Source organism: Echiichthys vipera (assembly GCF_963691815.1).
Source record: "Echiichthys vipera genome assembly, chromosome: 9".
Taxonomy (NCBI): domain Eukaryota; kingdom Metazoa; phylum Chordata; class Actinopteri; order Perciformes; family Trachinidae; genus Echiichthys; species Echiichthys vipera.
In genome coordinates, this window is record NC_139834.1 from 13,116,765 (window position 1) to 13,245,278 (window position 128,514).

At 40.0% G+C, this 128,514-nt stretch overlaps 2 protein-coding genes across 2 annotated transcripts; one reads left to right on the plus strand and one right to left on the minus strand.

The window, feature by feature from the left end:
• Positions 1-23,733: 23,733 nt before the first annotated feature.
• On the plus strand, positions 23,734-24,792 carry LOC310951583 (rhodopsin; the record flags this gene model as incomplete). Its single annotated transcript, XM_083919882.1, has 1 exon — positions 23,734-24,792. The coding sequence occupies one exon, from the start codon at positions 23,734-23,736 to the stop codon at positions 24,790-24,792; it is 1,059 nt and encodes a 352-aa protein (XP_083776008.1).
• A 4,306-nt stretch (positions 24,793-29,098) lies between these two features.
• Positions 29,099-121,415, minus strand: LOC310951904 (membrane-associated guanylate kinase, WW and PDZ domain-containing protein 1-like; the record flags this gene model as incomplete). Its single annotated transcript, XM_083920380.1, has 24 exons — positions 29,099-30,351; positions 32,068-32,206; positions 32,332-32,475; positions 34,291-34,351; positions 34,471-34,558; positions 35,686-35,889; positions 38,861-39,163; positions 39,495-39,690; positions 40,508-40,599; positions 43,942-44,197; positions 46,638-46,672; positions 54,138-54,749; positions 55,455-55,640; positions 56,159-56,281; positions 58,797-58,906; positions 59,062-59,119; positions 60,978-61,016; positions 61,559-61,641; positions 61,913-61,960; positions 62,270-62,492; positions 63,955-64,143; positions 66,126-66,245; positions 89,776-89,892; positions 121,118-121,415. The coding sequence occupies 24 exons, from the start codon at positions 121,413-121,415 to the stop codon at positions 29,267-29,269; spliced, it is 4,809 nt and encodes a 1,602-aa protein (XP_083776506.1). The 3' UTR covers positions 29,099-29,266.
• Between the last annotated feature and the right edge of the window lie 7,099 nt (positions 121,416-128,514).

Here is a 128,514-nt window from a genome sequence, read left to right on the forward strand (position 1 = left end):
CAAAACTGTTTAATTGGGCCTACATGGTATACTATTTGACACAGAGTTGAAGAAGATAATTTTTCCAGTCTTAAATGTTCTTTAATTGAATGCACTGAATGAATTAGATTGGAATAGGATGTAGTTATTTGAAGCTGCATCTATTTTTGCAGGGATTTGACTATTAACAGTCTTGTGCTGTCTTTGTATTGTCTTTGATATTAGGTATTTACCACAAGACTATATGCATTAGAAAATGTGCCATTTGCCACCTTTTTGTTTCAATTTGATGTTATTGAGGATCTGAATGAAAGTGTCCAGAGGGTTAACACTCGGTCACAACTGCTCACTCTTAAGACCACTAAGAGCTTTCAGGAGATGAGCCATTGATTCCCTGGCGGCTCAATGCACAACTGCACAACCACAGTATAGGAGGAGGAGAGTCACGCAGCAAAGATAATCCACTTTCACAGGCCAGAAAAAGCCTCACAACGAAGAATTCAAAAAGAAGATTTAGGTAGAATTAGATGGCTGTTTTGTGCTAAAGCTCAGGATGCACAGTTCATAGATGCAAAAAAAAAGCGTCCACCTGTTCCCTTTAAAATGCCTGACCGACAAATTGCCCCCTTCCAGAGGGAAACCATGTTATAACGTATAGAAGATGTCAACCAGCAGGCATCTTTATATGCTTTCTTTCTCTAACTCTCTGGGTACTTATCTGTAATTTTTCCCCCCTCATATGGAAAGCCATTTCAGCATTTATTCCATATTCTTGATATCAGGTGTCAGGTTTCTACTGCCAGTTTTTTCCTACTATCCAGGCAGAGTAAAGCCTGAAAATGTGTGTAGCGTCAGATTAATTATGAGGTTTGAGGTCAGAAGATTCCTGCACACTGTCCTGTTTACTTGTTATAAACATTTATTAATAGTACAATGTTTCAGTCCTTGGACCTTGGTTGGTAAGGTATTAAATTGTTTTTCTGTTGCTCCGCAAAAAAACCAACTCAAAGTAATCATTTTCATTGTGAGTGAGTAAAAAATGAAAAGCAGCTCTTCTGCTTCATTACCACAATTCAGGGTGGGCACTTTTTTTCCGAGTATATTGTCCAGTGACCTAAGTTATCCATGTCAGGCTTAAGAATCAGGGAATTTTAATGTATTTTAAACATGATTTTTAAACTAAGATGTGTTTCAGAAGTGGTGAACTTTTTTGAAGAATAACTATGTACAAATTTGTTTGTGTAATGTGGAAGCAAGAGAAAAAAAAACTATGCCGAGATATGTTCTGCTGTAATTTCTGCTTGCACTGCCAAACTGTTCTTTCTCTAATGGTCTATTCACATTTGGCCCAGTTGATTCTAACTAACGCCAAAGGCCCTGACCAATCTTCAGTATTTGACGCGTTGGGAGTGAGACTGTGTTGTTGATTCATGCTGAGCTTAAAGTGGAACTCCAGCATCATTGGACCCCATGGTCTTTTTCGTCATAAATATACATCAAATAAGCCATTGAGACAATTTTTTTACGTGTAGGAACTCTTATCATGCTACTGTAGAGGTTTGGAGCTATTTTAAGCAATATTAGTGGTTAAAAAAGCCGTTTTGGATGTGTTGACGGGTGGCTCCAAGCTAACCAGTGTTAGCCATGACTGGCTGTTAGCCACTCTCCAGGATTTCTTTGTTAATAGGTGATCACCCCAAAAACTTGTCTCGATGGCTTATTTGATGTATATTTATGATGAAAAAAGACTATGGGGTTACTTAACCGTAACGTTGTGAACGTAGCAGTGTTTGTAGAGTTTATTGTCATAAATGAATGCTCTAAGTTCTCCTCAACACCCAAGCCAAGTTCCTGTGTCTTTACTTGATACCTAATTATTAAAGTGAAGGGAATTAGCCCCAATGCTAGCAAAAACTGCAGCTAAGGCTCATGAAGGTTGGCGGATGTTTATGGTGGACCTGCTATTCTCATTTTAGCAACAAGCTGCACCACCTCCACCTTAAGGCTCATTCAAGTTTCTTTTTCCTTTAAAAAACACTACTTCAACTGGTAAACATTTTGAGCCTTGCTAGTTAACTAGTAAAGCCAAAAATACATAAAGACTATCTAACTAGTGAACATCTATGCCTTCACTAGTTAAATAGTTATGGTAACTGATGCCTGATATCAAGGATATGGAATAAACAGCTTTCCATAAACTCACGAAGAAAGCCTCAACTGAAATACAGTCACAACACAGACATATATCTGCATCCATATCCACACAAAACTCTGCAGGAGCACATTCTAGGTTAAAATACAGAGTCAAGTGTGCAGTAAAATACAGGCACTGAGCATGCAGTTTACACTATGCAGTAGCTGATTTTGGCTTTTTTACTGAGGCAAAAAAGGAAACCCTTATATGGAGATCTCTCGTTCAAGGAAGGTGGATTTAAAATAGCACAGCAATGACAAGCAAGGTCTATGGCTTTTTTATCTGGATGATTTTCATCTGCTGCATTTCAAAAGATTCAGTGTAACTGCAGTCACTTTGATCGTTTTCAATTGAAATCAGATAAAAACATCTTGGATTCTATGTATATAAAAAGAAATCAATAGCTATTATTTTGTGCCTAATATTTTTGCAACCATACATTACAAGATCTGTGTATATAAGTCCCGTTGCATTTAGCACAGGCATTACAGTGTGGAGCCCAGAGGATGAGCCCTCTGAATCTGCCACATCCACTTTGAGTGGAAGTAATTAGATAAGACACTTAATGACAACACGTTGAATAGATGAGATGGGAACCACATGGGCACAGTTTGCTGTCTGCCCTCTAATCTGACCTATCTGGCTATCTTACACAGGATGTCACCGTTACAAGAAACACACAAGGGGCTATTTAATGTTTGTCAGCTTCTTTCTCTTATCTCTGTGGTAGTAAATCTAACAATTTAAATTTTGTTGTATACACCAGTATACAACAAAATTCAATACACAACAATAAAACAAATCCAATGCTGGAAAGCATTAGCTTTAAACTATAAATGCAAAAAATTGCCAGACAGACTGCAAAACTGCACAAGCATAATATAAACCTCTAAATGATGCTGAATAAATCCTCTGTGCTGCAAAATACAGTAAAAAAGAAAGTCACATCTGGGGATCAGATTGCTTATTTTATCATGCAGCCATTTGCCTGTTCTGTGAGGGCAGTAAATCACACCTAATTAGATCTCATATGCAGCATGTGTTTAGAGATGGCAACTCCAACCCCTCCAAATCCCCAAGGTGGCAAGATAAAAAAGAAACCAAAAACAATGAAGTTCAAAATAAATGATATGGCCTCCATACAACGTAAACTGCCTGTATGTTCAGTGAATCAATTTTTAGCTATTAGACAGGATTCTAATGAAGCATGCTGAATTGATGAAACCTATGAAAAACTATTTGGATATATATATTTCTACTCTGCACTGCATTGAGGATGTGATAATCATTTCTATATGAGGTGTTATGAAACTCACCATTTGCATATATCTATTTCTGGCCGCTCTCAGGCGCGTCTCCATGACTGTCATGGATTAACAACTTCAGATGTTGCCTCATCACACAGGCAGGTCACCCTAACATTGTCCCTAACACTGTTACATGTGGAAGGGTCATATGATATTGTCGACGGGGAAAGCTCAGTCCCAGTCATTCTTTCATAACCCTTTCTGATTGAATTTCCTTTTTTGGGAAAGATAGAGAGTTGCAATTTCTACAAACAGGGTTAACCAAATACTCTCCCTGCCTCTTGTAAAATAGGATCGGGCAAATCAAAATATTGATCAAATTATCTGACAAAAAAAAAAAAAACTTACACCAAGGTCCACGTACTTTGCTATTCTTGAGCTGAACACCAGACAAAAACTGGTCACAGCATCACTTACTGTATGTGAAAGCAATCAATCACGCAGCTGACAGATCAATGTGGCCACCCATTCCCATGGGTTGGAACGGGGAATTATTCATTAAAACTGAGCAAACTCCATCCACTGAGAGATAAGGTTCAAAGCCCCAGGAAAATTGACTTGTTAAAAAAAACTGTTTCCAAGGCAGAGAACTAGCCTATCACACCCAAATTGATTAAATGAAAATAGAATTGTGATTATTGAGCAGCTACATCAGCACCAGGAACCACCAGTGGTGGAAGAAACTAGTCTCTACTTGACTTAAGTAAAAGTAGTAATGTCACACTGTAGAAATAGTTTATTACAAGTAAAAGATCTGCATTCAAAATGTTACTTTAGAAAAAGTACAAAAGTAGAAGCATCAAAAAAGTGTAAAAAGTAAAATTATTCATTGTGCAGACTCCATTTGAGAAAATTATATTATTAGACTATAAGTATTCTAATAATATACTATAACAGGCAACTTAAACTATAGATGAATGTAAAAATCACTTAAATGTTGCAGCCGATCAAGGTGGGGCCAATTGTATTTACTTTATAGACTGCTGTGTAGCTTAATCTAAAAAATATATCTCATTTGCTTATGAATACAATTTGATAGTATTTTGTATTCATAATCTGAATCTGTAAAATAACTAGTAGCCTAACTAAAGTTATCAAATAAATGTAGTGAAGTAAAAAGTCCAATATTTGTTCTGAAATGTAGAGGAGTAGAAGCATCAACTGGAATAACTCAAGTCAAGTACAAGTACTTCAGAATTGAACTTAAGTACAGTACTGGAGTAAAATGTACTTAGTTGCTTTACAACACTGGGATCCACCCCGTCCAGATGTTTACATTATAGTTAACAATTTCCGCTGCATAGGAAGAAGAATCGGTGTAAAAAAGTTCATTACAGGCAAAACTGTGAAGCTCAAAGTTTCAAAACTAAATAGACCTGATTCCCTTTCCTTTTCGGCGCTACTGTTAATGAAGCAGGAGAAAGACACCAGCGCAGAGCCGGCCCTGGGCGCAGGCAGTACAGGCTAGGGGCGCTGTCATCTGCGGCGGGCGCCGCAAACGGGCGGAGTGAAAAAAACAAACAGTACATATGTATATAAATTCTTATTTTTACCAGCGCCATTACGAATTATTATATAAACCCACCCCCATAAACATGACTTAATAGTGAATACTATTCAATAATGAAGCGGCCTTTTTTTCTGGTTCCCGGCTCTCTGCACTGTACCTGTCCTCCGTGAGGGGGGCGGGTCGAAAGGCCAGTTGCCTGAATCTGACCGGACCGTGACCCCGAGACGAAGAAGAAGATACTGACACTTTAGCGGAATTATGTCTAAAAGACTGAAACCGTCGGGCGCCCAGGGAAGGAAAGAAGGAAAGAAGAGGAAGAAAAACGTGAAAAGGATATAGGTACAGTAACGTCAATGTGATGAAGTAAATGAAATAAATAGTTGAATGATCGTAGTTACCGTTGTTGGAGCAGAGCGTTAGCTTGCTAGCTTACTTCGGACGATAGCAGCATCGTTTACTAATCAATAAATAGCTGAGTCGACATGTGTTAATGTTACTCCACCTTAAATTCATCAGGGCCGTTTGAAAAGTTAACGTTTTACCTGCTCAGGTGTTATTTCACAGGGGTCTACTGCTGGTATGTCAGCTAAAATGCTTTTAGTTCTCATCCCCTCTGTAAAAGTGTAGCTGTAAGCCTAAATTGTTAATTGTGCCGCAGTTATGTTTGTTAAAGTTTACATCAGTGTTTAAGTGCAGTTAAAGTGTATTACTGTTAATACTCCACACCTTAGCTTTCCAATATCATTCATAGACGAAATATACATATTGATTCCACTGCACATTACTGCTTTTTGCTCTCTGGTTAAACTGAATTGTATTGCAATGACAATAAAGTTTAAATAATCTCATCGTATTTTCATTTTAGTCTTATAGCACACCATTTGTTATTAAAATGTAACATCCAGCGGTCACATTTCTTTTCTTCTCTCTTCAGACGCACTTTTAAAGTATTTCAGTACCACCCCCAGTGACACAGCATCAGGACTGAAGGCTGCACCGACAGAACCTGCTGACTGGCCAGCTCTTCTTACAGACAAAGTAAGAAGAGAGTTAGTACACAGAGAACCATTTCAAACAAAAACAGTTACACAATTACGAAAAGATAAAGATGGGAGAAGGTGTCAACATGACTTTTTTAAAAGAGTCTTAATTAATGGAGAAACAATCAAAAGAAGCTGGCTGATGTATTCCAAAAAGAATGATAGTTTGCACTGCTTTTGCTGAAATATGTTCTCTACAAAAGATTACAAATAGGGCTGCAACGATTCATCGAGTTACTCGTTTAACTCGATTATGAAAATTCCTCGAGGCAAAACATCTGCCTCGAAGCCTCGTTAAATTCCTATGACGCGCCTATGTGCAGGGATCTGATTGTTCCACACGGACCGTTTTTCAGGAAGCACTCCAGCGCGTCATACACGGTCATACATTCTGAATTTAGTTGGCGCCAGAGAAGACTCTGGTTGGCGCGATGGCGGCAAGTCAGACTCAGAATGTCCGTAAACGACAGAGAGTATCTAAAGTTTGGGATCATTATATATTGAAAGAGGGAGAGAACAAGGTGCAGTGTGTTTACTGCAAAGCAGACCTGGCTTAACACTCCAGTACGACGTCAATGATTCAACATCTGTCTAGAAAACATCCACATGCTGTTTCACCAACAGTGGCTGAAACAAGGTAACGTAGCCTAAGCTTTTACATTGATGTTCGCTGATTTTAATAGCATACTGTATTTGTAGCGATGTCGTGATGCGGTTTGACTAGATATGATGTTTAGCTTTGATGTTAAGTAGCCTAGCTATTCTAAAACAGATAGTTTCGGTCCTTGATTGTGATTGACTGAATTGCGTTAGATGCCGTTGTATATAGCACGATAAACACACACATTGACCGCATTTCGTTATATAGTAATGCGCTAGCACAACTAGCTCAAAAGTCAGAGTGGCTGCGTCTCGTTGTTGCATGTCAACCATTCATATGGAGGAAATATATTTCTTGGCGGAAGAATGATTATCTATGAATACATTGTTACTTTTTCGTTGCTGGGCCTTTGTTTCATGAAATCTTGCTAGATCGACGTCGTAACCGTTTTAGAAAAGCAATAAGCCACTCGGGTCCATGCTATATACTGTATAATCGAACAGCTAAGGGGCGTTGTTACGCACGTCGCGAAGCGGACTATACAGAATAAAGCACGGCCTCTCTGCGCTTATTGCTTAAACATATTCACGTTCAATTGCAAGAGAGTATAGCCTAAAAAAAGAAACCCTTCTTCACACACACACACACACACACACACACACACACACACACACACACACACACACACACACACACACACACACACACACACACACACACACACACACACACAGGCACCCTCATCTTGTCTCTCTCACACACCATGCGTGTACACACACACACACACACACACACACACACACACACACACACACACACACACATACACACACACACACACACACACACACAGAGGTTGTTACAATGGGTAAGTAGCCTAATGGTAAATGCTGCAGGTGTAGAAATCTACATAAAGCAGATATTTACTTTAATGTCATGGCTAGATTACAGCATGCAACTTGTTGTGCATTAATAAATTAAATTGCTTTTGCTCTTTTTCTCCCTCTCAGCACTTCCCAACAGAGCAGGCTTCTGCTGCAGAGCAGATCACAGACAGGTGGCAAGAGCTGTATGAATTTCTACCTGATACTCCCAACCCTGTCCTTCTGGCTGCTGCTTTGGACCCCAGGTTTAGAAAACTGAAATTCTTGCCTAGTACTGAAGAGGTGTTTAAGGTCCAAACTACTATTCAATCAATGGTACTAGCTGCCAAAAAGGACTCAAAACAGACACATGTAAGGGTAGAGGAAGCCACTGCCACCACATCAGATACACACACTACAGGTGGATCGCATCAGAAAAGTATTCTGGGATCATCATCAGAGGATGAAGATGAGGGAGGGGATGAGGATGAGCAGATGAGCAGAGCAGTGCAGAAGGAGGTCTTGGAGTATTTTGGTGAACAGCCTATTTCCAAGAAGGAGAATCCTATGCAATGGTGGAGAATAAATCAAGTAAGATATCCAACCTTGGCACAGCTGGCAAAGTCTTTCTTGGGGATCACAGCAACATCAACACCCACAGAGCGCTTGTTCTCTGCTGCTGGGAACATTGCCTCAAAACGTAGGGCAAGCCTAAGTGCTGAGCATGTGGATATGTTGACGTTTCTCCATTGCAACTATAAGTTGTTGTAGAATCTGATCTCTCTCTCTCTCTCTCTCTCTCTCTCTCTCTCTCTCTCTCTCTCTCTTTCTCTCTCTCTCTCTCTCTCTCTCTCACTCTCTCACTCTCTCTCTACTGTATTCTGTAATTAAATTCTCAGTGGCACTTAATAAATGGGCTTAGTTTTGGAGCCAAATTTTGGGGTTGGAATGAATACCTGTTTTTTTTTTAATTAGAAATGCTTGATCATTTTACAGCCACATCATTTTCGTTATGCATTATTTGTTTTGGTTGTTTAAAAACGCATTTTTTTTTTATCCGATTCATCGATTAATCGATCGATAACGTGCTAGATTAATCGATTACAAAAAGAATCGATAGCTGCAGCCCTAATTACAAACTTAACAAAGAAGGACTGGAAAAATGCAAGCCAGTTGCTGAAAGCTCATGAGGATAGCCAGGAGCATAATACCCACATGGCAACATGGAAGGAGTTGGAGGTCCGTTTTGCAAAGGGGTTAACAATAGATAGGCAAGAGATGGCATTCGCTGAGGCTGAGAGAAACAGGTGGCGTGATGTTCTCTCATGTATCGTGTAAATAGCGGCGTATCAAGAGGTCTACCATTTTTCTTTACTGTGTGCAATAGTGTGTGTTGTCATATCTGCACTGGTTTCATTTTTTATTTTGTGCAATACCATATTTATATTGTATTCTTAATTCATATTATGTCACTTGTGTATGTGTGCACTGTTCAGCTTAATATGTTTGCCTTATTTATTTTGTATCTTTAATTTATCACTTGTTTATTTCTTTAGCTTTTATTTGGTGTAATATTTCTTACTCAAAGAAATAAAACCTTGAATACACACATGCAGTTTCTGTGTGAGTGTATGAACGTTGATTGTGAAATTGACTGCTGTGATATAAGGGGGCGCCAGCTAAAATCTTGCCTAGGGCACCAAATTACTCAGGGCCGGCACTGGACCAGCTGCTAGCAAGAATAATCTGTTGGACGGTAAATTTACGGTTTAACCGTTATCAGCAGCAGACTGTATGGCTGTAACAGTTACCGTGAACGTTACATGATGTGTTTGAGGGGAGTGTCCCTTTCAACCAACAAGTTGTTTGACAGCCATTTCACTGTTGCTAAGAAAACATGTATTCCTCAAATAATCTTAGCCTCTGCCGAAAAATATCATAGTGGGAAGCACAAACGCACATTTTAACATGTTTTCAAAGTTCTTGTTAAAATAACAAAATAAATAAATAATAATAAATATTAAATAAGCCTTTTTTTAGATTTAGAAATCTTTATTTCAGATTAAGAACAAGCAGACAATTAGCAATTATAGACATTTAAACAAATAAGACCAGTGTGCAAATAATACATATCAAAATAGCTGAACACTTTGCCTATATATGAATTAATATATTTAGTTCAATTCAATTCAATTTTATTTATAGTGTCAAATCATAACCAAAGTTATCTCAGGACACTTTACAGAATAGGTAAAGACCCAACAATTCCCCCATAGAGTACGGTGGCAATGAAAACCTTCCCTATAACAGGCAGGAACGTCGGACAGACCCAGCTCTGTGGAGGACGGCCATCTGTCTTGACCGGATTTAGTATATTTGTACAGAAAACAACTCATCAAATATGTCAATGTGCGCTCACCTTTTCTGTTTGTTAAAAGAGCCAAACTAATCCATGTACACATTGAATTCAACTATGAGAAGGCCAATGTAAGGGAAGGATTAAGTGGATTTTGCTTTATTATTATTATTTTATAATTTACCAAGTAGAACATTTGTCATGTGACTACATTAGAGTTAGCTAAACAAAGATGGTAGCTGGACTTGACATCTAGGAATAGGATCAATCATCAACATAATTATAGATAATTAAAAAACTGTAGTTTAGTTTAATTTGACTATAAATAGTTTTTTTTCGGGGGGGGGGGGGGCATAGCTTGTTTATTTAATAGCATTATTTTAAGGATGTTCTGCTTAGATGTTTGTTGTATTCGCAGTAGGCTAAGGTGCGTTAAATGCTCCAAAACATGACCAGTAGGAAGTCACTTTGATATTCAACATTCATTAGACATTCAGAATAAAAAACTATTATGCATTTAAACCATTTCATTGAATCATGTCAAACCACTTGTGCAACATAAATACTAATATTCCCCATGTATCACAAGGCTTGTTTTTGAATAATATATTATATAATAATATAATAATATCTTTTTTAATGATTTTTTAATGATTTTTTTGCAAAACTTAAATCTATTATGCTTCCTTATCTTCGAACCTGGAGATGTCAAACCACTTTGGCTTCAGCCTGTGGGTAGTAGGGTGCGCAACTATGTGTGTCGTTTGGTCAACATTTATATTTTTCACATTTTTACATTTTTTCCTATATTTCGTTTTTCCGATCCTTCAGTCACAGTGAAAACTGGGGACATTTCCGGGGGCAGTAGAAGCAGGGCACGGAAACCGGGACGTCTGGTCACCCTACAGTAGGCCTACATATGGTTGGGTGTTATGACAATATGAACCGCGAGTCTATAAAAAAATGTGCCACCCATCACAGATTTTGCCATACTGATAGGTGTAATAGCCTTATTGGTGAGGTGGAATATATGTATTTATTTGTTTATTGATTGATTATTTGAACGGTCTTGACCAAGGATGCTGGGAGGGTTGATGCAATGTGTTTTGTATTTGTTCTATGTAGTTGTATGTGACCTGTTCCTGAGTCTTCCCATGTGTACGCTTGAGTAAAATTTTAGTTACAGATCAATGAACAGGACTGATGATGGCCTTTAATGTTAGCATTAAAGGAATGAAATACATTTGATTTTTTTTTAGATATTTAATTTTTGCTGGAAAAAGCTAAAGACTGACATTTCTCTCTGGTTTATTTGATTCAGAAAAGACTCTCTGAAGTTTAATATACCATAATGGACATTATAGACCCAGAATGGAATTGCTTAACATATCAATGGACGAAGGATAATGTGTGACATTATTTGTCCATTGGGGTAAATACAGTATTTTGTTAAGCATTTCAGTCATTTCAAAGTTCAGCATTTCATTTGTAAAAGATCATACAAATTAAAGCGGTGCAGCAAATTAGCTACTCTAGATCAACCAATGGGATTTCTCTCTTTCATGATTGGATGGATTGGCTTGGGATTTGGTAAAGACATTTATTGTCCAGAGAGGATCGATCCTAATGACTTTTGTGATCCCTTGACTTTTTCTGTAGCACCAATATAAGTTTCATATTTGAGTGGAATATCTTCACCATTATTGGATGGATTTCCATGTCATTTGATAGTGATGTGACATTATACAGATTTGATTATACAGATCCTTTGGCAAGCCCCTGACTTTTCATCTATCCTCACCACCAATTAGGTCACATTTTCAATTTGGCCAATACTCTCAACAATCTCTCTCTCTCTCTCTCTCTCTCTCTCTCTCTCTCTCTCTCTCTCTCTCTCTCTCTCTCTCTCTCTCTCTCTCTCTCTCTCTCCTGTCTCTCTCTCTCTCTCTCTCTCTTTCCCTCTCCCCTCTCTCTCTCTCTCTCTCTCTCCCTGTCTCTCTCTCCCCCCTCTCTCTCTCTCTCTCTCTCTCTCTCTCTCTCTCTCCCTGTCTCTCTCTCCTCTCTCTCTCTCTCTCTCATGCTTATCAGCACCTCTTAGAATCAGTTTAGAGGATTTAAAAAACAAATTCCAATGTAGCTGAGTAAATGTTTTATTTTGTGCTAAACTACTAGTTGACATCAAAGGACTGCACTTCCACTGATGCCCAGGCGGCTGCCACCACAGGGAATGGCTTAAGTGGAGATAAATCCTTTCAGATAATTTTTTAACACATGCTTGCCCCAGAGACTTCCCCAACCGTACAGTAAATTTTTTTTAATATTGAGCACAGGAGAATTTGCCATCTGAGGTTACAACTGTACAAAGTTGCCTCTATTGCTGTTGAAGAGGTTTTCATGTGTGCTAAAATAGGCATTGAAGAGTGCTATCAAGACAAACCAGCAGCTTTTGGTGTTATATTTTTGCAGTCTTTAAAATACACACATAATTAAACGTACTATATAAGATGGATGTGACAGCTAAAGGAACACATTGATTGTAGTTTGGTGTTTCATGTTATTTATGTCTTCCCCTGCCAAAAACTTTAATATTTTTTTCATATTTGGTGGAACAAAACAAACAATATGACTTAGTAATTGAACATGGTGCATAAACCACTTTGATCTATGTCTCATACATGTATCACAATATCGATATCATATCAATATATATAGCCCAGCCCTGGATGTAGGCCAATTCCAAGCCAGGATTAGGCCATAGCAAGGCATGAATCAAGGCTGTGGTGGCTCTGGTGGGTGTCTGAAATATATTATTTTTATTATGAGCTAAGCAGACATGAGCACACGGTCCAGCCATGATCTGTAAGACACTGTCATTTTACTAGATAGTGAGGAGCTCTGTCTCCTGGATGAGCACAGAGATGTTGTGCCAGCAGCTTCCTAAAACAAGCAACAAAGAGATCTGAGAACACAGAGATTAAACCGTACAGCCGTAGAATGACAAGAACTGAGAGCAAGGGTGAAGGACAGCAGCACCTAACCACTCCGTGTGTGCGTTAATACCAACACTTACGCAACTAAGTACTGGATGATCATGTTAGCATTTGGGTTATTCAGTTCTGTTCCAAGCCTTACAGGGATTACTGATGGGCCTATCATATTTTTGGAAAAATCATTTAAGAGGAATTATCTAATATGAGCCGTGTCATTAAGTAAGCGAGTAGGATGAGACAGAAGTAGCACGAATGTGTGTGTTTATGTGAGGCAGTGAGAAAGATGGAAGAGTGCATTATTTCATGTATTGTGTCTAAAATAGCAGGCTTAAATCTTTTAGCAGTGGTTGCAATCATGAAGAACAAGATGCAGTGCAGCTTCCATTGACGAGGGAGCCTTTCAGTTCACATGCATGCACAGACAGACGCACACACAAACAATAGGACATTTTCATCTGATCCAGCTTTGATCAGCCACCACATGTAAACACAGGGTTCTCTGTAAAGCACATTTATTTTTCAAAGCAGAGAAAAGTTATAAATGAATACTACATCCATCGCTGTTAGAATTAATCAAAACTCCAGAGGCAGAGACGGTGATTCAAGCACGGTTGTGTGTGCATCTGTGCGTGCAGCTATTCGCTTTCAATGTCTGGTGAAACCGCTTGGAAATAGGAATTGGTTCTGTGGCTAATACTGGATTAACACCTCATTTTTCTGCTCATAGATTTTTGACCAAATAAAATAATGATTGGTTAACTAAATGTAAACAATGATTATATATATTCTTATTTTGTCATGATGTTTGATCTTTACATATGCCTGTGTCTGCTGTCAACATGCAGTAGGAATTAATAATTCAGAATCAATTGCGTCAAAGGAGACTGGACAATTTATAGCTACAAATGGATTTGTATTTGATGGGGGAGGAGGGTTCTCCTTTTAGCATTCAAGCAGCAAAAAATGCAGATGGTAACAGAACAGAACTCAGCAGAGACATCACTGAGATATGGCATATACATAATGCACAAGGCAAGAGATGCCTGTGAATATGATTATAAGAAACCAAAACATGGGGCAGGAGGTTGGGGTGGAGGTGTAAGAAGAAGCAGCAGCTGTGTAGCAGGTGTAAAACCAGACACAGCAACAGTGATGACCCGCAGAGTGTGAGGCTGTCAGACTGTAAAGTGTATTGATTGTGGTAACTAACAATTATTTTCAATATTGGTTAATCTGCTTGTGTATTTATTTAGGAGAGTCTAAGGTCCTTCTCACACTTGGCATTTGTGCCCAAGCATGATTCACATGTAAAGTCTCTTTCATTGGAACAGTGTGAGTGCAGCAGTACCATGCCATGGCGAGTTTTCCGGCCGTAGCCCAATTCGAGAGGTGGGCCACGGCGCGATTGCACATGTACGAGCACAAGCACGAGCATAGAAGGCGTTCCTGACGCCAATTTATATGCGACTGTTCCCCGCAATGGACATTTTTAAAAAAATGCAAGAGAAGGGTTCGCGGTGAACTGGTGCAGAGGTGGAAGGTTTAATACAGATCTGGTCGGATGAAAATATTCAAAAGCAGTTTGACAAAGTTGGGGGGAGGAGAAACAAACATGCGGAAGCACAGCACGGATTAATTGGGCTAAATGTGAGTGCAGCCTAAGGTGACCATACTGACTGTATGCATACAGGTACAAGTCTGCAGAAGGTATATCATATTAAAACCATTGCTTAACACCTAGCCTGGGAACCAAATGAATCTGCTGACCTATGCTATGTCATTTCATTGCTTTGGTTGTAGGTCCCATTCCTTTTTTCTGATTGGTTGTAGGTTTATCCAGTTTATCTAGAAGCATTTTGGTCTTCACAGTTGATAACGTTGAAAAATGAACTGAGAGGTTCCAGACAAATACCCATTTGCCAATAAGTCTGGTAATGCCAGGGTACCTAACACTAGCAGCACCAGGAATGTGCTGACACCAGGAAAGTTCTCACAGGTTATTAGCTGCCTGAGATTGCTGTCATTTTTATTTTATTCTTATTTTTGTCCTGCTTCTAAAAAAGTAACACCTTACAAATGTATAAAATAAGTACTACTTCTATCCTTTTTTAAAAATTGTTTTGCATTGAGGCTCTTTCCTACCTAGCTGGTCATGTGGCCAAAATGATTCTTAGTTGCTCAAAGTCAGTTTCCCAGAGGGCCAGTGGGAGCTCTGGCTAACTAGCATACTTCAATCAACTCTCAGGCTGTAGCTGATGCTACACAGATATCTATCAGACTTTCCAGCCCTGAGAGATATGCTCAAGTGTTTTAAAACAGTAAGTTAGCAAAACTCAAAATCCCCTTGATGTGGAAAGAGGGTTTGATAATTTCTACCATTGTGTACCTGTGGTATGAAGAACAGTGAAACTCTTTTACTTTTCACACAGACTTACAGTTAAATATGTCTTTATGCATAAGTGAAGTAAATGTTATGGCATGTCTTCTCTCGAGGAGTCAAATCAGGTTGCTGAGGAGATGAGCTGCAAAGCCTTTGTAGACTATTCCCAGTCACACCTCTCAGGAGCCCAATCCATCATCTGCTGATCTGTCTCTGAGTCTGCACTAGTCCCACCCTCTCATTAAAGAAATGAAAGCCTTAATTGGAAATTGTGTTAATTCCCTGACATGTTTGAAACTCTATCTTCCCTTCACTTCTTGTAAATTGCAGACACACTTGCAGACAAATTTGGGGCAGCAGCTGCACTGATGCATATCCTGGTTGAATGTATTAATCTTCGCCCACTTTCCACTATTCACGCCACATTATGAGCCCCATGATTAATGCCCACAAAACTTACAAGCATGTTGGTTCACCCAAACTAATCTGTGGTGGAAAATTGGAAGAAGTAGTGGCAAGTCGCTCTAACAGTCATGCATGAATAAGAATTTTGTTTTCAACTTAAGATAATCTTGCACATGGCGAGTATAGTGCCATAATGGGTTGCTGCTCCGTTCATTTAGGACACAAACACAGCTCATATGATTAATATTAATGCATCTACACAGATGAGTGTGTGTCAGCTTCAAACACTCATGCTATTTAAATATTATTCATGCCTTTCACTTGATAAAGATCCCATTTCTTTTAACCTTCAATGTCTAGAAATGAAACGCAAAACACCATCATCACGCTTTGAGCTGTGTTTCTTTTGAAAAGGCAGCCAAATAATTAAGATCGAGGTCTCCCTTATGCTACCAGAAAGGAACCTAGAGCTACAATACACGTAAGTACAAGATGCATGTGAAACTAATGTGGTGAGCACACAAAACAACACATTATGAGGCTATTATGGTATTTTCTCAACTCTGATCCTGCCTAAACAGTATGTCAGAAACATTTATGAATGCAAACAAAGAGTTAAATGATGTCTAACTGTTTTTGTGCGTTGCCACCTTGAATTTGGATGCAGTGAGATACCAGTGGCTGATGGCAGTGGTAGATGCATCTGTTGTAATAGTAGACTCTAATTATAGTCAAAGATGATTAAAAGGGTTGGAAGATGCTTAGTTAAAGAGCAGTACTGCTGTCAGGATTGGAAACGGGTCAGATTTGAGAAGCACTTTATTTTTTAAATACACAAGTCAACATACAGGCTGTAAGGTTCACCCGATCACTGTTGTCTGCTGTGTGTGTTTTGTGCAGTGTTTTAATCTTGCAGTGGACAACAATTAGATGAACATTAGTTCATTATTAGATTTTTTCCCCCCAAGGTTGCCTGGAGAGCAAGACCAATATATTGCCTGGAGGCTCCAATTAGTAGCTTTGGACTGATCAGCCAACTTGGCTGATTTTGTAATATCATTCATGACTGGTCTGGCATGAGTTTTGCAATCTAGAATAATGGATTTTAGTCAATTTACTTTCTATTAGAAAGATTCAGGCTAAAATACAGCAGTGGCCCATAACAGAACACCAAAAGCAAAGGAGAAAAACATTGGTTTATACAAGCCTAACCGTATAAGAAAAGCAAACATGCTGGGATCAGGCCTGACCCAGGTGCTCACCTTACTATCTGCCATGCTCTAGTTCACAGCCCCAAATCTGTGGGGCTGTTTAGCATATGAATATTGAGATATGATAAAAGGAGTTTAGAGAGGGCTGATGAATATGTGTGGCTTTGAAGCGGTTGTTGTGAGATCGTGTGCAGATGAGAGCGTGGGAGGTGTTGTGTGTATGTGTGTGTGTGTGTGTGTGTGTGTGTGTTTGTGTGTCTGGAAGTGCTGATGAGGGTGACATTTGTGCACGCAGTGAGAGGTTTAACCACCAGCATCTGGGCCTTCATTTTCTAAACCCTAAAACATCAATCCAGGAGAGTTAAGAACCCAGCTCAGCCTGACGTTTTAGTCTAGCAAATAGTCTGTGTGTGTGTGTGTGTATGTGTGTGTGTGTGTGTGTGTGTGTGTGTGTGTGTGTGTGTGTGTGTGTGTGTGTGTGTGTGTGTGTGTGTGTGTGTGTGTGTGTGTGTGTGTGTGTGTGTGTGTGTGTGTGTGTGTGTGTGTGTGTGTGTGTGTGTGTGTGTGTGTGTGTGTGTGTGAGTGAGTGAAAGTCCGTCATCGCGCACTCCACAGGATTTCAGCACTGTGCACATATACCGTGGATCCATCACCTTAGCAACGAGTCGATTGAAAGATGATGAATCATGCCAAAGACTGCTAATTTCTTTGCAGTTGTCAAACATGAACAATGGGCGGTAAGAAGGAGTCACGGAAACGTCACCACAGACAGAATGTGCGTGCGTGTGTGTGCGTGAACTTGAAAGATGACCATAAAGAGACAGAAAGGAAGAGATGCCAAATCAAGGCTAAGCGGAGGATAGTGATAGGAAGAAAGAAAAGAGAAAGACTTACTGCTTTCTGTTTCTGATTGACCAGGAGGAAATGCTCTAAGCTTTCTTTTTATTTTTGCACAATTGTATTTTTAAAAGAAATAGGTAGTGATGTACTTGTTCTCTTTTTGAAGAGAGAACATCCCCCCGATAATTTCAGGTGAGAGTAGATGGTGTTAATGCAGTATGATCTGATTTCATGCAGGTCTCCAATTAAATGAAGCTATAACAACACATCTGACCCCATCTTCTCTGCACTTTAAGATGACTGAATAGGCCCGGATGCTATTCCTGTCTGACAAATAGCAGTCTTCTGATAAAAGGGGAGGGTCTGAGGTTCTCCATCTGCTTGTACAGCCTGCTGAGAGTGCTGACACATCCCCCTCCACATAATAATAGCAGTTATGGTCTAAAAGACATTGATTTAGTAAAAGAAACATGGATGCGGATCAGCTCTGCAGTGCACTAGGATTCGACAGAGGCACTGCTGTCCCAAACAATGTGAATAATGTATTTAAAAGAGGTAGCTTGGCAGCCTCAAATACCACCGGTCTGAAATGGAGCTACTAATTCTGCTACAAGATGCAAATATTGCTTCAGTTCTTTGCTCTAGAATCAACAATAATGCTGAACAATTTCATGTCAAACAGTACAGTGAAGCTTAACAGCTCCCACTGCTGGCAAACATCTTGAAAGCATGTGCAGCACCAGAGATTTTCAGTTGACTGCCTTTTTATGTATAAATCTTTGATAGATTTAAAGTTCTATTTTCAGCTTTAAAGTGCAGCTGTTTTCTAGTGCGGTTGGCAAGATGTTTAAAATAATTATCAATTACTATATCCACTGGCCTGTTGATTTTCTGTGTTTGTGTTTGATTATATCTGACCCCATTTTAACTGTTGCTTACGCACAAAAAAGGACTTGAAATGTGCATATGCTACTTTCCAAGCCTAAATAGAGATTTATAAAGAAAAACTTGACCTGGAAGTATGCCTATATTTATGTAAACTCTGACCCATGCATACATACTGTACGTTTAGGAGGTGGGAATTTGGCGCCACAGATGGTGAGGTGGTGAATTGAAGCCAGTTTGCAGAAGTTAAATGATGGAGTATAAGGATGCCTCTCACTTCAATCTCAATTCACCACACGTGACACGTCCATTATAGATCTGTGTTAACATTAAAACATTAACATCATCAGTATTATTTGTGTTAGTGAGCCATAACTATTCAATAAGCAACTTTCAGTTGTAAAAGATACAAGCCAACTCAAATTCTGATCAATATTTCATCAGCACTTCTCATCGTCACATTCTACACCCCTGGAGCGCAGAGCAGACGAACAGACTGTGGTAATTTACTGATGAAATTATTATCATCGAAATTAATGACAACATCAACTAGCATTTAAGACGAGCGGAAAAAGCATTGTTAATTGTAGTTATTAATAAAAACTTATAATACTGTGCATATATCAGCAGATGCGCTCTGACCATGAGATGATGCCTCCATCTTTTAGATCTGACTTTTTTTAATTTCAGGCACTTACCTGTTTCATGAACTCACTGCATTAACCACAGCAGCAATGTTCTGAACTTGCTGCATTTTCTTTTCCCGCCCAACTGGACTGGACTTTGTGATTTAAAGGAAAATACGCTCTGCATACGCAAGTTTTATAAGTAAGAATATTTTTTGCCATACACACATTTCCTCATTTGTACATCCTAGCAGAGTTAAACAACAACATATGATTGAATTGTAATCAGTGCTGAAACTATTTGTCCACCACTATAGATTACTTGATCTTCAAGAAAGCAATCAACCATAAGAATCGTTGGACCTCTACTCCCTTGTTTCAATCACACCGTCTTAGCCACAATGTTTTTAATCATCCCCCTCACAATTACTCTAGTCAGACATGCTGACAATTGAAACTACTCCCCACACGTATGCTACACCCTTCCATCAAGTTTCATGATAATCAGGCCTATAGTTTTACTGTAATCCTGCAGACAGGCATACACAAACAGACTGATCTTTAGTTGTGGTGAACCCAATGGCCTCAAAGATTATTTCAAGGTTAAAGGTTTTGAAAATGAAAAAAATTAAAATCAAAATGAATGTTGACATCCTTGACACCAGCTGATGTTATTTTTGATGTAACAGGTCCGGTGATGTATAACCCTCAGTGTGAAAGTTATGTGGGAGCTGGTGTGGTGCGGAATGTGCCATGTCGTGGTCACAGTGTTCCCTCTGCTCTACTGGTCACTCAGCAAGAGAGTTCCTGTGGGCGAGAGTGAGAGAGCATCACACTGTTCCCACGCGTTTGTCCTCTAAAAACCACAGTCATCTTCATATGTGGCTGTCGGAAGTTTTATTTGTAATATAAGACGTTAATGTCAAGTCATTACTGTCTAAATGTAGCTATGACAACCACTGAAGCTGGCGATGGAAACACTTGAACACTAACTCTACTGACACAGGTTTTGGACAATAATCCACTGACTATTTTCAGTTTAGAATCTTAGAAAGGGAGTTCAGTGGAAATCAACCGGTTAACCAAACAATAATATATTAATCCCTTTGGATTCCTGCTTAATGTAGGAACAATAAAGCTCAGATAAAATTTGGGTAGCTACCTTAACGCTGAGGATAGAGGAAGTTTCTAGAGAGGTTACAGTTTAGAAGTTCAAGGATCTAGGCAGACATTTAAACATAAACATAATTTAGAAGAATCCATTTCCAGTGGAAGAGGTATTTAGACCCTTAGTACAGCAATGTCATATATACTAAATTACAAGTAAAAGTCACGCATTGAAAGTTTAAATAAATACAAGTACAGAAGTATTATCGGCTAAAGGTAAAAGTACTCATTCTGTGACTGATATACTATTACATATGACATTAGATTAAAACTGACGTGAATGCAGCATTTTACTGTTGCAGAAGGTAGATATGGGTTAAAGTTAAATAGTTTAGTCCAAATGTTCCTAACCAAAGGGCCAAAATGGTTAGGAGCCGCTGTGATAATCTTAAATAATGTTGTGCATTTTACTTCATCCATAAGTACATATTACTTCTGCCTGTTTCGTTTCTGTACTGATTCAGGAATTCAGTCGAGATTAAAACTGGGACCTAAATGTTGAAGTTTCCCAAAAAGTAAACACCCAGGGTTTATAGTAGAAAGGTCACAGTTTGAAAAAACAAAAGATATTGCTGAGGACACAGAATAGTGGGGGTTTCAGATCCATCGTTATGAAATACTATGAATCAATGACTTTCTGGTAGCAATGAAAAAAGAACCTTGGATTTGTGCATAAGTGTACTTATTTCAGCTTCCAGAAGAGGGCAGCAAAACACTTGCAGAGTAGAGAGGTTTTGCAGCTTAGCAACAGGTCTCTCCTGATCTCATCCTGGATCTATAAATCCTTTACAGCATGTGCATGAATAGGGGGTGTAGTTTATAGCTCTGTTCCAGTCTAAGTAATTTAGAAAAATGTATTGTATTAATTATTATTCAGGCATTGGGCTGGTAGATATAGCCCGTACAACTAGGTCACATTATATCTCGATATATAGCATGTTTTCTGTCAATTCACAAATTGAATAGTTTATTTGAAATAATATTATGGTACAGGCTGTGAATTAATTGATTGACAAATTGTACTGGGTATTTTCTTATTTTATTAAGAACTTTAACGCAAAATGAACATAATAATTACAAGTGAAAATATAAAGAAAGAAATAATGTATGACTGTGTGTAAATGGCTGAATGTGGCATGTAATGTAGAGCGCTTTGAGTTGTCAAGGGATTAGAAAGGTGCTATATAAATGCAATTATATTCTGGAGAAATTGTATTCCCTGAAAATATTTTGCGTCAATTTGAGAAGTTTGTGCTTGTTATCAGGGCTCGAAATTAACGCTTGCTCACTTTCTCAGGGTAAGTAAACTCTGTGTTCAGAGCTAGAGAAAAATAAATGTTTATAATACACAAATGTATGTATTATCATGTTCCATGTACTTACTGTAGGCTGTATGGATGAATTTATCTAGCATTGTGAACTGGCCTGTTACTGTAAAGCAGGTGTGTAGATGTGCACCTCAAAATTACAACTCTAAATATGAGACCACAAGTGGCTTCCTGTCACAGGAATTCAGACAATCCCAACCACAGTATTTATTTACTAATAAAGCAGTATAAAGTGAGGCTGCTGGATTTACGCCAGCACCCTTGCCAGGGGCAGTGGTAAAACTATGGGAGTAAATTCAACACAGCCCAACCCTATTGTAAATAGTACAATAGTGTACAAGATTTACTGCAGTTATTAAACCCCAAACACATAAAAATTACTGTTTCATACCCCTTCAGCGTAGAGGAAACATTCTGTAACAGTCTGCCAAATCTCTGTTGTAATGTCCTGTTCATTGAGTGTCCATATAAGTATCCAAAAAGCTAATTTACAAAGCATTAAAGCATACTTGATATTTAACAATTACAGATGGAAATATTATTAAAACACCACTGACACAATTTAACTCTTACATTAAAATACTGTTACTAATTCATGGTTTGTCAAATGTATGCTCTTTTTGATTATTCCGATGTGCTACCCACCCGTAAACAAATGTTTGAATAACAGTTAAGAGAAAAGAGAAAATAAATATAAGGTAGCTAAGGTATCACATCTGAAGACAGCAACATCCCACTAAGCGTGAATGACCCTCTGCGACATTAAATCCATTACAGGCCTGTGAGTTATACAGCCATAAGCCCCAAATCTCTTTAATACAACACCCATTAGGAAAGTGCTGAGCTCTTTACCAACAGCTAAGGTGGCCTAGCACTCAGCAACACCATTGCCTCTGCTCTACATTCAATACAGCACAGAAAATTGACCTTTTACCGTACATTAATACAAGAGACCAGGATATATTAGAAGACATTTTCAAGGTCTGTTTTCTTTTGCTGCTACCTTGGCCAAGACACCCTGTGCAGGAGAGTTTTAAAAGGCCTGTATTGCAGTACTGAATAAAGTGATTTTAAAGTATGTTCTCTTTGGAGTGTTGCTGGTTCAATCCCCAGACAGAGGATAAATCTGGGCGGCACCAAGCGGCACTTGCCCTTACCTGATTAACCTTGAGCAAGGCCCTTAAACCCAAGTGCCAGATTGCGGTTGTGCTGGGGAGCTTCCAGGTGCAACTGTGTGACTGAGTGTGAACAGAGCGATCCTGAAAAAGAGAGTGATGAGAAATGTGATTATACTGTAAAAAAGAAAAGAAAAAAAAAGCCTCAGATGATATAGCCGAGAGATCTCAAGAGTAGAGCTATTTTGATAAACCATAAATAGCAAAACTTTCAAACAACAGAAGATTGGCTGCTTTTCTTTGTCTCATGTGACAGTACACTTGGTTATATTTAGATGGACCAGATAAAACAAGCAAATTGACATCACAGTGGGTTTGGAGAAATTGAAAATGGCATTGTTTCACTATTTTTTTAAAAGACAATACTAAACAATCAAGAAAATAATAAATGGCAAGATAATTGACAATAAAAATAATCATTAGTTGTAGTCCTACAGAAGGGTAAACTATATCCTATGTCCAGTATGAACGATTTTGGTGTCTTCAGAATTCATATTTTTCTAATGTGATCACCCTCACTAAAGTCACCTAAAACTTTTTTTTTATATATTTCACTAAATGTGTTATTTACATGTGGAAATCATGCTTTAAAAATAAGGAGTTATCAGGTAGCGCCATCAGAGGCATAAGCAGGTGTAACCTTAATATCTTGATGAGTGGTCAGTTATGTTTGCAGTGGTGGCTGGATTAGATATTATCTGTGGCCTAAATCACTTTGTGCTGACGGATTTGGAAAGTGATAATCCAAGGTGTGCCTTTTTAAAAGCCAGTTCGTGGCCACCTGGGTCCATTTGTAGCAGGGTCCCTCTCCATCTCTCTCCTGAACAGCCAGAAGAAACGACTCAGAAGGGCTGATCGCAACCGCAAACCGCAACCATGAACGGCACAGAGGGACCCTATTTCTATATCCCTATGGTAAACACCACCGGCGTTGTCAGGAGTCCTTATGAATATCCTCAGTACTACCTTGTCAACCCAGCAGCTTACGCTGCCCTGGGTGCCTACATGTTCCTTCTCATCCTTGTTGGCTTCCCTGTCAACTTCCTCACTCTGTATGTCACCCTCGAACACAAGAAGCTTCGAACCCCTCTAAACTACATCCTGCTGAACCTTGCGGTGGCTAATCTCTTCATGGTGTTTGGAGGATTCACCACAACGATGTATACCTCTATGCACGGCTACTTCGTTCTAGGACGTCTTGGCTGCAATATTGAAGGATTCTTTGCTACTCATGGCGGTGAGATTGCCCTCTGGTCCCTGGTTGTTCTGGCTGTTGAAAGGTGGTTGGTTGTCTGCAAGCCCATCAGCAACTTCCGCTTCGGGGAGGAACACGCAATCATGGGTTTGGCCATGACCTGGATTATGGCCGCAGCTTGTTCAGTGCCCCCTCTTGTTGGCTGGTCTCGTTACATCCCTGAGGGCATGCAGTGTTCATGTGGAATCGATTACTACACACGTGCAGAAGGCTTCAATAATGAGTCCTTTGTTATCTACATGTTTGTCTGCCACTTCACCATTCCACTGGTTATCATTTTCTTCTGCTACGGCCGTCTGCTCTGTGCTGTAAAAGAGGCTGCTGCTGCCCAGCAGGAGTCTGAGACCACGCAGAGGGCTGAGAGGGAAGTCACTCGCATGGTCATTATCATGGTCATCGCCTTCCTGGTATGTTGGTGCCCATATGCTGGTGTGGCCTGGTTTATCTTCACACATCAGGGCTCTGAGTTCGGACCAGTCTTCATGACCATCCCTGCCTTCTTTGCCAAGAGTTCCGCCGTCTACAACCCAATGATCTACATCTGCATGAACAAGCAGTTTCGCCACTGCATGATCACCACCTTGTGCTGCGGGAAGAATCCCTTTGAAGAGGAAGAGGGAGCATCCTCCACCAAGACCGAGGCCTCCTCTGTCTCCTCCAGCTCTGTGTCTCCTGCATAAAAGGGCTGTCAGCACAAGCTCCATGACCCACTACCCGAGAAGAAGACTTCTGCTCCCCCCGGGAAACGACTGAAGGCTAATGTCTACAGAAATAACTTCCTTTTTGTATTTTTACAAACATGTTGGTTCAACCTAAAGACAGTTGCAGGAAAGGTCAGCCCATTACAGAGTTGTTCCTGTATGTACAGAATATCCAACTTAAAAATATATCAGATTTTTTTTTCTGAACAGAACGGGGAAAAAAATTAATAATCTTTTACAGTTGGATACTATATGATACTGGCTTATTTTTGAATGTAGAGGCATGTAATCAAGGCAACGTAAAATAAAACGCACTTTGCAAATGACTCATCCTGTTTATGGTTTACTTAAAATTTGTGTGGCAAAGTTCATATGCCTGTAGTATATTTAATCAAATGAATAAATGTGAATGACCTATTCACAATGCATTTATGTCTTGAGTCAATTTCTGCTTCAGAGCTGTTATCGTAGTGACTACTGCTCTCATGCTTCAGAACTTGATAGTACAGCTACGTAGAATGATATAAAAATTAAGAATAGTGTTTGAATCTCTTTGGTAGAGGCATCTGCATTGATGCTTTAGTCTCATCTCAATCACAGGTCACCTTGGATTTAGAACTTGGCCTACCTAAGAGATTATGACATTATTACTCAGGGATGAATATACACATGAAACAACAAGTTTATCTGATGACTAATTAATCACATTAATTAAAGGTTGACATCGAAAAAGACTTATTAACAGTAATATTATAAACAGTAATGGTGTCTCTTTATAACAGTATAATAAAGAGACACCTTGATACAAAGGTTATGGAATGGAAATGTTGTATATTTTCATCATATTACACAAACCATATATATATATATATATATATATATATATATATATATAATAAAGCCATATTGATAAAGCCATATATAGCCATACTGATAAATAAAGAATATAAGCAGCATAAATAATATTTATATAATAGTTGTTAGCAGATATAAGTGTATTAATTATTTAAGACTATAAACTCCTCATGCAGAGAGCCATAAGTGAGTGGGGATAATGAATGACAATATAGTAAAAAAATGTTGTAATAATATATGTCTTCATAGGGGAAGTTATACAAATAATTTACATTAATACACACTTACAATATATTTAAAGCTCATCTACAATAACATTATGTCTGTTTGTATATTGCTTATAAATTCTGCTAAATGAATAGGAAGATTGTATGGTGTAAGGTGTTGCCAGTTATGATTGCTGACAAATACTGCACATTAAAAATAATTGAAGCATCAGTTATTGGAAGAACCAAGCTACACAACAATATATTTTCAGAAAATAGAAAAGATTTAGATTTAACACACCAGTTCAGTAATACTCTGTAGTGACTATGCAGTCCTAAAAGGATAGATAGCATAGATAATTTATAAATGACCGTATACAGTCTATGGTATAGACCCACTGAAGTGTAGGTTTATTAAGAATCCTGTTTCATTTTTTTTTACTCTGTGAAAGATATTACAACAGGTTGTACTGGTATGATGAATGGCAGAAACTTGTGATGATGCAATCCATCCTCCTCAATTCTTGGTTGTGCACTATGCCAGAAAAACAAACACCCCAAGACCTCTCCCATAATGACCTTCATGTGAGGCTATAGCAACCATCTTACCAGTGGATCTTTCATGGAATACAGATATGCTCAATGAGCAGTAGGAAGTCAAGCTTAAGGGGGAAAAAAATCAATCATTCACTGCTTTAATTTGGCACTTAAAAAAGAGTTGTGCTGTTAAAATGTTAATAATATTATTTAGAGAATACTGGATAGATGGCAACCTTTTGAATTTTTGCTCACACAGACATGAAATAATTTTAGCTTTTTGTAAATAAATACCAGTTCAGAAGAATCCAGTAGAATAGAAATCATCAGCTGCCTGAACAGTTGCCCAGTTCTATACATTGTCCTTTAATTTGTCCTTTTTCTTTTTACAATATATTATCTTATATATTGTATATTTATGTTTTGTACCTTTCTAATAATAACAAAACATACTTTTGGAATGTATGGGTGAATCTGTTTTGCTTGTATTACATCTCTCCATTCTGTTAATTGCACTATTATGAGTTGTAGTAAATAAGAACATGGGAATTCAATTCATGTCCCATACTCATGTTCACTTTCTTTTTTTACAGTCATATTTATATGAAGTACATTTTCCTCCAGTATTGGTCGTCAATTAAAAGTCTTAAGAGTCTCTAAATCTACATATTAAAACTTAGTGCTATCGTGACTTCCAGAAACATTGCTGAAAAACGGCTGTGCAGAAATATGAAATCCTTTTTGAATTTGTATGGAAAACTTTATTTGATAATAAAAATAGCATTCACAGACTTCTTTTGATAGCTACATATACATTGTAATCCATCTCAAGGTAAGAAGCTGGATAAGTCCACATCTACTTGTACTTAGACTAATGTTATGTATAGCTTCATGGGTCAAATAAAGCTATGAACAATGTAGTATTTATATATGCATAGTTTTATAAAAAAAAAAAAAAAAATTGGCCCATATACATGTACTGCTTTTATCAACACAGAGACAGCATTATGTCCGGAGCACATTGCAAGAAATAATGCTTGAAGAACACAGACTGCATACAAGTGCTTTATAATACAAAGGCAGGCTAACCATTGAGAGATTCAAACCATCAAACAGTTTCTGATTGACCAAATACAGTCTTTCATTCTTTTTAAAATGTCTTTACATACCTGATCCAGAGTAAATCAACACATTTCCCATAAATCATCAGGTCCATTTCAGAGATATAAACACAATATCACATTCCTCACTGCTGAGGCTTTTCATAAATTTCTCTTTTGTACAAGAAAAAGGCAACATTTTATTCCTTGACAGGTTCCTAATAGTAACATTGGAAAAAATCTTTACAGGTGATGACCAACTGGTTAACTTCTTAATTTTTTTCTTCTTTTTTTGTTAATACAGTACCATGGCGACAACAGTGATCAAACAATGCATTTGTTGTGGTTTATCTAATATATTTTTGTTCTTTAATGAAACATAAAACAGAGAATACACACAAAACACATTATAAAGCAGCAGTCAGACTCCAGTGGCGTGACAGCATGGCTCAGCATGGCAGATTGGTCGTCTCCTGTACCGGGACTCTCCATATATTACCAACACAAGAAACCACATCAGCTCTGTATCATGACCCAGGAGGTGGTCGGTGCGCAGACGTGGTTATCATCAACATGAGGACAGGGCTAACAATTACTGTGGAATTCCAGTGCATGTTCCTTATGGATTATTCTCTTTCTATCAGATAGTGGTTAAACTACACTTAAATTTTCACATGCAACTTGCACAGGGATAATTAACACATTTGTTTGTTTTAAATTTATTTTTTGGCATACCTTAAATTATATTTTATGGCAGCTTCAAGCTGGTATTGTGGCATAATGCAGACTCATCTACTGAATTTGAATTGTTTGAGCAATAAATTTAGATAACTCTCATTTTCCTGTTTTGCCTGTAGTTAAAAGTGAGTCAGGTTCCTCTCCCTCTATGTCAGAACACACTGGGGAACAAAGTGAGTATTCAAGTTATTTTTTATAAACCTACTCAAGCAGAGAAACTAATAACACAATTGCAAATTTTCTCATCAGTTGTCCATCTTTCTTTCTTTTCGGTAGTTTGTGGGTGTATTTAGGCAAAGGAGGGTGAGCTGCCACACATTTCAAGGATGCAACACAAGTATGGGTACAGCATGCTTTCCCAGGTACAGTGTGCACTTCTACCTTGGTCCTCAAGGAATGAAGCTTGCTCAAGATATGTGCCAAATTAAAAATAAATAGCAAATGCAAAAAAAAATCATATATTATTTATATAATTATCACCCTACTTTTACCATCAGAAAATTTAAATTTTTGCCTGAAGTCCAACGTGACTTTCACAGCTCTTGTGATGCATCAGTGTCTTGTGCTATAGTTTGTTCAGTAAAGCAATTCAGGAATGGAACAGACATCTAGAAACAAGTTGGAAACAAGCTTAGTAGTTAGAAGACACCACAACTGGAAGCATGTTTCATACCTCTGAGGGAACAAATATTTAGATTCAGCAATGCCTACAAAAAGCAATATCACTGATTTCATATGCAGGCACATACAATACCTTTACTATAGTACAACAACCTCTGTTATGGTCAAAATAACTATAACAATGACAAAACAACCAGTATGAACTAATAGAAGGATTGTACTCCTGCTGTTTTATGAATCTCTGGATGGGATCACAAGTAGTTAAGTCAATCAAATTAATCAATAAACTGGTCGACCAAATAAAGCACAAGAGTTAGTATCCTCAGAAGTCCAATTCCAGTGTATGGTACATAGTTTGCACAGATAGAGGAGAGAGTGGCGAGGGGGATCTCTGCTCTAGATGCTGAGGTCTTTGGGGCTTTCTTTGTACAGCCTTTTCTTGGGCTCAGGGAGCTGGTTTGGGCTGCGGCCTACTGCGTTATTGTTATGGCCTGTGTTGTTGTACGCAGCATTGTTGTGTGCAGCGTTGTTCTTCATCATGCCGTAGTAATCCTTCAGTGTGGGTGCTGCTGCATAGTTCAGCTCGTCCCGGCTGTAGTTGCTGTCAGGGGAAGAGTCCCGCTCCACTCGGTATCGTCGCTCCGGTGTCCCGTTCATCAGATATCTCTCCTCCTTCCTCTCTGAGGAAGAGTCTCTCAGGAGGTTGCCGTTCTTTGTGGCTCTGTCATATGTACGGCCCCTGGAAAGAGACGAGGAATTTCCGTTGTTGTTGGTGCGCTCGGGGGTTGTGGCCTCTCTAACTCGCTCAGTTATCTGGGAGTCTTTGAGGAGCCTCCGCTCGTAGAACTTGCGTTCAGGGGTAACTGCGAGGAACCCGCCATCATCGTACTCCCTCTCAGGTGTACGGTCCCGATGCGTTCGGTCTGCCCTCCGGTCCATTGACTTGGCCCGCCGACGATCAGGAGATGAGGCCCGCTTTTGTGTTGGTGAGTGATCAAGGGAGCCGCGGCGCTGCTGACGAAACCGCCCGTCCAAAGTAGAACTGCTGCTTGAGAGCTCTCTTCCCCTCAGTTTCTCGGCAGCTGCAGCTTTCTTCCCCGAGCTGTCTTTCCTCAGAGTCTTTAGGAGTTTAGAGATGCCGCTCTCCGACTCGGACTTCTTTACTTTGCGGCCTCGACCCTTTTTGTTGCCGCTATTACTGTTATCTGGAGACTTCTGCCTGGGGATACTTTGACTGTGACTGTTATTCCAGGTATGATGATGGTGGGGGTTTAATTGCCGGCCTTGGTAGTCCATCTGATCTGACCCAGCCCTGTCCCTGTCTCGGCCACACGCAGCCTCCTCCTGGCGTGATGGTTTGTGAAGGTCTGGTGGATAACTGGACTCCAAAGAGGTGTGATATCGGCTGTTAGGTGGCAGCGTTCTCACTTCCGGAGTGTTTTGTGCCCCGGGTGTGGGAGGGTGCCCGTCACTGCTGCCGTCTGCAGGAGAGGAGAAAGGAAGAGAAGCTTGTTGACGATAAATACCTTACTAGAGGAATGAGGTTGAGGACTACTTTTACAACAATAACATGTGACATTTATTGTGTTCAGCAGACATGACTTTACTTGTTGGTTCATGTGAGCTCTTGCATTGACGTGACAGAAAGTCAATGCAATTGCATTTATGGAAATCATGCATACATGTGCTCTTTCATAGATATCCCTAGAGACAATCAGGCTACTCTAATTTGATGTGTGACATTCTGCTTTACATGTATAAACATAAAATGCATTGAAGTGATAAATCACTGTGATAAATCACTTCAATAGGTTTCTCTCTATAGGGCTGTGGGTTGAGACACAAGGTGATGTCAGCAACAACAGCAGGTGTATCACATCGGCAAGTGTAGGGCAGGGGTAATCAATGGGCACAGCAGGCACCTAGGAAATCATTCAAAACAAAATGCTGAACAACCCATGGAGTGCATCATCGGGAGGAACAAACTCAAAGCAAAAAAAAAAACAAGTGTGTTTTACGACAGGTCTGCCAAATTAGAGACAGGTTGCTATGGTAGCAGCATGTGAGGTGGGATTAAATTAGTCCCAGTAAAAATATGGTGTGGCGCTGGGGGAGGCTTTGTACGTGTACAGGTTCACAGAAGTTAAATTACGGTAAATTCAGGCATGACAAGACATAAAACATGCACACTATGTAAACACACCCGCGCGCAAACACAGACATAGTGGGATTCAGGTAGGGATGAGCTGGAACGAAAGGTGGATAAAATTGAAAGGAAAAAGATGACAAGGGGAGTGGATTGGGACAGACTTTTGGCTACAAACCGTGGTCTGATTTTGGCCCATTAGGTAGAAACAGGGCTCTCCCATCTTGTCATTCCTCATTGTACCAACAGCGAGATGAGGAGCCATCATCGCTGGAGAGAGGAGGAAGAGCCCAGCAACAAGAGACAATCAGAGAGAGAGGGAGAGAGAGAGGGATAGAGAGAGAGAGAGAGAGAGAGAGAGAGAGAGAGAGAGAGAGAGAGAGAGAGAGAGAGAGAGAGAGAGAGAGAGAGAGAGAGAGAGAGAGAGAGAGAGAGAGAGAGAGAGAGAGAGAGAGAGAGGAATAGAGAGGGGAAAACAAATAAAACAGACAAGAGGCCGTTTTACAATGCATTTTAATAGAGAGAAGAAGGGCTTTGTTGTGAAAGACAAAAAAATATTACACTTTATACGGTATCACAAATCCATCTCAGAGGGAGGGGGAGCGCCCGAAAATGAAACCCCAGAAAATAGTGCTGAGAAATACAACAATATGACTCAAACTGTGAGAGGAATAATCCATCAGCAGAGTATATATCTCTTGGGTGGGAATATTACTTCAGCTGTAAAACATCTCTGCTACAGATCCTATAGAGTATAAACCACTGAACAAGCTTTTGTAACAACCATTCCTTCAATGATCAATAATATCTGACAGCTCAATCTTGTGCTGAAACTCACTTTAAATTCATGGATCAAAAAGTGTCTTTCTGTTAAATGTGTATCATTTACAGTAATAAATCAGTGTGTATGTCCCTGAGTTGCACTAAGAAGATAAAAGGCTTTATTCTAGTCTGCAGTGTGTACAGCTGGAACAACAATAAGATTTCTATGCTGGCATTAGCAGTGTTATTTACAGGAAGAGGACGACAACATTGCAATATGTTTACCTACCATATTCAGGTACAGATCCATCTCCCCGTTTGAGGACGAGGCGTGCCCTCCGACCACCATTCTTGATCAGTTCTATGGCACGTGAATGCTTCATGTTCTTTGTGCTCTCACCATTAATCTCCAGGATCTCATCTCCCACCTAAAGTAGAGTAAATGTTATTGTCAAAGCTGGCTAATAATAGTGTACAAAGAGGAAATGTATTCTGCCAAAAGGGAGAAATATAAACTTAGTAGTCAAAAATTCAGCTTTTAATAGTTTCATACCCTCATCTTGCCATTTCTGACAGCAGCCCCATCCTCCGCTAGTCTCAACACATACAGGTCCATGTTGTACTCCCGTCCTCCTCTCAGGCTGAAGCCAAAACCTTTACTGTCCCGCTCGAGGTCCACAGAGTAGAACTCAGCATCCTATGAGATAGAAAAGGAGGAATAAAGAGAAAGTCACAGGGAGACCAGAGAGGAGGAGTGACTAATCCATGCACAAGGGAGTCAAAAGGTTAGTCCAAACTTCAGGACTAATCAAAACATGTCCCACAAAAACTCACAAAATGTCAATGGCAGTACAATCCCCTGTAATGAATGAATAATTAATGCCACATGAGCCTGTGAGCAGAGTACAGATCACTAAGCAAGGGCATCACAAGGGCTGGGCCCAAAACTTACCATGCTCATCAGAAGCTCTCTCCCAACAGAAGTTTGGTCTCTCCCAAACATATTTCCTCTCCAGAGTAAAAAACTGTATTCATAATGAAACTACTCATTTGAATATCAGACTTTAAAATGATGTAGACATTTAAGAGCGAAATTCAAGTGAAGTGGGAAAAACCTTTCCAATAACCTTGCACTTAAAGCATCTGAGACATATGTTTAGGGAACAATGGGCCTTTTGCAAAATGTAGTATTCTTAACTTTCTCTTACTTTTTTAAAGAAAAAAATGGTTTGATAACAAAATGGCTTTAAAATAAAAACCTGTCCAACCACAGCAATGCGATCAATGACTGCAGCTGGTTTGCAGGTTTGCATTGATATTTCAAATTGATATTGTAGTGTTCTCTTAATTCAAAATACGAGAAAGTTGGTGAATCCGACAAGTTCTCCTAAATCACATGTAGAAGCCAATTAGGAACGAAACTATTCATCCTAGTGATTCTTGCATGAGGCCCAATGCCCTTTAAATATAATTCAAAATAGGTGGAAATATGATCATTTATATGGGAGATATCTACTTTATATGTAATAGAATGTAACAAAATATGACTTAAATAGTAGTTTTATTTAAAATGGCAAGAACACCAATGCAGCGATTCAGGGTGCCTCAAAAGTGCGTCAATATTGCATCTAGCTTTACATATGGTATTTATGGCATAGATTGATGCACGTAATGCAGAAACAGGCACTTAGGTTAGCACAGCAAGCAGATTAGCGAGTCGGTCACACGATGGTAAGGGCAAGCCCTGCCGCTTCAGGGATTGTGAATGGAAACACATTCAACATACTTGTGCACATTCTACAGCATCACTCAACTCCTAATCCATGCTTTCAATCAGCCTTTAGATAGAGCAATTCATTTGTTTTTCTTGTTATATGCCCCCTTGGTTTAACTGCCACCATGGCCGGTAAATTACACACTCTCTTGTTTACATTATTACTCATGAAACGAAAGGGCAGGAAGACTAACGGTGAAATTTGTTGGACTAAAGATCTGCGGAAACTTAGAATTAACTGTTGATTTATGGCCTTTCTTTCTTCTGGTAAAAATGACAATTTTAATGGGAGTGAGCTTCTCTAAATCTATTATGAGGCTTTCACACTTTGTGTACAGTTTCCCAACACTCCTGTGTCAATGTACACAATGTTTCCTGTACACATTTTGCAGCACTGGTGAAAATGTTATGTTTAAGCTGCCAGTATCATTCATCAGAACTGATCGGATGGTTGTATAGCTTCAGAAACCATGTGTACGACAATTTCTTTTCCAATACCAAGAATCTGACATGATGTGAGTGCAACACTATGACTGCCTTCCTTGAGAGATTGTCTGAAAATGTGCCATTGTTTGGCAACTCAGATAAAAAAAGGTTCATATCTACCTTGTGAACAGTTGATTTCCTCTATTAAATGCTTTAGTGTGTGTTACTGTACATGATTGATAGGTGGTAACTGAAGTATTGATGTGAAATCTATACAATCATTAACTGAGTAAAATATATATATATTCTTACCTGTGTTGTCTGAGATTGTATGGGAGGAGGAGGAGGAGCTCCTTTCGACTTTGAATTATTCCTTTAAAGAAAAAAACCCTTGTATGAATAATATACATTGTGCTGTTTTGAAGAACACCTTTTTTTTTGCATTTGTGCATATTTAAAAATAAATTAATAAATGGATGCATTATCACCTACCGGGACTCTGTGGTCTGTTGAGGTGTGTGTGTGGTGGTGATGGTAGCTATCTTCTCAGCATTAGTCAGCAGAGAAGCATTGGAAGATTCTGCACAGAAAGACATTTTTTTTAAACCTGCAGAGCTAAAATGAAGTGACTGCTTTTGTTAAATGCATTTGCCCAAAGCAGGGTTTTCAGAAGACAAAAGAGAACAAAATGTCACTGTCCAGAAGAGTCCACTGAGCTGCCCACAGGCTACTCTATTCAACCTGATGCTAACTGCCTGTGATGTTGTCATTTGCCATTTGCTCGTGGCCAACACAGGCCCCAACTGCATAAAAGAAAAACATCAGCAAAGGGGAGAAAAAAACAAGGACAACTGTCTTATTTTTCTTGCCTTTCTTAAATTCCATCTTATCACCAGTAAACACTGCAGCACATTAGTTTCCATTGACGCTGGGTAAATATGTCTGTGTTTAGCGAGAACATTAGCCTTCGTCTCAGGCTCCTTTACTTGTTCTCCCCTCATTACTCCAAGAAATATGACTTTCTCACAGCCACCTCTTTCTCTTTTTGAGGTGAACAGGTTTGCTGTAGCCACACACATATTTCATGATATTTGAAATGAGAAAAAGGTTTTCCAGTTAATGCTGTCAAATATTAAAATATTACAAGGCCATGCCAGGAAAACATCTTTGCATGTACACCCACAAGCCTGCTAGTTAGTGAACGTGTGTGTGTGTGTGTGTCACCCCCAGTATTAATTGAGCTACTTTTTGTCTGTCTATGGACATTGCAGTCCTCTTCAAGTGTTTTCATCGGTCGACCAGTGGCTCAGCCAATAATGAGCACCCTTGTTATAGCACTTGAAATATTTCACCCAAAAGTGAAGCTGCTTGTGCTGCAATATGACGCAGTTCTATTTCCTTTCCTTAACTAAGCGGAAGAGATTAACCCCAACAGAACAGTGTTTACAGTTTTTAAATACTTTCAAATATTCAAATAATAGAGAAAGAAGACTTGTAGAAGTGCTACAGGAGTTTCTGGGAGCAACTTACAGCTTACTCCTCCTACTCAGTGAGTCACTCTTTGAGATACCAGGGTTCAAACCCTGATGAAAAGTACATTGCCTGTGAAGAGCAGTGGTGCCCTTTCCTTCCCACCACATCCATGAATAAGTCACATAACGCTGCATTATGAAACAACCATATGAGGCTGGAAGCCAAGAGCCTTACCATCACCTGGGATGATCCTGAGCGAGACTGTGTTCCCGGCTTCCTTGATCAGGTTTACAATGTCCGAGTGTGACTTGTTGGTGATGGAACAGCAGTTAACAGCCAATATTCGGTCCCCGACTTTCAGCTTCCCACAGCGGTCCGCCGGGCTGCCCTCGATGATGCGTCCTATTTTGTGGGGCATGGCCACACAAGCATTTCCAGCTTTTGTGTTAACATACATGTTTGTTTGTATGTATATATATTGTGCGTGTTAGAAATAGTGTGGGGTGATGATTGAAATTGATTTTGTTGATTGATTCAATTGATTTATATTTTACGAAAAAGAAAAGACAGAATGAAAAAGAGAGAAAGAGACAAAAAACAAAGATGAATTACCCAAATCACTGAATACCAATTAAACTTCAGAAAACATGTGGCAATCAGTACACATGCAAAATACTAGATGTCCCCACTCAGTGGGAAAATGGATAATCTGTCCACTGGCCCCATCATTTGACGGGCTGTAAATCACATGCGATTGGTCAGAATCCACAGTGGCTAACGCTCGACAGCCTATCAATACAGCGGTCAAAGCAACATGACTGCACCTCCCTGCCAGGGATCAATAAGGACACAATCTCTGCTGCAATGCAAGGCGTTCAGGTAATTAAGCTGTTGTATCTTGACCAGCTCAGAAAGTGATAAGGATTCCTAAAGAAGAGCACTCTGAGATGTGCAGCCTAAAGCTTATGTATGGCACCAGTCATGTAGTCAACGCTGCAAGTAAAACAATCTGCAACTGAGTGACAGTGTTTAATACTGCACATCTTGACACAGAAGCTCTGAAAGGACCCTGGGGATCTCCTGTTCTCCTCACCCTCCCTCCCTCTCACTCTCTATCTATGCTCCTCCCTACACTCCCCAGTTCCATCCAGTATTTTTTGCAACATCCATATTTATTACATCTCCTCACTTCACAGATACCCCTCCCTCTTGTCTGAAAAATGGGCTTGTATCTTGTCGCTTTATCTAAATAATGAGATGTGGGACATTACAGGGTGTGGCAAGTGCCCAGGATTTAATACCCAATCTGCTCAGAACAACCCCAACCCCAGGTCATAGTAGGAGGGGATGAGGGGGGATGGGCCCTGCTGGACTGGAGAGAAATGTTTTTTTTTAATCTATGATGTATGGGACATTGAATCAGCTGAACCAGCTTTGTTCTTCTCGAAATGACAAACATCATGGAAGAATCCTCAAAGATATGTTGTATTTTTTTTTTACTAATACACATTCCTCTGTCTGATTTCAGCTTTTCAGCTGATGTGGTGGGAATCCATTAGGTTAGTGAGCGCAGGATGCTATAGCACAATCCCAGATCACCACATGAAAGCACTAAGTCTATTCATCTCATCCTAAGAAAAATAGTGACATAGCCGCAAAGACAGGAACCTCAAAAGGACTAGATGACGTTTAGACAGGGTTATTGACTAGCACTCTTACTATAAATAACACATTAATTCTTGCATTTTTCAGAGTAGCACCATTTGCCCATGGGATCAATGACACGTTTCCTGGGCAGTGAGTGTGGCTATCAACTCAATTCTTGTGTTTTTGCCCATGACACACCGCAGTACATCATCATAATGGCTAACCATACAAGAGACCTTGGCATGACATTGGTGTTGGAAATGCATCACTCTGAGGTTAATGCCAAATTTGTTCGAGGAGGACATTTACAATTCCTCATCAATGCCTGAGCAACTTTAATACATGCAATTCTGCTGTTTCGCCGTGATACATAAATGGTATAGACAGCTATGGAGTATATGCAGTAGACATCAATTACATGCTGATTGAATTGGTGAGGGCAGCTGTGAGGCATGAATCTGTGATGATGGCGTTTGTGATAAAGCTGCAGCCAGCCTGATCCCGAGGGAGTGTGTTCCACACATGAGATTTCTTTATCCCTAAGCTCATGATAGTAGGTTTGTGGCCTCGGTCCATGGCATTAAGCACACTCCTGTCAAACACAATGCGCCTTCTATTCATAAAGTTGAGGAAACTCAATGAGGAGAATATTTTTTATACTGTAATGCTGCCAGGAAATGGCATCAGTCATTTTACTCAGTAGTTCATTTATACCCTTTGCTGGAAGGACGCATAGGGGACTGGGGCTGTTTCACTCTCTGTTTTTTTGAGATCCAATCGTTCAAGGTGTCTGCATGTCTTGAAAAGGGCTTATAACATATTAAATCAAAAAAGGCCCAGGAAGGTATTTAAAAAGTCTTAATTAACAAAAGTAAAGCTGAGGCCTTAAACATTTTCAGATTTTTTCATAAGCAGTAATGCTAGTTTTACAGTGTCTTTGAATGAAAACTTTAACACTGATAAACAAATAGTGGAGTGTCCTGACAGTGGATGGTGCATTCAGGAGGCTGCTCAATCTATTTCAGACATTTATTATTTTTAGTCAGCACCATCAGACCTGAATCAAGTACTGTCACTACTGCTAGCCACAGTACATATCTCATTGTCATTGCTCATTGTCTCACAATGGGAAAGTTTGGATGATTTTTAGCAAAAACTTAAATGAAGTAATCATTTTCAGTTGTTTTTCTAGTTATAAAGGCTAATTTAATTAATTATAACATTAGGAGTTGTGTTATAAACTGCAGGGTAGTATTGAAGCACCAAACAGGTGATACGATGAGAAATCATTCTTTGCCATATCATCTGTATTGGCCTTCCCTCGTACTTTCATACTTTGGACAGTATGATTGTGAGGTATATGATTGTGAGGTATAGTTGCATTCTTTTGTGGTATTAAAATGTCTTTGATTTTACATGGTGAATCCTGCAGAAACACACCCCCAAGCAGAGGTTTAAAGTTGTTTTTGAAAAAGAGCCATGTAGTAAACTTTTGAAGAATATTGCTCTGTTTTAAAGTTGTTTGTGCAGGCTGCTCACAGTCAGAGAGTAAATTAATCACAGAGTGAAATAATGATCTTCAGAAAAACTCTTTTCACGTAACATGCACCAATACAGATTTCAAATGCCTAAACAATCAAACCGTCGAGTCAGATTCAATTTAAAATTGTCAGCCCATAGTGAACAAAATAAATTCTAATGTCAGACTGAATAGAAGTCACTGTCAATCTCAACTAGCTCCAGCTCAGCCTGCCTCACTTACCAAAGGTGGTGCCGGCATCAGGCCTGGAAACTGAAGACACAATGACGAAACCAAATCCCTCGTTCTCTCCACGCTGGATCTCCACATCGTAGGGCTGCAGGGAGGCGGGCACCACCGCACTCCCGCTACCACCTCCGCCGCCGCTGCCTATGCCGCTGGTAGATCCGCTGCCAGAGCTGACGGTGTTGAGAGAGTTCTGGCTCCCCTGGGGGGTCCGCTTGCCCTCCGTCAGGCTGGGTGCCTGGGTGCTGCTGTGGTGGGAGGAGGCCGGCGAAGGGGGAACGTCACCTTCCCCTTTTGACACTGGAAATGAGGAGGAAGAGAACAGACTGGTTAGACAAGTATTACTCATGCATTTCATTAACTTTGGGTTCAAGAATTCATATCAGCAACATTGTCACATGCATGTTATATAAACATGCCCTGCGATGGACTGGCGTCCTGTCCAGGGTGTACCCCGCCTCACGCCGGATGTCAGCTGGGATCGGCTCTAGCCCCCCCGCGACCCCGACCCCGGGATAAGCGGTTGAAGATGAATGAATGAATGAATGTTATATAAACACTCTTTTTAACCTTGACAGTATGACACATGTATGAATACACATGCACAAGTTTTATGTAAAACTCTCATCACCTCCATATCCGGGGGACTTGCGTCTGACAGTGAGGTTGACATGGCCCTGTTTGGCGGCCTGCTGCATCAGCTGTACCACCAGCTGGTGAGACTTGCCCACCACTGCCGTGCCATCCACACAGATGAGCTCATCACCCGACCGCAGGCGTCCGTCCTCATCTGCTGCTCCGTACTTCACTATGTGCCCTATGTAGATCTGGAAATGGAAAGCAAACAAAATAACCAATTACTAACTTTTGTTCAACAATGCTGTAATACCGTTGTATCGTCTATCAACAGAGTGACGTAGCTTTTATGATTATGATGCAGTACTAAGGCTAATTAAGAGGTATTAAACTGAAGTAAATTTAGAGCGCAACGACTCATTGTTACTTATCTCCTGCTTTTAATTTAATCTTTTAAGTGTTACATACTTCAAAGTATTTGTGGCTGACGTTCAGAGAAACCAAGAAAGGCCATGCAGTCTACTGGGGCCACGGAGTAGCTTGTGTGCTTTAGGCATTGTGTGGGCGTATACACACAGTTCTGCACAACCTCCACGCAACACCTTTTGGCACAAACAACAAGTACTAACTCCTGTGGGGTAGACCTAAAGCCTGCTGCCATTTTATTTCCCTCTATTCCTCAATATTTGCCTTCCTCTCTCACTCTTGCTCCATCCTTTTGAGACAAATATATGGCGCACAACCAGAGGGATTGTGGGTAAGGCCTTTGCTTCTCTTAACAAGCTGTCTATATGATCCTCAAGAGAGTAACAGCTCCAGTTAGACAGAGTGATACTTCGGTTTAAAGGCAGGCTCAACACAGAAGTAGGAAGAAAAGCAAAGGCAGAAAAAACAAAACCGAAACAAAGCAGAGAACCTCTTATTGAACTGGGAAACCTACTAAAAAAATGGACTAAGCGTTCAGAGATATAAAATAGTCAGTGTGGATGGTGTGTATGTACACTTAAATAATTCTAACTCATCAGCCAGTGTGATTAACTACTAATGGAAAGGTGGAGGGATACTTACAGGCTCCCCGGGCTCGTTTCCTCCAAGGATACGGAAGCCGAAGCCTGTATCCTTCCGCCACAGGAAAATGTCCTGCTCCTGGCAATCTGGCACTGAAATGCACAAGAGAAACAGTGAGGGCATGTCATGGCGTTCAACCACCAAATATGCCCAAGACCGACAGGCTCTACGTTACTATACGTGTTGACTGATTAGCATCTATGTAGGCTAACCACTGAATGCTTGTCTCATTATCACACATCCACGTCCAGTTGAGTAGTCGGTGATCAATAAGATGTTTGTTTTTCTATTAGCGTCAAAATGAATTGACTCAGTCAGTACTGCTCGGTGAGCAGATGTAGACCACAAACTAGGCTGCAAAGTATCATGCTGTCACCTCATCATACTCACACACACAAAAACCTTGCATATATCTTTCCCCACATCAGCTGGTATTTATAAAAGGAAGACTGTGCGGTGAGAATGCACGCACGATTTCAGATCAGGCATTCACAAGGTTTTAGCTGAGAAAGCTGCGGGTGATGATAAGGAGGAGATTGACTTAAGTTGGACAGGATAACATTGTTTTTAGGTTGTTTGCCAATTACACATCTTGTCTTATTATTTTACAGTCTACATAGCATTCTGTAAAATATCAATCAAAGGCAGATTTATAAACTTAATTTGAAATGTTTTATGGGTGATGAATTGTGAAGCACGTTGTAAAGTCTGTCTCAACATGTGAATGTATATGAATAAATCATTAATCATCCTTCTGTCGAGTAATAATGATTAGGAGATAACGGTTTGCAGAAACATGCACAAAGTCGGTCTCTTTGACAGGTCTAAGCAGGGCACAACTTACAATATGCAAACAGAGTTTAAGAGCCTTTCTACATTCATTACATTTTTTATTATATAGCTTAACTTGTATTGCTAACTGTGGCTGTGGAAATAAGACCTGTGAATGTGCACACAGTTTCACAAGGATTAAGATTTATAAAACAATCAGGCATGTGCATGCGGTTTTATGAATCAGACTAAGCTAATGTGTACAGTATTCACATTTCTTTAGAGTCTTTGTGTGAATTCATGACTAAAAACGTGTGAACTCAGAGTTTTATGCAATTGGCCCCTGCTGCCTGAAAAGTTACTGAATGCCAATCCCCATTATTAGCCCCCAGAACCTTTCTTACACACATTTAGCTTAACTTTTTCTCTCCTGCTTTCAATCCCACACACACATACACACAACGCCTCACACATTTGCATCTCGCCATGGACAGAGCAGACTGTGGAGGAGGACACAGGCAATTTGGTGTCAGTCTGTTCAAGCCACAGGGCCAGTCCGCACAGGCCGTTTCTTCTTGCACCGCCTGCTGTTTACACGGCTGCCACGCTAGGTACGGCTGTTTGCCACATCAAGAGACGGGTGACATGAAGCATTTAGGAAATGCTAAATTCCCAAAAGCTCACCTTCAATCACACTTTCCCGCCACTGAAATATTGCTTTTCTATTGCACTCACGCGTGGAATCACCTTCACACAAATTCACAAGACTGTACTTGTATGTGGCAGCATGCACATGAATACATGAAAATGCAGACAGAGAATCTGGGCCTCTTTGTCATTCATTGTCTCCTTCTTTCTTCCTTGTTTTGCCTCTCTCTTCCTCCCCCGCCGACTCAAAAAAGGGGCTGCAGCTCCTTCAGGGGTTATCAAACAGATATACCAATCAGCTGCAGCTTAAAGCAGGCCTCTCCGGGCCCAGTTAATATTTAATCAGCAGCAGTCCTAGATTCTACAGGCAGCCATTATTGTTAACCAACTCCGTGATACACAGCAAGCGCATGTGTGGCTGGTAACAATCGCAATGTGCGACAAGCTAACACAACAGACCACAGAGTTACAATGCAATCTTTAAGATGGATTTTATATATTATACAGACCAATTGTCCCCTTAATATAAGCAATGGTACAAGTACATGTAAGATGTAATTCAGCCAAGAACAGTCGAGTGAAACCATTATGTGGTAAGATCCTTCCCCTTTCTCAGGCTCCTCGATCAGAAACAGAAAATAAGTGGTTTGACAACCTTACAGTATTTACCTATGAATAATGTAAGAATAGGCCATGCCTGCAAATTATATGAGAGGCTGCCTTCATTCTGGTGTTCCAGTTTTGGATTTTGTTTTCTCTGTTTATCAGCAGCTTAACAGCTTGTCTCAAACCCTGTTTAGTCGCTGGAAAATGTAAATATGGTCAGTTTTTAAATGTGGTTTAAAAGGTGAAGTGTGGCGTGTCCCTTCAGTGGGTGATGTGCACACAAGTACACAAAGGCTTTTCAGTTGAGAGGAAGGCAAGAACAGTGTTCGTATGACTGACACATGCACACAAACACATCAGCACATCAGTCATCAGCAAGCACTTGTGTTTTCAAGGACACTTTCCTCTTGGAGGCACCTTTTGTCACAGGATCAGTTGTGACTCAGTAAGCACACAATTTTTAAGCAAACACACAGACAACAGACGCAAACACACAAAGACAGAGATGTGCTCTGTGACTCTGTGCAACTTCTCCAATATTGTAGAAATACATTTGTTAATGCACTCATAGCAAAACAAGCAGAGATGTCTTTTCACAAAAGCGTCTAACTAACCATTCAGTGGCTGTTATTTGTTGAATGATATTTTCTTGACCTCCTTGCCTTATCCCAAGCTCATACAATAAACCTTTTACAGTACTACACTTAAAATCATTTTACAAAATGCTTAATAGAAGGGAAGAATACATAACAGAATATAATAGAATAGAAATTAAAATCACGCATGGCAAAGACAAGGAAAATTCTCAAAATGATTTACAGGAATAAATCAACATTTTGGTAAGTTGCCGTATTTGCTCTTTTGACGAGAGTTTGATAGGATCAATACTAATTATGTCCAGCTTGTTAGCTTAGTTTAGCATAAAGACTGGAAACATGAGAGGAAACAGGTAACCTGGCTCTGTCCAACAACAAAACCCGCCCACCAGCAGATAACTGCTGTGAAATGGCAGATTCTGGTTTTTGCAAACAAAATAGTGCCGAAAGAAGCCAAAAACTGTACAGACTAAAAATGATGCATTGAAATGTGCAAAAATTAGATTGGTATATATCTTCTTACCAAACTCTCTGGAAGAAAATTCCTTTAAATAATTACATAAAAGCCTCTGCAGAATTGTATGATGATAGCCTCAGATCTTTAAGATCATTCCACAATAGCTTTTTTTAAAAAACATTTATCTTGAATCCAAGCCGTCAAACCTCTCCTATCAGATGATCTCGGGCCAAATTCACACTTATATAAGGTTAAAAAGGTCTAGAATTTTCTACAGGATACACCTTGCTGACTGTTAAAACTCTAAAATCAGCAAAAAAAAATCCTAAAATAAGTTAAAACTGGATTCTACTCACGTCGGCTCTCGTACATGCTCCTGGACTGCGCCCAAATCTTAAAGGGGTCCGGCTTCTTCTGGAGGGTGAGGGTGCCATCTGCAGGGTCCAAAGGAGGCAGGCCTGGAAGAGGCTGAGTTGGGGCAGCAGGAGTGGGAGCCACAACCTCACTGGGCATGGCAGAGGGTGGGTGGCTGGGAGAATCAGTGTGGGTGCTGCGATGGCTGCACACACTGTGCTGGGAACTGCTCTGGCTGTCTTTCCTCTCTAACTGGTGCTGGGTAGACAGAAAACCGAGTAAGACGTGTATGTGTGTAAGGGATGGGGTAGGATATAAGCAGAAGATGGAGGTAGAGGGCAGGGAGAGAATGAAAAAAATAGGGTGAGATATAGGGGGAAAGCGATGAGTGAGAAAAGTGTTGATGTAGGACAAAGTGAAAGAAAAAGCATCCAAGGTCATCTTTTTTAGACATTACAGTAGAATATCTCTCACTAAAAGCTCTGCTGGAGTGAGGAGAAATGACTTGGTTTCCATGGTTGCGAGACAAAGACAGATTGAGAAATGTGAGAGAAATTCAGTGAACAAAGATATTGCATTTTATGAATACTATGATTCTTTGTTTATCGCAAAAGGAACTGAGCATGGAAACCTATGCAGAGGATTAAGGTGGGTCTCAACTGCAACATGAATGTTTCAAAACTGGCATGAAAGCAAACTGTAAAATCTCCACAGCAGGGAAGAGATTAGTATTTTATTTATTTTATTGCTACTCGGTTAAATGGACATAATCTGCTTAGAAATAATGCTTTAATCTGCAGTTTTTACAGTGACATTTAAAAAAAAGAAGTTAAATAATTGAAATATTAAGTGTTAATCTAATCAGGGGGCTCCAGCAAACAAAACAAAAAAACAGGGTCATAGGGAAAAAAAAAAGTTTAACCTGAATTGTAAAAACCTGCACTGCCAATTGTTGTGCAGTGTTTTGGCATCCGATAAACCTTGAGATTGATGGATCTCTTGCTCAAACTGGATTTCCTTTTTCATTTCTCACTGTATCCTGAAGCAACCTCTTGCATTGTTTTAACACAGGTCTGTTTTTGGTCTAAACACTCACTTAGACAATGTATAAAGTACAATGTTTTTGTTATTTTGCTACTAGGCACCTTATGGTAAACTGTAATCTTTGTATTTTCATCGTGCAACCAGAGATTTCCCCACGTTATTACTCAGAGATATACAAAAGACTTTACAGCTTCATGAAAAATTAGCCTTACTGAGAAAATGCAATTACTGACAAGTGCCAATATGACTGAATCATTTTTGATCTGGTGTTAATAATAAACCCATGCCCTTCCCAGTCTCCCACTCATCACACCGTATGAGATGAAGGGTCAAACAATTCAGTAATGCTTCTTAATGAGGACAACAGCCTGAAGACGTCTTTAATGGGTTGAGACAGCACAGTCTCTTTGCATATGGGAGTTTACTGTGAACATCCATGCCTCTGAACTGGAGGCAGAATGGGTAGTTCTAGGCTGACACAAAGTAGCATGCAGCGTGACATTTCACTGACATCACACAGAGAGGGAGAAAACTGGCTTTTTCCTCACTGGATAGCTAATCCAAAGTGACAGGGGAGGCAGTGCAGTATTGGTCCCACTCGATCACCTAACACGGTGCCCAACCCTCCTCCATCCTCCGTGACATGTGACCTGAATAGGTAAGACCCACATCCCTGATCGACACCATTTCAAACAAATCCTAATGCTAATATTCATATTTCATGCTGGTCTAGAGACACAGGATGAGGTTTTCTTCCGCTCAAGTTGTGGGAATTGAACCCATCACTGACCTTGGATGAGCCCGTCTAGAGGAAACGTCCTTAATAACTTGATGGCTCTCCAGAGATGAATTTGGGTGACAGTAATTTAAAGCTGCATTGGCGTCTCTTCTGAGCTTGTATTGATTTTTTTAATCAGGTTGAGATGAGTCGTAAAAATGAGGAGGCGTTAGCTCTTTGAACTCCTAAATAACTGCACTGTCCCTTAAGAGACCCTCGAGCTGCTCACAGAACTGGTCTTTCTGCCTCTTTCCTCGTCCTCTTTTATCCATCACAACTACAAGTCCCATTGCAATCTGTTGCAATCCCTCCTCCAGCTTCCACAATCTCACTCTGCTTTGCTCTCAGCTCACTCTGCCATCATTGCCCGCTTCTCCCTGTCTATTAGCCTCAGTGCATCCTCTGTATCTGTGGGCTATCATAGTGATTCACTGTTGTGGGACAAACTCCCTTCTGGTCTTCCCCTCCCTTATCCACATCCCTTTTTTGCTTCATGCCTCTATCCCATCTTCCCTCAGCTATGGTTGTCTGCCCTCTCTAACAGCTGGTCACTATTAGACTGTTCTGCCTTGAATATGCTTAATCAATCAAAGGATGACAGCATGGCAGGAGTGGAGGGATGTTGAGAGAAAGAGAGGAATTAAGGAAAAGAAAAGACAACACAGAGGCAAAAAATCAAGAGGCAAACAAAAGACAGAAGTCAAAGTGACAGAACTGAGATAAGTAAAGAAGAATGGTGGCAACTGAATGCAGAACAGTAGCGCAAGAGTTGGATATCAAATGTTTTCTTTGTCTTTTGTTCTTTAAATAGCGCTCCTTTCACTCAGCAGAGCTGACATGCACACACACAAAAGAGTTGAAGATTATAGTACTCACCACCAGCTTTGGACTCCTCTTGGCTGGCACCACTCCTGCAAAACATCGGCAGAGAGACAGAGAGAGCATTAATGACCTGCGGTGCTCTTCCCTTGTCCCCTCTGATCAGAAACTCCCCAGGACAAACGGATGGAGCCTAGTTCCTGCTGCAGAGCAGAGCGCAACTGGCCCGGCTTGCTCTCCTCCTCCTCCACCTCTTCTTCTTCTTCCTCCTCTCTGTTGCTTTCTCTCTCTTTGAGCAACACACTGTGCTAGGCTGCTCACTAATCTAAGTGATCTCCTCCCCCTGTGCTGTATACTGCTCCACTCAGCGCTCTCACCCGTGCTATTAGAAGACAGGCAACTGATCTATCTGCATTAGATAGGCTGACTTATGCTGCAGCACCCCTGGACTGCTGGTCATAGTTATAGGTCTCCACAAGCAGCCACAGACCCCCCCACCTCTCCAGTCTACTTCCCAGCTGTCTCATCACAAGCTCTCCAGCAGAATATCAACTATTATCCACTGAGAAGGAGCTCAGCAGCGTGAGCATCATATTAAAGGAAAGCTTGAGCTTCTGCCTTACTATGCACATCTTCTAAGTAACTACAGAGCTGCATCATTTCCACTCATCTGCTTTGCTCAAGGCTTACATTGAGAAGTAGATCTTCTCTCCTTCTGCTTTTTTCCTCTTCCCTCCCCCTCCTCTTCTTCCGTGTATCATGACTTCCTCTCCCTCTATCTGTCTCTATCTCCCTCTCTTTTGTATACTCCTTAATACTGTAGAGTCACAAAGAAGATCAATCTCATTTGTGCTAATGAAATATTAATACTTGGAGCCAGTTGTCAGGGGAGATGATTCACAGCATACCAGTGTAGGGAATCATCTACATTCCCACTTAAGCAGCTTTATTTTCACATCTATCAGAGCCCAACATTTCATTCCACATGTAGGTTCCTCTACCTGAACCACATTAACACACACCTATTCAGACTCCACCTGAGCATTTACCACAAACACAGAATATGCACCACTTTACAGGAAAACTGCTATCCATTCCTGATATTCCTTTTCCTGATACTTAGTACAGCAAAGTATGGTGTGACAAAAATAGACAAATGAATGCATGAATGACATTGGGACAAAGAGTTGCTGTTGCCAAGGCAATCAACTAGTTTTGTATGCAGTGGCAGCAGTCTACTTTGTTAAATATGAGGTTTGAGCAGCAGCAGCAGCAGCAGCAGCAGCGGCAGCAGCAGCAGCAGCAGCAGCAGCAGCAGAGCGCATTTACATTAATGCCAGACCTTTGATCCATTCACTCTACTTCAAAGACAACATATTCTTCTCTGCAACATTTGATACTGATCATTAGGGCTGGACGATAAGGCCAAAATCTTCTAACCTGATAAAGGTAATTGCATATCTTGATAATGATATATATCATGATATGCAATGTTTTATGAAATAACTACATGATAAGCCTGTGAATGTTCTCATTTGTCCAGGTCATCGTTATCCTCAAAGCAATTTCAGTCAAAAGCAGCCAAGTCCAGTTGCTTTTGACTGAAATTGCTTTGAGGATAACTACATGATAAACTCAATGTATGCATATTTAAATACTTGGCAAATGAAATGTAAAAGTACTGAGTATTTTCTCCTTTTATTAAGAACTTCAGTGCAATATGAACCAGTGCAACAATCATAAAATAAAGTAAACGCAGTTTTCAATATAGAAAAATATATACAACAGACATTTATATATTGCTTTGATGATACATATGTCATATAACCCCACCACACCGAGCATGCACAGAGAAAATCCTCCCAGAAGTATTTATGGAATGGCATTAACACATGCAACAACATGCAAGCATCCATCTTAGACTCTTTCTGCTGCTTTGGCAAAAAAATCATTAAATGTTAAAACTCTCTGTTGCTGCAAAGCCCTCTCTCTACATGATTCATAATTTATCCATATTTTCCTTCCCTCTCTCTGCCTCAGATTATGGGGTGCCAGTAACTGGAGGAAGTGGAACATCACAGCTGCTGATGTGCTGATGAATGTGTGTGTGTGTGTGTGTGTGTGTGTGTGTGTGTGACCCAAGAAGGACACACGTCAGAAGGTAATAAGTGTTTTCCATTTCAACAGCAGCTTATATGACCCTGCAGCCCCTGAAACACACGAAGTGAGAGGTCAATAAAAACCATTCACTTTGAAACAACTTCTACAAATCTTCAAAATGGCAACAAGGTCAACCTAATTAGCATCAAGCATATATAAATTAAATTAAACTATGACCATATGGCTAATAAATTTGGGCATGGAACTAAAGGGGAATAAAGATTCGCAGAACTGACGTAGCCTGACCCCAACTCCACTGTAGCTGTGTCAGCTGGAACAGTTAATTCACATGCTACACAGTGTGAATACATCTTCATGCATGATGCAGTTTTTAAATCTGCTTAACTTTCTCTGGTATTGTGATGCATATGTAATTCAGACTTGATTGAATATGGCTCAATGTAACATTTATGAGCAGCTGAAGCGTGGCGAAAAGAAATACTGGAATTGCATGTTCCTGCACACACGCAGGGGCATGCATCCATGAATACATGCATGCATGCTACTGTATACATATGTAATCTGCACAGGCAGGTATGGAAAAAGGTGAGCATTTATCCATGCACAGAGCAAAACATAAATGAGTATGAAGGCACGCATGCATGAAGCATTTACATTATGCAATGGGGCCATAATACTGATAGTTTACTCTGCTGCTGCAGCTGCTGAATGATAGTAAAGCTCTGCTCAATACCCCACAACAAAACACTGCTCCATTCAAAAGACTTGATCACTGAGGATGCAACATTGGTTTAAAAAGCCTGATATTATTATTACTAAGAAAACATTACACCAGAGTGACTATTATCATTGAAATAAGAGGGGAAAAAAACAAATTGGAAGGGAAAATGAACACTGTCAGTTGTTTGGTGACCTAAACTGGCTCTTAGCATCAGTGTGGAGGAGGCTGCTTCCTGTACAGTAGACAGTGAAGTGCGCCTTCAGTAGAGCATGAAGAAACAAGGAAATATGCTAATGAGGAAAATATTGAACAGCAATAAAAGGCAGGCAACACAGATGTAGATCCTCAAAGACAGGTTCATATCATCAATCTACAATATAAGCTGATGCCAAGTTGCGTTTTTGCTCAATAGGCTGTATAATTTGTGTGTAAAATATATTACCAGTGACAAAGGAGTGGGTCTCACCTTTTGTATGTATTGATTAGCCTTTAAAAATGTACTTTGCCTTCTGCCAGATCAAAATAAGAAGCAAGAGAACGTGTTCGGTAAAATGCAGAAAAATGTATGTTTATGCATAGCTGTGTGGGTTTGAATGTGTGGGTCAGCCATTCTTTCATCATGGAGCGCAGTGAATGACCCTGTGTTACAATATGCTGTTGAAGCTGGAGCCTTGGTGGATTTTTGCAGAGCTCACACAGAACGAGTGAATGGTCCTTCCTCCAGGTTTTCTATATACATTGTTTGAGGGTGTAAAACATGAATAATATTCTCTTTTGTTGAGCCAAAACGCTTGTCCTTGCTCTATTTATAAGAGTGTCTTATTAGCCAGTAGTCCCTTCTCTTCATCTACCCTAGATGATATTGTCTCGTTCTTACCCGTCGTCTATTATCATCGTATTCCTCTACCTCAATTTCCTCTACACTTTATATCCCCTCTCTCTGTCTTTCCATTTTCTCTTTTTCTCTCTGTCTCTCGGGGGACACGAGCGATGTGCGAATTGTCATGGCAACAACGGTGGGAAGACAAGATGGAGGAGTCATAGCTGGTTAAGCCTCCTCTAAAATCCTGTGTGTGAAAGCGCCAGATGTTTTTTTCAAAATGATTTTTTGCACATGCAACTGGGTGTTTTAATGAATCTATATTTCCAAATCTTAGACCTTATATCATTTGTGCAGTGTTATTAGATGTATAAGTTATAAAAAAAACAACCATGACTGTCAAGTCTGACTTGTCGACAAGATCTTTATTCTTTATAGTCATTTAGCAGCTACTTCCTTCATTACCACAACAGCTTATTCTACCTTTTTCCATTGCACATATTACATGCTGCCATTCTCCCTTGTTCTAGGTGTTCAACAACTGAACTGAAACTAGAAAGACCATTCGTTGGGGAATTGAAAAACCAAAATGTGGCTCTGTTCATTTCAGACGCACCGTTAGAGCCTTCTGCAAATGCGCAGTTACAAAATACATTCAAATTTTTTCTGGCTTGTGAAGTGAGTTCTCTGTATATACAGTATATATATATATGAGATTAGCCACAAGCAAACTACTCAGACACTGTTCAGTTCAGAGCAATGCTGCCTCCTGGGATAAACTGCTGATCTGGTGTAGTGTTGAAAAATATGTTCTAATAAAATGTAATATTACAGCCAACTTGATCTGAACCTCAACTATGTTAGGTTTGTTTTTTTCCCTTTTCATTTTGTCAATGCTATTAGGATTTATAATATATATTATAATATAATATTGCATAACTGTAACTTCTGTGACCTAACTCAATCTACTGCGAAAAGATCATACAGAAAATTGGAATGCACATTTCTACTGGAAACATAAAATAACATGTCTTACGTTGGGCTACAATTTCAATAATTTTAATTATCAATTATTTGCTTGATTAATTGCTTGGTCTATGATATGTCAGAAAATGCAAAAATGTCCATCCCAGTTTCCAAGGTCCAAGGTGATGTCTTTAAACACTTTGTTTTGTCAGTTCAAAACCCAACGATAATCCATTTAACATTTTACAAAACAAAGAGAAGCAGATAATCTCCATATTTGAGAGGCTGAAAACAGCATCTTCTGCTATTGTATGAAAAAAGTCTTAAACAATCGATTATCAAAATAGTTGATGATTATTGTTCTGCCAATTGACTGACAAGTTAGTTGACTAATTGTTGCAGCTCTAAAAAACAATCCCTGTGTGATGTTAGCTTGTTTGATCTTGTGCTTTGTGCTCTCTACTGAAATCAGATGCTGACTCTGAGTCAGACAGCGCAGACTGATGAGTCACAGTCACAAAGGTTAAGGTTCTTCTCCTCCAGCTCATGTGCACCTTATTCCTCCTCCTCTCCTCCGCCTATACTTCTCAAAAATCCTCTCATACACGCTCCCCCCCACTGAACTTTCAGTGCTGTTCAGCAGTTCTCAAAATTTTTCCTCCTAATCCTCCTCCTCGACTTTCACAGAACATGATCCCTGGCCCTCCTATTTCTTATCCTCTACTCTCTCTTATCTGCTTTACCCCGCTCCTCCCATAATTGTTGTTTGTGAATGATTATGTGCTAGCTGCTAGTGATCACTTGAAAGGTTACCACATCATTCTTGGACAGAAAGCCAAGGACACACCTCAGTCCCACTCCCAAGAGCCGTTATTATAGATTATAGCTGCCACTAATGATTATTTCCAATGCATCTTTGATGTATATTTTGGATTCATCACATAAATTGTTTAGAAAATGCCCATCATAATTTCCCAGAAGGTGGCGTCTTCAAATTACTTGTTTTGTGTGAACAACAGTCCGAAACACAAAGAGATTTACTTTAAAATTATATTATAAAAGAGAAAATAAGCAAATCATCCCATTTGAGAGGCGCTGAGTGTTTGTCATTTTTGCCTGATAGACTAAAGGCATCTTTACACTGAGAGACAACAACGATTGAAAAGTGTATTGCATGTCACAAGGTGTGAGTTGAGTCTAATAAAATTTTGGTTTGAGGTGTGTCAGAATATGTGGTAAATTCGTAATGCTACAATGTATAAAAGTACACAAAACCAGAGGCGCCTCATCCATCCGTTTCGCTCTTATGTTTTAAATTAAAAATGTAGCTCTGTAAGGAGGACCCACAAACTTCCTTTTGTTTTGTCTCTCTGCACAACGTTGTCTCCCATACACGTATTAAAAAATAATGCTTATGAAATGCTGCTGCAGACAGTGTTTTCTGCGTCCTTATGTGTCCTATTCAGATTTTTTTTTTTAAGAGTGGGTCATAGCAGCAGTCACATTGTGAGAATTTGGTCCTAAATTTGTGACACTGTCAGAAGGCTGTCTCTGGCCATTGACGCTCTAAACAGGCAAATTGGCTTCTTTTGTAAAATGAAAGAAGGATTTTACGGAAATAAATGCCTTGTATTCGTCATTGGAAGCATTTCAACTTCCAAGCAATACTCTAGCGCCACCTCTAACCTTTCAGATAGGAGCTTGATTAATCTAAATAACGACCCCCCCTGACGGCCTGTGTGTACACAGTTTTTGCCCCTCATCACCTGAGCTCATAATAATGACAGGCTGGTGTCAAAGTTTACAGAGATGATCTATGCTGCTATCAGCCTTGCCTGCTCCAGTGACTGCCTTTAGCTTCCTTACCACTTATCCTCTCCTTTACTTCCTCTCTGTCTTGCTCTTGCTCTTTTTGAACCTCTCTCTCTCTATGCTCTGGTAGCAGGAATACTGCCCTGCATCCATATCAGTCTCAAGACACGCTCACACAGGGCCCATAATGATGCTGACATTTAACACAATACAACAGCATTATTCCAGCAGTAGTGCACAAGGTCAACTCATTAGAGGGCATAATTACTGTGGGGTGCATATCCCAACCTGCCACGAATAGAGATCTGGGTCATGCAGCATGGTTGGCAATTTAACAACAATAAGGACTCGACACAAATGAGGGACCTCCAATGTCATTCAGTGTCTGCGTTGGATATGTGGAAATTAATGCTAAAGTGTAGCAGACTGAGAATCCAGAAAAAAGTAGAACGTGGAATTAAAAAATCCAAATTAATAGTGTGTGACGACATTTGTAAACCTATTGTGTGCTCACAAATTTTTTGATCAAACTCAATAAAACATTCTGTCATTTTCTGTTTCTGCTCTGTATCTTCACTCACTAATTCATTCCAGGTGCAACCAAAATAAAACAACTCCAGAGCAGAGAAACAGTCACACCCTTAAATACCTTAAGTCATTATTAAGGTAATGTAGAGGATAGAAAATGTAAAAAGCGAAAAGTCTCTGGGGTCCAATTCAGCAGCACCATCCGTATTCATAACATATACGTATCCCTGACCTAATGTACTCCTCCTTCCCTCTCATTCATCCATCTCGCCTCTTTCCCCAGCCTCCCACTCCTTCCCACACTCATCTGCTCATCGACTGCCATGCTAACTCAGCCCATCATCTCTTTTCATCTCCTTGTTTCATCCCATCCAGTCCGAGCATTTTCAACCTGCCACCCACTCTCTTCCTCACTTTTCTTTTCTGCTTTTTCATTATGTCACTCTTTCCATGCCAGCTATTCAAGCTGCTGTCTATTCAGCAGGCCACAGTACATTCTTTTGTGTGCTTAATCGCACATCCTTTCAAGTCAGAACTTCTGTCCATGCATCTATTATCTAAATATCTGACATCAAGATGTAATACATACCTCTTTGAACCAGCATGGTGACCTCACTGCCTCGGGGGCATTTGCTCAGCAGGTCCACCACCTGATTGTGGCTCATATTCTGGACATTTCTCTTGTTGACCTCCATCAGAATATCCCCCTCCTTTAGGCCACGGCAGCGTGGGTAGTCCACTATCTGCTTGACCCTCTGCCCTCCTCCTGTCAGGCTGTCGGCAATGGTGAAGCCGAATCCCTTGTCGCCCTTCTCCATGTGGATGGTGATCAGCTCCGGCTGGGTGGCTATGGATGAGGCCAATGTGACCACATCGCTGGAATAGCTGTGAGAGCCGTTAGATGCCACCTCGGCCGAGGGGCTGTGGGGCCGCGGCTCCCTCATGCCGTTGATGGGTCCGGCCTGGTTCGAAGGCAAGTCAAACGCCTCCTGTCCATTGACAATGATAGGCTCCTTGTCCAAGATTGCCACTGAGGTCACCAGGCTGGTGTTGGGGTCATCGGGGTCAAAGGGCAGCGGGTAGCCACGGCATAAGGCCAGGTCCACCATGGAACCGATGGGGATGGATTGGAAGATCTTCACCACCTGAGCGTGGGTGTAGCCCAGTACAATGGTGTCATTCACACTGACTATCACATCACCTGCACCAAGGAAAATTCTATAGTTAGTTATGCCATCTTTTTCACATTGAACAGCTATTTACTATTGATATCTCAAATCAAATTATTGTACTTTTAAACACTTGGCATTATTTAGAGTTATTTCCCAGTTGTGTGAAATCCCTTTATTCAGTGTAATGAAGCAAGACCACTCATGTGCCTGTAATGGGCAACCTAACAAGGTACCGTGGCTCAAACCAAGTGTATTCCGGGATATGATCAGACCCCCCGCAACCCTGAACTGCAGGTCCTAGTTCAAATGCCCTTCAAACCCTCAGAGTCTTAAAAATGCTATATAGATATAACAGCAGAACCAAAACAACAGTAGACCATAAAATTAAATTACCTAAGTAAAACGGTACAGTTGGAACAAATCAATATATTTGGCAGTCACTATAATGTCATGACAAGGCAAACAAGTAAGCTACATGCATGTTTATAATCAATAGGAAAATCTCATCTTGTTACTCCTGAATTCTTTGTTCATTTTCCAATTCCTCTGGTATTTTAAAATAACAACGCTTTGCAAGGTCTGTAGAGTTGTTGCTCACTTGCTGAATTCATGATTTACAGTGTTTACAGAGTGCATCAGAGGGGACACTGGGACTGGGCTCATAAGTAGGAGAAGTGGAAGAAGTGTGCTGAATGAAAACAGTGCCCCCTGTGGACAGTGGCTGTGCACTTCACCTGTCTCCATCTTGCCATCCACTGCTGCAGGCCCATCCAGCACCAAACTTTTGATCTGTAGAAACTCATCCGGCTCGTCGCCTCCGACCACAGTGAAGCCAAAGCCACGACGACTCTTCTTCAGCTTTGTGTTGATAAAGGTTCCTTTGAGCTCTGCTGGGTTTCTTGTGAAGAAAGGCTTCCCTCCTTGAGATCACCGGAGAAACAACTCTTAATTTGGGCACGTCTACAAAATCTACACGCAAACTTGTTGAATAATGTTTTGTTGTTTTGTCTCTGAGATCAGGACCACATTTTGTAGCCTGCATTCTTATATGTGGACAAATCTGCAAGCTGAGACTGATTCCTCAAAAGTTAGACACCATTAACATCAGCAGTGACAGGGTATGATATGGTAGACTGGTTTGTCCTGTGTTCTTTGATGATGCATGGACAGTTTGACATGTGTCTAGCATTTGATTTGCATGCATTTATTTGTCACTTTCACATATAGTTATCTCGAGAATAGTTGGTGCTGTCCTTTTTTAAGTCCACACTCATTAAAATAAATAAAATGTGGGGTTTTTTTTTATCTAGGAAACAAAACAGGTCCCTGTTATTCATCTGAACTACATTATGTATGTGCCACTGTCCAGAACGCATGATAATAAAATTAAGCAGAAGTAGTGAAGTATCTACAGTGTCTATCAAACATAAACATTTACGTTTGGCTCCTGTAGGCATGGGAGGTAGCGTTGGTGGGACCTGCGGGTCTCTGTAGGTCTCCAGGTGGTTTGGAGCGTAGTTTGCTAACGGAGCCGCTGCTGACGAGTGCTCCTCTATCCACTCTGTACAGACACAATCACACATACACACACACACACAAATTGTCAACACACACTCAACACAAAAGTGTATTTACATGCCACACACATGCACATATTGAAACACTTAACAGCAAAACACATAGACACACAGAGCTTTAAGCACAAACTGTATATACTTGCCATCTGATTCATTCTTACGCCTCAGTTGTGATTAGCTCCTCATTTACATCTGCTTCTAATAGAGTTATTTGTTGAGTGTGAGGTAAGAGTGCAATGTAAATATAATATATATATATTATCTCGTCATAAATTACACATGTTTTATCCAAAACCATTAAAATGTTATGGCATCACAGGTTAAAACAGGGCTTTTCATAGTCTGACACTGGGGGGTCCCCTCCCTCAGACAAAATTGAGACAACTGCGCCTGTATGTCCAGAGGTTTTCAACACAGGGCAAACATCTGTATATGAATGGATAGAGGAGAGTGTCAGTATTCCATGGATATAGGTACAAAACATTGGGATGGGACAATCTGAGCCATAGTACAGTACAAAAAAAGATTGATAATGTAACATGAAAAAAAGTTTCTATCAATATCTATTCTTTGTCTTGCTTCTGATTTGGGGGTAATCATGCTCTAGTATTCAGTTGAGGGCATTGGGGGATGAAAAAGGAAGCATAATGTTGACATGGATTCAGTGAGTTAGGTTAGGGGGGAAGTTAGATTGTAGCTACCGATCAACAACACAGGCCTACTGTGCAGGCGTCAACACATAGACTGAGTTTTTATTATAAGTAATAAGTATTATAACCTAACCCTAACCTTGACTGAACATTGAAAATTGTAAAGCACTTTGGTTAAAAAAAAACATGTATATGCAGTCTATTTAACATGTACAGATAACTGTCACTGGAGAACCGTATTTTTCGGATTAAATGCCGAAAATGCATAATAAAGAAGGAAAAAAAACATATATAAGTCGCACTAGAGTATAAGTCGCATTTTTGGGGGAAATTTATTTGATAAAATCCAACACCAAGAATAGACATTTCATCTTGAAAGGCAATTTAAAATAAAACTAGAATAGAGAACAACAGGCTGAATAAGTGTACGTTATATGGCGCATAAACAACGAACTGAGAACGTGCCTGGTATGTTAACGTAACATATTACGGTAAGAGTCATTCAAATAACTATAACATATAGAACATGCTATACGTTTACCAAACAATCTGTCACTCCTAATCACTAAATCTAATGAACAACTCTGCCAACTCCAAAGGTGGACAATGCACCGCTTCCTCTTCTATCTATCTTTCAGCTCGATTGCCGTTTTCTGCAGCATATTTCACTATTTCCAGCTTGTAACCTGCAGTATATGATTTTCTTTTCGGTGGCATTTTTGTTCAGCCCTTCTCAGTTGTTTTTACCGCTAGTAAGTTACCGCTAATGTTGAAATGATCAATTTTCATAGATACGGAAGTAGCAGGTAGCATCTTTTTTTCCACAATGCACTTCTGCCATGACCCGCCCCCGCCCAATTTTGATTAGTTGATTAGTGTGTGTGTGACGATTGCAGATATACGCCTAGTCTCTTACGTGACTGAGATAAATAATAGCCCGGGCTATTATTTGATATTTTACGGTAATGTGTTAATAATTTAACACATAAGTCGCTCCAGAGTATAAGTCACACCCCCGGCCAACCTATGAAAAAAACTGCGACTTATAATCCGAAAAAATACGGTACTTCGATACAGAAGAAAACTTAAAAATGTGATGATTATCAGGTTCAGAAGTTATAGTTAGGGGACATTTTTCCATGAAATCTTAGCAGATCTATGGATCAGGGATAATGATATCCTTGAATCTAAGACTGGGTGTATCAGGTATGTGTGTTCAGATTTCATTGACTTATGACACATTAGAAGGAGTACAATTTTTGTCACAAATTGCAGCAAATGGTAGCTTAATTTCCTCCATGGGCTGCGTGTCACAGCAGCTGCGGCTCCGACTCCTGACTGCGCCAAACGACAATGACTAACTTCCTGTTGTTTGAGGACCAGCATGCACCCTTTCCCCCTCTCTGTCACCTCAAGCAATATCTTTGCCTCACACCCCACCCCCTCATGGAAAGTTGTGCCTCACAGTTTGAAAACCTCTGGGCTAAAGTAAAATTCTCTTTGTCACCTTTTCATGGCAAATTAAATTAAATGATCAAATACAGAATGATATACAGCATTTATGATTTTAAATCACGTAAATTAAAAACTAAAACACCAAAGACGACACCAGGGCTTGGGCCAGCTCTATTTTAGAAAAACATTGTCCTGATGTGAATCCAAATTAGCATTATATGAATAAAAATTTTTTTCCCATCATCTCCTGACAGGAATTGAAGCCAAGTCACAGAAGAGAGAATAATAGCAGTCTGGCCAAAACCCGGGAGAGCACTGGACGAACTAGAAGGACATGACACTCACAGACATGAAGAAAGAAAGAAATGGTGCCGTGCCAGGGCAGGAAACGAACCTCGAATATACCGCTCACCTTCTGGAGGCTGCGGCTGCTGCTGCTCCAAGATTTTCCGACGCCGCGCCTCCACCACTGGGTTCTCATACTGGGTCTTCCTGTTTATATGACTGAGACAGTGAGAATGAGATCAAACAAGATAAAAAAGGGGTAACGAGTTATTAGAAGAAATTACAGTTATATACAATAAAGGTTTTTCAAATGTGATCTTTATCGTTGTGAAGGTTAATTTGAAAAATATGTGTCAACAAGGTGATTGACTTACTCTACATAGTACACCCCGTACACAGGGTCTTCTATCCTTTCCCATCCTGGAGGCAGCTCTGAGAGAGAGAATACAACCCAACATTAAACACACACATTAAACAATTACACTTTCACCTCGGCAATAAGCAGAGCTGAGGTGCTTGTTGTGTTGACTCCACAACACACAGTCAAACTGCATTACATTCCTGACTTATATAACATCTCTGATTATGGCACCAGAAGTTTGACACAACTGATTTTTAATGGTTTTTCTTCAGTTCTGAGTAAGAGATTGTTGATTTGTAATTTTTTTTTGTGTCATGCTGTTAAATATGGTTCATTAGGATTGGCACTGCATTTTATGGGTTTTAAATTCTACCATAAATGCCAAAATGGAATAATATAAGAAAATGATACGTTTAGACTTAGTATTGTAAAACTAGATTACCCATGACAGTTTTTATTTTATATTGAAAGCTTTTTTTTGTTTTGTTAATTGTATTTCTTGTGATTTCTACTTGCCAAGGACTCATACAGTTTAACCTTACAAATTAAAGCTGTGCCGGTAGGTGTTATGTGTATGTTATAAACAGACCTGCAAAGCTATTTATGACCAGGATTACTCTCACTTTTATGCGCATTACGACTAATACATCTCACAAAACTGTGAACAATGAGGTCAACACACATGTGAGGTCTGAATATTTAAAAGCTTAAAAGCTAACATCCAGTGTTGGTCTGCATGTAATTATTCTACTAAATATTATCATATGTTTGTTGTTTTGTGTCTCTTTGTAGTCATCATGTATATATATTTGTGGTTTTGTCTCTCTGTGGTCATTTTGTGTCACTATGTAGTCATTTTGTGTCACTTGGTGGAATTTTTTGTCTTTGTGGAAACTTTGTGTCTCTTTGTAGTCATTTGTCTCTATGTAGTAATTTTGTGTGTCTCTGTGGTCTTCATGGTCACACCCATGCACACTGTACACACCTAACTACACTTCATGGGAACACACGGACAGGTGAGGATAGATTAACCTGACACGTCCCCATGAAGATATTGGCACCTCAGTCCTCCTCCTCACTGTACATGATTTCAGACAACTTGTGTTACAGTGGGCTTCTCCCAACTCCAGTACACACTTGACCGAATTTCCCAATCAATAATCACAGACTGTCTACGTCTGAGCAGCAAGCAATAACAAAGGCTCACAGCCAGACATTCAAGGCCTTGTGTGAGACTGAGCACCTTTTGCATTACCGAGTCGTTTGTGCTATTCACAACTGGGATGAGAACCAGCAGCTGAGCCATTTCCCAGTCTGCAGGTACATATACAGTATCAACCTCAGCATAACACAGTTCACATGTGTGCTTGTAATGCACACCGAGAGGAGCAGAATAGTTTCGTTGTTACATCGTAAACAAATTCATTGGTCCAAAATCCCAAAAGGCACAACACATGTTAAATAAAAGGATAAATATTATCAATAACATATGACTACATATGAGGGATTGATCTGGAACAAGCAATGCAAGAAAACCACCTTGCCAATAACATAAATCATATTGAATTATTTGAATCATATTGGAAAAGTACACAGAAATAACTTATGTCCGTCACAGCCGTCTTCACCTTTTTTTTCTGTCATATTGCTATTACAGCACATAAAGTATGCACCACTGCTCTCTGCAGCTGGTATAAGTATCCATCACGTCACCACTGCTTGTTGCATGCAGAGTGCAAAATGCAGACATCATAAGATTGCTACACAGCGTCACTCGCTCCTTAAATCCCTCGCAGCTATCTCAACAGCATTTCAAAACAATGTGAACAGAAATCATTACGGCAATTTCGCGCAGCAATTAAAAGATGATCAGTTTTCAGAGAGAGACTGTAGATCGTCAGAATGAAGCGCAAATCTAAAAAAAATTACCTAGCTCAGACTCCAGGTCCTCAGTATGTATCCCTTCTTCTCCAAAATGAAAGCAGGATGAAACAAAGAAAACAAAATAAAGAATAGAAAGGGGGATAGATAGCAGATGAGAGGTGGGTCGGGGAAGGAGGAATCAAGAGTAAATAAAGAATGAAGTGACAGTCCAGAGAAAAGCAAATAGGGAAACAAAAACCCCTTAGTTTACGTACTTAAACAGGATAACACAACATCCAAACACTGCAAGCAGCGTGCAACTTTAAATTTTACCACTTGATGGTGCAATTTTGCAATGTGTTCCGAACAACTCAATTTTTTTTTTTTGAATTATCAAACATGTTTATTTGGGAATTATTTGTCATTCTGTATGTTATAATAGTTATACCACATAATCCTCTATTCACAATATAGCAAATGTAGGATTCATGACAAATCTTGTGTTTCATAAATACGCTGCAGGGAAATTAACAATGTTGTCACTCAATAAACAAAAGAAGCACAATGTATGAGTTCTCATGCACCACCTACTGATACAGAAGTGTAAATGTAGACTTTTATTGTGTAAATGTTGTGTAGCAGCTTACCATCGTCATCACACTCTTCCAGAGGCCTGGGGGCTTTGTCTCTACACCGAGGATCCAGCCATGATGTGGTCTTTGTGTTGTGGCTGAGAGGAAACAAACAAGACAACAGAATAATTCCACACAGGCCATCAAACCAACATATAAAAGCACAGCAGGAGTGCATGAATGCATCAATAAGAATTAGAAAGTAAACCGCGTCAGCAAGTTTACAGAGGACAGAAGGGGCCTGCTGCAAAGAGAAATGAGAATAACAGAGCCACACAGGCAGGATATCAAACAATAAATGACCTGACTTTTCCCTCTATTGTTAATCAAGAACATACTGTAAATCAGTGATAGCAGAAATGAACATACAAGCTCTGAAAATACACAGCCATGTCCTGGTGGTGTGCCTTTGCCGTGCTGCAGAGAGGACAGAGAGGTGGAGGTAGTCAGGTGATCAGGATGTGATCTCCTTTAGAGATCGGGACATGCAGGGATTAACAGGAAAGCAGTGGCACCCAGCGGGCTGGGCAGGTTGGCTGGGGAGGCCTAAAAACCAAATCATGGGGGAAGACAAACCACTGGACGAACAAAAGGGATAATTGTGCAGGTAAAATACAGAAAACACAACTAGGGTATGAGCTTCAGTAAGAAATGCTTATTCAGGCAGTGCAAAGAGTGTGTTGCAGCAGAGCAAACTGTAAAATGTTGCAGGTTGTTGATACATACTCTATGAAGTAAAGTTCTCCGCTCTCAGTGTAGGCCATCTCCCAGTTTTCAGGCAGCGGCCCCTGTGGGTCTTCCGGAGAGACCTGCGGCTCTGCGAGGGTCTGCTGCCCACTTTCTGCCGTAGAGGTGGCTGCATTGTTCAGACCACAGGATGGAGCATTGTCACGTGCGGGGTACGGCCGGAGGATGCCACCGCGGCTCTCGTCCTGGTCGTTAGGGTTACCTGTGCACAACAAAGGAGAGGGGAAGAGACTACGCACTAAAGATCCTGGGTAACACAACGAGCACAACACGGAACAACAACAACAACAAAAAAGAACAAAAGAACAGTTCATGTCTCGTGCATGCAAGAAAAGAACAGAGGAAATAAGCAGACATGCTCACTCTGGACAATAGGGCTGGGCGATGATAATTATTTTCTAATCATCAAGAAGATATTAAGATAATTATATTTATTTGTCTTTCAATGGAATCAATATCGTGAAAACATATCAAGATTCTGTGGTCCACTATTAAAGCCTTGTTATCTGAATTACGTGAGGGAATATCATTTTCAAACATTACATTATTACCACATAGTTCAACGCAATTAACTGGATTGTAACCCATGATTTCACAAGTTTACACGCTTAATATTACAATCACTATTTAGTAGTAAAGCTCTTAGACCATTCATTTATGAAATGACCAGAAACCATGCTATGTTGTGATATATATTGTTATTTTGGCCATATCGTCCATCCCTGCTGGATACTCCTTAGCACACATTCAACTTTTTTCACACTACAGCACTTCCCCTTCCCCCTCTTAAGTTTGGCTCCCGCCCATTTCTAGTGTACTGAAAGGGCCCCAGGAATATGCTAATTCTTTTAGCAAAAGTCTATCCCAAACTCTTATGACCTCCACCCTGTTTTACCTCTCCACCCATAAGCCTCTTTCTCCTAAAGCTAGCTATCCCAACCCCCACCCCCCACTCGCTCTCCATTTCTGGCCCAATGTCCTCCACCACTTCCGTGGGCCTTTCAGGATTTGATCAAATGCTAATTCAAAACTCTGGCAGCCTGTCAGGGGGACACAGAGAGGGCATAGATTCACAGAAGCAAGAGAGAAAAAGAAACCATCTCTTGCGCTCAAAAGTAGGACAGAGCTTAAAGGAGAAAGGAAAAGATTGGAAACTGACACTTTGGCATCATTGAATTACACGCAGATGACAATTCTTTTAAGAAGTGTAAGATGTGAAAAATATCTGGTATGAAAATATATATAAAGCATATATTGATGAGCGCTTGATCAATATGTTCACATACTAGAAGGAATCTAATGAGCAAAAAATGAAAAATAAGATAAGGGCTGTATCACGGAGAGAAAATAAGGTCTGCAATCTACTTCTTCCCCCACTACACCCTCCTCACAGGCAGATGGCAGTGTTCGGAGGCTCACAGAAAAAGGAATCAGCATCACAAAGACATGATGTAACCGCCAGACACCCAGCACCGCACAACAGAGGAGAGAATCATAAACATACACATTATTTCTCCCTTTCTGTATTCATAAGATTGGGCATGCATGCATACACACCTAAAAAACATCCACTCAACACAGCACAGATGGAGAATACTACACATGCGCAGACAAAGAGCTGTAGAAACTTCGAGGAGGCTGGAGAGGTGCAGCGACGCCCTCACCTGTAAAACTGTTGTTCATTTCCGTGGCCTGGTCGTCATCATCGTCGTCAGCAGGCACTACTCGGGCGTTTTGCATGTCATTGTAGGACTTGGTACGCTTTGGGGTGGACTGCTGGGAGCCTGCATCACTGAGAATCACTGTCCCACTGATGGGCTGCCTTGGCGGCTTGGGGGTCCCATAATAGTTACCTAGGCAACAAGAAGGACATTAGCATGCTTGAGAGAGACACAGAAGGAGAAACCGAGACAGAGAAAGGAAGCCAGGGATAAAAACAGGCAGAGCGGAGGACAGAAAGGTAGCAGGCAGAGGATCTATGAAACCCCCTAATCTTATGCTGAGAGGAGAAGACATAAAGCTGGATCACAATGTGACCATGAATTGTGGAAACAAGCAGCTGGTGGGAAAGCAGAACAGTTCTAGTTTGTGTTCAGAGCAGCAGAGCTGAATTGTCTGGACTCTCACAGCATACTGATCAAAAACAGTACAACGACTCATAACAGCAAGCTTATTTTTGCGGCTTATTGTGACTGAAATTATTTTTTCTCAGTTTTGCAAATAAAGAATTCATCAAGTTTTTTTGGCACTTCATGATCATTTCCATATATTCTTAAATATCAGAGAAATTGGCACAAAAGAAAAGAAAATATTTTGGGAAAGAAGCATACTTACTATAAGTTAGATGAAACGATTGATACCTTTTTATGTCTGCTGTAGCCAGCAACCAGTTAGCATAGTTTAGCATAAAGGCTGAAAACAACTAACCCAGCTCTGTCCATAGGTAACAAAATCCATCCACCAGCTCCTCTAAAGTTGACTAAGACTTTATTTATCGTTTGATTAATGTGTACAGAAACCATTGTCTAAATATGTCAATTTGCTGTATTACAGGAAATTATCGAACTAATTCTTGGCCTGGCGCAGTAACGTATTGGATTCTCTGCTGACAAGCATATGCTAGATAGATCAATACTACTTTAATGTCTGTCCATGAATTAAAAGGCTACAAGCAACAGCTGATAATTCTAGTTTAGGATTAAGATTGGGAGAAACGTCTAACAAGTAAGTGTAACTGTGGTTCTAATTCATAACAATGACCAGCTCACTCTACATCATTACACGTCTACTTACTAAGGAAACCAACAATTTGACCAAATATTGATTTGAGGTACAGGTTTCATTATCCTCAGACGAAGCCAGGCTAGTGGTTACCCCCTGTTTTCAGGCTATATATTATATGCTAAGCTAACCTACCTAATCTATCTTCTGGCTGTAGTTTCATATTCACAGTACAGACATGAAAGTGGTATTGATCTGGTCTAACTCTCAGCAAGAAAGCAAATAATTATATTTTCCAAAGCGGTGAACTCTGTTGCTATCTCCTCTCATTGCCTCACTCGATACTGGTTACCATGAAATCTCCTAAATATACTTACAAGAATTGTGTGAGAAATTACAATACACATATACACGTACATATAATCAAAGATGCTTCTGTATAATCATATCTCAATAAAACTCCAGGGTTAGTTATGAATCAATAAGCCTGTCTTACTGTGGTAGCCACAGACTCCTGTGGACAGGTATTTGACATTGTCTGCGTGAAAGGGAGGAACGTGCCAACACACAGCAGAACCGGTGCCAAGCAGATTAATGTCGCAAAATCACACACACACACACACACACACACACACACACACACACACACACACACACACACACACACACACACACATACACATACACATACACACACACATACACATACACACACACACACACACACACACACACACACACACACACACACACACACACACACACACACACAAATTAGACTTAGCCCTGCATAACACACAATGCACAAAACAGACATCCACCCCCACACACGTGTTAACACACACAGGTTTGTGTCGGTACGAGACTTAGCTCTGCACAACACTGTCCTAATCAGAGTGAGAGGGGCAGATGTGGTGTGCTATCCTGCTGTCTCCTGGATTCACACCCCCCCCCCCCCCCCCATTGTGCACAGTCTAATCTGAATCAACTATGTGCACAGTCTTACAAGCGCGCCTGCATGTAGGAAAAAATAAATGTTGCTACGCTTATTGTATCTGTGAAGAATCGAGACACCTGAGTCACATGGAGTGTCAGCGATGATCATCATCCTCACCGTCATATGTTCCTATTTCCAGTAGGGTGCCGCTATCCTCAAGTTCTAGGAAGTCCTCCACAGACAGGAAGTTGTAATCTACCCCTGGGACCTCTCCGTCTCGAGGGGGGCGGGTCGTACCTATGGACAGGAAGGAACAAACAATGTTCAGGTGGCTGAAAATAACCTGTTAAAATCCTGTTATGTTGCTTACAGTTGACTGTTGGTGAAAATATATTCCAACAGGCCGTTCAATAGTGTTAGAACGCAGTCCTGGAGAAGCAGCAAATGAGAGAGTTTGAAAATCAAGATGGTGTGATCATAAGACTGGTGAGAGCCACCAATATTATGTCAGGAAATTAAATCGAGGTCATCTCTCTGCCTCATGGGAAACTGCTGCCTTAAAGGTGCTCTACTCAAAATACTGAAAAAAGTGGGCTGGGATTGCCTCCACATGGCTTTCACCACAATACGTGAAATAACGTTTTTTTCACATTCACACGTACACAAGGCTGGACCATCTATCACAGGGGGCCCAATCCTGAAACCCTAAAACATACAGGGCAGGAGTTCTCCAGGAGCAGGATTGGGCACCCCTGATCTATCACAATAAACAGAGAAACTCAGATTACAACATACATAGAGGAAGAGTGACTTCTTTCTCTGCTCAGGATGCTGTTACTCCACTAAATCTTTACAAATAGTTGTTTGCTGCTATATTAATGTTCTGAATGTTGAGTACAGCCCCCTTTAAGGAGCAATCCTGATTCTGTTATCAATCTATCTATATCTTCATGGTGAGTCTGGGATTGTAAAATGCACTAACATAATAGCTTTATAGTCACTTTACATAAGTTTTTATTGATTGTTGATGCTGCATTGTCTCTGTCACGACTGCAATGCTACACTTTCTGCATTCTTAGGTGTTGTAAGGTTTAACTGTAGTACAATAAAAGCTTTTCAGTCTGAAGCAACAAAACCCCAGACTGATTCCATTGTGGCACCAGAGAAAACATGAGTCGGTAAAATTCTGAGGGTATTTTACATAATCCTGAAAATATATCAAATAATAATATAAAATTAGTTAAAATTCAGATAAAAAGGTAAACAAACAAACATTTTCCTTGCTGGCCTTACTGCCCCGAGCCTGATCCACCACTGATTAGTGGTCTGCAGTGTTTTCACTTTGTAGTGGGAACACTTTGTAGGAGGAAGCTGACACCAGACAATGGGGACAGAGTCTATTGTGTCTCTGTCTTTACAAAAAGGAGTGAGATGACAGGCCAGATGGTTGACAGAGGTTGTTACCCATCTGTGGTCAGGATAGGAGTGTATACACTCACATATAGACATACTAACACGACTACATTGTACTCCACTGTAATATGTGCAAAAAAGCACTGTAGGCCAGACACAATACTTTTATACCAGGTTACATCAACACATCAAAGCACCAAAAAACTACACTTGAAGATGATGGGAATGTCATTAGTTGTGCAGGTATTTTGTCATAATTCAAAGTAATTAGGATTCTGACCTGATCTTGAAAAGTCAGAGGGCCATCAAAGTCATTACAATCCCTCTTGAGGCAATCCATCCAATAGTTGTCAAGACATTGCCTATCCGAATCATAAATGTCAACCAGCTAGTGGCACAAGAGGAAAAGAAAATCACGATAGTAATAAGGATTCATCCTCTGTGGACCATAAATGTATCAACATTTTCTGCCAATCCATCAAGTGGATGGTGAGATATATTTCACAGGATAAGTGGAAACGGAAAAGGTCAGGGGGTCACGCAGGTCCATCCTCCGGGCACCATGGATATCTACGCTAGATTTCATGATGAGCCATACAATAGTTGTTGAGACATTTAATTAAAAAGCCAAAAGTGTTCATCTGCTATTAGCACTTGAGGAACAGGGGATCACCAAAGACATTATGGGGCGCCATGAATGTACAAAGTGATTCCCAATCCATCCAATAGTTGCCGAAATATTTCAGTCTGAACCCAAAATGGTGAACAGACATTATCACTCCTAAATCTATGCAATAAACATCAATACAAACTGGTAAAAAAAAAATATATAAAATATATATTACATTTACTCTTTATAAGCAGAAATGACAGTTTATTGCTCTTCTACCACTTTAACATCATCACCGTGGTCTAGTCTAGAAAATTGGGAAGACTTATGTTTGACCATGGTTGACACAAGACTCTTTCTTGTTCTAGTGTTTACCTGAGCCTCTCCAATATGCAAGCTCACACTCTGCATCTCTCAGGGTACATCCAGCCCACAAACACCTGGTAATAAGCACACTGCTCAGTCCTTCACCTGCACTGCAAAGGCCAGACAACTGAATCTCTTGGTCGCTTTTCTTCCTGCTATTTTAATAATGATTCTCAAGATGAATTGATAAAGGAGGAGGCAATTTAGTTGACAAGATGTAGTGCTCAGAATGTGAGCAACAACATGATATATCATCAAACTGACTGTGTACACCAGCAGCAGCAGCAGCAGCAGCACACAGAAAGTGCTGCTTTGTATCCACCTCAGTGGATCAGGATGTGATGAAAGTGAAGTTGTCTGGGAGTTTGAGTCATAGAGGTGGTCCCATGGTGGGAGATGTTTCTGAAGCTCAGAGTGTTCGAATGACGCTATCTGCTGAGCAGGGAATGGAGCTGTTATTCGAGGCTATTCCCCACAGTAGAATGCTTTGATATGATGACTAATTCTGGTGCGATTTTTGAGAGCTGCCTCTTTAAACTTCAGGCTATGTTTTACATCATAATATGTATGGCATGATACCATCATTTCTCTGTTTCCTATATTTTAACTCTCTGCAACCGATTTGACAATTCAAGTTGCTCATGTGTTTCAGGGTTACGTAACTTGATTTCCTGTTTGTACTGTGTGCTTTTCTGTGAAATATTGCAAATTGAAATGCAATATCTTCAGCACAGTAAGACATCACTCTTGTTGCGTGTGACCAATCGATCATCTGTTGCTACACTGCAATGTATTTTATGATGTCACAACAACAACAGCCATGGAAGCCCGGGGTTGCCGTACACTATGTCCCGACGCAGTGGGAACCACTAACAGAATCTCACTTCTTTTACTGGGAAATGATTAACTGCAGCAAACGCAAACAAGAGAAGACACTTCGTGATATAACAATACTCTGTCTCAAATCTAAAAGTATATAATTATACATTGAAGAGTTCTGTTGAAGTAAACAGTGTTTTATTAACTAATAAAACTAACTAAACTTAACTAATTTTGTTCAAACATGCTGTGGTAGAAAGAAAATCAGAATTCTTCTGTGGACTCTGTGAATGTTTTTAAACCCTAAATAAGAGCTGCTTCTCTTCTTCTCAAGATGAAAAAACACAAAACAGAACTATCAGTTATTGGTCAAGATATCAAGATGTACAATAAGGCAAATTCCACAGTAGGTTCAGGCAATATAGATCATGGCATCATGACATCTATATATCTATCTATACTCAGTTTTGGGGGACATCAATTAATAAATTGTTAAGGGCTGTAATAAACAAATCAAAAGAAATAAAATGAATTGAATTTGATAATATGAACTTGTAGTAAAGTTCTGATGGTCATTTTTACTGCTTTATGATGTTTTATACAGCAAAAAAGGAAATTAATCAATTATGATAATGACTGTTAGTTGCAGCCCTAGAGTGTTTAATGGATTAAATAAGCAGACAAGAATGTCTGTTTTTGAATAATCCTGTAAATTTAAGTATCTTACTGATCCAAATTCATCATCACATTGATCCAAAATTCATTAGAGCTGAAATGTTTGACCAAAAATATCTTCATAATTGTTTCAGGCACTTTTCAAGCAAAAAAAGCCAAACAAGCTGCTATTTTCTCCTTTATTCTTAGCATTGGATATGTACTGGAGATCAAAATTAGAGAACAAATACTTAATACTTGATTTATTAACCCCATAGAGAATCTCTGGAAAATCCTTGAAAAAAAGTAAGAAACCCACTACAGTTACCGAACTACAAGGAGAATGGACCAAGATCAAACTAGAGCAGTGTGAGAAATTAGTGATGCCCTGTAGGCGCAGATGTGCTGAAGTCATTCAAAGCAAGAGCACCTACACTTCCCTAAGCCCTAAGAAAACATTGTTTAAATCTTCTCTTCTGACAAAATGGTTACTGTTCTCTAATTTTGCTCACTGCTTTTTCTTTCACAAGATAAAGATTTTTGTTGAAGTGGCTTAGTTATTTAAAAAAAACATGCTTCTAGAGCAGTGGTATAGTCACAGTGGATATTCTATCAAATTCTGGACAATAATAAATAACAGTATTTCAGAATAAATCAAGTTTTTATAATTTGCTCTCTAATTTTAATCTCCAGTTTATATATATTTGTCATAAAATTATTCACATTTTAATAACATTTTGTCAAAACCATTGATCCGTAATTGATGGTAACAGCCCCAAAAAGTCACGTATGGCAACAGTGTCCACAACATCCTGATACACCCGCAGATATTAAAGGGATAGCTATCATGGTTTAAATAATATGACATCTATATTGTGTCATAGTTCATATATTGTTATATTGCCCACTCCTATTACACAGAAAATCATCTATAACTGAGAAATGATAAAAACATAAGATGATAAAATGTCTTTTTCTGACAGCTCAAGTTCATTCGATGAGGACATTTACTGTTGCTAAAGAAACATGATCTTTTTAGAAAGAAGGGTATTTTACCAGAATCATAAACTATGCAGACTCTGTTAAGTTTGAGTGTTCGTCTTCAGTTAAACTCACAGGAGAGGGGGACTGAATGCTCTCAGTGTATGACAGCAACAATGAGGTCAGGCTTGTCTCTTACTATCACTGCATAGTCTCTATTTTGTCTGGACAGAGAAACAATGACTGGGCCATATTCAGCCCTGACCCCAGCTCCGATGAACTAACTTCCACTGACAGTCATCAATGGGCTCCATTCTTTCACTGTGGAAACCAGCCAGTGCATGTTTGAAGGGAAAAATTAACCACAAGCACGTTAGGGAACATCTTCAGTTTTGAAATACCACCAAACCAAGCAGAGAGCAATCTTTGTTCAGGGACAAGTTAGACGCTTATTCCTCCAGAGAGCACACAAAATCCACGTGCTCATTTATCATTCTAACTTTATTTTACTGGGAAGGAAAACCAGCATGGCACATGTATAAAGACTACTGGTATTGTGCAGAGGGTGGGCACAATAACACCTGTAAAATACATACAATTCAATACAACAATATAAACCACCACTTTAAAATAACCAAAGAGGCTGAGGCAACAACGCTCCATCACTTCTAAACAACCATAAGCTTAATATATTGCAAGACTATTGCACTGGATTACATTATTTGTTTCCACTTTCTGTATTTCTTATTCATTGCTTTCCCCAGTACAAACACATCCCAGGGAAAATAACATTAAAAGCTTTATAAAGCCTACATCATGCTTTTCTAAAAAATAATTAAGATAATGAATCACAACTGAAAGATCTTTTGACTGATGTTTCTTTGAACTGTGGTGAAACTGAGATCTCCGTGCTCATCTGTCTATTTTGTTTTGCTTTTAGAAAATCAAATGTGACAGGCACGGGTCTACTTCTGCAGGCAAAAAATATGCTCTGCATTTCAAGTTTAATGATGCCAGTGGGTATAATTATGTTAAGTCTGTCATTGGTTTTAATGTACTCTAACTGAAAAAATGCTGCATACTTTCAAAACCTTGAAATGCTCAGGACTTTCTTTGCACGTTATTACAGTACTTTTGATCTGTATATTTTACCATTGTAAATTAGATATTTTATATATATATATCCTGTTTATATTTCTGTTTTTACAAATATGTTATCTGTATAATATTTTTGTTGTTAAATATGTTGTTTGTATAGCTGGAGTTTGAAACAAAAACAATGTCCCCCTGGGATTATTAAAGTGATACTGATTCTGATTCTGATTCATCAAAACCCATGCATACTCACCATAGGTGTTTATCATCATGCACAATTTTCAATGAATGTAAGAAATATAATGGTGCAAGCTTGCCTCTGTGTGTGCGTTTGTGTCTTTTCTCACAAACACAGGCTAAAGCTGTGTTAAAGTATTTGTCTTAAATCCACAAAATGTTAACACCAGAACAACATGAGGGATGACACAATTACGGGTTTAGTGATGAACCAAAGTAAAATTCCTGATGGTTAATATTGCCCCTTCAAACTTGGATTATCTTCAAAACTTTGTTTGATTAGCGCCTTTTGAAAAACTCAACGTAAATACTGTCCAGCATCAACTAAAGTTAGAAACCGTTTTTGTTTTTATGAGCGCTGAACAGAGTCACTCTGTTGGCTGAACATGTAAAAAGAAAATCACTGCAAAAGGCTGTTTTTATTTTAATGTTTCTGCAAACAAAAAGTGCAGCTAATACCATTTGTGGTTGTTAATATAAAACTTAGTGTGCATCGGTACTTTTACAATATTTTTAGCACATTTTAACAATACAGTGATCATACTGATAACTGTGATATTTTTGGTCACTATAATCTGGGTATAATCGTTTCATATCTACAACATTTGGTAAAACCTGACAAAGGGAGTTTTACAGTGTTAGAAAATATTTACTGTTACCCCAAACTCCTCTTAAAGGAATAGGTTAACATTTTGGGAATATGCTAATTGGTTTCTTGTACAGACATGAGAGTGTTTTCTAACTTTTCTAAATGTTCTCAACACTGTTGAACTTTTGTGTTTGTTTGTTTCACATCTACTGTAATCACTCTGCAATCAAGAATTCCTGGTAGGTTTGTTCATATGTTTATGGACCTTTCTCACAACAGACATTTTTATTTGTCATAATAGGAACTAGATTTGGTTTTAAAAGTGTGCAGTCATACACTAAAGTATTGGACAAATTCATCCTGAGTGGGAAATCAATGTCACAGCAATCCATCATCAATAGTTGTTGAGATATTTCATTCTGGACCAAAGTGGTGGTGGGACGGACAGATCAAGAATGCTAGTTCTGCTTGTGTGGTTAAAAACATGTGAAACTAGGACATTTTTGCAGAGATAAACTACAAATACACCTACCCATAGATTCAGAGCAGTGAAATCAGCATAAATCCTTTTTTAGTAGCTCACAAATACTGTGTGTAACCAAATTACCACTCATCATCCCTTTACAACAAAGTCAGCCATGCTCTTGTGTGTATATCTGCACTGATATACAGCATACTGTGAGAGACATTTACTGTCAGAGAATTTAGCTCCACTGTTTATACTATGCTTTAATCTCTCTGGCTGTATTGGGGCTATTATTGCAAGCAATGTTGCAAATCAGTCAGATGGACTACATGAAATTATACAGCTTTAAAAATAAAAAAAATAAAAAATCACAAGCATTTAGTTTTTTATTTTGAAAGAAATAAAATATATAAATAAATATAATTCTAACTGTCCGCTTCTTCCTGCTTTGCAAGCTCTCTACCTTACCATTAATTCCTCCTCTCCTTTCATGTTTAATTTCTCACTGCAAAGAACTTAATTTCTCTACTTCTGTCTTGCTGCTCTTGAAAATATTCATAGGTTTTAGTGGGCGGACACAGCAGTGGTTTGTGCCCGTTAATTTGGAAAATTTAGAACGCACAACATCCAATCAGTATCAATCTCTCACCTAACAACGATGTCAATTAGCAGCTCTGGTCCATCCCCACAGGTTTGTTGTGACAGGGGACATCTGCCAAATAGTGCAATGGCAGAAAGGAGAAAGATGGAGCAGGTGAAAGAGGACGAGGGCGGTGTGGACACATGACACACACCAGGAAAAACAATCACCTAATGGGCACATGAAATCCCTTGCACATCTCGCCATCAGACAAATAACTGTCACAGAGAAACACAAACACAAACACACACTACACCTCTGGCTTGTTGTGATGAGGCACACTCTCTGTGCAGCTTCTCCTTAAATCTTGTCTGGGCATTGTGTTATTGAGTGAGTAGCATCTTGCTCTCTTTCTCACTAGATGCATCTATGATCTGGATGTGTGCATGCATGCATGCATGTGTGTGTGTGAGAGAGAAGTATTGATCCAAGCACTGCTAAAAGGATAAAGAAGTCCAGGCAAGCGTGTCCTCGCTTCTGTCACATCATCAACATTGTCTCTATGTCTCTGTCTCTGCACTGGTATATGTTAACGATCTCTCTGCACAATGCAAAACACACCAGTATAGTCGATAATTTATTAGTTGATGGACACAAAATGAATCACCCTTTATCTGTTTTAGAGCAGCAGCTCATAAGAATTTTAATTGTCCATTAATCTGTCTATTACTTTTCAATTAATTGTTTTGTCTATAAAACCTTAGAACAATGTCTGTCACTTTCACAAAGCCCACGATGACAATTCAAATAGCTTTTTTGTCTGACCAACTGTTTAAAACTCAAAGATATTTAGATTTTAGGTATACAACAAAGGGAGAGAGAAAACATTATACCATTCAAGAATCTGAAACCATACATATTTTGACATTTTTGTTGTTAATTGACTTAAATTATTAATCAGTCATCCAAACTGTTGCAGATATTTCCTGTCATTCCACTTATCATTGCAGCTCTATTCGGTTTAATACTATTAACTGGATATATGTTTGGGTTCTAAACTGTCAGTAAAACAAAACAGGACATTCTAAGATGCTCATTTTTGGTGAATCTTTCATCATTTTTGACATGGACACTTTAATATTCTAGAGTCGCAAATAAAAAATATATCAGAAAACATTCAGGAAGTTGACACAATATCAATATACGACCTAGAGCCATCCAATGCTTGTAACGGTCCTCAGGGTTATTTACCTATCTTACATGTGTATTGCCGCATGTACCTGAGTCTTGATAAGCGTGTTGATCACCTAGTTGGAGGGACCTGAACCCGAGAGGCTCTCTCTTCACCCTGCTCGTGCATGTTTTGTTTTGTCTGTCAGCCATCAAACATCACCTCTCACCATCCATGCCACACACATGCATACATGCACTCTCACTACTGACAATCACATCTTATCGTTTTCTTAATTTGGCCTATTTTGTGTCCCCCATTGTTATCTTTCTACAACTAAATTACATATTTGCTTTCAGCCTCTGTCTCCCTCTCTTGGTCATGGCTCCAGAGCCAGGTCGTGACTCCCTGCTTCTTTGAAGGTATGAGGTCCAAATATCAGAGAATATTTTTTGTCACATTTACGGGGTTGTTGTAATATACTCTTGCATTGTACTGTAAGGTGTGTTTTTATGCCTCCTGTCAAGTTGCACTCCAGGTCTGCCCAGATTTATGTAGTGAAAACTTGGATGTAATTCAATAATAGGTTTCAAGTGTATTTTTTGGCAAAACGTAGATGCTTCACACACATCACACATTCAACCCAGCACTAAAGAAGATTTATACAATCACCACATTTTCAAGATTAGTGTCACCAATCAGTATCCAACTAAATGTCTCCCCTTCTGTTCCTGAGTAACGGTGTTGAATAATGTACAGAAACACTATGAAGTCAAAGTGGAGTTGACCTTTGACTTTTTGTATATAACATTTCTTCCCTTCGTCACTTTTATCCTATTTAACATTTGTTTGAAATGCCTTTTACCTCCAAAATCGTTTCTAGTTCTTTGTTGAATCCAGGTGGACATTTGTGCCAAATTTGAAGACATTCCCTCCATGGGTTGCTGAGATATCACGTTCACAAGAATGGGACCTACGGAGAGATGGACAACCTGAAAACATAATGCCTCTGTCTATGCCTGTCCCTGGCGCGGTAGTGGATTGAAAGAACCAAATCTAAGAGTTCAAACCTAAACGTAATGTGGCTTACTTTTCACCCCCCACCTTACTCCCTAGATTTAACTGCAGTCTGTATATGGCGTTGAATTTACTGTAAACACACACACACACACGGATGCAGCTATGAGCATCCACTGACTGAACCTCACAGACACACAACCAGAGACACAGACAGAGGAAAGAAGTATGTAAACACACACACACACACACACACACACACACACACACACACACACACACACACACACACACACACACACACACACACACACACACACACACACACACACGCGCACACACACACACACACACACACACACACACACACACACACACACACACACACACACACATACATACTGTTTATAATGTTTCCAGAGTGTGGACTATAAATAGCAGGTTGTGGAAGCCAGTTTCTGTCCTCACTGGCAGTTCATAAAAAGCTCCAGAGCATGGGCCATGTGTCCCTGAAGTGGCCTGTTTGAGCGCCTGCTATGACCCAAATCCTGTCTCCTTATACTGGGCCACTCACTCACCGCTACTAACCACACGTCATAAAGTGCAGGTGCATCCGAGCTGTTCTAAGTCATTAATTACAGCCCTTGGAGTATCATGATGGCTACTTCTAACAGTCATTTTCTTATCAACTGGCAATCTGCAAAAAAACAATAATTTTCAGTTTTGTCAAGGCAACAGGTGACTATTTATCCACACATCCCCCAAAAACCTAACTTCAAGTGCAGTATAGCAGCAGCATTTCTTAGCGAGGCACCACAGAAAGCAGCATAACGTACTTATAAGACTAAGATGGCCTCACTGCTGACTTACCTTCAACGAACATGAAAGCAACAGTGTCCTGACACTCAATTCATGACACAAAAACAATTACTGATTGATTTGTCTGCATACTCTCTTGATTAGTTAAAAGATTACACAAAAAATTCAGCTGTTCCACATTTAAGTAAAACCTCACTTACACCTTCCACTGAAACATGTAGGAAATAGAAACCCCCCCTTAATGTTTTCGAATCGACTAAGACAGAATCTAGATGAGTTTGCATTTTCTGAATGATTAGGAATGGTTCTGCTACTATACTATAAATGAGCTAAACATTTAGAGGCCATTTTATCTAGCTTCAGAGAAAAGCAGATTCTGAGGCCATCTGGCTACTGAATCTTTTACAATGCACAGGGCTCAACTTTCACTTTTTCTTTAGCAGCCAAAAATCCATATTTTCCCTCACATATTGGTCAACATCATTTGACATTTTGCAAACATAAATACTGAGCTAAAATAGATCAGCCGAAATGCTACAACACAGAGTATTTGCACAAAGGTCAGACACAGATGGACTTTCACATAGTTGTAAAATGCCAAACACTGTCTTTTACTGTTTACTGTAAAAAAATAAAAAATCCCATTTGCACATCAAACAAAGTTGCACTGCAGCCTTTTCTCATGGGCTGATGCAAGCCGTGTGAGTTTATACTGAGAAGCTGTTATCTGTAGAGGCTGACTAAATATTTCATTCATGTAGCTTAGTGGATGTTTGTATCATCTAAAAGTGGTTCAAGCCTGCCAGAGATATCCACATGTGACATCAAGTACTGTACATGAGTGGGAAGGATTAAAAATATTGTCTGGTACTAACAATGTATCTTTATAACTTTGGAGATCCCCTGACTTTTCCTCTGGTGCCATAATGAGGTTGACATTTGTGGTTTTCTGTGAAATGTCTCAATAGCCATTGTCGGCTTGCTGTGGTAATTTGCTAATTAGCAAATGCTAGCTTGCTAAACCACTATATAATGAACATGGTGAACATTATACCTGCTTAACGGGTGTATGTGAATGTTTATCACCACTAATGAGTCACCTTGCATGGTAGCCTATGCTACCAATGTATGAAATGTTATCCTGGAAACAACTCGAATCTGCCAAAGATCTGGTCACTCTTCCATACAGACAGATTTCCAGCCGATCTGGCCTTGGTTGGACCTATCACAACTGTTTTTGTCATGTGGGGGCGGGTTTAAGACTGGTGTGTTAGTGTGTAATAGTGTTTCTTGTCTATGTACTTTTTTTGGCCTGTTTGTTGAGCAACCAGTTGACTGTGACATAGCAACAACACACTCCTATATTTACTTAATCTGCACAGATTAAGAGGTTTGCTGTATGTACAAACCCTCCGCTATCTATTTCACAATGGCACGGTCCGCTTAGCTCTGGCCAAGACCATTGTAAGTGGTTTTCAGGAATACTAACAAACCAGAGCGTTTTTCCTCTGTCCCAGAATGATAAACTGGTGTAGCCTGACCATATTATTCCAGCGCTGAGTATGATCTGGCAATGCAAGCAAGAGAACGGTAACCTTAACCTGGGCTTTATTTCTAGCATGAAAATGAACCCCGAATCAGACACCTTTGAAGTCTGCAGATTGTGTTTCAAACTGCTGTTTCACCTCACACTCAATGTGTTTTTCTACTGACATAAAACAATCACTTGATAGCTCTGGATTGCTATTGGGCAATTCGGCACATGATTCAGAAGTTCAAAATAAAAATGCGTTTCATGTTTCTCCAAAGCTTAGGTTGTGCAGAAACTGGCAAGTGTTGTTTTCACCTTTCTGACTTTTTACATTTCATATCATCTTGTATTGTGCAAACAAACTGACCACTCAAGTGCAGGATGTCAGACTAAGGGTGATATACATCTACATCCTCTGCAGCCTCTCTATTGACATCTGGATCAGTTTTGTTCACTGGGGGCCAAGATAACCTGAACACAAACTACTTATGATTATGTCCACAATAAAGTCAATAAAAGCTAATTTCATCTGTAAGTAATATCAAACAAAAACAAAGCGCCACACATACCACTATGACCACAATCACGTGCACAAGTCCAGTTGAAAAAAAGTCCTCCTGTGTATTAACAAAAGACAGTGGGGCTGACATATGATACCCTCAATCGCCTTCCTGCTGTTGATGGTCTGAGGAGCTTCCACTCATTGTCTAACACAGACATACACACTCTCTTAGACAGACACACACCGGTTCAGCCAAACATCTGCTGTTTTTAACCCCTGCTGGTTGCGAGTGTGAGCATGAGGGGGGAGGGGGGGAGGGGGCGACGACACTAGAGAGCAACAGAGCAACTTCCAACTGACCTGAGAGTGAGACTACTCTGATGGTGTGTATCTAAAATAGTTCCAAACATTGCTCGGATACTTGTCAAGCAAGTAATAAAGAACAGTTGATTATCTTAAATTAAGGTGAAAATATGTCACAAAAGCAAAATCTTACCAATAAAGCTTGTACCTGTCCTGTCCGAGACGCTAGAAGCCGTAGTTGCAGTATAAATCAGGGTGTGTTTACAGCATAAACACACGCTCATTGTTGATGATGAAGTGTGTGTTATGAAAACAGAGGCTGAGAGATGACATGAAAAGAAATTACATGCACATCTCAGAGCAGACAGAGCAGGGGAGGGGCAGAGAAAGCCAACAGTCACACAGGGAGTTAGCAGGCAACTCTCTTGGGCCTCTAAGCCAATTACCGGAGCAGCATTGATTGAGGCAGCACTTTAAGGCCTCATCTACACAAGTAGTCCCTTAATACACTGGTCAGATGATGGGAGCGTCTCAACCACAAACTATGGATAGATGACCATTTGCATCCATTATGGTGTCAGCGGGACAAATCTTTTTAGCGATACTAACAAGACTAATACAGAATATTACACAATATTTGGTCAACCTGGGTTAAACTTATTTTAATTAAAGGATGCGCCACTCCATCTTCTTGCTCGAAGGCTTTAAAGGTCTACAGCTGCTGAGACGGAGAGGTACTGGACCTGTTTCCTCCGTCTTGATCAGCTGACCCAGAGACAAAGGTGAATATTACGTCCTGAGTGCCGTGACTGTGTTCAATCAGCACTTCCATCCCCCATTAAACGGATTGCTGGCCCATAATGATTTATGAAGGGGAACAGAGAGTGAATCAATGTAGCGGAGGCCCTCAGATTAATGATTAAGCAAATAGCAGCCCCACTCCAGATCCTATCAGGGGCCGGGGTGATGCTAAGAGCATGCCATGCTGTTGTAAGTTTAATTAACTACCATGAGGTTGGGAAAGCTTCAGAAGAGAGCTACAACGCTTCTTCTCTTCTCACACAATGAAACACAAATGCAAAACCTCATGTACTTCTATGCTTGGGTTAGATGGTCAGCCTTTTCCACCTATAGACTTAACCACTGGCATATTGCTGTTCACAAGGCTGTTCGAGGACTGCGTCCATCTTACCTACGGGTCTACATCCTAAAAAAAGTACAGGAAGTTATTGCCTTCATTCCCAGGATTTATTCCTTCTTAATGTCCCTAATATCCGCAATGAACTGAAGGAAAAAGGCATTAAGTATGTAGCTCCATCGGCTTGGCATCAGTTAAAAAAAATCACCTGAATCTTGGTTGCTGGTTTCATTGGACACATTTAATGTGATTCTAAATTACTTGGATGCAAGCACACCAGGCTGTAGAAGTCTGCAATTTATTATTTGTCTCCATTTTAAATTGTTATATGTTGGTTTCATGTCTGAAAGCATGTTATTTGTGCTGCTACCTGTCTAGACCAAGACATGAAAAATATTTTTAATCTCAATATTTTTACTCCAGGTTGATTTCAATTTAAATACATAATAATTCAAAAAGCCTTCAAAACGTCACTGTTTGAACAAGTTCAGAACATTTTCTGTAGGTTTATCTGCAATGTTAAAAAGAAAAGGGTCACATTTGTGTATGCAAATACTTTTTTGTAGTAGAAGAAATGTGTCTGCGGGAAAAAATGTCAAAGCAAAGTTCTTTTATGACTTCTTGGGCTCAACATTGAATATTTAACCATTGATGTAAGCATTTGTCTAGGGCTAATGATTATTTTCATTAATACTGCAGATTGTGCACTCAATTGACTGATTAATTATTTTGTCAAAACAATGTCAGAAAATAGGGGAAAGGGCCAGTACAATTACCGGAAGACCAAATTTACGTCTTACTTTGTCTGACCAACAGTTTACAGTCACATAGAACATAAAAAGATGTAGATAATCACATTTGAAGAGCTGAAACTAGGCAATGTTAGTTGCTGATTAATTCTGCCATAGACTAATCGATTAATTGACTAATTCCCTGGAAAATATGCTTATCTTTCTCAAAATAAGGTTAAAACAAAAGTAATGATTCACTAATATCAACACATTTCAAACATTACCCAGCCGTTAATGTATGGAAAGGGTAACTTTCTTTATCAAAAAGCGTATTTTATAGTTTTTATAAGCAGAGCAGGTTCCTCGCTGTGACTGTTTGAATAAAAGAATGATGCAGTTAGCCATTAAAGAGGAGAAGGACAGAGGACAGAGGGAGAGAGAGGCCAGAGACACAATACTTCTAATGCCCAACACAACAGGCCATTCTTTCAGCTCGCGCCACAACAATCCTCACAGCTGAGTCCCAGCCGCTATTCTCCTGCTGTTCACCCTGCTCCCTCCCCATCCCTCTTCTCTCAATACGGGGGAGAAGAATGAGGGAGGAAGGGGGGCTGTAAATGAATAGTGGGTAAGCACAAACACTCTGAAAATCTTGTAAAAAAAAAAAAAATGTGCACAAAAGATGGCCGGGTACATTTTTCCACCTATAAATAAGCACTGTTCATTAGAGAAAACTGGGATGAAAAAAAGGGGGATGGAGCTTTCATTTAAAGAGTAAAGCTGAGAGCTGTGCACAAGGCTGGGGAGATAAAAATGAGGAGAAGATGGAAAGATGGCAGACAAACAGGCATATGTGCACATACATCCGCCCTCATCACAGACACATGGCACTGCACATCAGTTCATTAATACCACACACCACAAATCTGCATCAGCACTGATTCCCACAGTCTCCCTCTCAAAGAAAAAAAATCCACCTGCCTCTGTGTATCTGTTTATTCTCCCCACCCATATCCCATGCAATCTAATCCCGGAAGTCAGGGCATCATTCCCAGGAGAAGTAAATGTCATAGATTTACCTCTAAACCGCCACTGCTGCTGCTGCTGCTGCTTTCCTCTCCGCACTTTATTCCATAGAAATATTCAAAAAGATAAATCCGAGCAGCCTGAATTCTGCTCTCTCTCATCCAACCAAAGCATCCATGGATCATCCAGTTGTCTGTGAGCGAGTGCTAGCTCCCAGCTTGTGAGCTCATTCAGGCAGGCAGCTAGTAGGCAGCTGCCGTTTTTCTTCAAAGCTCCACAAGCACAGCAAATTAGAAGTCCAGCCCAGCTTAGAGGCTAAGCCATTGTGAGCTATTCACACTCCAGTTCCTGTCTGAGGCCAATGGCTGCAGCCCCCTTCATACTCCCGCCCACTCCCCCTCCCTCCCTCTTCCTCATGCTCTCTCTCTCTCTCTCTCTCTTCCTCTCCTCTGTCTTCCCTTCTCCCGCTATCTTAGCCATAAATATAGACGCTTGACATTACCTAACACATGGTGCGTCCTGATAAACAGCCAGCTTCAGGCAGTTCTCGTGACTGAGAGAACCTCTCCAGGGGTGAATGCTAGGTGAAGACAGGGTGTAGAGGGCAGCAGGACAAGTACGAGGGTTAGGATGCAGGCTGTAGAAGAAGATGAGAGGAGGGTCCTGTATGATATAGTGTAAAAGATGGTCCTGTTGTTACCAGCTTGGTAAGACATTAACGTGTACATATGATGACAAGGATTTTACATGAAGGAGTGCGGAGTTGGTTGCAGCTTGGATTGGTTTACTATGCTCTTCATTAGCACCTTGGGAGATTAAGAGCCCAGTGGCAGACCAAAAGAAAGCTTCTACCTGGCAAAACAGGCCTGTACCTGCACGGACATGGACTGCAGGCAACCTGACCACAAAACCCTGGAGCTGCCCTGAGGGGAGAGGACTGCAGCTTTCTGTTTGGATTCACAAGGTCCAATCTTAGCCACATGCCCTCATTGTCAATAGTAGCCTTACTTGCACTTCTGAAGTGAATCAACAAAAGTGGTGAATGCAACATTTGGTTCCTTGAATAACCTACATACAGTTTTGATGAGCAATATGTCCGACATTGTTTGTTTGTTTATTGAGTATTTAAACCAACCTTTGTTTGAGGTTGACATATTTGCTTTGGATTAATGAAACTAAACTCAGTTTGTAGCTTGTGAAAAGAGTCCACATATTGAGAGCTCATTTCACTTTCATTCATGCAGAATTTGCCAGTGCAGTGCTTTATCGCATTTTGCAATGCATCTGTAAAATGGGAATATTGCCTGTTAACTGTTTGATTATTAGTCAACCTGCACAGCATAATTACACTGTTTAAGGGAATCTTTCGACATTTTGGGAAATACACAGGATCGTTAAAGCACTCTTGTATAAACATGGAATATTAGGTTACATGATCAAGCAGATTAGCCTAGTTTAGCACAATGACTGGAAGTGAAATCCGAACAGAAAAAGCAACAATTGGTTTTATGAGGGGCAGATATAAAGTGTTAGCTGTTTTCCCCTGCATCATTGTTTAAGCTAATCTAACCACCTACTGCTTCATATTTTTAGCATATCTGTCAAGTATATATAGGGCTGATTAGCATAAAGATATAATGTGTTAACTAGTGACATTTAGACATCGAAAAGTTACTCTGTTTCTGTCCCCTGTTTCCAATCTTTATGCCGGGCTAAGCTAACTGGCTGCTGACTCTAGCTTCATATTTGACATACAGACATGACATTGATATCAATCTTCTAGTCCAACTCTCGGCAAGAAAGCAAATGATTTTATTCTCCGAAAATATCTTAAACTATTCGTACGTCATCTACACTTTGCAAAATAGCCAAACACGTTTGCTCAGCTATTTTGACAACCAAATATTCAACAACAACCAAAGACTACATGTAACATACTGTGTGACCTGCTATCCTGAAGTAGATTGGTAGTTTTGTAATGGATAAACACCAAATAAGGCCCTGGGATAATAAGAGTGTGTTATTCCACAGGGTTAAATATGATTGAAACTCAACACTGTAAGCAGATGAACACATAGTTCAGTGAAGAAAGTTAAAGCATATCTGAATTAAGATCTGGCATGATCACACTCAACGCTCGGAGGCACCAATGCTCATAAACACTTAGCAGCTACAGTATGTGGGCTATCTGGCCGCCTCAGCAGATCCCCATTCAAACCATCACAAGACATTTGCACACAGATTAGTCTTGTAAAGGACAACATGATCACAACAGAGAATCTTTGTTCAGTCAGTTAGCACAGTTAATTTCCTTGACCTCAAAGACAGGGTTATCATCTTCATACTTCACCACCACAACAAAGACAGACTACTGTCCCAAGTACAATCTGTAAACCGTAAAAAAGAGAATTCACACCTGCTTTAAGAAACAATCCCCAATCTGTTTTTGTTCCATGTGGACTTTTGTTTTTGCTGAAGTATCACTGGGGTCGGAGCAACGAACTGCATTCTACCCCCAGCCCCAGGGTGAGGGCTAAAAGGCATTTTTGCCGTTGTAGGACATGATAGTGGGACTGATCACTTTAAATTGACCAGAGTGACTATGGGGTGATCCTGTCAGCAAATCTTTACTTAATATCAAATCCACAAGATCAAAGAATGATTGTTTTACATGTGCTTGGTGAGGAAACACGAATGAGCATTTTGAATTACAATTGATTTATTGTGAGCTAGACTTTTAACTCATGATCACAGTGATTTATCATCAGGGTTGATTAAGCTGATGTAGGACCGGACTCAAGGTGCAGCTTGTTCTAAACTCCAGGTGCAGAAACAGGTAAGGTTGTGTTGTTGCTATGGTATAACATACCATAAGATGGTATAACATTCCGTAAGATGGTATAACATACCGTAAGATGGTATAATGTATTGTTAGATGGTATAACGTACCGTAAGATGGTATAACATACTGTAAGATGCCTTTGAAAGGTGCCTGGAGAAGATTGTCATGAACAAAAACAACGTCAGAGACCCCAGCCTCCAGTGCCACCTCCACCCACTTTCCAATCACACCAAAACAAGAAGGAAGACCTGCAGTCTTTTGGCTTATGTGTGATGATTTACTACCAAATGTAGTACCAAATTGTGCTTGTGTGTGACTGCACTGTATCTGTTAAATATACTAAATATGGCAATGAAAACACCCCATGCATTAAACATAAGTCGCACGCACACGCACGCACTCACACACACACACACACACACACACACAGAGAGAGAGAGAAAGAGAGCCTGCACCTGCTTCATACATCATTACTATGCAAAAACACATATTTGCCCAGCTTCCTCAATGAGCTTGGAAGCCATGGTTTTTTCCATCCCTCATCGTTTCCAGAGTGAATCGTGTGTTAACACAGCAGATATTTGGTCACATGAACAAAATATGAACCCTGCGTATGTGAAAAGCAGGCAAACAGAAGCTGGGGGCCCACTCATCCGTTACGAGAATGAATGGCCATCATTAGCATGAGGCTCCACGGCAGCACCCTGCAATGCAGCGACACACACACAATGGCGAGTGCCACGCTTCCCCCGCCGTTCCCCCAAAGAAGCCCTTTTGTTTGAGCAGCATCTGGACCTGACCTCCATGCATTCGAGGCTGATGACCCCCCTCTCAGCTTCTCATCTCTTCTCCTCTCCTCTCCTATCCTAACCTCCTCTTAAAAGCCTGCTCTGCCTCTACGACAACCCACTCCTTCTCCTCCTCCTTCTCCTCCTCCTCTCCTCTCGTTTCCTATACCCTGTCCGTTCTTCACACACAGATACCCCCTCCCTCCCTCTACTAGCTTAGGAGAGCAGCCATCGCTTGCTTCTTGAAAAGAAGGTCTGTGTACTAGTGGGCCTAACACAAAGCCTGCAGGGTGACTTAGAAAACCAAGAAGGAAAAAGAACCAGAGCTACTGGCCATCTGTCCCTCTGGGTTGGACGTGCCTTCTACGAGTGTCCCTGCCCCCCTTTTTCCTCTCACATAATTCCCACCCCTACCCCCACCTTCCCTGATTCCCTTAGCCTATATACATAGCATCAACCACATACACACACTCTCTGCCATGCATACATCACAGGCTTCAGATGGTGGATGGCGGTGAGAGTGGAAACAAGAAGAAGAGGAGGATGAGAGGAGAGAATAAGGAGCTGCCACTTGCCTGGATGCAGAGAGAGCCCGAAGCCAGCAAATCAAGCCGTAATCCCTTTCTTTGTGTGAGCGGCAAACAGAGAAATTTGTCTCCAACAATGATTTCCCCGAGATCGGCAGTGGAGTGGAAAACAAGGAAGCGAGGGAGTGAAGGACAGCGAGGAGGGGAGGGAGGGAGGGAGGGAGAGAGACAGTGAGAGAGAGAGAGAGGGTGAGAGCAGCAGCGGCAGGGAGACAGTGGGAGCAGCTAGAGTGTGACAGAGAGAGACAGAGGAAGGCAGCAGTCACCGCCGAACCACAGGGACGCTGACACTCACTAGAGGATTTGAAGTGAAGAGAGGAGGACGACAGAGAAGAGAGCAGAGAGGGAGAGGGAGGGAGAGATCAGGTGGGGGGAGGGAGAACTGGTTCGCCTTGTGGCTCGAACGCTGGGATAACGGCGAGATAACCCTCATCCCCAAGCAGCAGCTGTAGACGTGAGAGGGAAATGAATCCCATGAGAGAGCGACTTCTCTGTCAATTGTGACATTTGTCGCACATGATAACAATGGCCATCTGTAGCAGCGGGGCTATGGAGGACAGGGGAGGAGTGGGGGATGGGGGTGAGGGGGTGGGGGTGGTCTTTAAACACACATTCACACACACATGCCTCAAAAGAGAACAAAAAACAACACCTCGACCAGTGGTGGAGGGAAAGGCACCTGTTCGAGTCAAGCAAGAGGGAGCAACACGTGCTCACGAGAGGGGGAGGAGGAGACACATGAGAGACACAGGGACAAAGGAAACAGAGGGCTGAGAAGTGTGGCTTTTATTTGACTGCTTTTCTCATTCTGCCTTGTCATGCCAAGAAAACATTTGCATGTGTGTGTTTGAGAGAGACAATAAACAGGAGATGGCAGCGATAGTATGCTACCAAGAAAGGGAGAGGGGAGGGACAGGAAAAAAAAAAGAGAGAGAGAGAGAGAGAGTATAAACAGTATAAAACTATATATATATATATAAACGATATAAGAGAAATACAAAAAGCACACACACAAATATTGCACCATTAATTAAAAGTGAGCGTTGAGTCTGGTGATATTACATCTTTTTAAACAAAAAAGAATTGATCATACTTAGAAGTACTGTCTGTCTCATTCCTCTGTGCTATAGTTTTACATTACAAAACACCCTAAAAAACATTTGGGCCACATAGTTTCAGGATGACATGTACCTTTATCAACATGAACGTGGGCACTGGGATTTATTTTAAGTTAATGCCGCATACACCATCTTGCTGCTGTAAATTCTCACTAACACAACAAATTCATGTCTGAAAATAGCCTCCAACAAACACTGCTGTTTGAGTCATGTTTTCTGAGTAACTGTACTTTTGTGACCTGTTTAAATTTGGTCTTCAGAAGGAAAAAACATATTTATTGCTGAGTGCCACAGACAGACTACCACACTGTTGGTTTTTCATGGGATTTGTTGACAATAGGGAAAGTAAGGGGCCCTTTTTCCTGGATCAGATTGTCTTGCTTAGTTGCTTATACATATTCATACAGCGTTTCTCCAAAAACCGTAGTCTCAGTAGTGACTTGCTCAGGTGTGAGAATACAGTAGGCAGCATTTCAAGTGGTCCAAGTTCATTTTCATCTATTCTTTATGCACCACTCAACATGATAAGCACTGAGGAAAAAGTCAACCCAGAGTTTACCTTGTTAGCATGTTTTGCATTTGTTAGCTCTGAAGCACCAAAGGCAATGGAAGATGTATTCAGATCTTTTAGTTAAATTGTTTTGATCATGCCGATGTTTGTTCAAATGTTTATTTATCTGATCATTTTCGTTATAAAAAGTTATTTGATGCTATAAAACGAGGTGAAATGTCATGATTGACAGCTGTGATTGACTCCTGATTGGTCGGGCTTGTGTACTTTAGAGAGTGTCCGGTCAAAGCAAGGCTATTCAGAATGGGTCAATAGCTTGGCCTTGCTTTCTCACTGACCGCTCAAAAAAACATCTTTACACACAATGATGCACTTCCTTGGGTCCTGAGCAATACACCTTCCACGACATATTTGCATGATTTGCTAACAGCTAGCTATTTCGGACCAAGCTTCTCCAGGATTTATTACAAAGGTTACGCCTCTTGAAACATTGTTACATCACAATGTAACATCTGTGGTCTCTCTTTCCTCATTTGTTCCTGAATGTACTGTAGCGAGCGATGGAGAGCGATCTGCACCCAGCATGCTGTTTGGCAGTGTAACAGTTATTAAGGATCTCCTCTCAATACACTGCAGAGTGTGTAAAGCACTACCGACAAACATGCCCCGTAGACCTCAAGTGCTTACATGCGACGCTGCCCCTCCTTGATTCCTCAGCAATACACCCGTCAAGTGTAAAGTCGATCGAATGATAAAAGACATACAATGTATTTCACCTTCAGACCTGAAGAGGTGAATACATCCAGTATTTTACTAATTTAAAGGATTTTAGAGGCTTGTAGAGGTGTAAGTATCCAGCATATAACATTTAATTAGTCTGCACACTTTAGAGGCATTGAAGGTATGGAGTATTTCGCAGGGAAAAGGCAAATATTGGTAAAATTAAGGAAAAAATGTAATCCCTTTAATCCGGTGACCCCTCAAACTGGTTTACAAAATACCTAACAACATATTTAGCATTTTTATTTTGTCTATGTCCAATTTTGAGGTAATTGTGGTCTGTCCATTGCACGCAGAGGCCATTCCATCGTCCTGTGATCTTTGCGAGAGCTCACGATGTTCAACGCATAATCAGACAGGAATCTATTTTCAATATATCAGAACATCATAATCCCAGGCTGGGCAATGGGGGAAGGCGGATTTACTGGTCACATGGCTGAGCGCAAGAGAAGGACAGAGAGGCAGAGGATGAATAAGCAAAGAACATGAGAGACAGAAAGAGGAAAAAAATACATTACACACACACACACACACACACACACACACACACACACACACATCCCAAAGAGGGCAACTGTGCCCTTTTATTGAAAAACTTTAAGCCTCCAGTATTGTGGTCAACAACTTAAGCAAAAGTAGAAAATAAAGTTTTTAAAATAAAACCATGACATGAGTACAGTAGAAATAAACAGAGCTGAGCCGGACTGTGTCACCCAACCGCAGATCCAACTGTTTGTGACGTGAGCGAGCCCAGCTGTGGAGTCTGGCATTGTGCCGGGTGTTTTGCTCGGGCCACAGTTTACTGTGTATTTCAGTTATATGAGACAGCTGCAAAAAAAAATGGTGCTTTGGTGCGGTCAAGACACAAGTGGATTAAATCACAGTAATACGTAACAAAAACTACAGTGATGGTGATTGGAAAATGTATGTTTGTTTCTCTTTTCATAGTTTGTGAAGACTTTAAATGTTGAAAGGGAAATAAAGTGTAACGGAATAATTCATGGGTGAGTGAAAGGGAAGAATGATATAAGAGGACAAATGAGAAAGAAGCCAAAAGAAAGTGGGTCATTAGGGTAAAGTAATGCTTAAGAATCTATCCAGTCTTTTCGCAACATTTCCTGGGTTATCATCATTACTAATATTTTTTACTCACAAGGCACAGCATGGCGATACAGATTGGCTCGGATGGTCTTCTGCAGCTCGTGGTCGGGGGAAGACTTCTGAAACCTCAGGCTCAGGTAGTGCTTCAGGTCCTTGTTGAGCTTGTGACCTAGAAACGAAAAGACAAAATAAACTCAAGTAAACAAACCTCCACATCAAGAAACCTGCTCACCTCTTCGCTGTTTACATGCTGTCATTTGACCAAAAGTAATGTCATGAAAGGCCGTGACATTTCCGTTGCTCCTGGATACTGAAAGAGCGAAGGACAGGCCCTGTTTACCTTCCTTTTGAAATAAAGAGAAACTTCAGTTTAGAAAAAGATTTGTTCAGGATTGTGTTTACACATAAACAGTTTATGATTGTAGTTAAACATAATATATAATGTAGTATATAAAAAAAAATCAAATTTGAACATATATTTATCTCTTTTAAATGCATGTGATACAACAAGACATGACATGACAATGCAAGCATGATGATGTTTGCATAAATATTAGCAGGTATAATGTTCACCATGGTTAGTTTTGTTTGTTAGCGAAGTGCAGCGGAGGCTCATCGGAATGTCACTCGTTATGTAGGTATTAGGTATTGAACAAGGTTTTGTGTGTATGTATGTGTGTGTGTGTGTGTGTGTGTGTGTGTGTGTGTGTGTGTGTGTGTGTGTGTGTGTGTGTGTGTGTGTGTGTGTGTGTGTGTGTGTGTGTGTGTGTGTGTGTGAAGGTTTCACAAAGTTATTAGAATTCATGTCTGTACCAAATTTCTTGGCACTCCATGCACCAGTTGTTGAGACTTTTCACTCAAACTAATGTTCAGAGACCCACAAATGTCAATCCATCACATTTGCTGAGATGTTTGACTATAGTCTAAAAAACATCAACCTACTGGAGGTAACCCCGGGCTCAGCCTACTCTGCTGTTGTGCTAAATGGAAGTGATGCTAGTGCTAACAGGGATCAGAAAGCTTCCTAAAAGAACAGAAATGAGCTCTTAGAGGAAGTGTGAGGCTCTTAAAAGGGCTGTGGTGTTGTAGTGAGATCAGGCCGTCAGTGATTTAACCTCTAAAGCCGTACAGGTGCTGCCCGGTCTCCTACTCAGCTTCACTCTGCACTGACGGCTTTCTTCTTCTTCTTCTTCTTCTTCTAGATTTCCGGCAGACTAGATGGCTAAAGGCACGTTGCTGCCATCCACAGTTTGTAGTTATATCCATTATATTATATCCATAGGCACAGTCTGGTTTCCCCCAAGGACTGCAACAATAGTGGCTTTGGACGCTTCACTGCTTCATCGCATCGCTCTTATGGCTCGGAACGCGTTGCCCGAAGCGACATCGTGTGTCATTGCGTCATTAACATTGATTTTGAATGGCAGCTTGACGCTTTCATCGCCTCCATCGCTTTTGGTACCCTCAATATGCTGGATTTAATATATTCCAACTTTTATTTTATCAGATATTTGATTGTAATGATGCAAATTGAATATAAATTAATCATATCAACAGTTTGAGAAGAGCAGAGAAAGACACTTAGTATGTAACAGGATGGTTAATTTAGAAAGAAACAGAGATTGAGGTGGGTTTGGGTAATTAATTAAAATAGTATCTGATTGGCTGCAATTCCCAGGCTTACTCAGCATCCATCCAATCAGAGGTGCTGATGCTGCTGGCTGAGTCTGAACAGAGCCCCGGCGCTCACAATGGGGCCAGATGGTCAGTGCTTGCTCTCACGCCAGGGTCTCATTTAGGATCATTTAATGATCTCCAAATATATCATCCATGTCTGGGTGAGCTGGCGAAAATCTTGGGGGAGGTGCCATGGCCTCCCGTCAGCCTCTGATCACAGCAAAGGAGTTTCTCTTGGCTCTGTGAGATGGCGGGGTCTGTGTGCTGACTGGGCAGGTAGAGTTCACTGGAACAAAAAGGAATTAAAATGTGGTTTAAAGTCACAGTGAAAGGGCGGTAACAGCGCCTTTAGCTTCTTTAATATGACGTATTTCGGTGTGAAATGGAAAACATGGACAAAAAAACATGGACAAAAATTGGAGCCGATCCCAGCTGACATCGGGCGTGAGGCGGGGTACACCCTGGACAGGATGCCCGTCTATCGCAGGGCACATAGAGACAAACAACCATTCACACTCACATTCACACCTACGGGCAAATTAGAGACATCAAATAACCTAACACATGCATGTCTTTGGACTGTGGGAGGAAGCCAGAGAGAACCCACGCAGACACAGGGAGAACATGCAAACTCCACACAGAGGGGCCGCCCTGGATGAAAACCAAAATAAATCGAACATGGGGGTCGAGGGGGTACTAAAACAGGGTACAGATCAAGAATTATATACCTCATGTATTATTTGTTTTATCCCTACAAAAATCTAAATGTAAAAACATCAATTTGTAGCTTTACACATGGTTATATGCTGGACTATTTCTTGGCCACAACAATTGTCCGGAAACCACTGAAGACTCTGGGAAGTTACCAACTAAGTCTCCAGACTTTAAGATAAGCTTTAAGCTAACTAAGCTAAGCTAAGCTAAGCTAAGCGGCTGCTGGCTTCAGCTTCATTTTCACAGTACAGACATAAGAGTGGTATCAATGTTCTCATTTATCTCTCGGCAAGAAATCAAACAAGCTTATTTCCCCAAAATGTCAAACTATTCCTTTGCAAACAAACAGAGGGTCGGACTGCTTTCCAAGTTAGAGTTAGGGCCGTGGTTGAGGTTTGGAAGTGAAAATCAACACTAAACCAGGCAGGAAGAGAGGAAGTGCTGCTGCTGAGAGACCGAAGTCAGGGACAAGGGACAAGGACAGACACACCAAGCATCAGTGTAGCAGCTGAGAAAGTGAAAATGGTCTTAAAGCAGGAGGAGTATCTGTCATCTGCCCTAAAGGTGTGACACTGTGGTGACATCATTAGCTGTCAGCTTTGCATCCATCTTCTCCCCCATGGACATTACTATAAATACTGAGGCATATAACATTGATAATGTAAAGCACAGAGTACTAGGGCCTGACCATGACTACTGTACTCATAAGATTGCTGTCTTGTAAACAAAATAACCTAATGAAATAATATTAAACATTACTAATAATACACTGTAACACTGAGAAAATAAAGAATAAATAAAAATCTAAACAAAATTTTCAGTACCAGTCAATTGCTGACCATTTAAATGAAGAAAGAATAAAAATACAATACATAGCTAAATAGAACTGTATGTTCAGTATCTGTTCAAGTAACAACAGATAACTTTTCGGTTTTAACTTATCATTATGAAGTAAATGTCTCTCACTCACTCACACACTCAACTTCAACTGCTTATCCGGGATGGGGTCGCGGGGGCAGCAGCTCTAGCAGGGGACCCAAAACTTCCCTTTCCCCGGTCACATTAACCAGCTCTAAGTGGGGGATCCCGAGGCGTTCCCAGGCCAGTGTGGAGATATAATCTCTCCACCTAGTCCTGGGTCTTCCCTGAGGTCTCCTCCCAGCTTGACATGCCTGGAACACCTCCCTATGGAGGCGCCCAGAGTTTCTCACGGATGGCAGAACTTCTCACCCTATTTCTAAGGGAGACTCCAGCCACCCTCCTGAGAAAACCCATTTTATACATGCGACCTCATTCTTTCGGTCATGACCCAGCTTTCATCACCATAGGTGAGGGTAGGAATGAAGATTGACCGGTAGATCGAGAGCTTTGCCTTCCAGCTCAGCTCTCTTTTCGTCACAACGGTGCGGTAGAGCAACTGCAACACCACCCCCGCTGCTCCGATTCTCTGGCCAAACTCACGCTTCATCGTCCCCTCACTCGTGAACAAGATCCCGAACAATTGAACTCCTTCACTAGGGGTAAGGACTCATTCCCTACCCGGGGTAAGCAATCCACCGGTTTCCTGCTGAGAGCCATGGTCTGAGGTTTAGAGGTGCTGATCCTCATCCCAGCCGTTTCTCACTCGGCTGTGAACCGATCTAGTGAGTGCTGGAGGTCTCTGACCGACGACGCCATCAGGACCACGTCATCTTCAAAAAGCAGAGACGAGATCCTCAGCCCACCAAAGTGCAACCCCTCCCCACCACGACTATGCCTCGATATCTTGTCCATGAAATGTTGTGAATGTTGAAATGTTTGACTATCTCAGTGACTTCCGCCAGAGATATTGACAATGATTCCCCATCAGCCTCCAGTTCTGCCTCTGCAGAAGAGGTTAAGGATTAAGGAGTTCCTCAAAGTGCTCCTTCCACAGAAATAATTTAAGTAAATATTAAGTAATATTGATTGTATACTGTAATGGCTATAGAATAATGACACCACTGACGTTTAGAATGGTTCCTTGTCATTGTGCAGTTCTGTCTTTCATCAGACACGATCTACCAGGAAAAAGAAAACTCGCTTTCCGGCACATAGGAAGAGGATTGTGCTTGAGTTGTGCCTGTACTTCTGAAGGTAATAAAATAATAACGTGGAGGCTTTGTAGTCTGAACCATGGACACCATCTATTTTTCCTTCCAAATTGTTAATAGCAGCACACTAGAGTTTCGCTACTTCATTCTTACCTTTTACAATAAAAGCCCTAACGTAACAACGCATCATTGCTTACCAGAGAGCATTTCGCTAAGAACAGTGGAACAACCAGAGTATCACTGGAAACTTTAACGTTACACAGCAGAAGAAAAACAGCCTTAATCAGAGCTTGGACGTTGGGCTTTCTGTTTCAAGCAAGGGTCTTTAACTGCTAATCATTTAAATAAAAGTGGCACATACGCCAATACCATCAGAAAACGATAGATACATATGATACATACAGGAAAGTCTGTTATATGTCTGTAGAGCCAGATCGATATATCTCTACAGAGTAGGCTACCAAAAAACAGAACAACACACGGGCATCTGATACTGAAATGATGATGAACAAATAATTAGATCAGAAGCATGAGAGACCACAATTCAAAAACGGTCCTCCTGATACACAGACATTTGCATCATTCTGATAAAAATAATAATAGAATTTAAGGTGTAAGTCACATTCATAAACACAGCTAAGCTAATATTAGTAGAACCACAATTCTGACTCTGGTATGAGCCATATTCTACCCAGAAGTGGAGACACTGGTTGGTAGTCTACCTTGCTGTATTTTTCCGTTCACACACACACACACACACACACACACACACACACACACACACACACACACACACACACACACACACACACGCACCACTGTGTAATTCGGTGCAAGCAAAGCACAGTCAGGTAATTGTTACCTAGCAACCAGCCAGTGCTGACGACCATCATTACGGTCCCTGCTAGGCAAGCAGCAGTCAGATTGTAAAAAGGAAAAACAGATACACACACATAAAAGAGCATTCTTTCTATTCATCCTCCACAGCTCCATTTCCATGTCTGTGGTGATTTGATATATATAAATAGCTCTTAAAAATATGTTTCACATACATTAGTGTTTGCATTCAGCGTTGTGTCAGTCTTGCTGGCTCAGATGCTTTGAGATAAGGACCCCTGTCAGGAACAACCCCCCTCCTGTGGGTACGTACAGCTAGCAGAGGGCGGGCCACCCAGGTGTCATGCTCCATCAATGAGAAAGTCATCAAATATTCAATATTTATGAGGATTAAAGCTGTGTGCGGGATCAGAGATTACCATCACAACACTGTGTGTATGCAGTTCATACGCTGTTTACTTAGTGTCTTCCTGGATTTATTTTTTATCACAAATGCTGTTTCTCTAAACAAATAACCAGATGTTATGGTGCTGTAGATGTCAAATTGAAAAATAAAAACCATACCGCGGCTACAGTGCAGTGGATTCATGGTTTGAGACATTTGTGTCAGGGTTTGAAATGTTTTCAGCTAGAAAAATACATTTAGAGTTGTTTCCCATTAGAATGTAACAAAGAGAAAACAAAACAAAGGTTTAGAATACAACAAAAACAACCAGATGTGGTAAAAAAAATAGATCTTATCTCAGCTCCACAACCACAAAGCTGCAGATTTTAAATAGAGATCCTTATATAGAATAAGGTATATGGTCACTGGGAACGTGCTGTATCTGTGTCTGATAATACACAGTTGTCTGTTTCTCTTAAATACAGTCTGAACTGTGCAGATACAGGGCATCCCAAAGACATTTATACAAATTTTAATAATTGTTAAGGCAAGGCAAGGCATCTTTATTTATATAGCGCATTTCATACCAAGGCAACTCAATGTGCTTTACATAAAGACAAAACATTTTCTTAAAACAGCATAAAAACAAAAAACACAAAACACAGTTAAAAGCAAGAAGAGAAGAATAAAAAACAAGTAAAAGAAAAGAAAATAGATAATGTTTAAAGTTATTAAAAAGAGCTCTATAAGCACATGAAAAGAGAAGTGTTTTTAACCTGGATTTAAAAGTGCTCACAGTTGGGGCTGATTTCAGTTCTGCTGGTGGTTTGTTCCAGTTGTGTGCAGCATCACAGCTAAATGCTGCTTTACCATGTCTAGTTTGAACTCTGTGCTCCACTATCTGATCTGAGTCAGTAGATCTCAGAGCTCTGCTGGGTTTATACACTACTAACATGTCATTCATGTACTCTGGACCAAAACCACTCAGTGATTTGTAAACCAGTAGCATAAATCTATTCTGTAGCTGACTGGGAGCCAATGTAAGGTCTTAAGAACTGGGGTGATGTGATCTGATCAGTTCGGGACATAAAACCCTTAATTCTGGATATATTCTTAAGTTGATGAAAGAAGGGTTAAGTAGATGTTTATTAAAATTCACTTAATTAGAAAATGTAAGAGAATTTACAAACAATTTTATTGTTTTGTCACTGCCTGCAGTCACGTATAATGGCTGCTCTCAATTCTGTTGCAGGTAGCTGCTAAAGTGTGCATACACCCTGTATTTTCAAAAAATAGGTTTGAACCTTATATTGCAGCTACAGATTTTATTGAAATACAATGAGAGTGCTCAGTGACCCTTTTAAAGCTAACATTAATATTAGCAATATTGGTGTATTCATGCTAATATGTGTTTTTAGTATTAAGAATGGAGGGAAATTGCATTAAAAATGGAAGCAATTAAGCAATTCAATGAATACAGCCAAAAAAAAATCACAATTTGCGGCAGCTAAAATGTGAATATTTGCTAGTTTTCTATGGTTTTGTCTCTTGGTTTTGTACTGTAGATCAGACAAAACAGGCTGTTTAAATAAGTCATCTTGGGCTCTAGGAAATAGTAATTGGTTTCATGAGTTTCTGACATTTTACAGACCAAAAGATTAATCTTTGGAGAAAAATAAATATTAATTGCAGCTCTAAAAATGCAGTGTCTGTCCGCAGAAACTAACCATCAGTCCCTCTCTAGATGATAAGACGGATCATTTGAGAACATGGAGAGGAAATTCTGGATTCTCAAAACAATGATATCACTCCATCAAGGGAAATCGGAGACACCAGAGACGTCAGAGCGATGAGAGACGTTTCCCGGGAGCTGAGATGTTTGTGGATCCGGCTGGTAAAAGAATGTGTGGCAGAGATCTTTTTTTTTTCGGACCTGGATGAGGCAGAGCTGGGATGTGTGAGGATGTGAGGCCCCTGTCGTTTTACAGATAGACAGAGAGAGATGGGTTTAACCCAAATAAGAGTGGATTATACACATCCTCCATGCCTCCAGTTAGCATTACATAACCTTAAATCTAGTGATGTCTCATTTTGGGGACTGTGGAGGAGAGGGTGTGTGTTCATCTAAGAAGATTTCTGTGAACATGGAAATTCACACACAAAATGAACATGTGTTTTATTTTAATATTTCCTTTTTAAGGCCAGACAAATAGTTTTTTCATGAATTTAGGCTACTTTGCTTTCACAACTCGTCTTATTTCATATAGTGGAAAAAAAACGACCACAATATACATTTGGGTGTTTATTTCACTACACTATTCGTGTCTGTAGATTTCTCCTACGGGTATATCTTTAAAGGCAGTTTTCTCAAAATGAGTTTTTGATTTTTCCTCATAATCTGAGACGGAAATCTCCACTTCAGAAACAGTTACATACTCAACTTTCCATTTGTATTCCTATATTCTGAAGGAGTTTCATAGCCAGATTTATATAATATGTATTTTATTATGGCTGTTTATAGAATGTTCTAATGTATGAAGGGATAAAAAGTGATATCCAAAATTTCCTCTGCAAAAACCTTTCAATTTTCGAGTCAATTCAATTTTATTTATAGTGCCAAATCATAACAAAAGTTATCTCAGAAAACTTTACAGAGTAGGTATAGACCACACTCTATGACTTATTTAAGATTTACATAGACCCAACAATTCCCCCGTAGAGTACGGTGGCTAAAGTGAGATGTCCATGTCTTTTTTATTATAAAGCAGGATAGGTTCTATATGAATACTGTGAAAGTATCAAAAATTCAGTCCACAGAGAAGTGCACACAGCCTGTATTCAGAAACTGTCTTTAAAGAAGATGTCAGGACTTCTGTACAGATGCGATGACACAACTATACTATTCTATATACCTGTATATATACAGTATATGAGGGTGCAGAGACTCAAATGCAGAAGACCAGGAAACACTGACCAATCAGAGCAGACTGAGCTAGGAGCGTTTCAGACAGACGGTGAATACAGGTATATTCAGACAGTATGACGGTATGAGAAAATTCGTTTTTTTTTCAAACATTAACCCATGTAAATATGTTCTAGAAGAAGTAACACAAGTATGAACCTGAAAATGAGCATGATACGTACTTTTAAAGGTGGATGCTTTTTTATCTCATGCAACATGATATGTGACCTTTGAAAATGATTCTACAAAAACTCTGCATTACAAAAAAACAGCCAGGCAGCAAAATAACACAAACATATGGTAGTGGCTGCTTAAAACGTCAGCAGAAGACTGTCAAGCAGCTGCAGCCTATAGTAACACATAACAGCTGTCATCACTACAAGTCACTGCTACTAACTGTCAATCATGTCTGTGGAAATAAACGTGCCAGTTATACCATTTCAAAAACAGCAGTTGTGGTTTGAGCATTTTTGATCATTTGAAGGTATCAAATCAAACAGCTTTTAGAGAAAATGTCCATGTGTGTGTGTCTGTGTGAAGCTCTGTTCAGCTGCTGATTGGGATTCATCTCACGTCCTCCAGCTCAACACTGCCCTCTGTGTCTCCTAGCCCCGCCACTGAAGGTCTGCCTCACACAGATACCGTTACCACAGCAACCCAGAGCCAACCAACGAATGGGATGAGCCATGTGTGGTCATTATGGACTGCTGCCGCCCAGTGGTGGCTGTCAAGAAAAATGATCAGACCTACAAATGTTACTTCAAAGATGAGATTTAATTAATTTAAATATTTTTAAATAACCTGTAGTATCAGCTACCAACTGAAAAGTGTCTAAAAATATTTTTTTCAAGTGCTGTCCTTAATTACAGTTTTGAGGTACTTAATACTATAATCAAGTCAGCACTGTAAACATAATATCAGAGAGAATATTGTACGTTGGATTACACTCCCTTTTTTTGGATACTTTTCAGATCAAGAGTTTATTTAAAACAAAACATCTGATCAATTTATTACAAATTAAACTATCCAACTGTATAAGTAGTTAATGTTAAAAGAAATTGCTCCAAATCAACTAGCTGTAAAATAAAAATGGTGTCTGTGCAAAAACAATAATAATAATGAAATTATTTATTTAATAAAAATAATATTTGTATATATAATATTTAGGGGCCAGTTCTTTTGCGGATTATAGTTGCATAATGCAATGCAATGCATAATACGTGCACATTTACTTAAATAAAATCTTAAATATAAATATTTGCCTGTAATTTTGGTGGCATTGCTACTTGTACCTACAATGAGAAAACTAATAAACTAATACAAATATATTACTTCTTCCATCACTGCCACCCAGGTGTTTGTAATATACATAAAAGTGTGAGAGTCAACATCAGCTGGATAGCAGACACAAACAATCTGCAACTACTCTGATAAAGGGTTTAGTAAAACACAATTGTTTTTCTTTTAAGATACAGACCACACATGGATATGTAGGCTTATGCTGGCCACAACAGAAAAAATCCCTAAATTATAGCTTCTCTCTGGGAGAATACTGTACGAGAGAAGATGAGCAGGGTAACAAAGAGAATGGAAACATTCTCAAACAAACTCTTGTTTTACTGCTAAAACTGATTCAAACAAACATCACCAAAGAGAAATAAACTCCACCCAGCGTCTGGAGTTAGGGAAGGGAAGGAAAAAACAAAAAGATGCCAGTCAAGAGTCTGCTTGCGTGGGTCTAGTGGTCGACACGTGTTGAGAGGAGCTCTGGTCTTGTACATCAGGCTTTTGTGTGTTTCTCGGTTACCTGGAAGTCACTGCTGGCACAGCTTCAGTGTTAAATGACAGTCCGGTTGTACCTTAGTATGGAGGGAGGAGAGCAGAAAATCCTGCAGTGATTGAAAGACATACCTTCACTGTTCTACGTAATGAAACACCACCTGTAGTGATGACAGAGAGGATTACGGTGCAAGACAAGACGCCCTCCCAAGCTTGATCCACACAGGGTGTTGGGCTAAGGTGACCCCACGTCTAGGCATTTGAAAATAGCCAAATGCAAACCAGCCGCTCTTTAGACTTCATGCAACCAGTATGACACGTTTTAAAGAAAAAGTTTGGAAATGTTTGCTTTCTTGCTGAGAGTTAGTTGAGAAGATCGATACCACTCTCGTACCTGTCTGTTAAATGTGAAATCAGCAACTGGTTCGCTTATTTTAGCATAAAGACTGGTAACAGAGGTAAACAGTTATCCAGTATCTGTCTATTTCTTGCACAGGACAACTTGAAGAAGCTAATAGTCCCAGCCAAAAAGATGCCTGGCTACATATTTAGTAGGGCTGAACAACGAATCTATTATTAAACTATTAACTATTATTAAACTTGTTATATGGCCATGATAAATTAAGCACTGCAACACCCCCAGCATACAATCATAATCATAATCATATTCTCATAGTCATATTCTTTGTTTTTTTTGCATATCATTCAGCCCTACACAATAGTGTATCTTGTATGTCTTGCTTTACAGTACATGCTGGATTATTTCTTTGTTTTTTGCACAGATTAAACAAAGATATAACCTGTTAATCCATGAGCTTTAGAGGAGCTGGTTTTGTTGACAGAACTAGGCTGGCCGTTTCCTCTGTTTCCACTTTGAGCTAAAATGGCTACTGACTCCAGCTGAATACAACGTACAGAAACCAGAGTGGTATGAGTCCTTTTCTAACTCTTGGCAATAAAGCAAATGCATGTATTAACCAGATTGTCAAACTATCCCTCTAACTTATCAGACAATTCATCCAGATGTGCTCAATAGTACAAAGAGCATTGTTGTGCAGAACTAGAGATCTGAGTGGTCAGTTGGGGATTTTTCAAGCCCGTCTGTTATCACATTTTCATTAAGACGGCTCCGATCTGTCTGTGTCCTTCTATCTGGTGTGGTGCTGTGGCACAAGAGGAGCCACAAACTAAAACATAATTACAGACACAAAATCACACACTGATTGTCCATTACAGTTACATTTCTATGGAGCTGTCTTCTAAATCTTTAAATTGCCCCCCTTGTCATCATCCCGAACCATCTCAGCCCGATAACCCAGAGCTTAAAGTGAGCACAAAGAGACAGCATTTCCTCCAGAGGACAAATAATATTGTATTTCCTCTGGCCCATTCCAAATAATGGCCACAGAGTAGGAACTGGAAATGCTGGTCCTTAAACAGTAAATTCCATTGTTTCAGCGGCTTCCTGTGGGTCTCAGGACATCCCGTCAGTCAACACTGGACTCTCCAGTTACACATGAGAGCATTTAACTCTACATTAACCGGCAATATAAGGAGGGGCCGTCTGAGAGAGGTGAACATCGGGAGGCATGCAACAAACAAAACTAATCAAATACTCCTGCTCTCGGTGATGGGTTTCACTCGACTCTCTCGGTGTGATAAAGAAGCTGCAATCTTTAGCTATTACAAAGCCATTATCCCGGCTGAGAGGCCACGCCAGCTGATATGTGAAAATAATGATATTAAAAATGGGAAACACTTCTTTTGTTCTCATGTCATTACACATATACACTCCCTCTTCTTCTCACACACATATAGAAGCAGTGTTTTAGGTTCTTTTCGCCATTTAGAGCTGCCGCCTTCTTATTGCAACCTTCCATGAGCCCTGCAATCAGCTTGGCAGGGTTAAAGAGGAAAAAACAACAATCACAGAGAGGTCCGCCATAAAACTCTGGACCAGTCCTTTGCCTTTTCCTTCTATAATTACCTCCATAACCAACCACACCCAAAGCTGCTTTCATGTTATTCCCAGTCTACATCCGTGTTCAGTGCACAGGAGCCCCAAATTAGACCATCATACTCAGCAAAAGTGTTTCCAATTTTTTCAGACTGAATACCTAACTAACAACACCAATCAATAGGAATTACAAGATTGATTGTCGGTGCATCATTTTAACAATGGATGTGCAAATTCAGTATGGTAGGAAAATCATCTAAGAGATTTTAAAAAGTAGTATTTTAACAGCAGCTGTAAATCTTATTTTTAGCTGACCTCCAGAGGTTAAACCTCTCACCTTGTTGTAGTGATGTCAAAGTGTACTCCAGGGTGTGTCAGTGCACTGTGAAATCACAGTTAGGCATGGTTGCACTTTTGACCACATCTCTGTCCACAAAGTGAAACACGCTTAAACAATTTGTTTTATTTTAGTTGAGTTTTGGTTCTCCTGTTTCCTTGAAGTGAGGTTATAATGTAGGCCTTGATCTGCCCACTCAAATCTGTTTTTGGCCATGTCCAGATTGTATACAGATTGATTTTTAGAAAGTTCGAACAGCAAAAAAAAAGGTGGTATAGGATTTCTACAGGTGCGTCTCATTCTGGACACTAACCACTGAAATCGGATTTCAAATCATCTTTTGCGCTACTCTCAACTGGACACACAGCAACAACAGGAAATCCAAAGTGACAGAAGTGTTGAGCATAATCTGTGCCTGCTACTGCTAACAGAGCAGGACAACATGTATAAGACCTTGAAATAAAGACTTGAGAGTACGATTGCTTTGAAGATGAAACTGGGACCTCCATTTTTCATGCTTCTGCATTGGAAGGTTACTTCACCAGGGTTGCTGCACATTTACTGATGCTTACATCATTACCATAGCAACACATGAAGATAGGTTGGTGACATCTGAACACATAAATCAGATCACGGGAAATATAACAGTCTGGGCAGTCTGTCTTAAATATAAAAAAAAACTGGATTTTCCTGAAGTCTGAACGTAGTCAGAATTTCCTGGCGACATGTCTGGAAAAACAAGCTGCTTTGATAGGTTGCTCCCTTTGAACACTGGACCCTCCGGTTCTGACTATTCTGTGAGCAGAAACATACAGATGGTTCCTGTGAGGAGGAAGGCGGACCAGTTCTGACCCAGTTCTCCAGTGCTGTGCTGCTGAGTCAGAGTCAGCAGTGCATGATGGGAGAATTGGTATCAAGGAAAAATCTCAGACAAAGATACATACACACAGATGCAGGCACACACACACACCAAGGCGAGCAGAGGCGGTATGTTCCACTCCAGTGCGCTGCATCTGTTCATTGCTAAATATAACCAGAGGAACCCAGGCCTACCGCTCTCTCTGCTCTGTGTTAATAGCTGAGTAGGCCAAAGGATGGAGGAAGAAAAAAAAGGAGGCAGGGATGAGAAAGAAAGGTTGGTGTGATTGTAAAGAACAAAAACAAGTAAAAGCTTGAAAGGAAAGGGTTAAGAGGACGGTCAGCCTTGAATGATGCGGGCTCCATAGCAGATAAATACAGATACTGCTAACTAACAGACTAAACATCGAAACTGTTTCTGTCAAATACAGGAATGTCAAACTCAAGAGACTCCAGATGGCAGGATTTCTTTTCTTATCCCCTGGGTTAGTTTTTTAAGTAAAGGAACACTTCTGTGTGCAATGTTAATAAAATAAAAATAAAAGCTGCAAACAGAGTAGCTATTTTAATGCTTGTATCTTTTTTTCCCCTCCCGTGGGCTACACGTGTAAAAACACTGAATCCTCCCTGTCGCTGATGGAAAGCATCATGCTTCGGACGGTATGTGAGCATGCCATCAGTTCTAACTGGCTGCCTCTGTTAAATGTCATTCTCTGCCTGGCCGTCACACACAATGGGCCTCTCTGTGATTAAAGTCCCCTCTTTCGCAGGAGACGATGACCACGGGCAATGAGAGGGAGATGAGATACACGTCCCCATTCTCTCTCTCTCTCTCAGCTGCAGCAGACTGAAGCACATCACACCACAGGGATGAGGATGCCATCACCAGCCGGCTAATATGATGAAACTGACAATAAAAACGCAAGACAAGAAATTACCACTTGGGCTTGAGTTATAGCATATGCATCTGGATGAAGGAATGGAAAAAGGGAAAACCTTTCCATAGAGTGTAATAACAACTACATTTGTCACTTGAGGGCTCTAATTGAAGAGGCTTCTTGTGCAGTTGATGTGGCGCATAAACAAACTTGTAAAATTGACTTGAAGCTGACTAGAAGACAAGACGTTCCAGTGACCTAGAGTATATATCTGACTTTTCTGCTGTGTTGAACCTAATAATAATTAACATATACGGAACACCCACTTTTGCAAAAAATAGCTGTTCTAACTGAGCGGCTATCCATCAGATACGCAGAGCTGGGTATAGAGAGATAGCTGACAGACAAGAGCCCCCACAGGGAGGTTCATTAAATTAATCCGTCGTGTGAATTTCCTTAGTTATAGGTACCCAATGGATGCTGCTACGAGAATTTTGTGCTGAGAGGGAGCATTATTTCAGAAGTGCCAGCTGGGCATGTTTTAATAGAGGATGTAGCTACTATGCTAAAATCACATAAAAATGTTTTCTTAACCAGGAAGAGAGGAAACATTGTTAACAATTACAGTTTTTTTAAGTAGAGTTAAAGAACCTTGTTTTCAAACTGATAAGCAAGGATACATGCAAGAATGAGGAGTGTGTGAGAGCAGAGATAACACACCGCAGACTGGCAGCTGGGGATCAACAGCTGTGATAAGATTAAAGAGAACCCTTGGATCTCAGTAGTTGTTATGATGCTTCAAACCCTCATAGGTGCTGCCTCTTCAAACCTAATCATCCTCAGAAACATGTCATAGTATATAGCACATACAAGTAAACAGAAAGAAGGAGAAAGGCAAAAGAGAAACTATGAAAGTGACATGTTAAACAGTAAGACAAAATAAAGTTTGAAGCAAAGGGAACAGTTTTGATTATACTCATAAAGAACACCAAGAAAATCAATCAAACAGGATGCCAAGAGCAAAAACTGATGTTATGTTGTGAGATACTTCCCAAAACTCGGGGTGCCACACATTGCTCCTGGCTTTTGGTGATGCAACTAGATTGATTAGTCTGGTAAATCTAAGTACCCCGGGGTTGACAATATAACAGATGGTCCAGAGAACAGAAGTCTGTCCATTTTTGTAAGCGCTGGCTGTGTGTATACAGAAACATGCAATAATGGACTGACTTCAACCTAAAACAAAAAAACATAACAGTAGATCTGTAACCAACGAGAGGCACAATGATAAAGATCAAAATGAGAAAAGATTGTAACATTTTCTAAAAACAAAACAAAAAGAAGACATTTCGGATGACACAAACCATGTCAAGTGTCTAAGATCACCTCATTGTGCTCAGTCAAGAGAAAAAAAATAGACCTTTCAGTTGAACAGCTTCAAATTAAAAAGGTGAATATGTGTCTGTGTCACTGTGTGTGATGGTCACACGCTGCATCCTTCATAAATGGATCTTCGTCAAACCATCAAATATCTGACCTTCAGACTGGAGGAAATACCAGACTCCTTCACAGCCGGGTAGCGCCCAACACAGAGATGATTATGAGACATTTGAGATGGAAATATGAAAGGATATAAGCAGCAGGTGATGGAGACTGAGTGAGAGAAAAGGTTCAAAATTGGATGTGAGGCCTTTTAAATGAATCAAACGATGGAGTTGCAGGCAGTTTTGTTATGGTGTTGGGCCAAGTGAGTGGCGATGTGATGCAGAGACCATGACGAGGCCTTTGAAAAGGTTCCCGGATGCTTCCACCAAACCAACATGTCCTCACCAAAAACAGGCACATGGGTGTTTGTGTTTGTTGTTAGGAGCCCATCAGTTATTGATCCGACTTATTAGCCTCTGGGGGCAATGGTCAATATTTTCGGCCTTTCCAGTGTAGACAGTGGATATCTGGACCAAGACCATGCAACTTAGACTTTCATGTCAATATTATAAAAATACTTTAAAGTAGAGTGGAGACCATCAGTCGATTAGGATCAGTAGAAAATTAGTCAGCAACTGTGTTGATATTTGATTAAATTGTGGAGCGTGAAAAGCTGGGTTTCTTAGGATGCACATGTAATAAGCTTTGTTCAATTTATTTTAAGTGTAAACAAACTTTGCTCGATTTTAGATCTGAATCAATAAGTCTATGAATTGACAAGTTGAGCGACAGAAAAGAAATGGGTAACTATTGTGTTGATTGATAAATAGTTTTAATTATTTTCTGATTTCAGCTTCTAAAATGTGCGGATTTACTGCTTTACTTTATCACACATGACAATAAACTGAATCGCTGATCAGATAAAACAAGGATTTTAAGATGACACCTTGGCTTCTAGGAAAATAAAATGGAAATTCTTCACTATGTTTGGACATTTTAAAGATCAAACGATGAATCCATCAAACTGAATACTTCATCAGATTAATTAATCATATTAGTTGCATCCCTAGTGTGTTTGTTTGGTTTGTTTAGGCTGGTGTGAAAGCTTTAATAGCAGTCATTACCTGCAGCCTTAATTTAGTTGAAAGAGAGAAGAGGAAGAAAGAGTAAGAGGACGACACAGGAATATCTTGAGTATTTTGATCAAAGCTTTAAGCCCCACTGTTCTCTCCCTACCTCCATCTTCACACAGTTTTCACTTCTGTGCTCAGACATAATCTAACATAATGGGATCTTGTGGCACAAGCTGTACCTTTGAAACACGAAACATATTGATGTTGATTCTTGCTCTGATGACTGAAAAGATGGATAGAAAATATTTCTCAACATAATACACATTGCTCTGGATCAGAAATGATAACATGATCACACTGATCACATTAATATGTTGAGATCACTAAAATGAGATCGAGCACGGCTTCCCACTTAATGCAATTCTGTTTGATTGTGGTTTTAAAGAGACACTGATTCATTGTGTGTGTTGTGACATAATATGGCAAGTCTCTTTAATGAGAATTGTTGTTGGAGACCATATATCAGGACAGAGATCATCATTATTAGAAGGATTTATAAAAAGTCAACTGGTCCCATTCAAGCTTTTAAAATGGAGCTAAATTCTTATTAAGTGTTTCTTCTTTTGTAGCTCATTTTACAGTCAAGGCTATTGTCATATAATTGTTAAAAAAACGATTAGTAATTCCTTCCTTCCCACCTCCTTCACACTGATGACAATGAAGCCGAGAAGAGCTGGAGTGGTGAAGACAATAGGATTGGACCATTTCCAATGCTTACCCAGACACATTCAAGCCAGTGATGGTTTCAAGGCCCAAGAGAAGGAAGGATGTGTATTAATTGAGGCCAAACATAGTAAAGACCTTGTGTCTTTTTAAAAGCTTTTCCTGGAAGAGTCAGTTGTATTTCTTGTGTGGCTTGTTTAATGACATAGTTTCTGAATACAGGCCGTGTACATATCTCTGCGGAAGTGTTTTGATGTTTTCACAGTGCTTATATAGCACCTCAAACTGCTTTATGATCAAAAAAGACAAGGAAACTCAGCTTTTACAATATTAGACTTTTAAAGAAGTAAATTCTTAGCACACACCTTCAAAAAGTGAGGCCCACACACAATGTGATAATTCATGTTAAACTACATCGTGAGGTCAGTTTGATAAATGAAAAACACTTCAAGCACTTCATTAAATGTTTGAACATATGCATCTGACTATTACACGTATGCCAAGCTCACATATTTAGAAGTCTGGCATGCTTTATGGCAAGTGTTGAAATGCCAAAGCGTGTTATACCTGGCTAAGTTAGAAAAGCTGATGCAACTGCTACAGCATCTTTTAATACACTTGCTTGCAATGTTTTGGCCCCTTTTCTATAAATTGCAAATACATCCCTGCTGATCATTTTAAAAGCAAACTGTTTGGATTGCATGGGAGGAATGTGCGATATTTTGGTGTAGACTAGAGGAAAGTGGGAGACAAGACAAGTGGGAGATCCAAACAGTTTTAGGGGAGGCTCAGTGATGTGAAAGAAAATTACATTAATTATCAAAATAAGATGACATAGAAATGTGCGGGATTTGGTTAAAGAGCTAGTTCAGAGTCAGAAACTAATACATGCCTTATGAACTTAGTGTTTGTAGTTTGCTTGTACAGTATGTACATGTATACAGATATGTTGTGTGGATATGGAGAGGCTGTGTTCTCTCACATGCCCAAGACAAATTTCTCCTAAGGGGGACAAGCAAAGGCTAATCTTATTTTAAGCTTATCTTGCACCATTCTCAGAGGATCTAAAAACTGTTGCTAGTGAGGATTATCCAAATTAATCAGGAGCCAGTTTGTGGAAAGAGATGTTTTTAGTTTTTTTTTCTTTTTACTTTATCTTTTTTTGTATTGTGTCAGCATCACAAATGAACTTACAAACATTGAGGTTATTTTCTTACTTTGTTTCAGTTATGTGAACCTACCTTTTAAAACGTGTTAAATCCAGAACTTTGGATATACAGTTGCAGTTTGCAGTTGTAAACAGGGACCTTTGGGAAATTTAAAACTGAAAAATTGTTTGACGGCTCAAGGATGCCTCTGACATTAAATGTGTAGATGTTGGCTGCCAAAAAGTATTACCCCTGTGAGCTATGGCATCACAAATCAAAGACAAACACAGTTTCCTTGAACACACCGTGTTTTCAGAAGCGGTCCCATGGCTGCAAATGCATCAGCGGGGGATGAAAATGTCAGGATGTGAGGACCAAATGTTCAGCGTATGAGTGTCACAGCTCTGCTGAAAATCAATCTTTCCAAAGTGGTTGATGTAAACAGTCATTAATTTATTAAAACATGCCAAACCAAATGCATCATCATAACCATTGCTTTAGCTTCTCTCAGTGTGTTAAACTGTTTCCGTTTGTCGTACCCTTAACAAAAGACTGTTTGAGTTATGACCAAATTACAGTCCTGTCCTTTATCTAACCCTGCCTGACCTGCTGAGCAAAAAGTATTCCTCTTCTCAGTGCACCTGACTCCTCCACCACCACACCTCACCCCTCAGTGCAGCCAGATGCTGCCAGCTTCTGACGAACAGCTGCAGCCCAAGGTCACTCCCTCCCTGGGACAGAAAGAAGCTTGCGAAACAGTCCCAGAACAAATCTGCACTGTGTTTGAGTTATCACACAGTATATCCCTAGAAACAGATATGTACCTCTTATCATTTTGCCTGTTTAAAAATATGCCTCTCTCTCTGTTCTTTATTTTTTTAAACAGTTATCTGGAGACATTTCAGTCTGATTATGGCATTTGCAGTGACGATTTACTGATTAAACAGCCTCAGCTACCATACAGACCCTCACACTGGAGCTCTATATTGAGAACAGAGACAAACGTAAAAGATTAAAATACTGTTTTCCTGCTGAGAGCATAATGAGATTTGAGTCTCAGTTTCAGGTCAAGTTTGCAAAAGCAGCATAGCACAAGATAAGACAGAACATTTTTTACACAAGTGTTCAAAATAAATTTAGCTGACACCAACAGCTCAAGAAAAATGTCTCCATTATTGTGTTGCTTTGTAACAAGAATCTAAATTTACTACAATGATTCAGAGCCACAGCTAGAAGAATAACAGAAAGTGATTTAATAGCTGGAAGCATGTGTCAGATTGTGGTAGATTTTTTTGTGAAAACAGGCCCAGGGACCAAAGGAAAATATTGTTTTTTTTATGAAGGCTCTTATGGTCATGACCAGAAAGTCAGACATGTACAGCGGGACATTGTGCAAATAGAAAGGAACATTAAATATCACATTAACAGAAACTATATTTTCAAATGATAATACATAATATATATATATATATATATATATTTTATTTATTTTTTAAATCTCAGTTTTATGTATATTAGACAGTTGGACAAAAAAAGTAATTCAAACACAAAAACTTGGCCTCTGGGAAAGTATGATGGTCTTTTTCACTGTTTTCTGACACTTCAGATTAATCAATAATGAAAACAACTTTTAGTTCCATTATTATCTGAAGATCACAGTGTCACGCTGGAGGCATGACTGACTCTAGGGAGGGAAATGTTTGTGATGCTTTGATCCCGACTGGATTGCCATGAAATTTGGTACAGATATCCGTGCTTGCTGGAGGATGAAGCCTATAACTTTGATGATCCCCAGACTTTTCCTCTGGTGTGACCATAAGGTTCACATTTGTGGCGTTTAGTGCAAAGTCTCAACAACAACTGTCAGATGGATTGCCAAGGCATTTGGTGCAGACATTCATACCCCCCCCCCCCCCCCCCCCCCCCCTCAGGATGCAGTTCCATCACTGGTGACCACCTGACTTCTCATCTAAAGCCAATTTGTTTAACACTTGATCAAATACCTTCAAATCTAATGAAATTCCCATCAGCCTCAGCTGTTCTTTACAGCTAATAAGTAGACGGTGGAATGCTAACACACAATACCCAGGTTACATCTAGGACATGGTTAAACCTTAAAACCCAGCCTGCCCACTCCACTCTGCATTAGCCATTGCTCCATCGCTGCAAGGGACATCTAGTCACTCGTCGCAACTGTTTGCGGTTCTGGCTCTTAAATGGTAGAACGAGCTCCTTATCTACATCCGGACAGGACAAAGTCTACACATCTTCCGATGCAGGCTAAAAAAAGCATCTGCTAAATGAAATGTAATGTAATATACTAAGATAATGACCATGGTAAACACTACACCTGTTCAGTATAATGCAGCTAACTCTGATATTCTACACTGTTAGACAGGGTTGTTTAAAATGTCCTCAAAGTTTAAAAAAGAACCAAAGTATTTTCTTACTGGTATGGCAACATTTTTCTGTAAAGTGAGCAATTTGACAGTATGCCGATGTAAAAAGTGGTAGTGTAAAGCAGAAAATTAAACAAATCAGATTTTAATTTAGAAAATAACTGAACCGTCCTAGTGGCAGGTTGAGGATTGATCAGTCAGTCAAAAGCGAAATGACTTATGGGTATATGCAGATGAGTTCCAGATGCTTACACAGCTGTTTCCATGCAACACATCAATCAGACTGTGTGAAACTGCTAAACACATGAACTGAAGTGGTATTTTGTTTAAATTAAAGATTTGTCCATTACACCACAGCAGTAGCTACAGTACCTTGTGCACCTTTGAGAAGCTGGAGGGCCTTACACACTATAGGAAAGAGGGTTTTCTTTCAACAGCTTATCACCTTCATTGTTGTGGTCTATCTGCTACTGTGACTAAATCAAACCACCACACCAGAACAGTCTTCAAGCTTCTTGACAGTAATGACAATATCAGATGGAGGAAGCCGGTTCCTGCAAAGCTGCTTTAATTTAGATAAGACGTCCTTCAACCTGCCACAAGACACTGATATATGACTGGGAATGGAGATCGTGTGGACACCAGGACACAGAAAGACACAGAGCTCATGAAGGGGTTTGAACCTCCTCCACATGTTTGAAAATGTCAGTACTGTGTGATTGAACTTTTTCACCTTTTCCAGGGTGAAAACTCTGCAAACAGGTTCATGGGAAAACTAGATGTGTTTCTTTAAAGCTCAGACATCAAAGGCAGCGCTGCTTAGTGTCTCCAGCTCCTGTGTTTGTGGTCGGATTTCAGTGCGAAATGGAGAAGTGGAACCTCTTTGTTGAGTTTACATCTGTGTAAACAGCAACATAACTTAAGACCATGATTGAACATTATGTTTTTATACTTAGAAATGATCCGATCATCAGTTATAAAGCCCTGTTGGATTGTGGAAGCTTTAAATAATGATCAAAACGAGTGTCATCCACCTTATCAAAAATGTATTATCACAAAAGGTGAATAAAAGCATCCCTGAATGTAACCCATGAAACAATGTCTTTCAATAATGACCATAATACTACTAATTATCATTATCAGGTTTCTCATAAATTCCCGCAAATATGTATTGACAATAATGTAAATAAGTATGTTTAAACGTGTATTTTATGCAATATTTTATACTTAAACAATAAATCAACATGAATTGCATCATTTAACTACTTTAAATCAAAACACAACAGACCCTCCTTTTGGATCCATCTTCATCATCATACATTTTTCTACCACTAGAGGGCTCTGTGCATGACATTACATCTGTACTGACAGCACATTTCTGCTTTTAATCAACCATCTCAAGCTGTTTGAATAAATAAAAGTCTGTCTCTCTTGCAAGCTGACGTCATACAACATTGATCCGATATTATCCAACATGCTGTGGTACCCACTTACAGCATGAGGGGCTTCCCACTCTGCCAGGAAATTTCCTCTGCTACAGAGGAAGTGATGCATTTTTTTTTATTTCAGAAGAAACAACAGTGGTTTGTTTGGGATAAACAGTTCACCAGAATAAAACTTTTTTCAACACTGCAACGTATTTATGCCACTGACTCAACATGCTATGACTAAATCTCACTAAATAAGAAACTTATGTTTGATTTATCTGACTAAATATAAAAACTAACTGCCATGAAAAACAACAATGATGAAACTAGGAAACAGCAACAGCTGCTTAGAACATATTGAAAATCAAAGCTTTGAATGGTGCACTTGGCTGCACCTACTGTAATATTTATTTTTAGTATCAATTAATCTGATGATTGTTCTCTGCATAACAGTTAGTTGTAGCTCTGAACCACAGTAACACTAATAAAAATCAGATTTAATGGTTTTCAGATATTTAACAATGGGATAAACATTATTTTAGTCATAACTGCTTTATTGTCCCACTGGAAGTATTTCTGCTTCACCCAGCTGCATGTTTTCTAAACCCAACAGTCTGGACGTGGTTTAATGGAGTAGACATGACAGCTGAGCTCTTTGAGAATATTCCAGGAAAAGTATTTCACATGAAAACATTTCAGATAAACCTACAGTCTTTATCTTTGTCCTCCTCACCATTTTGTTTGAATGAAGTGTGATCCATTAGGATAACAATAACAGAAACAGAAGAGGTTCTGTGCAAGTCCGAGCAAGTTAATTACTTACAACAACCCTGTCACTCATTAAATATTAACAAGCAGTGTCCTGCCAATAGAAACCCTTCGTAACCTACTGGTGTGGTCATCGCTGGAGTATAAGTACAACATGGGTAAATCCAGATCTGGAGTTACTCAAAACTGATACATTTTACTAGTACATACAATCAGATTAAACAGCAGTGTGAATATTAGTGTCAGGATATCAGACAATATCCTGACACTGACGAGTGCAAAAATGGTTTTATACACTGGTGACCCAAACAGGGTCGGGTCAGCCCACTCAAGAGCTTATGAGCAACCTGAATCTCTGGAGATTGAGGGAAGCGGAGGAGGGGAGGGATAGAGAGATCAGCAAGCAGGAGAAATCCTCTAAGGATCATCTGCAGACCTTTCACCTCAGCTAAACAACACACCAAGGTTTATATAAAAAAGAATGATGTTACATTTTGTGTAGCAGAGTTTAACTTTACAAACAATCGAATGAGCACACGCTATTCCTTTGGAGGTATATTTTCAATTCAAACATACTGCTTCAGTTTGTGAAATCCAACATGATGACAGAGGACCTTTGGGAAAATTAGAGCGTTTCTCACACTATACTATTTGCAGCTTAAGGAAGCTACAATTACTGGTCCTAACAACCACAACAAAACCAAAGAAACAAACTAAAAGTGGCACTATGATTCATGTGTACTGTATAAAACGGAGTCTGTAATGGTGCATAATCCCTTCCAGATGTGTGAATCTAGGAGGAGCGCAGCTTAAATGTCAATTTATCTCGACTATATGAGACTCTTGTAGTGAACATGTGTGTGTGTGTGTGTGTGTGTGTGTGTGTGTGTGTGTGTGTGTGTGTGTGTGTGTGTGTGTGTGTGTGTTTGTGTGTGTGTGTGTGTGTGATTGACGTGATTGACTTAGTAGGAGGTGCATGTGTGTAGGTCACTGCATGTGCATGTTCGTGCAGCAGTGAGAGACAGAGTAAGACTGAGAGATTGAATCCAGTGGCGAGCTAATAAAGCTATAATATGTTCTCAGTTCCACACACTGATCCCAGTTTCTATTTCTTTCGCATTAATCAGAGGGGGAGCTGATAAGAAACAACAAGTGAGTGACATTATACTCCACATCAGTGTAGTAACGTGAAAACCTTATGAACGAAAGGAAGTCAACTTGATGACAAAGGTCAGATAATTAGAACTACTTATTGTTGTGATTTACCTATTTGATTTAAACAACCTGGCAGGTGTTTTGCATGGTTTTCCCTGTCACTATATGGCTTAGGAATGTCGCTTTTTTGAGTGACACCTAAGCACATGATCGTAAAGACATTGTGGAAGGAAAAAACCTTATTCAAGAAGGCGGAGTGCTCTAAAAAGGTTATACAGTGTAAATGGACAAAAAGAAGAGAAGGGACTTTTACTAAAAAACCTGACTGTTGGTCCTTGTTAAAGTAAGTCACACATTTCCAGCTGTGCTATATTTTATAATCAACATATAATGATACATGGGCCATGTGCCATGTGTTTTAATATGAATAAAGCTGAATTTCACTTACATTTTGACAACATGTCTTTGGGCTGCAATACAACAAAGAAGAAAATGAGAGGATATGACTGTAATTTACAGACTCCAAAAACAAAAAAAGGAAAGTGCTGCGACGAGTCATGTTTCTGTCATTATAAATATTGTCCCTGAGCTTCATGGTGAACATGTCTCTGTGTATAGCAGGATTCTGTTTAAACATGATGCATGTGAACTCCACAAGAGAAAAACGTGCTGTACTTTAGAAGCCCTGAAAGCTCTCCATGCTTATACTGATAATGTAACTGGCATGCAGTGGAGGAGTCCTGTTTCCCTTCATGAGCCTACTAACAAGGCATCGATTTATTCTCTTTTATCAGCTACAGCATTCCTTTAAAGCTGAGGTCATAACTAAAAAAAAGTGTTTTACATTCTGTATGATAAGGAATACATAATCTGACCAGACTGTCTTCCCAGCCACCTGTGGAGTCTCTGCACCACTGATACAACGCACGTGTTCCAGCTTCCAGACACACAAACAAAAAAAATCATAAATTTCAGTTGGCTACAGGTTCTGTTCTGGTTCCAAATGTGAACAATCACTGGTTTTCTCCACCTTTCATAATAATAATAAACAGAATACTTTTAAGGTTTGGGCTTTTGATTTGAAAATGTGTCCCTGGACCGGGAGAAACGGGGATGGACATTTTTCACTATTTTCTGACATTTCTTAGACCACAGAAAATAATAATGAGATTAATCTCTAAGTTGCAGCACTAGTGCCAACAACACTTCGAGAATGATCAATTTGACACCTTACTTTGAGAAATATGAGCACAGTTTTCTACAAAAGTCAAGTTTTTCACCTAAACGCCATAGAATCGAAACCTACCTTCTATTAGTGTCTCAACACGAGCAGAAAATAGAGAATTACATTTTGATTAAATTCAGGAGATTTCTGATCTATGAGTAATTAAACAAGATTACAAATCTGACATTTGTTGCCAGTTTTTGATCATGTTTTATGGGGACATGAGGTTTGAAATAGAGTATCATAAAAAGTGAAGAGTTAAATGGCTTCAGTAAACTGAATGGAAACATATTATATTAGAGGCACTCATTATGCTGCTCCCTACTGGAGTATTATATCCACAGTACAGATGGTAGTTTCTTGTTACACATCTGATGTGCATTCCATTCCAACCTCATTGTTACAACACCTGAGGCAAAGCCTCTGAATTGCAGCCGTTAGATGAGGCTTAAATGACACAAGCTGCTTGTGTGTGGTGTCACTGCTCCTTCACTGGTATGCTGCCGTTATTAGCAATGTTAGCAAGTCACTCTGTCAAGAAGATTAAAGCAAAATAGCAATGTATAAACTGAAAAAAATGTATTCAACACACAAACAATGCATTTTAAACAGTTCCTTTGAAAACATTTACACCAGAGTATCTTACAACGCTAAACTCTCGGTCTGTGTCACTGTTTGTACCCAATAATGTTGAACAAATGAAAAGATAAAACAAAACAAACAACACACAGTGCTCATACTGTACATGTGATTGTTAAAAAATAACACAGATCACATAAAGGGACAGTGGATGTGGAAGGAAAAGTAGAAGGAGGAGAGATAGCCGCAGCATTCATGACAGAAGCCGTTGACAAGTTCAGGGATATAAGCTTACAGCACTTCGGTTGGTTGCTATAAACCAAGACTGACAAAATCTTCATACTCACTTTAAATAATGAAAGATATAATGGACTTGCATTCTGGAACAAGCACATCACAGAAGACATCTATTTCTAAGAAGCGGTCACATGTGTGTAAGCCTTTTTACCTGCACACAAAGACCAGAGACACAATGTCAGCGACACAATTTGGTGCAATCTTTGCACAACGGAGACTTAAGATGGAGCAGCTCTGAGGTTTACCGGACCACTCTATGCTTTGAGTTTTCAAAGGTTATTTTCTGTCCCAACATCTGGACCCATGAAAGAGAAACAGCTAGTGAGCCACTCTCTTTTGCATAATGTAGGACAAACACAACAATAATTGTGTTTCCATCCGTTTTCACACTTGACTGATGTGCAAAACTTTGTGTATCAATAGAAACAAAGTGCAGAGGAAACCGACTTAATGAATAAATGATGAGGTACGAGAAGCTTGTGACTTAAACTTCACTCACTCTACAATGAAGAGACTTTAAATAGCAGCAGACGAAAACAGCAGACCTTTGTGGAGCGATGAGGCGACTGTGACATTAACGGGATAAAAACCTGACATCCGGCATGTCTCTCATGCACCGGGTGTATAAATTTGATGTTTGATTGTGATTGGTTTAAAGAAATACAAACAAACCAGAGCATGTTAACTTGTGCAGCCAGACCATACTCAAGCACTGAACATGGTCTGACACTGCGGTAGTGGATCGTTCATGACAAAAAAAGAGAATTCAAATTTCAGTTTGACTCGAAAAAAAATATTAATGCACAACGCCTTTAACTGCATTTTCTTATTAATTGGCTTTTTGCTTTTGCCACATTGTAGGTTCAACTTTTACTGAGCCCCTGAGTTTTGCTCCAAGATACTTCAGCAGGACAGATGCTTACTATCCTGAAGGTTTGAAGGATTAAAGTAAAAAGCATGACGGGAAATAGCAAGAGGTGACCTGAGAGGAGGGGTGTAACAGGAACAAAATGGAGAGTATAAAAGAGGGTATACCAGTGAACTCCTGGCCCCACCTCTCAGGAATGCCTGGCATCCAGCAGGCTGCCCTGATTCACTCTGGTTGGCTTCAAGTGGAGGCAAGATCTAAGGCGACCAGGGGCAGTTTGTCCCTTGTCTGTGCTGGAGGGGTTTCTGCTTCTCTTAAAAAGGTAAAAACTCAAATGCCAAGAAGGCTACCCAATTTGTAAAACACAGTCTAGTTCACACCTGTTTGTTGATAACATATGTCAATCTCAAATTCATATACTGTATTTAGCTCTAGTATCATTCAGATACTGTTATTAGCTCTTATATCATTGTAATAACCTTATATTGTATGACCTGATGCACCTTTACAAGCACACCACTGTTACCAGGTGCTCATTAAAATACAGTCAAGAGACAAAACCTTTCACCTGTGAGCTGGATTCAACTGATAACAGATAAGAGCTACACTGGAGGATCAAAGTCTGATATGTCTTTGCACTTTAACCTCAAAATGCCCTACCATAAATTGATTCATCATTCACATGGGCCTCAAAGTAGACAAAGTACAATTAATGTTGTTACATTTGAAGTGACCATAGCCCGTTGGAGAGCAGAAAGGAGAATATGTTGCACAGTCACTGAGTGTATTTTTGTTTAATGTGTACTTTGTGAGTATGCAGGGTTCCAGACTAACTTTTTTCACTAGGAGCACTGTGGTCCCCAACTGAACATTTTAGGGATACAACCAGAATTGTTAGGGGCACACACAGTAAATTCATAACAGATGCGAAAAATTACAATATGCTGTTTCAAATTGCCTTCTAAAAGGGCCCCGCGCCTGTCAATATACAGGCACTGCTCCACACAGAGAGAGATAAGAAGCGGTGTGACGACCGTCACTCCATTGGTTTGAATATACTAAAGATACTGTGGGGTAAAATGAACAGGTGCACGCTGGTACTCTAAAAACAACATTACATTTTAGCTCCTCCTCTTAAGCTAAAACAAGACTGCACAAGTGAATAGTGTATTAGTGAACAGGTGAGTGAATGATGAATGGGCAGAACAGGTCGCTGTGGTGATGCTTGGTGAGCAGGAAAGACAGAGAGAGACTTGTTCTATTCAAATGAGTTTATCATAATATCTGGATTCCCCGAGAAGAGTCAGTCAGTGTGAACAAGTAAACAGTGCCTTTTCCACTAACCTTGTGATGGATGAGAATGACACCTGTAACCATGGTAACTGTACACAACAAAGATGGCCCCAGCTGTAGCCTCAAATGCTTATAAGGCAGAAAAATTCAAAAACACACAAAAGAAATGAGACTTGAATCTGACTCACAGCTCGTTTTTGTCAAAATTCAATTCAATTCAATTCAATTCAATTCAATTCAATTCAATTCAATTCAATTCAATTCAATTCAATTCAAGACTAAACTATCATGATACATTTGTTGTGTACATAACAAGCTCTCTTACATCTCTGTCATCCCTTCGCAATTTAAAGTGTTATTTACAGAGTTAAAAAAAAAAACAAGACTCAAAACCACTGAAGGGTAATATTCGACCTTTACACCATAGGAATGCCCAGACTTCATTAAAGTGGTTTTCTTTCTGCATTCCTCAGTGGGAGCCAAACACCTGTGGGGCTGTGGTGTACCGTGGCGACAACCTGCCTACCTGCACACACTGATACAGTTTCCAGCGACAGTGCTAAGGAGATGTAGTCGGCTGTAATACGACCCACAGCTCTGTAGAGGGGAAAGGAGAGAGATCCAATCCATCTCTGGTCGGTTCAGCATGGGAGCAACACAGACTGTGAGACACAATGGCCGTCTTGTGAGCAGACTGAAGAATATCCCCTCATTTAATTACAGACGAGGAGAATCTGCTGACTTATGTGAGAAACTAATAGATAAAGTTTAGGTTAGTTAGAAAACTGTTTATGGATATAAAAAAATTCCCATAGTGCAACACTGGTCTGATCATTTGTCAAACAAACGCCTGTTCTGCAAACACAGAGCAACGTTAGTGCTGAGCTCTTGTCCCAAGGGTTGAGACTTCAGCTCCAGAGGTCAAGCGTTCACTGTGCATTCACTAATGGACAAACAGAACACTGGAGAGGCAATGATGCTACACTGAAACTAAACCGCTGTTATATAACACAGTTAATGATTTCCCCAGAGACAAAGCAATGCAGGCTTTGTCTAATATTGTGCTAGTATCTAAGCGAAGGGAGTGAACGTGAGCGTGTGTGGAAAGACATTTGAGGTGAAATATACAAATGCCTCTGAGTTGAAATTTAATTAAAGGATTTCAGTATTCACTCAGGCATCGCAGAACATCGGGATTTGGCCGACAGGGAGAACAACAAAACCATGCACAGTACACCGGAGACTCTGAGAATAAAACTTTTTTTTTAAATCAGCGGCTGCATCCAACTCCCTCTAGCTGTCTCTCAGACAGGTGCAGATGCAGCAGACCATAGGCAATGGGTCAAGCTCATCTAACACGCAGGAAGCACTTCCAGAAATAAGCCCAGCTCCTCATGAGTGGTGTCCTGCTCTCACAAACAAACCATCCCTCAGTAAACACAAACATTACAGGAAGAAGCAGTGTTAAAACGATTAGCTGATTAATCAGTTAGTTGGTTGACAGAAAAATAATGCGTCTGTCATTTTTCACGCAAAAATGTTAAATACTGACACACATTATCAGGTTAGGGCTTTTCAATTTGTAAAGTGATATCCTACATGCCTCAGTATATCACGGTAAAATTAGTTTATTTGAGTTGTGGACTGTTGGTTTGTAAAAAAAAACAAGGCATTTGAAGATACACCTTGGATTTGTTGGGTTGTATCAAAACACTCAATCCAGGGAAATGCACACCGCCCGTATTCATAAACTATGTCTTTAAACGAGCCGCCAGGACTTCTGTACGGTTGTGATGTCACAGTGCCGCTACAGTTACAGTCATTCCCCTGCTGCAATGACAGCGCAGAGATGCCAAGAGCACAGATGCAGAAGACCCACAAACTAGAGGCAGACCAATATATCGTTACACACATATCGGTATCGGCATATATGTGGTCCAATATGCACCAATAGAAAAAACAATATTATTACAGAACATATAATGCAGAAAAGGATGGTCGGGCCCTAATGTGTGTTTTGGACATTAAAGCATGAAAACATGTTGTGCAAACCCAAAATGCAAGTGTGAGCTTTTACATTAGCATTATATGGGACCTTTTAACTATAAGACACAGTTGATAAAACAGCAAGATGTAAGGTGAAAGTGGTCTTTAAGCCTTAAGGCTGAGAATATAAGTTAGCCAGCATTTACATGTCAAAGATCTGGCAATAGACAGTGTGCTGTAAGTGCTGGGCCTGCAGACGCAGCTCTGGAGAGTTGCAGTCTCTGTAAGTGGCCTAATCTGTGACCCCACAGGTCAGACCCAGAGTGGCTATAGCGACGTTAGACAAACGAGGGCAGGAAGACTGTCAGGGCAGTTTCATGTCAAAGCCTAAGAAAACTCCAGGCTTCAGATGATGAGCAACATGCATCTTGCACTCCTCTGCCCTACTTCACACGCATCAGCGTGCGTGAGTCTCTCTCTCTCTCTCTCTCTCTCTCTCTCTCTCTCTCTCTCTCACACACACACACACACACACACACACACACACACACACACTTCCATGTTTCTCCTACCTTGACGCACAGTTTTCAACCTGACGGGATCTTTGCAGCACTTAATCACAGATAAAATGTCATAGAGGGGTAATCCAGACACAGGAAGCCCCTCCACCTCCAGGAGCAGCTCCCCTTCGCAGAGTTTACCGTCCTGGTGAACCACAGCATCCTCCCGAACTTGCCCGATGTACGGAAACTCTCCATTCTCAGCTCCGCCGCGCAGATCCACATTCGGCTCCCCGCACGCGTCCCGGATGACCAGGCAGTCGTTTACTTTGGTGATCCAGTGGTTTTTCTTCTGAATGACTTTTGACATGATGACTCAGGTCCAAAACCAAACCCGTTAGTTCCGCGGAATGGTGTAAAAACCAGCCGATGCATAGCACAGAAATAGTCCCAAAAGACAGAAAACTTCAGGGTGTTTGGGTGTCACTCCAAGTTGGGACATTTTCACCCTTCTCCTGAGCCAAGACATGCTGCTGCCAGCGCGGGTAAATATCCAGGTGGATCAATATCCAGATAGTTGTTTCCGCATCTTTGACAACAACACGCGCTGATCCCTCGCTGTGGGGTCTAATCCGCTCTCTTATCGCCCGTTTAACATTCAAAGACTCTTGTCCTTATTAATCTTCTACTTCTGCCCCTTCCCTGTAGACTATTCCCCCTTTTTTAAACTTTTCCGAAGAAAACCCTATCCCGTGAGCTGTTAACACAACCGGCGGCGCCTTTAAGCAGGTAAAGCGACAAGTTCATCCTATTTGCTCCTGCGCTCTAGATGGAAAATAGTGCGAAGGGGGGCGCATGCGTCCAGTTGCTACTCCACGAGGAAAAATCCTAGTCTACCCCACACCTACAGGGTCCTAAAGCTCCTCCCCGCACGCGTTTCCAAACGGATTACAGCGATCCCCGTGTCTAATCCCCACAGGAGGTCCAGCATTTGGTCTTTATACATAAATAATGGAACCTGCACCACAGAGAACAGTGTCCCTCTGAAGAAGTTTAAATATTCCTCTTACCTATTGAGTAAGATTTGAATAAAGTGTATTATTTTTTGGAGGGTTAGTAGTAGTACCTAGCAGAAAAATACTATGAATAAATACAAAATAGAAGAAGTAAATGGCCTTATTTCAAATTTTCACTTAATTATGAATGCCTAAATATTATCAACCCATTGTAATTTAATTTACTTAACGTCTGTTGTACTTTATATACAGCCGTATACTTTATAATGCACACACTAATATATATTTAGTGTTTAAATCTAAGCAAGCATATGGATACAGGTAAATGTAGAATAATAAGGTATAAAGTTGTATCAAATGGAAATATTTGAGTACTACACTAACTCAAAATTGTACTTTAGAAACAAAACAATAAAATCGACCTAAAATATGATGTACAAGACCACCCCAGTTTGGGGCGCAGGCAGTTGCCAATAATATTTCCACTCTTTAAATAGAAGAGTGCATGACGGGAATGTTTGCACTTGCTCAATTTTCCATTGATGAAGCAAATATTTAAAGTAGTATCTTCAGGAATAACTTCAAACTTTTTAAACATTTCAAACCATAATTTTCCTTTAAACCAAATTTGACTGATCAATGTGATGAAGTAAGCTGAAGTGACTGCTGCACCTTTTGACATATCAGCCTCACGTTCACAGAGGGTTAAAGACGCACACAACCCTCTCACAAACTTAAATATTTATCACTTGGGTTTGTTGTTTAGCCATTTTTACAATCTCAGACATGATTTTGTGGTAGTTTTAGTTTGTTTTAGTCACGAAATTTGCAGTTTGTAAGTGTATTGTCCTGAAGTTGCAAACAAGGCTGTTTTTCTTCCCTGTCTCCAAAATGTTGACATTTTACAGGTCAAATTGTTTTTTCCTCTGACAGACGATGCCAAACCAATTTGATTTCAGATTTTTGTAGATACTGTCAGACATTGAAAGGAACCCTTTTCAATGTCTGACAGTATCTACAAAATATGCAAATATCTGTGGTGCTTGCAGTTTGGAAAAGAGTGAGGAGGGATCAGGTGAGAAACATATGCCACTGCAGGGGAAAAACGGTCTCTCTGTGTTTCCTGCCTATTCAGATAAAGTACAGTAACTGGCACTCTACCACAGGCTGCGAGGGCAGTGGCCTGGATAGCAGTGCATGAAAGGCAGCTTTCCATCCCATTACATCTCAATGTTGAGTGCTGGGAGTGTTCATGTTGACTCAACTGTGTCACTTTTCCCTCTCCTGCTTGTCACATAGAAAATATTTGTCTCCAGCATCTAGAATATGGCCGTCATTCTCTATTTTTATCGCATGGTCTATATTAATATGCATCTGTGTATGTACGGTAAACACAATATACATGACACTCTATCGTCTATCGTTTCCTCTCTGTTGCAAAGTGGGCTCTGTTCTGCGAGTCACATGTCACACATGACATTCTCACTGGGGAGAAAGGACAGCTGCAGGCCGCTGAATGTGACACACATCCAGCTCTGATGTGCTCCGACTGGTGAAGTGTTTCTAAAATACAGCCCTGTGATCAAATCACCATCTGAAAACTTGATTCCATACATCAAAGCTCTACCTGTAATGGTACGTTTTAAATGGATGAGTGTTGTCTTAGTTCCAGTCACATCTGGACCTGCAACACCATTGACCTTCGTCAGGCATTGCATTCACAATGTTTTTTACACACTTTAAAGCCACAGGCTGTGACAACCAGTTAAAAGATGAGCCACATCTCAAACACCATTAACACATTGTTCATTTATTTGACATCCTTAAAAACGAGACAAACATATGTGCTGAAATTAATACAATACAAATTAAACATAAAATTCTGACACTGTCTTCTTATCGTACAATTTTTTTAATAGAATATGAACCACAATTTTATATCAACTGTACAATTTAAAGGCCCTGCACACAAAGGTGTTTTGAGCGACTCTTAAACTACAACTTGTCATTTTTACAGTTCAGTTCTTTGTATGGATTAAACCAGATATATTATATTTAATTTAGTTTTAGAAGTGCTGACCGACCGAATTTCCTACCTATGGACAGAGCCAGGCAAGCTGTTCCCCCCTAATTCCTATCTTTATGCTAAGCTAAGATAACCGGCATGCTGGGTGTAGCTTTATACTTACCGCATAGACATGAAAGCGTTATTGATTATCTCATGTAAGGACCTTTTCACACCTACCTGGTTTGGTCCAGACATTAAGACTCAGTCCCGTTCAGTTTCATCCACAGGAATCACAATGTGGACCAAACAGCCGAATCGTAGTCCAGTCGAAAGAGGAGGTCACAGTCCGTATCAAATTTAAACATGGTTCCGGTCCTGACCCTAACTCTAATCTAGCAAGAAAGCAGATAAGTGTGTTTTCCAAAATGTTGAATTTTTTTTGTAAAAGTTTAAAAAAGAGAGTAAGGGACATGTCAGTCAAGCCAAACAAGTCCTGAGGAGAAAGTGAAAACATCTATGTGGGTATACAAAGGTGCATTTGAACGATCTTGTCCCTTTATCCAATCATTAATAGATTCATGTTTATTTACTTTACTTACTTGTAAAGTCAGTTAGATTAATGTATACAAGATATTTTTTATTATTATTATTATTTTATGGAAAAGGCTATTTACACGCAGGTGTAAATATCAATGTATGCTATTTGTACCCATGTAAAGGTAACAAACAATGCTATTTACGCTTTCTTTCCCCCCTAACCCTAACCAAGTACATTTGTTGCCTAAACCTAACCAGATAGTTTTGTTGTCTAAATTAAACCAAAACTGCAAAAATGATAGGCCAGCATAATTTTAAAAGGTATCCCAGACTGGATTTAAACCCTGGTCTCTCAGGTAAAAGCTCAATGCTTAAGCCACTCACCTGAAGTTGGCTATCACTATATTATACTCTGTCAGGTGGTCAGGGATTAGGTGTGAATATTCAGATCAAGCAGCAAAGGCTGTTTTCACCCGGGTGTAAATAGACACTCTTTTGTTTTATTTTCCTTCTTGCCAGATAAAATAACATAGTGAAGGCCCATTTTCACCTGAATTAAAAAACTTGAGGCTCTACTCCCTGTTACTTTGGTGACTCTAAACTAGGTTTGGCAATTTGAACAAACTGTTTCTTTAATAAGAATACAAAGTACACCGAAACCCATTGTTTACTTGGTCGCTTTGTTAAGACAAATGAGAAGAGCTGGACTTTGAGTGGTACATAAAGGCGAGCCTGCAGCAATAACTGGGGAAATAATGAATCTAAATCCTCCAGCATTGTGTGGCAGAGATGGTGTTTAGTTTTATGATTGACAGTAATTGGCCAGCCAAACCTGGGGAATGCCATGAGTCCACAATCAATAAACAGCAATTATACATTAACCGGCAAGTCAAACATTGTATTGATCTGTCTCAGCAGTCAGAGAATGAAAGATACTGCATTAAAGCTCTCACTGAGGACAACAGAGAGACTCAAGGTGTTTCAATGAATCACATCATTCACTTTACAGAATATGCTCTTACAGTACTCGTAGTGATTTATTCAGTGTCTTGCTAAATTTATTCATGCTTTATGAAACAGACAAACACTATGAGAAAGGAATTCAAACACCCAGAGTTTTTTTTAATAGAATCTAAAAATAGTTTAGATTTAACATATTCTTATTCTCTCGTTGTGCATATGTCCCATAGCCAACTGAATTATCCACTCGTTTAGTACATTAAATAGTTACTTAAACTTAACTGTACTAGTAAAAAAAAGCAAACAATTAAACTTGGGACTGTTTGGAGCCTTTTAATACCATCACTTAACTGGAGTATAAAATACTATCAAACTATCAGATCACCAGTGATACATTAGGTCATATTCTCCTCTGATTAAAGTGTGTTTTTTTAGTGAGTAAAACAAAATCTAAAAAAATCAAAATCCTACTGTTCACTTACTGGAAACCTGTTGAATGTAAGTCCTCTAACCCAAATGATCACATTTGTTCCTCCTATAATACAACTTAAAGGAGGGGTTAGCTCCCCTACTGTAGGCAGCATGACATGTGGTTAATATTAGGTTGCAGTTGGGTCATATTTAGGCAACAACTTGACTTGATTAACTTCAGTAAAGGAGGTTTGGGTTCAAATTTGTTTGTTATATAACATTATGTAACAATGTTACATATACAAGTTAAAGTAAGTCAGCGTTGACTTTGGTTTTCATGCAGGGCACAAACAGCAGTTATCTGACCTGTCCGTCCACCCTGACCTCCTCCCTATGCAGACTTTATCGCTCTGTATACTGGGCATACTTATACACCTGACTTTCCCGTCACAATTACTACCGCCACTAGAGGTCGCTGCCACTATAAATGTAAATATTGGTCGTAATAAGTTGCTTGTACAATACCCATTTCACTGTCTTCCCCCATTTTATGGGGGACAGTGTCCTACATTCACTCTCTTTTAGCTCAACCATCTCCTGGGGGAAATAGCTGTCTCTTTCGTGGCCAAATGCTGCATTCTGTTCATCAGCTCAGCACTAACTTTGTCTGCTGGCTGTCGTTGCTGAGCAGGTACAGTGGGTTTTAAAAAGCTACTTCACTGGAAAACATCTGACTTCTGCAATGGAAAACCACACTGTGAGAGCAGTGAGAGTGAACCAGTCCAGTAAGGTGTGGGGACTCTGTAAAGACGACCTGCAAATTCCAGTGCTTATTCATTGAACATTGTTTTATGTGGCAATTTGATACATTGTTTATATAAAAATACAGATTATAGCTATTTCAAGTAAATATTACTGTGAAGTCCAGTCAGCAGTGTGTGTGTGTGTGTGTGTGTGTGTGTGTTTGTGTGTGTGTGTGTGTGTGTGTGTGTGTGTGTGTGTGTGTGTGTGTGTGTGTGTGTGTGTGTGTGTGTGTGTGTGTGTGTGTGTGTGTGTGTGTGTGTGTGTGTGTGTGTGTTCTAGGCAGGCTGATGCCTTCAGTTACCCTCTTGTGCATGTGAGAGAGATTAGTGCAACACAGTTGAACAGCTGGTCAGTGGAGTTTAGAAAGATTTATTTCTGTTCCACATGAAAAAAATACCCACATGCCATGACTTTGCATCGCTGACACTATATGATTTTCATATGTCTGCACATTTGATGAATGCACAAGATCAGGTGGATTTAAAAGCAGTGTTTTAATCTCATGGGAAGTATGTGTCTATCACCAGACAGTCCCAGAAGGCTGAGAAACAACTTCAGGCTGTGGAATACAAAGCATAATGACACAAAGATTAATTCAGCGGCTATTTGTAACTCAGAGAAACATCTGAGGGGCCCAGTATCTGTGAAACCATGAGAACTGGACTTATGTATACATGCGAACGATCAGATGGTGGCATTCAATAATGCAGCAGTTACCAGCTGAATCCTCATATACCAGATGTCTCATGTGATACAAGGTGCAAATCTTCTATTTTAGAGATGCCTGTAATAGATGCATTGAGCAGCAGTTACATTTTAATGAGAACCATCTCATGATGGAAACACATAATTGCCAGAATAAAGTCCAAAATGGTTATCATGACTGTCCTGTCAAAACGTCTGCCTGCAACGAAAAGACAGAGGCGAGTGTGGGGGTGGGCGGCGGGAGAGATCATAGGCTGAAGGAAGATGTGGAAACATGGACCAACTCGAAGACAAAACGACAACAGAATGACAGAAAATGAAAAAACATTTTGTGACAATGATTTTGACCAATCATTACAAATTAGGACATTGGTGAGGTCATAACTCATAGAAAGTGAGTAGGGAGGGGGTAGACACATGATGTCACAGAAACAGGAGTTGTCATGCAGTGAATGTTGTACTGTGGACCATCCAACCCCCTCCCTTACATAAGACGCACGCTTGGCTGCAGGCGTAGAAAACAAGGCCTGTCCCTATGCATTGAGCCTTCCCCTTCACTGGTTCTTAACCATGCAGTACACAACAGGAGCAGACAGTGAGCAATATTGAATTATTCAGCCACAGAGAATACTGCAGTAACAGAGGGAACAGGGCTGTGTTGACTTAAGTCTGGAAAGCAAAGCAATGATAATCCAAAAAGGTGAAATTAGTTATTCATGCACATTTCCAGAGTGTTTCTCTGTGTGCTGTTTGTTGTGAAAATGTTTACAACAGTGTTCATTATGCATGCCTGCACAACAGTGATAAAAAGTAACTGTATTTATTCAAGTCCTATACATAAGTACCAGTTTGAGGTATATCTTGAAGCTGCACAAATCAATATATTTATTTTAACAACAGATTAAATTGTAAAAGGTGTTACTTGTACAATTTCCACCTGACTCTGCAGTTCCTCCTATCATTATAACACCTTTAAGCCCATTGTTTAAGTCTTGTTTACGTAATTTCCAGATGCAGCAGGAAGCGCT